The sequence below is a fragment of the Lissotriton vulgaris genome, chromosome 7 (genome assembly GCF_964263255.1).
Source record: "Lissotriton vulgaris chromosome 7, aLisVul1.2, whole genome shotgun sequence".
Lineage (NCBI taxonomy): Eukaryota > Metazoa > Chordata > Amphibia > Caudata > Salamandridae > Lissotriton > Lissotriton vulgaris.
In genome coordinates this window covers 5870925-6015103 of record NC_141695.1, presented here as the reverse complement: position 1 = coordinate 6015103, position 144179 = coordinate 5870925, and the positions used below count along the sequence as shown (strand labels likewise).

Below are 144179 nucleotides of genomic sequence, written 5' to 3'. Positions count from 1 at the left end.
CCACCGCAGAAACCTCTACCTCTGCCACTTCTCTGTGGTTTTATCACGTAATCACTGTAATCACTGCTGGTACTGGTCCTATGTACGTTTTGGCTCTCCCTGAATGTGTCTTTCTTCATGTCTTCTACTTCCTTCTGATTGTACTCATCCGTGATATAGGGGTAAACCTTTTCTCGTGAAAACGTCTTCAGATCTTTTTGAAGTTTGTCTAACTTAGATCCCAATAGGTAATCCTTATATTCCCCAATTTCACAATTGGTGAAAATCAATGTGCAACAACTGTGTGGCTATGTGATGGATATTGAAAAACTTGTGGAGGGCTAATAATGGGATCTTCACACAACTTTGCTTGTCCTGCCCTGCAAACATCTTGGGAATCCTTTCCTTGACAATTGCTACATACTATGGAGCACTTTCATTGTTTAGTTTATTCAATGCAAACATACCTTAGATTAGGTTAAGTAGTTAATATCACTTGGGTGCTAAGTGAGATGTTGGAATCCTATTGGGATCTGTAGTAGCAGTTCTTGAAACAGTGATGAAATGTGGTCAAGCAAGAAGAAATATGATAGCACAATAAATTAATAAAAACGGCATCATTTTCCCATCATGTTGTTTGTATCACTATGCTGCACAGCATGGGAGAAACATATTTCTTTTTACTGCTGCTGTATAGCATTGTCACAAACATTAGCAAATCCATTAGGTTACAAAGACAAAACCTATTGGCTTTGCCAATGCTTGTTTTTTACACTCCTACCTTTCAATTTTTTTATTCCTGTGGACAGAACTTCACAAAACACGGGATGCCAAAACTTAGTTGACAAATAAGTAAATTGCCAAGTCTTATATAAATAAATCTACAAACAGAGCCAAAAAATAAAGGCAAATCAAAAAATGCTTTTTCAAATAAAATACCATCAGAACCATGACTATAGAGTGGAGATCTCCAGTGTGTAACATACATGAATGTACATGTGTCTGTGTATGTGTTGTGTGTGTGCCTCTCTGTGTTCCAGAATATTTGCAAAGGGACAGGAGGTATAGTTACAGTCTTTCCCAGTAGACCGATGCAGAAGAACATGGTATTTGTATAACATAAAATATTGCAGAATAACACATGATTTATACAACACCTAGTATGTTACATCAGATAGGGCAGCTTTGGCCATTATTGAGATGACAGATATACTAAGGGGCAGATTTACAATAACTGGAGCATCCCTGCATATCAGCAGGGATACGCCAGTTATTGTGCGTCACAGCTCTGTCACCATGGATGAACCGCATTTACAATGCGGTGCACCATGGGGCAAAAATGGACAGATGTGTGTAGCATCTGCTGCCGTAAAGGCGGTGCATTGCTGGAGTTGTGTCGCAAGCACAATGCAGCTCCATCAAGACTCGGGGGTGCCCTTTCCTTAAAATGCTGAGTCAATCCTTACGCCTGCTTCAAGCAGGCACAGGGTCTTGGTGCAGCATGGACTTAAAAGTGACCGAGTGAAATTTTGAAGATTTCACTCAGCCACTTTTAGGAGGCGTACTCACGCCGGAACGCCACCCATCCCTGCGCCGGAACGCCTACTTGTAGCGCAGGGCTTTACATGATGCATCTCCCTGATGCGTCACATTGTAAATACCCCGCAGCATGGCGCTGGCTTTGCGCCGCCGCTGCGTTACAAAAGTAACGCAACGGCGGCGTAAAAGAGGCGCAAGGGGCTTGTAAATCTGCTCCTGAGTTCTTGTCCCTCTTCAGCTGGTGTGACTCACCTGCGTGCATATGATGTTCGTGTCTGATTTTCTGCTCCTTCCAAGCTAAGACCACAAGCAGAGATTCTGAGATTATACTTGATGAAATATATGCTGATGCCGCTAGAAGGTTCCGGTGTGATTGCCATCAGGGCATTTATGGTGATGCTGATGAAGGATTTTTGCAACACTCGAGATTTTGTCTTTTTTGTAAATTCCTCAGTACAGTAGTATGTACAAGTAAGCATCAAAGGCATGAAGAGCCTTTTTGATTATGGAAATGATAAAAAAATTAGCAGAGAGACATTAATAAATATAATCCATCTCTACCAACGTGAGGAGAAATATCAGAACTATTCATGTCCAATATGCTACTTGTTAGAATCAGTGACAGTTGAAGTTCCCCTGAACTACCCTTCCCAGCATGCCCCACTGCCGTCGACCCTTTAAGACGCACACATGAAAACAGAGAGGGCCTGACTCACAAAGGGCCTTCATACCCATGGTGAAGACCCTGCACTCGTGGGGGAGTCTCCGCACTCATGGTGAAGACCCTGCCCTCGTGGAGGAGTCACGGCACTCATGGTGAAGACCCTGCACTCATGGGGGAGTCTCTGCACTCGTGGGGGGAGTCTCTGCACTCGTGGGGGGAGTCTCCGCACTCGTGGGGGAGTCTCCTCACTCAAGGTGTAATCTCCGCAATGAGGATTCTCATTACAGAGATTTTGCCCGGAGAAGAGCAACACACCCTCATCTGCGGGCCTCCACCACGAGTGGTGAGGCCCTTTGTGAATCAGGCCCACAGTGTCTAAAAATACATGTAAACAACACAGGTAGCCGTACAAGTTAGATTGCCAAGTCTAATATAAATAGATCTACACACTCAGCCAAAAAATATAGTCAAATCAAAATACCATCAGAACCATGACTATAGGGTGGAGATCTCCAGTCTGTAACATACATGAATGTACATGTGTCTGTGTATGTGTTGAGTGTGTGTGTGTGCGCCTCTCTGTGTTCCAGAATATTTGCAAAGGGACAGAAGGAGTAGGAGTTACAGTCTTTCCCAGTAGACCAATGCAGAAGAACATGGTATTTGTATAACATAAAATATTGCAGATTAACACATGATTTGTACAACATGTAGTATTTTATATCGGATAGGGCGCCTTTGGCTGTTATTGAGATGATGGATACACTGAGTTCTTGTCCCTCTTCAGCTGGTGTGCCCCGCCTGCGTGCATATGATGTTCTTGTCTGATTTTCTGCTCCTTCCAAGCTAAGGCCACAAGCTGAGATTCTGAGATTATACTTGATGAAATATATGCTGATGCTGCTAGAAGGTTCCGGTGTGATTGCCATCAGGGCATTTATGGTGATGCTGATGAAGGATTTTTGCAACACTCGAGATTTTGTCTTTTTTTTAAATTCCTCAGTACAGTAGTATGTACAAGTAAGCATCATAGGTATAAAGAGCCTTTTTTGATTATGGAAATGATAAAAAAATATGCAGAGAGACATGAATAAATATAAACCATCTCTACCAACGTGAGGAGAAATATCAGAACTATTCATGTCCAATATGCTACTTGTTAGAATCAGTGACAGTTGAAGTTCCCCTGAACTACCCTTCCCAGCATGCCCCACTGCCGCCCACCCTTTCAGACTCACACATGAAAACAGAAATGGCCTGACTCACAAATGGCCTCCATACCCATGGTGAATACCCTGCCCTTGTGGGGGAGTCTCCGCGCTCAAGGCGGGATCCCTGCAATGAGGATTCTCATTACAGAGATTTTGCCCGGAGAACAAAGACAAACCCACGACTGCGGGCCTCCACCACGACTGCGGAGGCCCTTTGTGAATCAGGTCCACAGTGTCTAAAAATACATGTAAACAACACAGGTAGCCATAGAAGTTGGATCCTAAATGTTGTTCTGTGGGTTAATGCACCTGCTCACTTAGCATGAACGCATGTGACCAGATGGACTCAGGGGCCTAAAATCCGCCCCTCAGTCTTATCCTTCTTTTGCATCGTATACTTGTTCTCCGTCCAGATGGAGGCTACTGCCAAACAAGAATTTAAAAAGTGTCTGGAATGTCCATAGGGTATTTATAAAAGAGATGATTAGAGTATCTTATGCACATGCCAATTATAAAAACCAAAAGAGCTGATCAGTGACAAAGAGGAGTAAGATATAAATTAAACAAAGTAGAGCCACAGGCTAAACCCTGAGGGACCCTCAAAAATACTAGATTAAGAAAATTATTAAAGTGGACAAGATGTATCACAAGAGCCCACTAAGTAAGAAGAGATTTAAAGATAAGGCTGCAAACAACAACAACAGATCAAATCAATCAAAACATCACTCATAAAGCATAGTTAATCACCCGTGAGGGTCTCCAGGCGCTGAGAGCTCTTATGCTTGGGAGGGTTCAGTTGAACAGCCAGGTCTTAAGTCCTGGCCTGAATTCCACCAGAGTGGATGAGGCCCGGAGGTGAAGGTGGAGATTGTTCCAGGACATCACAGCGAGGTGGGAGAAAGAAAGTCCTCTGCTGTTGCTTCTGCGGATACGGGTGGTGTGAGCGAGGGAGGGGCAGGCGGATTGCAGGTGCCTGGAGGGTTGGTGGAAGCTGATCCTTGGTTGTGTAGGATTTGTACATGTGGATCAGAATCTTGCATCTCTTCTGAAGTGGGAGCCAGTGGGGCTTCTGGAGGTGGGAGATGATGTACGTTAACTTTTGGAGGTCGAGGGCCAGTCTGGCCGCTGAGTGCTGTTTGGTCTGCAGCCTCTTCACGAGGTGCAAGGTGATTCCCATGTACAGTGCGTTGCCATATTCCAGCCGGCTAGTGACCAGGGTTTGAGTGAGTGTCCTAGTATGGAAAGGCCACCAGGCGTCGTTTCACAAAGAGGTGTTGTGCCTGAAGATCAGCACTTCCGTTTATCTGTGTGAGCTGCAGCTGATGTTCTTAGGTTCAGAGGTGAAAGGTGGTAGGAAAAATCTCTGGGTTTTTCCGGTGATGACAGAGGCGATCCATTTGAGGAGCTTTACTTGGATTCCAATTTGGTGAAGCCTCTTAATAAGGGTGTGGTGGGATATGGTGTGGAACGTTGCTTAGACGTCGAGGAGGATTAGGGCTGCCGTTTCACCCCAGTCGTGGAGGATTCAGGTCTTGTTGTTGACAGTTGAACATTGAGGCAAGGATGGAATTCAGGACAATCTTCTAAAAAATATTTTTTTGCGCCATGTCCCGAGTGGAATCATGCCCTTGAATCCTAAATAAAGGAAGGAGGATGGGGTACCAAGGAGAACTAGATGTAATACTTTAAACCAAGTCAATTGCCACATCTGTAGAATGAAAAACAATTGATTCAGAAAATAAAAAGGCATCTTTCAGCATCTCCAGAAGGGAACTGTTAGAACCGGCTGTCTCTAGTTGGCAGAGGTATGCACTTCTGACAAATAGGGACACACCTTTTCTAGTCAGGGCAAGGGGATCACACCCTTTGATAACCCCTGCTTACCCCCTTGGTAGCTTGGCAGAGCAGACAGGCTTATCTCAGAGGCTGTGTGTTAAGCATTTATGACCACATACAGTAATAAAGTGAAAACACTACAAATGGACACGACACAGTAGTATTATAAAAATAAGTATTTTTATATAAGGCTTAGCACAAGACCAAATAACGACAAAAATATACCACAATATTAATAAATACTCTTGGAAGGAAAAATAATAGTTCAAATGTAGTTTCTTCTTTAGCACAAAGTCTTTCGTATCAAAAGCAACTCTTCTTTTTTAAAACACAGTTATTGGCAACAATGTAACCCAAACGGGATTCACACGACGTTGAGGCAAAGTTAATCCAAAGGTTCGGCGTCGACCGCGAGGACCGCTACGTCGAGCCCGGAGTCACACGGACCCCCAACAACACAGTACCTTAGGAAAATGAAGCACACGATGATCAGCGGCGTCGAGCAATACAGCGTTGCGTCGTCGGTGTCGATCAGGCCTCAGTAGTCGTCAATTTCGATGATGCTGTTGCAAGAGTGAGCAGCGCTCACGGCGTCGAGAGGGCACGAAGTCGATGCGATCAGCAGCGGTTCAGACACGAGGTCCCTTGGAGCTGGAGCCGAACTCACTACTCACTGGCGTTGCTGCTGGCGTCGATCGGGCCCGGCGGCCGGCGTCGAGGAAGCGGGACACTGGAGCCGTTACTCACGATGTAGAGCTGGATTCGGTGACGTCCGTCGGCGTCGAGATTGCTGGTTTCTTTCAGAGGTGCTGGATTCTCAAGTTCCAGCAAATAGCACTTTTAGCAGATGAAGTCCTTTAGCCCTGTGACTTCAACAGGAGGCTGGCACTTTCTTAGCAAAGTCTGAGAGTACACACACAGTTCCTCTCTCCTGGTTCCTTGGCAAAAATAAAGAAGCAATGCAGGATTCCCCCCCAGCAAACAGCACACTGGCAGAAGGGGTAGCAAGTCCTTGGATCAGCAGGTTTCTTGTCCTTGGTTTCAGGGTTCCTTGTCAGAAGTGATCTAAAGTCTTGGTTCAGGGGTCCTTCTCTTATACCCCTTTTTGGCTTTGATCCCTTTGTCCATGCAGGGGAATTTCCCAACATCCTGGGTCTGTTGTGGGTGTAGCCAGGCAGAGGCACCTGGCCTATTCACTGAGCAGGGCTGGGTCCTCAGACGCCCAGCAGGAGGTGGAGCCAGCATTGTCACTGGCAGGAGCAGAGCTATCGGCCTCCTGGTAGGAGGTGGGGCCAGGATCGTCCATGGCAGGCACAGAGCCATCAGTCACCTGGCAGGAGGTGGAGCCAGCATTGTATCAGGCAGGGCAGGCTATCAGCAACTACTCTCCCCCTACTCTCAACGCAAATGTCCCACTCATCCCACACTGACTCATTCAGACCTCTGGAGCCACCCAGCTCCTGTCACACACACACCAAACCAGCAGAAACCAGAAATAGTTAGACAAGAAAATAGCTACTTTCTAAAAGTGCTATTTTCAAACCCAGAGTCCAAAAACCATCCACACAAACGGATGCGTAATTAAACCCCGAGTTCAGGGATACCAAACGCGACATTGCACCATGCTCCCCGAGCCAGCTAGGATTATAGCATTAATAATCCTGGCGGCCCATTCTAACTAATGGAGAGCAGGTTACCTCGCAATAGTGAAAAATGACTATGTCTGTAATTCACTATTAGGACATGCCAACTTGGTCAGGCTTGTCCTACCTTATGCTTACAATGCACCCTGCCCGTGGGCCTACCATAGGGGTGACTTGCACAGTCAGCGTGACAGTACCAGACTGCACGTAGGTCTAGCAATGGCAGACCGTCAGACATACTTTTACCAGGCCGCTCTTGTGGGTGGCACAACATGTGCTGCAAGCCCACGAGCAGCATTTGTATTTACAAGCCCTGGCACTCCTGGTGCACTAGACTAGGGACTGACAGTAAACCAAATAAGCCAAACATGGAATTCAATCAATACAGTAATTTAACATAGGGAGCACTTGCACTGTGGCACTGATCAGCAGTGGCACAGTGCCCAAAGCAGTATACCAGCAAAAACATCGTAAACAGTGGAGGCAAACAGAAGAAAATGGAGGAGAGACTCAAGCCAATGATGTCAGGTCTAACACGTGTCCCCTCCAGCTGAAATGTGGGGAGAACTACCCTTGACCTAGGGAGTCCTCATCACTAAGGCGGAAAAATCTGGACAGACCATCAGCATTGGCGTGATCTGTACCAGGGCGGTGTTCCACCGTGAAGTCCATACCCTGTAGGGAGATGGACCACCTCAACAGTTTTGGATTCTCATCCCTCATCTGCATCAACCATATGAGGGGCCTGTGGTCCGTCTGAACTCGGAAGTGAGTCCCAAACAGGTAGGGTCTTAGCTTCTTCAGCGCCTAGACCACAGAAAATGCTTCTCGCTCTATTGCACTCCACCTCGTTTCCCTGGGAAGTAACCTCCGGCTGATGAAGGCTACAGGCAAGTCTCGGCCCTCTTCATTAACCTGAGCTAGAACAGCTCCCACGCCATGCTCTGAAGCGTCCGTCTGGACAATAAATTCTTTAGAAAAGTCGGGTGCCTGGAGTATAGGTGCTGTGCACATTGCAGTTTTCAGGTTGTCAAAGGCCGTTTGACAGGTGTCAGTCCAGATCACATTTCGTGGCTGCTTCCTGGAAGTCAGCGAAGTCAAGGGGTGCACAATGTTACCGTAATCCTTGACAAACCTCCTGTAGTAACCCGTGAGACCTAAGAAGGCTCTCACCTGAGTTTGGGTTTTGGGCGGTGCCCAAGCCAGGATGGTATCAATCATGGGTTGCAGGGGGGCCACCTTGCCGCTCCCTACTTGGTGCCCCAAGTACACCACAGAACCCTGCCCAATCTGGCACTTACTGGCTTTGATTGTGAGGCCTGCTCTGCGCAGGGCCAACAACACTTCCTGGAGGTGGCGCAAGTGTTCCTCCCAGCTGGCGCTGAACACTGCAATGTCGTCCAGGTAGGCGGCACTGAAATCCTCCAGTCCAGCCAAGACCTGGTTGACCAACCTCTGGAAGGTGGCAGGGGCATTCTTCATCCCAAAGGGCATCACCCGGAACTGGTAGAGCCCAACTGGTGTGGAGAATGCTGACCTCTCCTTTGCCCTATCAGTTAAGGCGATCTGCCAGTAACCCGACGTTAGATCAAACGTGCTAAGGTACCGGGCAGCCCCCAACCGATCTATGAGCTCATCAGCTCTGGGGATGGGGTGAGCGTCAGTCTTGGTGACTGAATTTAGTCCTCGGTAATCCACATAGAACCGAAGTTCTGGTGAAGCACCAGGCGCTGCAGCCTTCGGGACCAAGACCACTGGGCTGGCCCAAGGACTGCTAGAGGACTCAACCACCCCTAAGGCAAACATTTTGGAGACCTCCTCCTTAATGTATGCTCTGACCTTGTCAGTCACCCTGTAAGCCTTGTGCTTCACAGGAGGGCTGTCTCTGGTGTCAACATCATGGACACACCAATGAGTGACACCTGGAACCAAGGAAAACAGATCAGGGAATTGTCCCAACAGTTGGCGACAAACCTGCTTCTGTTCAAGGGTCAGTGTGTCAGAGAGGACAACACCATCCACTGACCCATCTTGCTCTTTAGCACACAGGAGGTCAGAAAGAGGCTCACTCTCCTCCTCCATTCCAGCATCTGTAGCTAGGAGCAGGCCCACTTCGGACCTTTCTAAGTGGGGCTTCAAACGGTTGACATGCAGGACCCTCAATGGGTTCCTGGGAGATTTCAAGTCCACCAAGTAGGTGACATTGCTCTTCTTCTCCACAACCTTAAACGGTCCAGTCCACCTGTCCTTGAGCGCACAAGGTGCCACAGGGGACATGACCCAAACTTACTGACCAGGCTGAAGCTCTACCAGAGTGGCATTCCGGTCGTACCAACGCTTCATCTCCTCCTGGCTGGCCTCCAGATTTGCCTGAGCAAGACCTCTGAAGCCTAGTCTGGTTCCTAAAGGCCAGCATGTAACTGTATACATCCTGGGGAGGTTTCCTGGGAGATTGCTCCCAGCCTTCTTTGACCAGACTCAAAGGTCCTCTTACCGGGTGACCATACAAAAGCTCAAAGGGACTGAACCCTAGAGACTTCTGTGGCACCTCAGGGTAAGCAAACAACAGGCATGGCAAGAGGACGTCCCATTTCCGCCTCATTGGTTCTTCAAGACCCCTATCATGCCTTTAAGGGTCCGGATGAATCTCTCAACCAGCCCATTACCTTGAGGGTGGTAAGGAGTGGTGAACTTGTAGGTTACCCCACACTCCTTCCACAGAGACTTCATGTAATTGGAAATGAAGTTGGTGTCCCGGTCTGACACCACCTCTCTGGGGAACCCCATTCGGGAGAAAACACCCATCAGTGCCCGTCCCACCACGGGGGCCGTCACTGTTTGGAGAGGGATGGCTTCCGGGTACCGTGTGGCATGGTCCACCAAGACCAGGATAAACCTGTTGCCCAGGGCTGTCTTGGGGTCCAGGGGCCCAACAATGTCAATCCCCACCCGGTCAAAGGGGGTACTGACCACTGGAAAAGGTTGGAGGGGAGCCTTCTGCTTCCTTCTGCTTTTCCCACTTGCCTGGCAAGTGTGACAAGTCTTACAATGGATGTCTACATCCCTTTGCATCTGAGGCCAATAAAAATGGGTGACAAGCCTGTCATAGGTCTTGTCCTGCCCCAGATGTCCAGCTAACGGAACGTCATGAGCCAAACCCAGTAGGAAGGCTCTAAAGCGCTGGGGTACCACCAGCACACGGGCTGACCCAGGCTCAGCAGCCTTAGGCTCGCTATACAGGAGGTCGTTCTCCCAGTAAACAAAATGCGACCCTGACTGATCACCTGAGGTTTGGGCTGAGGCCTGCTGCCTCATACCCACAAGAGAAGGGCACACTTTTTGTTTGGCACAAAATTCTTCCCTGGAGGGACCACCATTCTGCTGCCAATGGGTCAGCTCGGGCAGGTCTCCCAGTTCAGCAATTTGTTCCCCTGTGGGCTCCAGGGTATCCCCCTCAGGGTCTACCTTCTCCTGGACCACGGGAACTATGGGGGCCGGTTTCCCGCGCCTCCTGCCTCTTCTCTTTACAGCTGGGTCCTGGGCCATACTTTCAGGCTACGGGACCCCATCAACACCCTTACTCGCTGTCATGGATCGAGTGGTTGCACATGCCCACTCTGGCACACCCAACATTTTCAAATGTGTCTCCCTCTCCACCTTAGCCCAAGGGGAGTCTTCTAAATCATTGCCCAGGAGACAATCAACAGGCATGGCGGGCCTCACAGCAACTTGAAGAGTACCTGAAACTCCCCCCCATTCAAAGGAAACTTGAGCTACCTCACACTCTTTCTGGGAGTTGTCAGCAGCTATCACGGGGTAGAATGCTTGGGGAACCACCTGCTCTCTGGACACCAAGTGACACTTGACAGCTGTCACACTCGATCCGGTGTCTCTGAGAGCTTCCACTCTATGGCCATTAATGGTCACCCACTGCCTATATTTCTTAATGTTACTAGGCAGAGGGGGTGGAGGGACCATTTCCATGTCTCCTAGCGAGACCAGGGACATTTCTGCGGGACCCCTCCCACCAGGGACAACCATCTCCTCCCCTCCCAGGGCTACACTCGCCAACTGACGGGGGGGTGCACGCGGCAGTGCATTCGAATTCTTCATGGGACACTGGGGGTCATAATACCGGTGTCCCACCTGCCCACAAACGTAGCAGGTCAGGGGGCCCCTATGAACAGGCTTACCCGTCGGGCCCCTGGCTTCTTTTCAGGGGGAGGCTGGGAACCCTTCCCTTGGTTACCTTGGGGATTACTTTGGGGCCCTTTCTGGGACTCCTTCTGTTTACCCTTGTCCCCCCCACTCTTCTGCTGGGGACCCTGCCCACCTTTGGCTGAGTCTCCCACTGGACCCTTGTGGACCCTGGTACTGACCCAGCGGTCCGCCTCCTCAGCAAGTTTTATAGGGTTAGATATCTTGCTATCAATAAGGTGCTGGCACAGCTCTGGAAAACAGTTATTAGACAAATGCCCCCAAAGAAACAAATCATAAAGAGCTTCATAACTTTCCACTTTGCTGCCCTTTACCCAACCATCCATGGCTCTGCAAAAATAAGACACATATTCAACCCACGTCGTACCAGGCAACTTCTTACATTCTCTAAAAGCTTGTCTGTACTTGGCGGGGGTTAGGCCATACCGCAACATTAAAGCATCTTTCCTATGAGCATACGACATCCTATCCTCAACAGGCATGTCTAACAGGGTATCTCTTCCCTCATTCACAAAGCGACCCCACAACCCCGCTCCCCAATCCTTCTCAGGGACCCGGTGGGCCAACAATGCTAACTCATATGCTTTAAACCATTGACCAATATCTTCATTCCTATGATAATCTTTGATGACATCTTTGGGAAAATAAAACCTACTTTCTGCAGGCCCAGATGGGATGCTGCCACCAGAGGGATTCAATTCTAACTTCTTAGCTTGGATCTCCAACTCCCTCAACTTGGCATCACGCTCCAAAGCTAACTTTTCTCTTTCAAAATCCAACCTTTTGGTCTCCAAATCAGCTTCTCTCCTACCTTTTGCATTTTCTAACTCCAACTGCCCATTTATTTTAAGCCTTGCCATTTCCATGTTGTATGCACGCTCTTTCGCCCTTTCTTCTCTTTCTTCAGGGTAAAGACCTTTGGAGGAAACACTGCTACCGGGAGAGGACACGGTTCCTAGCACCTCCTCAGTCCCTTCCACTGGCGGTACCACCACCGGGTCAGTGGGATCTCTGGACTCTAACCAGGCCTCCAATGCTTTGAGATAGTTTTCCTTAATCTTGAGGCCTTTGGTAGGAACTTTAAACTGTTTGCAAAAGGATTTCAGCTGAGTTAACGTGTAATCCTCGATTTTACTTCTATCGAACTCCTCCACAACAACAACAGGGGCAGTGACTCCGGTGTCACTCATGGTCAAAACTGGCAGTGTTAAAAAAATCAAGCTTCAGAAAAGCGGAGAACAAAATTAGAATCCTTCCAAATTAGATTGTGGCTGCGCTATGGTCTGCTTTCACTATGTAGTGCACACTAATCACTGCACATGGGTCATAAATGCAAGGTTCAAATCCTCACCGCTGCGTCCAATGTTAGAACCGGCTGTCTCTAGTTGGCAGAGGTATGCACTTCTGACAAATAGGGACATGCCTTTTCTAGTCAGGGCAAGGGGATCACACCCTTTGATAACCCCTGCTCACCCCCTCTGTAGCTTGGCAGAGCAGACAGGCTTATCTCAGAGGCTGTGTGTTAAGCATTTATGACCACATACAGTAATAAAGTGAATACACTACAAATGGACACGACACAGTAGTATTATAAAAATAAGTATTTTTATATAAGGCTTAGCACAAGACCAAATAACGACAAAAATATACCACAATCTTAATAAATACTCTTGGAAGGAAAAATAATAGTTCAAATGTAGTTTCTCCTTTAGCACAAAGTCTTTCGTATCAAAAGCAACTCTTCTTCTTTAAAACACAGTTCTTGGCAACAATGTAACCCACACGGGAGTCACATGACGTTGAGGCAAAGTTAATCCAAAGGTTCGGCGTCGACCGCGAGGAGCGCTACGTCGAGCCCGTAGTCACACGGACCCCCAACAACACAGTACCTTAGGTAAATGAAGCACACGATGATCAGCGGCGTCAAACAATACGGCGTCGCGTCGTCGGTGTCGATCAGGCCTCAGTAGTCATCGATGTCGATGATGCTGTTGCAAGAGTGAGCAGCGCTCACGGCGTCGAGAGGGCACGAAGTCGATGCGATCAGCAGCGGTGCAGACACGAGGTCCCTTGGAGCTGGAACCGAACTCACTACTCACTGGCGTTGCTGCTGGCGTCGATCGGGCCCGGCAGCCGGCGTCGAGGAAGCGGGACACTGGAGCCGTTACTCACGATGTAGAGCTGGATTCGGTGACGTCCGTCGGCGTCGAGATTGCTGGTTTCTTTCAGAGGTGCTGGATTCTCAAGTTCCAGCAAATAGCACTTTTAGCAGATGAAGTCCTTTAGCCCTGTGACTTCAACAGGAGGCTGGCACTTTCTTAGCAAAGTCTGAGAGTACACACACAGTTCCTCTCTCCTGGTTCCTTGGCAAAAATAAAGAAGCAATGCAGGATTCCCCCCCAGCAAACAGCACACTGGCAGAAGGGGTAGCAAGTCCTTGGATCAGCAGGTTTCTTGTCCTTGGTTTCAGGGTTCCTTGTCAGAAGTGATCTAAAGTCTTGGTTCAGGGGTCCTTCTCTTATACCCCTTTTTGGCTTTGATCCCTTTGTCCATGCAGGGGAATTTCCCAACATCCTGGGTCTGTTGTGGGTGTAGCCAGGCAGAGGCACCTGGCCTATTCACTGAGCAGGGCTGGGTCCTCAGACGCCCAGCAGAAAGTGGAGCCAGCATTGTCAATGGCAGGAGCAGAGCTATCGGCCTCCTGGTAGGAGGTGGGGCCAGGATCGTCCATGGCAGGCACAGAGCCATCAGTCGCCAGGCAGGAGGTGGAGCCAGCATTGTATCAGGCAGGGCAGGCTATCAGCAACTACTCTCCCCCTACTCTCAACGCAAATGTCCCACTCATCCCACACTGACTCATTCAGACCTCTGGAGCCACCCAGCTCCTGTCACACACACACCAAACCAGCAGAAACCAGAAATAGTTAGACAAGAAAATAGCTACTTTCTAAAAGTGCTATTTTCAAACCCAGAGTCCAAAAACCATCCACACAAACGGATGCGTAATTAAACCCCGAGTTCAGGGATACCAAACTCGACATTGCACCATGCTCCCCGAGCCAGCTAGGATTATAGCATTAATAATCCTGGCGGCCCATTCTAACTAATGGAGAGCAGGCTACCTCGCAATAGTGAAAAACGACTATGGCTGTAATTCACTATTAGGACATGCCAACTTGGTCAGGCTTGTCCTACCTTATGCTTACAATGCACCCTGCCCATGGGCCTACCATAGGGGTGACTAACATGAAGTTAAGGGAAGGTGTAGGGACTGGCAAGTAGGTGTACTTGCACAGTCAGCGTGACAGTACTAGACTGCACGTAGGTCTAGCAATGGCAGACCGTCAGACATACTTTTACCAAGCCGCTCTTGTGGGTGGCACAACATGTGCTGCAAGCCCACGAGCAGCATTTGTATTTACAAGCCCTCCTGGTGCACTAGACTAGGGACTGACAGTAAACCAAATAAGCCAAACATGGAATTCAATCAATACAGTAATTTAACATAGGGAGCACTTGCACTGTGGCACTGATCAGCAGTGGCACAGTGCCCAAAGCATTATTCCAGCAAAAACATTGTAAACAGTAGAGGCAAACAGAAAAAATGGAGGAGAGACTCAAGCCAATGATGTCAGGTCTAACAGGAACCAAAAATATGATCAGTGTGAAAAGACTGATGTATGAGATTATTGTTTTCAAGAAAGAAATCACGGAAGGACTTACAGAGACTTAAGAATGGAGAGAGGAAATTAACTGAGGTATCAAGGGGAATGAAGCTGTTTAACAGTTCTGAAAAATGCCTTAAGTAGCATTATTAGCAGCTCCAACTCTTTGAACATAAAAAGATGTTCTTTTAAAGCTGATGAGCCACTTTATGATATTTGGTGGCTTTTCTCTGCTGTTCCATAACCTCCTGGATGCAGTTTGTGCTCCAGGAATATTCTACAGCTTAGCAAACACACAGTTTGCTATATTCAACCGCTTTACCATGATGGTTAGCTGCAGACAGTCCCTCACTACAACAAGCTTAAAACTGGAGCTAATCTCGGAGGACTGAAAGCTGTAGGGGCTTAATTATGGGAAACTAACACAGCCAGGTGCCGTAAGTTATTTTGCTGCAGATCGCTAGTTAGTTTCCAGGCACGGGGATGCAACATATTTACAGCAACATGTTGCATCACTCTGCCTTTCCCTGCGCTGGCGCACAGACTTCTGCCATGCGCTGGCACACTTGCACCATAGTGCAAGGGTGCCTGTGTCATGGGGAGATTTTTGTTTGTGTAGGAAGTGGCATCTTCTCGATGCAGAGGTAACAGGGTGGCCCATAACACATGTCTACTGGCGATGAGGGGGGCTAGTAGACAGAGGCATCTCTGACACTAAGAGGCATATTTACAAGCCCCTATCGATACAACAACATCACTTTCAGTGACGTTGTGATGGCGATAAGGGCCTTGCTTTATTTACAAGCAGCGTTAAGCCACTTAACGTGGCTTAATGTTGCCATGTAAATAAGTGAAAAACAACACTGGGTGTGGGCTTCCCACAGTAAGGCCAAGCCTCTTGATAACTAAACAACTAAACAAGTGTCAATACTGCTGTTTCTAATTAACAAACCTTGGGTTCTACACAAAAATGGTCAAACTTAATGTGTGTTCTAGACTTCAGAATCAGTCTGAACGAATCACTTTATTTTTCATATATTTTCTGCAATTTTATGTTGGTTAAGATTCACCAAATTTCACAATTCATATAGAAGAAACAATACAAAAACACAATTTCATAAATAGACAATTTCATAAAAAACACACTTCCTCATTTACTTTCATACCTCGTTGATCAACATAAACATTCCAATCTCCAGTTCTCACACATACCTAACACACATTTCCTTATTTACAATTGAATGTAACAAAACACAGATTATTCACACCAAAGATATTTATTTGATTGATTTGAGAATTCTTATCACATGGGTGATTATTTTTTGAAGAATCTTATTGTGTAGAAGGGCGGTCTACGCGTTTCGAACCCCTAATTGGTGGGGGTTTCTCATTAGGACCTCAAAGCTGTGGGGAAGAAATGAGATCTCTGTCACTGTGGGAGGGATGGGACACTTCTGAACTAGCTACCCCTTGTTTTTGCTTCCTCTTACCTTGAGACTGGAGTGTGCCCTACTTTATGCAAAACCCGACGTGGACAACTGTAAGAAATAGAATAAACGAGCACAGTCACTCATACCATTCTCAACGTTGGATCTAAGCAAAGTTTAGCCTTTTAATAGCACGTGAGTGAAAACCAGTCCTACTTACATGACTTCTGAGTGCTCTTGTATTATGTAGGAAATCTGTGGAGACAATAAACTACATGAAGGTGTCCTGTCTAGAAAAAGATGACGTCTTATCTGATATGCTAAATTGTGATTACTTGGTAGTTGCTCGTGTTCCTACGAAGATACGAGGTGCCGAAAGTCAATTCTGGGACCAGTCAACGAACGAATACGTATGTCAGAAAATGTCCATTTACATATCCGAGGTTGTGTGCAGTTTCAGGCAGACCGCGCTTGAAGAATTCCTCTTACCTCCGTATTGGAAGCGCTCTCTGTAGCGCAGTTTCTCTTCTTTACCGGCGAGTTGAATGACTGCAGTACGCTGTTGTTTGTCTCCGGAGGATATCCCGGCTTAGCTTGAATTCTGGGAGTGGGACTGCTGGGAATTGCAGTTCACTTCTTGATTCCGAGCGTCACGGGGGTCTGTCACGTGAATCACTGAAATTGTGAATAAAATACTTTCTGTGATGGCAATTGGGTGTACGGGCATAAACAACAATCTGCATGCAGTGAACCACTTGGATGCGTCATCAATATATGATGAATTATGAAACAATGCCGGATCTGGGACCACATGTTTACCTCTAACTATTAATCTTGATTGTGTGTGATGAGGAAGAGGCAGAGTTCAGTCAGCAGGCTGATTGCAGTGTCACTGGGAACAATGCCAACATTGGCAGGTCTTATTGAAGACCAAGGTGAGTGTGGCTGAGTCATTCATAGGACAGTGGAAGATGGTGTTCCGAGGCATGATGGTAAGCACAGATCCAAGCAGAAACTGTCAATTTGGCCCAAAAGAATGCTACCGCTGACCTATTTGCAGGAATGTGGATTCATCCACATCTTCCTCCTCTGATGTGTCATGTGCCTCCCGTGTGTGCGATGGTGTATAGTGTGAGTCTGTGACACATCATAGGGGTGAGATGGATGTGAAAGTAGCTGCTGCATTCATCTGTTCCTGATGATGAGGCATCACTGTAGGGATAATGAGCTGCACGGCTTGTAAGACTCCAGCAACGTCTCTATGGTATGCAGCCATGGCTGCCATGTGTGAGGCCTGCCTCCGCTCTATGTTCTCCATGATCATTCTCATTTCCTGCAAATGCTTGCTGAAATCCCTGGAGCCACTTTGACTGGACAGTTGTTCTTGTCTCTGAGTCAGTAGTCCAGCGATGTCAGCCATGGAATGCTGGAAAGCATGGAGCCAACTGTGGGTGCCTGTGATGGACTCTAGGTGGCCCCTAATGGGACTGAGACACCCACGGACCCCACCTAGTTTGCTGCCAGGCTGTCAAACTCCACCCGCACCTGACCAGCCATCCCCTGCTGGACCTCTACCGCACAACGTTGAAATGTTAGAAGTGGGTCCTCAAGGTCCTGGGAGACAGCTGAGGTGGAAGGTGCTTGCTGCTGTATGTTTTGGGTAAGGGTGGCGCTTCCACAATGCTGCTGGATGTCCCCGCTTCCGGAGATGGGCTGCCAATGGAGTTGAGCAGCTCTTTAAGGGTGTCCTGGTCGATGGTTGAGATGTCTTGATCTTCATCATAGAAGAGGGGACAGGCTTCGCCACAGGAGGTTATGTTTCTCCCACTGCAATGTCAAGGGGAGATGCTGTTGTATGTGTGTCTCAAGTATGGTAATGCACAATGCAGTACACATGGATAAATCAAAAGCGTTAGGAACATTAGAGTTTATATATATTTGCAAGTTAGTCATCATGTTTTTCCTTGCATACATTTCTTACTAACCTCCTATTGTCTTCCCCCCTTGTCAGTAGAGGCCAGGGCAGCATGTTTTTATATGGGTGTTGCAGTGTGGACACACAACATGACACCAATTTCCCTTAAGTTTCCCACCACTTAAAGTGTGTATGTGTGCCTTGGTTACATGGCAGTGATTTACAATGGCTTGTAAGTGATGGTAAGCCAATATCACCACCCCAACATCACAGCAAGTTACCTTGCCATGGGGAAGGATGCTTAGAAATATGCACAGCTGATGTACACATGGATGATACATGCAATTCTGCTCAGGCAGATTGGATGTAGTTGTTTATCCAAGGATGTTTGCACACATGACTGCCTATGCATTTGTTCACTGCTTCTGTTGACTTTCCCCAAGGACTGGTTTCCATGCATGTCAATGTCTAATGGCCATCTAACACCAGGACTGTGATTTCCGTCCAATACTGTTTACTACATTACACTTCTAGATAGTTTGGTGTGGATGACTACATTTTGATGTATCATGTGAAGGTGACATATAGCAAGTTGACATGCATATGTACAACATTGTGAATATTGCTCTGTGTCATATTTCACTTGACATGCACCTTGAGAGGGACGGTATGGGTCAGTGAGCATGGCACACACACAAAGCATGTTTTATTTGCAATGGAACACATTCCTGATGTGTATAGTCTTTACACTGTACTTTGGATACATTTCCCTTCTGCTCATAGTTGTACATCTCATTGGCCATCCAGTTTGTTGATTCTGGACAATATGGTCTATGTACCTTAGAGCCACAAGTGTACATATTTGCAATGCATGGGGGTTGCATGAGGTTAAGCTACAGAGACTCAAAACATGATTTGTCCCTTTAAGAACATAGGTCTGAATCTCATGAAGAGGCAAAGGGGCACATTACCTGGAAAGTTAGCAGAGTGTGGCATTGGACTCCTAGGCACAACACCATGCTCAGCCAAACTGTCAACACAGGCTTGCATGTTATTGATCAATCAATCAATCAATCAATCAAAGCATTTATATAGCGCACTACTCACCCGGAGGGTCTCAAGGCGCTGGGGGAGGGGGGGTCCGCTACTGCTCGAACAGCCAGGTCTTGAGCTGCTTCCTGAAGGCAAGGTGGTCCTGGGTCAGGCGGAGGTGGGTCGGGAGGGAGTTCCAGGTCTTGGCGGCCAGGTAGGAGAAGGACCTTCCTCCTGTGGTGGCTCTTCGGATGCGGGGGACGTGGGCGAGGGCGTGGCCAGTCGATCGAAGCTGGCGTGTGGGAGCATAGAAGTTGAGGCGGCTGTTGAGGTATCCTGGGCCTTGGTTGTGTAGGGCTTTGTGTGCGTGGGTGAGGAGACGGAAGGTGGTTCTCTTGTTGACCGGGAGCCAGTGCAGATCTCTCAGGTGTCCGGAGATGTGGCTGCGACGGGGGATGTCCAGGATGAGTCGTGCTGAGGCGTTCTGAATCCGCTGGACTCTCTTCTGGAGTTTGGCGGTGGTTCCAGCATAGAGGGAGTTGCCGTAGTCCAGACGGCAGGTGACGAGGGCCTGGGTGACCATCTTCCTGGTCTTGGTGGGGATCCACCGGAAGATCTTATGTAGCATGCGCAGGATGTTGAAGCACGACGAGGAGACGGCGTTGACTTGTCTGGTCATGGAGAGGGAGGAGTCCAGGATGAAGCCCAGGTTGCGTGCTTGGTCTGTCGGTTTGGGTGCGCTGCACAGGGCGGGGGGCCACCAGGAGTCGTCCCAGGCGGAGGGTGAAGATCCCAGGATGAGGACTTCCTTCTTGTCCAAGTTCAGTTTCAGGCGACTGTTCTTCATCCACTTGGCTACGTCTGTCATCCATTCGTATAGGTTGGCTCTGGCGGTGGCGGGGTCGTTGGTGAGGGAGAGGATCAGCTGGGTGTCGTCGGCGTAGGAGATGATGTTGAGGTTGTGTTGGCGTGCGATGGCTGCGAGGGGGCTCATGTAGACGTTGAAGAGGGTTGGGCTGAGCGAGGAGCCTTGAGGAACGCCGCAGATGACTTCGGTGGCTTCTGATCTGAACGGGGGGGGCGGACTCTCTGTGTCCTTCCGGCGAGGAACGAGATGATCCATTCCAGTGCCTTCTCCTGGATTCCGACGTTGCTGAGGCGCCGCACTAGGGTACGGTGGCAGACGGTGTTGAAGGCCGCGGAGAGGTCTAGGAGGATTAGGGTCGCTGTTTCTCCGTTGTCCAGCAGGGCTCTGATGTCATCGGTGGCTGCGATCAGGGCGGTCTCGGTGCTGTGGTTGGCCCGGAAGCCAGACTGCGAGAGGTCGAGGGATCCGTTCGTCTCGAGGAAGGCGGCCAGCTGCTTGTTGACGGTCTTCTCGATGACTTTTGCAGGAAACGGGAGCAGCGAAATGGGGCGGTAGTTCTTGAGGTCGGTGGGGTCGGCTGATGGCTTCTTAAGTAGAGCGGTGAGTTCGGCGTGCTTCGAGCTCTCCGGGAAGTTAGCGGTGTCGAAGGAGGTGTTGATGATGTCCCGCAGGTGGGGTGCGATGACAGCGTCGGCCTTGTTGAAGAAGTGGTGAGGGCAGGGGTCGGCCGGAGATCCGGAGTGGATGGAGTTCATCGTGCGGGTGGTGTCTTCGGTGCTGATCGGGGTCCAGGCGCGGAGGGTGGTGGTGGGGGGCGGTGGTTCAGTCGTGGTGTGCGTTGGTTGAGTGCTGAAGCTGTTGTGTATGTCCGTGATCTTGTTGTGGAAGTAGAGGCGAGGGAGTTGCAGAGGTCTTGCGAAGGGGTGATGTTGTTGTTTCCGGCGTTGGGGTTGGAGAGCTCTTTAACGATGTTGAAGAGTTCCTTGCTGTTGTGTGCGTTGTTGTCCAGTCGTTCCTTGAATGCAACAAAGAGACGCAGCCCTATGAAATTGCCATCTCTGTGGCCTAACTTCACAGGCCCACACTGATGGTGGCACACAGGCAGTATTGTGCAGGGGTGTATGAGTAGAGTTGACGATTGTACATGTGCATGAAGGAGGACCTTGCACATGCACAATCTTCTACAAAGCACAGGCACCCCTGCGCAATACGGCAGGTGTGCCGGCATCAGTGTGGGTCTGTGAAGTTAGGCCTCAGAGATGGGAATTTCACAGGGCTGCATCTCATGAAGACGCCTGGAGAGTTTGCAGAGTTTGGCATTGGCCTCCTAGTCACAACACATTGCTCAGCCAAATTGTCAACACAGGGCTGCATATCAGTGACAAAAATGAGATGCAGCCCTGTGTTGACAATTTGGTTGAGCGTGGTGTTGTGGCGTGGAGGCCAATGCCACACTCTGTAAACTCTCCAGGCAATTTGCCCCTTTGCATGTGCATGTGGCCTTATTTCTTACACTAAAGCATATGATGTTGTTTCTATATTTTTAAAGGCAGATTTCCAGTTCAGTGACACCACCATTATGTGTCTTTATATGTATTCAACAACTATGGTGACAGGCCTCTATCCCCCCAGGGACCAATGTGTGTGGAAATCGATCTGCAGACAGTCTTGGTGCACACTGAGGGATATTTAGTTGGACATGACTGACATTAGTGCCCACACCAGCCTCCCCAAGTACCTGGTTGTTACTTACCCTGTCGCTGATATAGCTGGCCATGTGCAGCACTACCCTGTCCCTGGACTCCAACCACCGACTCTTCACAGATGGCCACGGACACCGGTTCCTTCAAGGTATCCAGCTCCTCAAGTGGCGCTGAACTTCCACCTCCAGTCTGCAGTGCTCCCTGGCGATTATTGGCCAGTTTCTGCTTGGTCTTGTGCTTAACATCATGCCACCGCTTCTTGCAGTCAGTCACTTTCCTCTTGGCGTTTGCTACAGCATTTACCTTGGCTACAATGTACTGCCTTATTGCATTTTCGGTCCACAATGACACCATGGAGCTGACAAACACCTGGTGTTGTTTGTCGGTCACCTCTGCAATCAGGTTCTCATTTTCCTGCTGGCTGAATCTGGTTTTCCTCTTCCTCTTTCCCTGGGTCTCTGGCTGGTCCTCCTGTTTGTTCGAGAGGTTCAGGGGTTTGTTCTCTCCTGCATTACTGGGTCCAGCTTCCTCCAAGATTCTTCTCCTTTTTGATTTTTGGGGTTTTGTGAACTTCGCAGGTGTTTTATAGTTAATTTTCCAGTAAAACGTGAAAAAAGTGGCATCACGCTGATTAGCATGCGTTTTCTGATTGCTGACTGGCCGGCCGGCATTATTTTCACATTGGCGTTAAGGTTTTTATTGCCATGACGCAGGTGTTAACGTGGACTATTACCGCTGCATTGAGAAACTATTGCCATGTAGCGACGTATTGTACATATGTCAGTACCATGGCAATGAGAAAATTGTAGCTAACTAACGTTTGGATTAGTAAGCAGCAGTTCTTGTACAGATCCCTCTAAGTGTGCGTGGATGTCGCTGTACCTCATCTCTGAGTGTCTAAACGTGTGTTCTGTGAGAGAAAGTGTGTAATGCCTGCTTGCACGCTCTATTTCTGTGCAGATGTGGTTTGTTTTGGGTAAGTGCTATGCTTTCGTTTGTCTGCGGTTGTCTGAGCAGTGTGTATGCTGAGTGCAGAGGTATTGGGTTCAGGGTCAGCAGGTCCCTTGTTCACCCGAAAAAGTCCAAAAAGAAGCAGTACATTCCTGGGAACTTGGCCATGCAATCATGGCAAGGTCGTGAGTAAACAAAAAACATAAACACTGCACTGTGCAAACAGCCAAATCCACATAGCAAGCACGACTCCAAAACACATATATTTTGATTAACAGTATCATTACTTACAGCCTATTTAGCCTATCTTACCCGCACTTACAGTGTTACAAAACTAAGCAAGGACCATAAGTACAAAGTGTGTGTTTAAACATCGCTTGCAGGTTTTCAAAACAGACGCATCAAAAGCAATATCATTTACAATGCTAATAGCTCAAACTCTCGCAAATGCGAGACCTATTGCATTACAAATGCATGTTAAACCCCAACATCGATCCTAGGATGCTTGTTTCCAGTCCAGGGATGACTTGGCTTGGCAGTTCTGGCTGGACTGTTTTAATGAGGCACAGGGTCAAGACTGATTTGCATAAAGCCAGGTCTAAACTGGGTGACATGGTGAGCAAACGAATGATGTATTTAACCCAGATCTCTTGACTGCCGGTGAATGTTTTGGCTTGTTCTGCAATCCGTCCATCAACTGTGTGCCTTTTGCTTTCTCGCCCTAAGTGCGCTGGGTATGCCCAGATGTAGGTCCGGGGCTCACTGTGCCACTTGATTCAATCTATCCTGGCTGATGAGAGGTAAACCCCAAAACTGGTCCTAGGATACTTCTTTCTGGTCCAGGGAGGACCTGGCTTGCAGTGCGGGCTGAACTGTTCCCATGAGGCACAGAGGCAAGACTGATTTGCATATGGCCAGGTCTAAACTGGGATGGCATGGTGAGCAAAAAAATGATGGATTTATCCCAGATCTCTTGACTGGGGGTGAATATTTCGATTTATTCTGCATTCCGTCCATCAACTGTGTGTCTTTTGCTTTCTCGCCCTAAGTGTGCTGAGAATCTCCAGACGTGGGTCCCAGGCTCACTGTGTCACTAGATTCAAGCCATCCTGGCTGATGAGGGATAAAACCCCAAAACCAGACCTAGGATGCATGTTTCTGGACCAGGAAGGACCTGGTTTGGCAGTTCAGGTTGGACGGTTCCCATGAGGCACAGGGTCAAGACTGACTTGCATATGGCCAGGTCAAAGCTGTGGTGGGATGATGAGCAAAAGAATGATAGATTTAACCCAGATCTATTGACTGGGGCTAATGTTTAGATTTGTTCTGCATTCCGTCCATCAACTGTGTGTCTTTTGTTTCTCTTTTCCCAGCACCTTCCCATGCTCAAATATCTCTTTTTTCTTTCTTCCTCTCTCTCTCTCTGCCTTTATTTGTCTCTCCCTCCCACCTCCCTCCTCCTGAAGATGGGTGTTGGTGATGCTGGCCTGTTATCTTGACTCTCAGCAGCTCTCCATCTCACACAAACTGCAGAAGGAACAAAGTTGTATCTGATCATTAGCATCTCCCTCCTTCCTCCAATGTGTGCAGCATGTAGAGCAGCATCAGCACGTTCTAGGCCATTTCCTGTGTCTGTCTTAGATAAAAACAGATTTCTTGACACTCTTCTCTTCACAGAGTCCTGTGGATTCGTTGAGGATCAAATGGCGTCAACCAGTGCTCGGAGGAGGGATCAACCTGCACCCACAGGTAATTCTGATCCGGTCTGTCAAGGTCGTCCTTCGAGAAGGTATTGTGATACAGTCTGATGGGGTCAGCTTTCAGCTAGAGGTGGTTATCATACCGTCTGGCAGGGAATACGTCCTAGAGTGGTTATCATTACACAGTATGACACAGTCATGCTGCACCTAGAGGGTCACACTTCCTACAGCGGTAATCCTTACAAAGTATGAGACAGTAACGCTGCACCTAGAGGGTCACACTTCCTACAGCGGTAATCCTTGCACAGTATGACACAGCCACACTGCACCTAGAGAGTCACACTTCCTACAGCGGTAATCCTTACAAAGTATGAGACAGTAACGCTGCACCTAGAGGGTCACACTTTCAAAAGCGGTAATCCTTACACTGTATGACACAGTAACGCTGCACATAGAGGGCCACACTTCCTACAGCGGTAATCCATATACAGTATAACATAGCCACCTTGCACCTAGACGGTCAGACTTCCTACAGCACTTATCAATGCACAGTATAGTAACGCTGCACATAGAGGGTCACACTTGCCACAGCACTTATCATTGCACAGTATGACACAGTAACGCTGCACATAGAGGGCCACACTTCCTTACTGTCTGGCAGGGCCGCAATTCTTATGGTAGCAATCCATACACAGAATGAGAGAGCCAGGCAGCACCGGGGGGAAGTATTGGAACCAGGTGTGGCTGGTGCAGGTAAGATCAATGGAGGGGCCGGGGGGGTAGTCACTGACAACGGAATAAGGAAAATCAAATTAAATAATAAATTAAATCACTTACCTTGTGCTTGCCACATCGCCGCACCAACGCAGGCACCGTTGCAGGGATGATTGTTTTTGTGCAGGAAGGGACATCTTCCTGCACAAAAGCAATCATGAGAGGCTTTTCCCACTTTGTATGTGTGCTGCAGAATGCAGCAACAATAGAAAAGGGAAAAACAAGCGACTCCCTTACAGCTCCCAGGGAAAGCCTCGGCTTTTGACGCATTCCCAGGTTCATGAAATCTCATAAATCCGTGAGTGTGTCAAATACCAAGGGTGTTACTTGGGAACACCCACAGAAACACCCTTGAAATGCCTCCCTCTCGAAGGGCGATGCCTCAGTCCATAGCTGCAAGGCCATGTAATGCCACACAGGGTGGGTTTATGTGGTCTTGTAGATATGGCCCTGCAGTCTGCGCCGCCGGAAGCCACTAAACGTGATGTCCCGGCAGCACAGGGGCCTTGTAAAGAAGCCTAGAGTCTCTGCCCATGCCCTGGGAAGCCAAACACTGTATATAGCACATATTGTGAGCCCCTGATCAGTCTGAAAACATACCAAGAGCCCCTGGCAGAACATGGTTTATTGTATGGTTAATAAAACCATCAAAAAAATATAACAAGCATCGGCAAAGACAATAGGTCGGGATTGCATTTAGAGCCCCTCATTAAACATTCAAGAAAAGCCTACAATTATGGGGAAAAAACTAAAAGCCTAATGCTGTATACAATAATCCGAGAGAGAATTTAGGGGCTCATTATGATGGCAGGCAGACATCAGTCCGCCCGCCACCATAACGGTGATGGTACTGACCGCCAGACATACGGCGGTCCCACTGGTCCAATTAGGATGCGCCCGCTATACTAGTGAGCGCATCCTGCCCTTTTACCATTGTGGACGGTACTGCTGTCTGCAGCACCATCCGCAATTGTAAAAGGGCATGGACAGGATTTCCCTGCACCACATGGCAGGCACCATGCACCACGCGATGCCTGCCACCTGGTGCAGGGAACTGCAGGGGGTTACCATGTATACCCCCCAAGTGCACCCCCCCAGGGGGCCGCAACAGATGGCGGGGTGATTTCACGTCACGATGGCATAACGGTCGCCACCGCTGGCTCAGCAGTGCTGATCGTCACCATCGTAATAAGCCCCTTAATGTGTGACAATTCAGTGCACTATGGTATGTAAATTAGTCCCTCATGCATGGTGCCAGAACCCTATTCCGAGGGCCACAGGGAAAGCTGGAGTTACTAACCTGCGTCACGGAGGGTGAGGCCTTTTACTCCTGATGTCCAGGACCCGGAGTGCAATGGGCTCTGAGTAACTGAGGTAAGTACCACTTCAGCACTTGACTCTCAGCCAGGGTCGGCTCTAAGGTGGTGCGACTAGTGAAACTGCACCGGGTTCTGACTTCAGGGGGAGCCGTGTTTGCAGGTATATTATAGTTTTAAAAGCAACTGCTGCAGCGTTTCTTGCATCCAACAATTTCCAGACAACAATAAAAATGTCAAGATAACTCCAGTGATTAATGTTCTTCATGGAGTGAGATTGGAGGTTTGTCTAATGGAAATTTTGACTCATCATAATGTAGCCCAGAGGGTTAATGTGCCTGCTGCAAAGAACGCGTATCATGCAGATCACATCCACTCTATTACACGTGGGATAAAGTACCCATTGCTGTGCATCATAAGGATATTGCAAGTCACCGAGGGGTTTAATGACCATATAGAGTTATGAGGCTGCATGCCAAGTCCCTTTATAAGGTTCTTGAACTCTGCTGGGGCTTACACTATCCTTACCATGTACGACAGGGGGTACTTTATTCCATATAATGCATGGTCACATGTTCACCTTCCCTGCAAACCACTTAAATCCTTGGTGCTTAGCTCTTTCATATGAGAGCGAGGGCATTTTTGCAAACATAAAGAATAAAAAAAGAATCTCTAGTGCAAAATTAAACACATCAAAAAAGCTGTTAGATATTTGTTGCAAAAAGATATTATAATCAGTTTAATAAATGTTATTTAAAAAAAGGAGCAGTAGGTGTCTCTGACCCAATATTGTAGTAAATAATATTGTTGACAAAAATATTGTGTAAAAAATATTGTTTATCACCATATTGTGCTCCTACACATGTACTAGAAAATACATTTTACATTCTTTTATTTTTTAGATGATTGTTTATGTGCAGGAAGGGGGAACCTCAAACAAATTGCCTGTGATTATTTATGTGCACATAAATAATCACAGGCAATTTGATGTTTCTATGTGTGCTGCACAAGGCAGTGCTCATCAAAACAGCAAAAACAAGGAGAAATACCGCATTTCTCCATATTTTGCCGGTTTAAGACCAGGCTTCCCCAGGTCTTAGTTTTGGAGCCGCCTCCTATTTACGCCTCCCTTGTAAATAGGGGGCAGCATCAAAATCAATGGGTATTGCGGTGAAACGCCCACCACATCACCCATTGCTCGCCCCTTTCATGCTTTTAATACATGCCTTATTTCCGTTCAGTGGCCTAATGCTGCATTGCAAATAACGTGAAGCCCCTATCGCCACCAGAACGTCATAAAAGTGACGTTGTGGTGCCTCCTAGTTTCCATAGATAAATGTGCTTTTCTAATAACTTTGGCACCGTTTGCCAAAACTTAATGACATTTTCAAAACAAGTTTGCCATTCACTTCAACTGTTTCAAAAGTTTTGGGGGTGACCAGTGAAGCTGGGGGAGGGGGGGTTCTAAACTTCTCAAAACACATTATCCCATGCAGTTTTCCATATGAATTTTAGACATGACTACAGTCAGAACAGTTACACGGAATAACACCAAATTTGGAGGAAAGCTAGATCTTAGTCCAGAAAGATCTCTTATTGTAATTTTGTGTAAATCCATTCATTAGTTTTGGAGCTATTAAAGAAAAAATAAATATAGATATTTGGGCAGAGCCTAGCACAGATCTTATGGTGTGATTGCAGCCATCTTGGGACTACCCTGACCGGGTTGCAGAGCTTGATGGCGGGGAAGATGGCGGCTTTCAGTTGAAGCTCTGGGAGGGAGAAAACGTTGCGGCCCTTTTTCATATCTCCCCATGTACATACTCTAAAGCGAGATGCTGGATTCCTCTAACAGATTCACACGGCAGCTGTGTTGCAGAGTGTTGTAAAAAAGGGCATGGCCTCTGAACACCTCTCTGCAATGCAGCTCCCTGGCACTTACTGGAGGTACCTTGGGGGCTAGTTGGCCCCCAGGGGACCTCTGGATTGAAGATGAATTAATTTCCCAACTTGAAACACACCACAGGGCGTGTTTGTACACATATCACCTCAGGCCCTGCCCCCTACCTTCACCACTCGATTGAAGAGGAATTAATTTCCCAACTTAAAACACGCAACAGGGCGTATTTGCACACATATCACCCTAGGCTCCGCCCCCTTTCTTCACCACTGTGCAAACGTGGACAGTGGCGCGTTTTAACTTGGGGGATTAAGTCCCCTTGAATCCTGAGGTCCCCTGTCGGCCAACTAGCCCACTAGGTACCTCCAGTAAGCACCACCGAGCTGCGTTGCAGAGAGGTGTAAAAAGGGGCGTGGCATCAGAATACATCTCTGCAACGTAGCTCCTTGGCGCATAATGTTAATTTCCATAGGAACCTTTACACACGGCTATGGGACCTTTAGACACGGCTACAGCCCGAACGGCTGAACGGAATTACACCAAACTTGGCAAAATGGTAGGGACAGGTATGCAGTAGTGCCTTTTTTATATTTGGTGAAAATCCCTCCAGTAGTTGTTGAGAAAATTGAATTTGAGCCAATTATATATCTATATGCGCTCACCATACGCGTAAATGCGCGTACCCTTACGTGCGCGAGCGAGTTTCTGATTGGCTGGCAGTCGACTGTCAACATTCCAAACTGTCCAAACCAGGAAGTGTTGGCCACCATCTTGTTTTTCAGGAGAACTGAGGCACAAGAGAGCCCAAAACAAGAGTGGAAAACATGAAAAGGGGGCAGGGTAGAGACCCCCCAACCCTCTAGCCCTTCTCAGGGGGTCCCAGAAGGACCCCCAAGTTAAAAAAAAAAATAATTCAAAAAAATTGAGGGGTACGCACATCGTACGCGTATCATGCGAGTACCCCGTGATTTTAAAAAAAATATTTTCTTTTTTTTGCACTTGGGGGTCCTTCTGGGACCCCCTGAGAAGGGCCAGGGGGTCAGGGGGTCTCTACCCTGCCCCCTTTTTGCGTTTTCCACTCTTGTTTAGTGCTCTCTTGTGCCTCACTTCTCCTGAGAAACAAGATGGCTGTTCAGGTGGTCCCGGAACGATAATAACATATATAAACGTTATCCGCTAATAGAATTAGCATTTACAAAACCTTTGAAATTTAATGAAAAAATATATTGGTTTCATGCCTGATATAGTTAGGAATTAGCATTTAAAAAACCCTGCAAATTCACTGAAAAAACCATAGGTTTCAGGCCTTATATAGTTAGGAATTAGCATTTAAAAAACCTTGCAAATTCACTTAAAAAACCATAGGTTTCAGGCCTTATATAGTATTATAGATAGGAATTAGCATTTTAAAAAACCTTGCAAATTCACTTAAAAAAACATAAGTTTCAGGCCTTATATAGTTAGGAATTAGCATTTAAAAAACCATTGAAATGGCTCCTATATAGTTAGTTGTACTAAGTATATTTCGCACACCCGCAATCCACTGCTGATGATGTCACATATTACATCATTCATGACATGGTCAATCAATCAATCAATCATAGACATTTATAGAGCGCTCTACTTACCCAGAGGGTCTCAAGGCGCTTGGGGGGAGAGGGGGTGCCGCTACTGCTCGAACAGTCAGGTCTTGAGCTTCTTCCTGAAGGCGAGGTGGTCTTGGGTCAGGCGCAGGTCGGTCGGGAGGGAGTTCCAGGTCTTGGCGGCCAGGTGGGAGAAGGACCTCCTGGTCAGTGACATCACTGATGACATCACTGATGACATCTCAAATGACATCACTGATGACATCACTGATGACATTCATTTGACATCACTGATCACATCACTGATGATATCATTCATGTGATAATATGATGCACCTCCTCACACTCTAATATAACCTTTGATACACCCAGTGTTAAATACAGACTAACATTCTTGAAACCATTGACACACCAATACCAATTACTACATACGCACTCACTGATTCCTAGGTCTACACACACATTCACTCATTCACCCATAGAATCACTCATACATACAGTCACTCATCAATACAACACTATCATATGCACTCATACACCTATACAGACACTCACACACTGCCACTCATCCATGGAGTTACTCACACACCTAGTCATGCAAAGAATCAATCACACTTCTATTTTCTCAACTATACAGTTATACACACAGAACACCTTACTTATTCAAACGTATACTATCACATACTTACTCTCTTATACAATCACTGATACAAGTACACAATGATTCATATAGCCACTCGCACATTCACTGGCTCTCATGTATAGTCATTCATATATGCCAACTCTCCCATGTACTGTGTTTTACATATGTACTTACTTGGACATGTAGCACTGAGATATCCATTCACTCACCAACACACCCATGCACACAGTCAACCGCCCATATAGCTGTTTCCACATGCACTCTTGAACTCATACACCTAGTGAATCAACTGCTCACACCTCTATGCACAGAGTCACACACCTCCCAGCCACCCACACACACACTCAGTCTCCCATTCAAATACTTGGGCAACCAATCAATAACCCATATAGCCACTCATATAGCTACTGATCAACACATGCAGCAGCTTACACAACAACAGACATACTGATGCACACATTCAGACAGTTTAGTCACTAACCAATGCATTTAGTAAGACACATTTAATCACTCGCTCATACAGTCAGTCACGCACCTACTAAATCCTTCATCCAGACACTTATACATCCACTCATTCTTCAATATGTAAAACATATTTAAACTTTACAGATACACAGAGTCACTGGATGATGTCGTCAGTGATGTCAAATGAGATGCCATCAGTGATGTCATTTCAGATGTCATCAGTGATGTCATCAGTGATGTCACTGACCATGTCATGAATGATGTAATATGTGACATCATCAGCAGTGGATTGCGGGTGCGTGAAATATAGTTAGTACAACTAACTATATAGGAGCAATTTCAATGGTTTTTTAAATGTTAATTCCTAACTATATAAGGCCTGAAACCTATGTTTTTTTTTAAGTGAATATATATATATATGCAAAACACGCTAAAATCGCAACAAAATCTCCTCTTCTTTGAGAAAGATCAGAGGACACAGCGGGGCTTCAGTGAGCTTCATTATTGAAGTAATATGGCACAACGCGTTTCAGCGACTGCCTTCTTCATATGCCTCCTCCATAAATACCAGTCTCTCTCAGCAAGTCGTTAAATAGGTGCCTCCTACTCCTGTGGTGGAGTGCGCACCTGGTTCACTTTCCCTTAAAGCTGCCGCATTGATTTCAATGGACCGGCACTACCGATCCCACAATGCAGCTTTCAGATCGCAGATAGCAGGGCTGTCAATTGTTTTTCATCGTGAATCCAGTGAGAGAAGCCCCGCTGTGTCCTCTGATCTTTCTCAAAGAAGAGGAGATTATGTTGTAATTTTAGCGTGTTTTGCATATGGCACGTGCAGGGGACCCTTCCGACAAGCGGTCATGACTACATTTGCAAAGTGAATATGTTACCCGAGGTATCGGACTGTTCATGACCCGCAACCTATCACTGGCAGCAAGGAGGTAGCTGGCAGCAGCCAGTCTACGATCGTATGGAAGGACAAAGTCACTGCACTGGCGTCCTCGACCCCTTGCCAAAGATGAGATGGTGAGCTGGAAGCAGGGGACAGGAGAACTTTTTAATTTTGTATACTTATGCCTAAGATCTCACACTGGATTCACAATGAAAAACAATCAGGAGGGGACAGGAGGCATCCAAATAAGGCAGTCGATGAAATGCGTTGTGCCATATTCCTTCAAGAAAGAAGCTCACTGAAGCCCCGCTGTGTCCTCTGATCTTTCTCAAAGAAGAGGAGATTTTGTTGTGATGTATATATATATTTATATATAAAATAAAAAATGAAACAACTCCAAATTCTTTAACCTCAGTAACCTTTATCAATTATTATTTAAAAATATTAATTAAAGTATTATAATTTCAAATAAACAAATAAATACTAATATAAATTGTTGGATAGCAGAGGAGTAACATGTGCTATTCCCACTCTTGTCAGTACAACAGTAGGGAAAGCGTTGGATACAGATGGGTAAAAATGTACTATTCCCACTACAGTCAGTACAACAGTAGGGAAAGTGTTGGAATGCGGAGCAGTAAAAATTACTATTCCCACTCCAATAAATGCAACAGTAGGGAAAGTGTTGGATAGCGGAGGGGTAAAATGTATTATTCACACTTCAGTTAGTTCAACATTCAAAACAAACAAAAAATCTTCAACAAAATAAAATTATTTTATAAACAAAATGCTAAAAAATTCAACAAACATATATTTATTATTAAAAAAATAAAACTTGTTTCAATGTTAAATACATATAAAAAACCTACAAATATTATTATAAATGAAATACCAACATAATTTTCATAAAAATACTATTTTTATTTCGAAATCAATTATGAAAAAAAACATTATTTATTACATAATTTTAGTTTAGTAACTTCCCACCATATAACACCAGAAAACTCACAACCTGCAACTAAAAAAATATTTACACTATTGATATATATATATATCCACCAACAAACTCATTTTCATTAATTAAATATTATTATTAAGTATTTACAGTTTAAGTACTCCCACAGTATAACCCCACAAAACACACAACACACTCATACCATTTATTAATAATTAATAATGATTTTAGAAACTAATAATTGCTTAAAATTAATTTCCTTCCCACCTATACTTATGCAACTCACATCTCAAATCTGAAAAGAAAATCTAGAAAAATATAATTTAATTGCACAATTAACATAATTATTTATCAATTAAACACATATTATTATTAAAAAACTAATTATAATTCATTAAAATTAACTTTCCTCCATTACCCGTATAATCTCCACAACCCACACCCAAAATTAAACTATAGTAGTGCATCACAACCACAAGATTCTGTGGGCCCCACGCAGACTACTGCTCCCGGCCTACGCTGCCCTTCAGTAGGTCACAGAATTGGAACTGAACACCGATTATGCAAAGATAGAGTACATATAATTGCATGCACGGAGAGGCGTAAGAGGATGACGCCTTGCATTTGGGCGGAAAAAAGTATCATCGTTACAGATGTGATTAAACACTACCGACAACTGCCCTTGTGTCCCTAACTCTGTGCATCGCGAGCCAATGACACATGGCTGTGGGCCATTGCTGACCACTGCCTCCGGCCTACACTGTGGTCCAGTAGGTCACAGAGTCTTGATTGAGCAATGTCGGAGTTCATATCAGTGTACCGGCATCATCGCAGACTGCTTCCCCTCTCAGCCCCGGTGCCACTAAGTCTGTTCCCAGGCATTCATGGACACTCTGTGGTCATACATTGGTGGCATCTGAGTCTATGGACTAGGGGGTAGTTTTCATCCTTGTGTAGCTTATACCGAATTGCTGGTGGCAACAAGGATGTCTCTTTCCATTTCTCCATTTTCTGCTTCCGAATAACATCAGATCTCTGCATCATGCCCTGGAGGACACCTTCCACTGTCCCCTGCAACCCTCCACCACATTCACCGTCGACATCGATGAGGACCCACCCAGTCCACGTGGCCCTACCTCAGTGCACCGTAAGTCGCCATCCCGTGGCCTGTGCTGGCCGCACTGCATCTAGGGCCACTAACTCTGTGCTGGTCAGGTCAGGGACCCCTTCTTCTGAGATATTGGATGGCCTCTGATGCGATGGCCTTGGTGTCATCAACGCCATGTGTCTGTGGCCCTGCGCTGTCCGCTGCCTCCGGACTCAACTGCGGCCCACCACGGTTGTACTGGCAGACTGATAGAGTTGCTCGCACCTGTTGTGGAGGCCATCTTCTGCCTGATCCCATGCTCAGCCCTCCAGGTGCCACTAACTCAGTGCACCACGAATCATAGTCCATTACTGTTTTGGTTATGTGCTGCGGAGAGCTCACACAGCTTTGTCCCCTCAGGCAGTGTGGGCGACATGGGACTACGATGATGAAGATGATGCAGGTGTGACACCCCCCCCCCCTCTGCAGCTGCGTCAGGAATGTCCAGAAGGGACAAAATCCTAGACATTTTCTTCACATGAGCGCGCTCAGCTCTAGTGCCCCGTCATCAGTGCACTGAAACTCATGGACACTTCTATTTGTATGTTGGGTGACCTCCTTACTTGTGCTGGCTCCCTCCATGTTGCTCAGCAGTTGACTCTGTTATGCAGGTGTTTTCACTTTCTGTTGCACTGGTGTCCACTGTTCAGGTTGTTGCCGGCACCAAGTACTCCGTGCTGGCTGGATTACTCTCACCCCACACACATCCAGCACTGGCGTCACTGTACATGTGGCCCTGCCAATAAAGGGGCCGGGCGCACATGGCCGTAGCCAGTTCAACATAATATATGTGTGTCCCTGTGTATTTGTTGTATGCATGAAGGCCCTGGGCCCTACAACATTACAATGTGGTGTGTACAGTGGGGGCAGACATGTGACCACAGGCAGCGGGTTGGAACTTGGACATGTAGCTTTGTCGTCACCCACTCAATTCGTAAGGGGAGTGGCCTGGGCCATCATATGCAGAGCCAAAGTGGGTGTGTGACAGCTATTTGCATGCCCCTGGGCATGGTTCTGTACTGTGAATGTGCTTCGGCATGAGTCTCTATGGCAGTGTGGGTCTCCTTTGTGGGGTGTAGGTAGTCCCTGAAGGATAATAGACGACCACATATGTGTTCTAGTTCTCCTTCGATGGGTCTGAACTCCACCCATACCTGTTCGGCCACCTCCTTTTGGCGTTCTGACACCTGGCATTGGGCTGCCCATGTGTTAAGTGTTGTGTGCCAGCCGTGATTGTGGGTGCTTCCTGCAGTGTGGCCTGTTGCAGGCTTTGTGTTTTCCTCTGAGTAGCTTGGCTGCCCTGGTCTTGGTGGTGATTTGCATGGGATGTCCATTTGCTGTTGTAGGGCATCGGTGTCGAAGGTGTGGTGGTCCTCTCCGGCATCACAGATGTGTTACCTTCTGTGGTCTGCTGGAGGTATTGTGTGTTCCTCTGCATTGTGAAGAGGCAATGCATGTTGACATTGTGTTGACATGTATGATGGTGCATTGTTCTTGTTTACATGCAGACCGTATGACAATGTACATTGTGACTGTTTGAGAGGTGCAGGATTTGGATGTGGGATGGTGTACATTTGGACTACATGACGGATGTGAGGTTGTACGCGTACATTTCATTTCACAGTTTCCAGCTCTGTCAGATGTAGTAGGCATTTTTCTGCGCTTGTGTGTAGCCAGTTGTGTCTCCTGTTCTGTAGTGTCGAGTTTGTGCATTGTACCACATTGTCGTCAATGTGGGTGTGCTGTTATTGCTGTGTGTGTGCTGCAGTGTGCAACGGGGATCAGGGACATGATCCAGGGTAATTGTGGGTGCGCAGTGGGGTTGTCTGTCTTTCTCCCCCACCACTCGTGTGCTGGTCTGTTGCTGTACAGGCCACCCAGCCACTCCAGCACTTTTTATGATGACCTTCATATGGCCATGTCCCCATTGATCATGAAATTTAAGCATTGTTTACTCCTAGGGGATTTTAACATCCATATGGATGACGCCGAGGCAGCGGATTCCTTGAAACTTCGAGAAGTAACTAGCACATCTGGCCTATTACCGTATATTTTTTCTGCGACTCATAATAAAGGTCACATTTTGGACCAAATATACTCTTCTATTCCCATTATCTCTCTCCCTCCGTTACCCTTGGCCTGGTTGGATCACTACTTATTGAACTTGGACTTATCGGGCATTTCCAAAGCAGCCAGTGGTGGCGCAGACTTACAGTCTACGGCCTTTCGCCCTTATCACCGGGTCACGGCTGATATGTTGGAGCAATCTCTTGCTACGCATCCTTGCCAGCTCACGGGTGAGCTGGTGAATGACCTAGCCCTTTTTCAGTCATGGCTTACGCAGCGCCTTGATGAGTTAGCACCCATCCCCACTCAGTCTAAATCTGTCCACCGTACATCAGCTCCCTGGTTCACCACTGTGCTCCGTGAGACCAGAAGGAGTTGCAAGAAAGCCAAAAGAACATGGCCCAAATGCTACGATGCTTCATCTAAAGTGACTTACAAAGATCTCATTAAAGGCTATCATAGGGCTATCGTTGCAGAGAAGAAACTGTACTTCTCTAGAAGAATTGACGCTGCGGGTAACATTAGCAAAGACATTTTTAAAATTGTCAAGGAGTTTACTTCCCCTTCCTCCTTAATCCCAAAATCCTCCCCCTCAGAATCCTGGGTCAAGCAATTGGCTAGTTTCTTTACCAACAAGATTCTAAGCATCCAGGCCTCTTTTTTGCCTACTGTTTCTACAAGTGATCCTGGCTCAAATCCTTCTGTAATGTGTTCCCTCTCTGAAAATCATATGCTCTTAACTTTTCCCCCTCTATCTCCCCAAATGTCACTGGATCTGCTATTAAAATTAAAATTGGTCTCACCGTCTGATCCTTGCCCTGCTTAAATCCAGGCCAAAATGGCACATGTTATCAACCCTATTGTTAACCCTCTCCTCAATGCCTCTCGCGAAACTGGCACCGTCCCTAGTGTATGGAAAAAGGCGCACATCGTTCCACTGCTAAAAAAAACTAATTTGGACCTCTTAGAGCACTCTAACTATAGACCGATCTCGCTGCTGCCTGCTTTGGCTAAAATTGTGGAAAAGCACGTTCACTCCAATCTGTCCAACTTCCTTGAAACCCGAGATATCCTGCACCATACTCAGTCCGGTTTCGGCTCAAATTTGAGCACTGAGACTACGTTATTGGAAGTCACCGATTCTATTAAGGAGGTGTTGGATAGTGGAGGGAAGGCGATGTTGGTGCTATTGGATTTGTCGGCGGCCTTTGATACCGTCCCTCACAGTCGTCTTATCTCAAGACTCCAGGAGATCGGACTGAGAGGGACGGTATTCAATTGGTTCGTGTCCTTTCTGTCTGGCCGCCAACAAGCGATCTGGGCCCCTCCCTTTTCGGCTACTATTCCCCCGTTGGATGTGGGAGTTCCACAGGGTTCGGTATTGAGCCCCACTCTTTTTAATATTTATCTGTCTCCCTTGGCTGACCTGGTGGAATCTCATGGAGCCCGAATTGTGTCCTACGCCGAAGATAAGCAGCTTCTCTTCACCTGCGACTAGAACACTGAGTTCGCCGGTAATTCCATCAGGAGCTGCCTTGAGGCCATCTTTACTTGGTTTCAACAGAACCAGCTAAGATGCAACTCGGATAAGTCTGAGATTATTTTCTTTGGCTGCCCCCCTGACGCCCATTGGAAATCCGGGTGGCCTGCTGATATGCATCCTCCATCATCAGCCACCTCGTTGGCGAAGAATCTGGGTGTAAAAATTGATAACGGCTTAACCCTCAAACCCCAGATTCTTAATTTAGTTAGCCAGTGTTTTGCCCTGTTACGAACCCTTAAGAAATTCCTTCCCTTTCTCTCCCATAGCCACAGGAGAATTACGGTTCAGGCATTGATCGGCTCTAGGCTTGATTACGCCAATGTACTCTATTTGGGCCTTCTGGATTACCTTCTTGCACGCCTCCAATTGGTTCAGAACTCGGCGGCCAGGGCCATTTTTGGCCTCAGCCGTAGGGCCCATACCTCAGCTCTCCTGAACTTGCTACATTGGCTGCCGGTGCGGAAACGTATCCATTTTAAGACTCTCACCATGGCCTTTAAATCCTTGCATGGTATTGGTGCAGTCTACTTAAGGAAAAGAGTCCAGTTCTATTTTCCGTCTAGATCTCTTCGCTCGCAAGGATTGGCTATTGTCCCAGCCACCAAACACGTGCGCATTGGTGGTCGTTCATACAGATTGCTGGCCCCTCAACTCTGGAACAAACTTCCCCTTTCCCTTAGGAAAATAGATAATCTGTTGTCCTTTAGGAAAGGACTGAAGACTTGGCTTTTTGGCCTATAGTCTGTCTGCGTTTCTCTGGCCACTCCTCTACAGATCTGTATAGCGTCGGGACACTCTGCCCGAGTAGCTGAGCGCTTTATAAGACACCCAATAACATAACATAACATAACATTGTGCCCATCTTCCCCCGTCCCCCTATTCCCTGGCTGTTACTCACCCTGTTGATGTTGTGTCAGGTCCTCTCAAGTGTGTCTAAACTCCCTTTTCCTTGCACCGTCTCCACTCTGATGGCTGTAGCCTCAGTTTCCTCCGGCTTCTCCTGTAGCACAGGACTTCCACCTCCTGTCACTGTTGCCGCATTCCTGTTGGTGGCGGGTTGGTGCCTGGTTTAGGTTTTCACATCATGCTAGCGCCTCTTGGCCTCCTCGACACTCCGACTGCATTCCATGTGGTCTACTTGTGGGTCAGTTGATGGCAGTGTTCTGTCACATCCGTGATGCTGATCTTGTTTGCTGCGGACTACACCCTATCTTCCTCTCCCACTTCTCCTTGGCCATGCCCGTTGTTTCTTGCTGGTGGTCTGTGGGGGTTGTGGGGTTCGCGTTGGCGCATCAGGGTGCATCCATGTTGCTACATGCTTCCGATTGTTTCTGGTGTGTTGTTTCTGTAGTTATTATAGTACATTTTCCTGCCAGACACGTGGGATTTGCAGGCCTGTAGCTGGTTTTGGTTCATTTTGTACCGCAATTGGGCTCATCGCAAGATTTTTTGTGTTTGCATTTCACATTTTTGCGGCGTGGCGTTTATTTATTTATTTATTTATTTATTTATAAGTTTATATAGCGCTAGAATCACTCCTACAGGAGTATCTCTGCGCTTTTGACCAGGGATCAGCAGCATGTTAACAGTGAGGGGATGAGTTAGACTTCATTTTTAAAAAGAGCTGTTTTTAAAAGTTTGCGGAAAGTCAGATGTTCTTTACATTGCCTTAATGCCAAAGGTAACTTGTTCCACAACTTAGGGCCAGTAACAGACAAGGCTCTGCCTCCATGTCTTACTTTTTTTATGTGGGGGACCACCAGAAGGAGATTACTACTAGATCTAAGAGACCGTACTGGAGCATAAGGAATAAATTTCCGTTCCAGATAGATAGGTCCCTCTGAGTTTAGGCATTTGTAGATCAAACAACATATTTTAAATTTGACCCTCTGTCGTATTGGAAGCCAGTGTAGGCGGTTCAGAAGAGGTTTAGAAGCAGTTCTCGGAGGGGCATTCAGAACTAGGCGAGCCGCCGTGTTCTGGATCACCTGCAGCTTATCCAACACACCCTCATTGGCTGATAAAAGTAAACCGTTACAGTAGTCAATCCGACTGAGGATCAACGCTTGAACAAGCGTTTTCCTTACTGCGTCGGGTAAAAGCGGGAAGACCTTACGGAGAAGTCCAATGGTGTGGAAGCAGATCCCTGATATGTAATTGGTGTGCTGTTTAAATGACAGGTCATGATCGAGTCTGACTCCCAGATTCTTCACAACCTGTTTAGGTTCAGGGACTGCTCCAAGCTCCGACGGCCACCATTCGGGTGTCCAGAGTATTTTCGCGTCTCCAAATAACATGATCTCAGTCTTGGTGACATTGCATTGGAGGTAGTTTGTAGCCATCCATTTTGCCACCTCTTTCATGCCTGTCAAAAAGGAGTTTCTGACCTCAGTGGTGAGAGTTTTGAAGGGGAACAGGAGCTGTGTGTCATCAGCGTAAGATATGGGAATAAAGCCATATCTACGCAAAACTCCTGCCAGGGGTGCCACATAGATATTAAAGAGAGTAGGGCTCAAGCATGAGCCCTGTGGCACCCCTTTAGATATCTCTGTTTCCACTGAGCGGTATGCACCCATGGTGACTCTCTGGGTGCGGCCGGTCAGAAAACTCTTTAGCCAGTCAAGAGCCTTGTTCTGGATGCCAGCGTTCGACAACCGTTGCGTCAGGATGGTATGAGACACGGTGTCGAACGCTGCTGATAGATCTAATAGCACCAGGATGACTGAAAGGCCCTTGTCCTGGTAGGCATGGAGATCATCAGTAACAGACAAGAGAGTGGATTCTGTACTGTACTTGGGGCGGAAACCCGATTGGGATTCATCCAGGGCTTTTACCAGTTCCACATGTGCTGATAGGTGGTGGTTAACATGTTTCTCTATAATTTTTCCCACAAAAGGTAACAGGGAAATGGGCCTAAGATTCGTCAGGTCAGACCACAATAGGGCAGTATTCTTCCTTATGGGTCTGACAAGCGCCCTTTTCCAATTTTTGGGGACAGCACCTGAGATGAGTGAAATATTTACCAGTTCACAGATCGTTGGACATGGAAGTTCATTAAGTGTGGGCATTAGTTTGGCAGGTATAGTATCCTCAGGACTACCGCTTTTAATTTGTTTTAAAAGATCCGATGTTCCTTTCAAGGATATCGGGGGAAAGACATCCAGGGAATGTGTAGCAGGTGTGCATTCTACAGGATCAAGGGGAGATTCTGTAGTGGTCAATGAGGCTTGGTTGGTTTTAACACGGACATTTGATGCGTTATCTGGAGACTATCTCATGGTACTGCCGTATTGAGAATGCTTAGTTAACACAGCGTAATTTTCCCGCAATAGACTGTGATGTTGGATGTTGCGTTAAGTTACTTTTGTGATGGTTATCAAACATTCTTGAGAATATCCCCCTTGTTTGAATACATGGATTACTATGGATTACTCATGAAATAAATTGGATCACTTCTGGAAAATAATGTTTGAACTTCATTGGATTGTTTGATGTTCGAATACATTTGACCTATTGTGCATCATGGGTTGGGGAACCTGACGAGTCCCCTGTTGTTCAAAGGTATGCTTTCAGGTGCATGGACGGAGCGCATTCCAGGAGTGCACGCCCCTATCACCGCCTTGAGTACAGAAAATTTGAAAGATTTGACATGTTGGTGTGCAAACTACCATTTTTGATTTGGCATAAACATCCGCAAACCACCATGTGGTCTTGTTTTTCTCTCGGGGGCTCGTCAAAGTAAAGTAACCCTGGGTGGGTAACTCCGCTCCGCAAGCGGAGTTTGCAGACATTTGCCTACTCCGCACTCCGTTGCAAATGCAGAGGTAGGCAAAACTCTGACTCCTTGGCGGAGCGGAGTTAGCCAGCCCCACCACCCTCCCAAATTATTAAAAAGAAGGCACTTACCTGCGTGGCTCCTGCCTCCCCTGCCTGGCTGCTCTCCTTCCTGCTCCTCGCCTCCTTCTTCAATGAAAAAAACCCTGCATAGTACATCTTGCACGTGTGCATGCACGACCTAGAATTTGGATCCCGTAGTGCAATTTTCAGTCACTAGAATGCCTCCCGGTGAGATTTCTCAACGTGGGCAGTTATAGCAACCATTTGTGTAGAGAAAGCTGCAGTTGGAGTAGAAAACATACTCAAGCGGCAGAAAGAAGCAGCACCCTCTTGCGCCCCGTGTGGTGCCTTTTGTACAGATTTTACATAGCGGAGCAAGCTCCCAGTGCTAACAATCAGCACAAGCAGCAGCATGGCATGCCAAACTCCGCCCGCTAGTGAAACTCTGGGGAATCTCGCTGAGTTTTTATGGAACTCTGTGAAATTCCGCACACCCTTATCTACAACACACAAAGAGTAGGTGACCAGTAATAGTGCACACTGAGTGTCACTCATCATTCTTAGACCTCACTGAGATTCACTGGGTACGCATAGAATTGTTGTCGCAGCAAATAGTACACTGAGAGTCACTGGCCATAAATGATACACTGGTATTTTCTCTATTTAGGAGGCTGGCTCTGTATATACTATACCAAATTAGGGTATAGTGTGCACAGGGTCAAGTGGAACCCCAAAGGTAGGCAGAGAAAGAAGTAGATAATACCTTACTCTCTATTTGGGGTAGTGTGGGCAGTAAGGCTTCATCAGAGGGTAGTGTTAAGCATTTATTGTACACACCTAGGTAAGAAATGATTACACACACTCAGAGTCTGAACTCAGATCAATTTTGTTTGTATTAAAATATTTGTTTTGTGATATTTATTGCTGGAACCAAATCATAAGCAGAATCGTACTCTCAAAAGCCAGGCATCACAATTATGCATTTGACATTGAGTTGAACTTGATACAGGTTTGTGAATTATGACAAAACAGTTGTAATTCTGTTTCGGTTACTTTTATTACTCAACGAGGTAGCCCTAGATATCACACTGGCACATTTTGTGGAAGAAAAAAAAAATAGGGTAATGCATTTTTGTTTACAAATACAGTGTTGCAGGGTCACTCACAAAACACTCTTAGTCCTGTGAGAACAGAACTAAGGTTGCGGGTCCATGAATAGTTTTTGGTCAGATGGGCACTAGGTTTCTACCACCAGCGGCACATAGGTGGCCGGGTGCGGAGTGCAGGAACCGCTTGTAAGCCTACGGGTGAAGGAATCTTGTAGGTTCAGGACTGCAGACAAGCAGGCCTCTTGCCTGATTGAACAAAAGCTCCTGGGGTTGAGGGCAACACTGAAGGGCTGTTTGGCCAGCACAAGTACTGCACTCCAGGGGCACAGAGGCGCCAGGGTGCAGGATACTGTTTTCAGGGATCAAGGTTTCTGAGTGGGGACCTTCAGTCTTGGTCGAAGCTGCAGACTTGGTCAGGGATTCCTGATAGGAGGTCATCTATCTTTAGGAGTTGAAGCCTTGTGACTGCAGGGAGTCGCAGATGGAGTCGGTCGAACTATCACAGTCAGACTTCTTAGACTGCTTTGGTCAGAGAGGTGGTCAGGGGTGCCGCCTTCACTCGTGGTTAGGGAGAAATTCCAAGTAATAGTTACAAGCTCAGGTTAGAAGCTTGTGGCTGTTCAGAGGTCACCAAATCCCAAGTTAGGATCGCTGGGGAGACCTCCTTAGGTTATCTATAGCTCGGGCTCAGGGCGCCGGGTGCAGAGTGGTGTGGACTCGTAAAGTCAGCCGGAGTCAGAGTCGGTTGCTTTTTAGCAAGTCTGGTGCTCACTGGAGACAGGGTCTCAAATGCAGGGCAGGTCCTCCGGGATCTTGCAGGCTGCTGGCTGCAGGACACACCAGGGTTTTGCTGGAGGAGACTGAGGTTGGGAAAGGCCAGCAGGGCTGTCGCCAGGTCAGTTGGAGTCCTCTTTTTCTCTCAGTGCGGCTGTTCGGTCCTTCTTTTTTGCCCTTCTTGTCGGCTCTGGACTGAGGAGGCAAGGTGCACAGGCGCACCTTAATACTAAATTTAGGGGCATTTCAGATAGGTACAGGTCGGAACCAATGCGTCCCTTCCTTGGGGTGGATACACACCCCTAGTATGCCACCTTCTGGTGGGAGCGGGGCATAAGCCTCACTCTGTTTGGTTGAGTCTCCCCATCTGGAAGATGGGGCGGACTGAGAGTTGTGCTTCACATTGCCTCTGCCATCTTAGGTGTAGGGTTGTTCAAGGTGGGCACATCTCTCTTCCTGTCTTTGTTTCCCTGCTGATTCTCCCACCAAATGGGGGGGGGGGGTAGCACCGGTGGGGACCAGTTGCTCGGTGTAACAAATGGTTTAATCAGCTTGCAAAGGCCACAAGCCTTTGAAGCTTCCCTTTCGTGGACCATGTCCATCCTGTGAGCGGAGGCTTGACACCTCTCCCAAGGATGCGCTTTATTTCAGGACCCCAGAAGTGGCAGCCTCTCGACCCAGGGGTCCAAAGACATGTCTGGTGGTGGCAGCTGGCCAGAGTTAGGTCATTTTTCAGGAGGCATCTCTAAGATGCCCTCTGAGTGCATTTCTCATTAAATTCCACACTAGGCATCAGTGTGGGTTTAATGCGCTGAGAAGTTTGATATCAAACTTCCAGTTTTCAGTAAAGCCATTATGGTGCTGTACAGTTCGTAATGACAAAGTCGTATACCATATAGTCTTTATGGCGATACTGCACTTACCATGTCTTGATAATTGATTTAGACACAGTAGTGGTACAGGGCTCATGCACCTGCACCCTCACCACTGTTATAGTGCACCCAGCTAGAATGGTAGCTTATCTATGCCAGGGCAGTGGATTGTGTCATGAGGAGTCTTCACTTTGCTCTGTAACAAAACACGCAGCCTGCAATGGCCGTGTGTGTGTGTAAAGGTATAGGGCTTCTATAGGTGGCAAAATAAGTGCTGCAGCCCTTAGAGGCCCACCCTGGTCATAGTGCCCTGGGTACCTGTGGTACATTTTACAAGGGGCTTACATGTGGCTAAAGAGTGCCAATTGGGTTTTTTAGCAGTACAGTTTAGGGAAATAACAAATGCCCTGGGCACATGGTTGGCAGGTACCCTGGACACACTCAGTCAAAGTGCATAAACATCAGTCAAAAAGTGGGGGGCAGCCATGCAAAAAGGGGCACTTTCCTACACTCTACTGTCCTGGAATCCACTGAAAGCCACTGGCCAGTGTTGTCTAGGTTAGAACATCACAGTACGAGGGCATTTGAATGTATTTCTTTTATTGATTTTGAATAGCACGGCCATTGTCCAGGAGTCCGGGAGACTGCATTGCCTACCTGCCACGACCTGTTGCCATTTCCTGCTGAGACTGCTGCCTGTCTACAGGGTCAGAGGGAGCTTTACCGCTGGGGTTCGCGCTATTGAGAGCGCCGCTGCCTTGACTTACTGGTCCCCCCCCCCCGTTGCCGCTTTGTACATCGGACGCGGCCGCCGAGTGGGGGGACTACAGGCCCCACAATCCCTGGCTGGGATAGCTCTGCCCACCTACGCCCTTTCACCCGCCCGGAGGCACACAAAACACCGAGGCTTCCACATAGGAGTGGGAGACTGCATTGCCTACCTGCCACGACCTGTTGCCATTTCCTGCTGAGACTGCTGCCTGTCTACAGGGTCAGAGGGAGCTTTACCGCTGGGGTTCGCGCTATTGAGAGCGCCGCTGCCTTGACTTACTGGTCCCCCCTGCCGCCGCTTTGTACATCGGACGCGGCCGCCGAGCGGGGGGACTACAGGCCCCACAATCCCTGGCTGGGATAGCTCCGCCCAACTATGCCCTTTCACCCGCCCGGAGGCACACAAAACACCGAGGCTTCCTCCGCGACGCGCGCGGGCGGCGCCGGGCTAAGCCCGGGCAAAGGGCGGGCCCTCTGAGGCCCTCAGAGGCACGATAAGGCCAGGCAAGGCCATTTCCCTGATATCTCCATCTTCGAGCAGCTAAAGCACTGTACTACACGTGGAAAATATCGTGGATTATTGCTGTACATCTTTACTGAACATTCTTCGGCCAGTATTACCAGCCATTCTTACCCTCCATTCTTTCGCCGGTTACCAGACGGGGGTCAGTAGGAAGACGGTTCTGATCCATTACTGAATCGCCCAGGAACCCGGATTAGTAGGAGGGGTTATAGTTAAAGATGAGGATTTGATCTACCTTATATGAACTTAAGTAGGACTTTGCTGAAAAGTAACCCTGTTATGCAGGCGACCTAACTGAGGTGAATACGATCTTAGTGCTGGTCGCTTTGAAGAGGTTATTTCATACTGAGTTGGATCCTAGCTGCCATCTGTATTTGGTCTTTGAACTGATTGGAGCAGGAATCTCCCTATTGTTGTATGATAGTGTTTCCCCCCCGTTGTGTTAGTATTAGTATTGTTAGTATTGTGTATTGCTCCTATAGTCAATTATTTGAGTGCCGTTTTTGACTTCTGTTGTAAACATGCCTAGAAAATTGGCACCTGTAGCCACAGAGCCACTTAACACCTTAGATTCTTTCTTAGTACAAGTGGTCAAAAAAATAAATAATGAAAGAAGGCAATCCCTAGGTCTGAGCCAATCACCAATTTTGCCCCCAACGAGCCCTTCCCCTAATGCACCAATGTCTAATACACCATCACAAGACCCCACAACATATATACCCGACCTTAATTCTCAAGACATCGGCAATGATGATGAAAATTCAGATCTGCTAGTTGACTTGTCAACAAATGCAGTGTCTGACCCTGATCAACAGCAAAATATTGTAGTGGAAGTTCCCTCATCCCCGTTGCCCGTAATACGGCCTGTGAGAACCTGTAGAAAATCTCAGTCTAAACGTGGGGGGAAACAGCCAGGAAGAAAAAAGCTCACTACACCGCCTAGACGCAAAGGGAAAAATGTGGAGTGCGATGATGACGATGAGTTAAGACATATCATTGACGACGACCTATTCAATAGGATCTCAGATATGATAGACATGAAAATCAGGACCATCATTAAGCCATTGATTGGGAAGATAGACAAATTAACTGCCGAGGTGAAAAAGATGGGTGGGTCGCAAAGTAAGTTGGCTGACGAATTGGGGAATCTAGTTACTCATGTCATTAAACCAGTAGCTATAGCTGAGGAGGAGACTGGTGCGGACATAGGCCCTACGGAAGGCCAACTACAATCTATCCCGCCAGGGCAGCTACCACCACCTGCGCCTAGCCAGGAAGCAGTAAGAGAGTCCCCCACTTTACCACCTGTTGTGCCAGCACCACTACATCTAGGGGATGATTCATCACAATTCATCATGGAAGCTTCACCAGTAGTTCTGGTATTGGCCAACGTCCCTACTTTATCACATGGCCAAATAGAATCTACTCAAGGACTAAAAGATAAAGCTTTACATTCGCTCACTAATAATATGCAAATGGCATATCAGGGGACTGACCAGCTAGCAGGGGAAATTGTAATGACAAGGAGGGTATCATGGATTGGGAACAAGCCAAAGAAGTTTAAGGGGGACTGCGTAGTATTAAACTTTGCTAACACAGAGGTACTCCCAAATGTCCTGGCCAACATCTTCCACCTCAACGAAGAAGTGGTTCCATAATCCCCCTTACTCTGAAATTCTTTTATAGTGAGAATCAGATCGCGACCTCCTCTAAGATCCCTAGACCTAGAAGGAATACAAGAGTCACTAACTGGGGAGGGGATACTCGAACCAGATATAACAACGACCGTTTCCATCCTATGATAAGTCTTGGGACAGGGCAATGTAACTATCCAACTGGGCTAACTGCCAGAACACCTAGGTTAAATTGGCCCATTATAAACAGGTGGGGACCAAGCACCCCGGGATATAATCACAGAGGTCAGGGAAATGGGTTTATAGCCCAGACGGGAAATGAACAGCTCTCGATGCGCCCAAATACCCCACGACCCATGTGGAACACGACAGCAAGCGGATGGGGTCAGGCGGCCACCCCTTTTGACTGGGTATTTGGAACGGGAAATAGGTTTGGAGTCTTATCCAATATAAATGACTGCGATTGACATATGGAGGAGGAGGATACTAATTTGGTAAAAGATGCCTTAGATCAGCAACTAGATCAGAGCACTCAACTTATTAATGGCTTAGATCCCAGTGAGTTCATCTCCCAGATAGGGCAAGAAGACCAAGTCACATCAAAACATGAACATCTCCCCACTTTAAATTTAATCTTGCTTGAGCACTGTGCGAATCAGAGCCTTGCCAGTGATAACCTGCAGAGCCTTTCGAAAGTGGGATCCAATGAAGGGACCCAACTGCCACGAGCAGCTGAAGGGGCATTGGCGCGGTACTCAGAGCCTAAGACACCCACAGATTCTTGCAAGATGATAAGCTGGAACATAGCAGGGCTAAATGCCAAACGACAGGATAAGGCATGGTCAAGCTTTGTTTTAGGCCACCATATTATTGCCCTCCAGGAAACCTGGGACACATCCGCCAATCTTTGGTGGGATGGGTTTACCAGTTTTACTAAAGCAGCTGTCCCCAGTCGTATGTGGAGAGCTAAGGGAGGCCTTGTAATTCTGTTTTCCATAGATCTGAAGGGAACTTAGAGGCAGATTAGCACTGATTCCCATAACATCTTAATGGTAGAAAGAGTGACTAATAATACTAGCAGGACAATATATATAAACTTTTATAGTTCTGGGAACAGCGACCATAGAGGATGTAACATTGCTAACCTAGATAGTATTTTAAAATTAGCCAGCCAGAATACCAAGTATGATTTAGAGTATATTTTATTAGGCGATTTTAACATTCACCCATGTAACCTAGTCTGTAGGAGAAGTAGTGATGATGGGGACGAAGGACCAGAGGGACCCCACTTCGAACATACCACAGAGGGAGAGGAGTTAGAAGATTTTCTTGCCAACTTTGATTTGCACGAACCAGATGGTGGCCCTAGATTGCCAACTTTTACTGGTGTCCTCCAAGGTACAATAATAGATTATATCTTTGTAACCCAAGGTATTTTAAACCGGGTTATTGCCTATCGTACGGTACAAACACATTTTAGCGCTCATAACCCGGTAGTACTTGAAGTGGCTTGGGGAGCCCACATGGGGTTACCCCCAATGTTAGCAAGACCCGCTCACCCCCTGAGGACTTCTGATCAAGGCAGGCGTGTGAAATGGGCAAAGGTGGTCCCGGGAGAATTCTATGCAGAAAATTTCCTAAAGATTAAGGACCTGGTTGAGATTTGTAAAAATCCTCGTGCCCAGGGCAAAGAAATTGTAGAGGCATTTGAGGCAATATGTGGGCAGGTGTCACAGGATCTCTTAGTTAAGCCAAAAAAAGGAACCCCAGGAAATAAGTGCTGGTTTGACTCAGCATGTTCTAAAGCCCATAGATTACTGCTGGCAGCCCTTAAAAATACCCCCAGGGAAAAAGATGAGATCACCAGACTAAGGAAAACTTACAAGCTAGCCGTAAAAAAACGAAAGGAAACCATTAAACATGAAGCATGGGATAACCTTCTCTCAGTAGCAGTCCTGAAGGATAGTGGGAAATTTTGGGAGATTATTAAACAGCCCTTTTTCTCAGATGATAATAATGAATCCATGGACTGTGTTATCCCTGACGAAAAATGGTTGTCTCATTTTAAAAATGTATACGGGGATACTGACGAAGTAATTAAAAGTGTCCCGTCAGTAACCTTAGCCGCCCGCCCCATCTTTTTCAACCATCAAGAAGTGGAAAAAGCTATCTTGGCTACCACAAAGCACAAGGCACCCGGTCCCGATGGAGTCCCCGCTGACTTTTTCATGTATTCACCAAAATTGTGGGCAGAGGTTTTGGCAAACGTGTTCAATGCAGTCAATGGCAATCCAGCACCTGCCTCATGGGATACCTCTATCATCGTCCCTATTTTTAAAAAAGGCCAGCGGAATGACCCCGGCTGTTATAGGCCTATATCCCTCCTGGATTCATCTGTAAAAATCTTAGGTAGAGTCCTTTTATCTAGGTTAAGGGAAAATGTTGAGAGCTGTGGTGGGTTGTCTGAGATCCAATATGGTTTTAGGGAAAGAAAAGGGACCATTGAACAGTGCGCCAACTTACACTTGCTCATCTCCAAATATACTGTGGCCAAGGAGGGGTCCGCGTTCCTAGCTTTCATGGATCTCTCCTCGGTTTTTGATCTGGTCAATAGGACAAAGTTGTGGGCCATTTTGTTGGAGATGGGTATTGACGAGGCATTGGTTACTTTTATGGCCACTCTGCACCAAGAGCTCTTTGCAGCCGTACGTGTAACGAATGAGGGTAGGTGTACCCCCTCTTTAAATCATTAAAGGGGGTATGGCAACGCTGCATATTAGCCCCCTTACTCTTCACCATCTATATCAACGGCTTGGGCACGCACCTAGGGGAGCAGGAAGCCGACGTCCCGCATGTAGGAGCCGTTAAAATCCCGGCGCTCCTGTACGCGGATGACGCCGTACTGATCACTCGCACGGGTGTCGGCCTCCAGCGCCTCTTGAATGCCTTTGGTTCGTTTATGGAGCGATTGGATCTCAAGGTAAACGTAACCAAGTCACATACAATGGTGGTGGGCCGTGAGTGTTGTAAGAAGAGAAGCAAAACATTCACATGTAGGGGGGACACGGTTTCAAGGGTATCTACATTTCCCTATTTAGGCGTTCTGTTTGATCAGAAAGGGACCTGGGGCCCGCAGGTAAGAGCCAAGAGGTTGGCTGTCATTAGATCTTCATCAGCACTCTTGGGTTTTGCTGGTAGGCTAGGGGCTAGGCCTATGGAAGCTCTGTTAAAAAACTATAAGAGTAAACCTGTGGCCATTGCACTATATGGTTCTGCATTGTGGGGTTATGTAAACTTGGAACCAATCCAGAGAGCAGAGAATAGATTCATTAGAACCCTGCTTTCTGTACCACAGTCGACCCCAACCTACTCCATTCACAAAGAAGTGGGCCTAAACTTTTTGTCTGACATGCTGAGCATGGCCCCTCTGATCTTTTGGTTAAAAACGTGGATGAATGAAGAACTCCCATTAAACCATAAGATCATGTCTGATGTTCTGTCCCTGGACAAATCTAATAAGATTCCCTGGCTGGCCTATCTGGCTAGGGCATTCTCAGACCTGGGACGTCCGGAGCTTTTTTCCTCCCCCGAGAACATCAAGGTACATGATATTGATTTTGTAAAAAAGTCCTTCATGGGAAGGAGGGAAGCGTGCCGTGAAGAATGTGAACTGGCAAAACCATCAGTGAGGGAACATTGCCTTCTTGTTAACTCATTTTCACTAGCACCTTATCTTGGTTTTGTGACAATTCCCTTCCATAGGTTTCTCTTAACTAAGTTCAGATTTAATTTGTTACATTTTTATTTAGGTTCTTTTAAAAGTTGGCAGAAGCCGGAATTAGCCCTGCCCTGTAGCTGCAACCAGTTCTCTGTACAAGATACAATGCATTTTGTCATGTTTTGCGGGCTGTATCTAAAGCCAAGAAAAAAATACTTGTTGCCTATTCTTAAAGAGGCAGGCTTCACTCAAGTGAGACCTGCCCTGCTCTTTTTACAATTACTGCCCAATCCCTACATCACTTTTTGTATAGCTAACTTTCTGGTAGCCACTTCGAGGGTGAAAGCTGCCTGCCTAGATTCGCCTTAAAGCAAATGTTTTATTATTTATACTCATTTTTTAATGTAATACTTTTAATTGTCTGTAAATACTTTTTAAATTGTCTGTCTGTATTTACCGTTTTTAAGAAAAAACCTTGTATGAAATGTTTTTATCTTTTTCTCCTCTTTGTATGGCTTTTAAATAAGACGAATAAAGATATTCTGACTGACTGACTGACTGACAGTGTTGTCTAACTGCTAGTCTGTGTCTCATCTTGGAACACACTGAGAGCCAACAAACTAAATATGGCCCTCACTGACTAGTCTTGGTGCACACTGGGAGTCACTGGCCATGAATGATGCTCACTGATATTGACTGACTAGTCATGGATACTCTGGTACTGACCTGCTAGCGTTGTCACACGCTGTTAGTCAGTGTCCCTTCTTGGCATACTCAAATCAAAGACCATAGTACTCGTTGAGACTCTGAAGCTGGATATGCTGGGTACACGCAGAGGATCAGGGCCTGGGTTTGGCTCAGAGAGTCACCGGCCAGACTGCAAATGCTCTGAGAGGCACTGGTCAGTTTTCCACAATGAAAGTTGATAACTAGACCTGTTGCACTCAAAGATTTGCTGTCTAGGTCAGCATACACTTATAGATAGTAATAAACTTTGGGATACACCAGCAATCTGTGGTGGTCTTGGCAGACGCTGAAAGTCATTGGTCAATGTTGGCACAGACTGGAGGCACAGATGGGGGACACTAGTTACCGTAGCACAAACTAAGATTCGCTGAACAGTTGTTGCAAATGCTCAGAATCAGTGCCTTGTCCTGGTAGACACTGACCATCATTGACTGGGCATGGCACACACACTTACTGGACCAATCAGACATTAGGAGTCACTGGTTACTCCTGACACCCACTCAAAGACACTAACTCGGGCTGGAGGTTGTACATCAAGTATTAAAGTGCAAATATCCCTAGTAATAAATACTCATGTATTATTTTATTTGCAGTTGACTCAGAGCTCCGTTGCTTGAAGAGACAAGCTATAACCCTGGGAGTGATGACAGCCGTGAGCACCCTCGTAACCATCGTTCTTTACCGTCTGGGTAAGCAGCAGTGAGCGGATCTTCACACACCTGACCAGTCTATAGCCCAGCTCTGCATTAAGATATAGCTACAAAACAGATATTTTTGTCAGGAGCAGGCAGCAAGTACTGGATGAAGGGACGTGGAATATGATATTCTGTTCCCATTCACACACCAGGAATGTGCACTTTGCACACCAACCGGTTTGCGAATGGTAATTCAATTTGGAATGCAACATATGCACAAAATGGTTGCATTGCTAAATGTACAATCACAAGAGGTAGAACAATTACCTGTCTTATGAATATTAATTATGAAGGTCGCAATTTGCAACCCCATCATTAGCTGCGAATACAGGGACGAAAGACTGCAAGGAGCAGCAGACCTCCATTCTTGTATTTGCATTTATTCTGTCATTAGCTGTGACTACAGGGGCGAAGGCCTGCTAGGAGCAGCAGACCTCCATTCTTGTATTTACATGTATTCTTTCATTAGCTTAGAATACAGTGGCAAAGGCCTGCTAGGAGCAGCAGACCTCCATTCTTGTAATTACATTTATTCTATCATTAGCTGTGAATGCTCAGGTAAAGGCCTGCTAGGAGCAGCAGACCTCCATTCTTGTATTTGCATTTATTCTATCATTGGCTGTGAATACAGGGGCGAAGGCCTGCTAGGGGCAGCAGACCTCCATTCTTGTAATTACATTTATTCTATCATTAGCTGTGAATACAGGGGTGAAGGCCTGCTAGGAGCAGCAGACCTCCATTCTTGTATTTGCATATATTCTATCTTTAGCTGTGAATACAGGGGCGTGGGCCTGCTACGAGCAGCAGACCTCCATTCTTGTATTTGCATTTATTCTATCATTGGCTGTGAATACAGGGGCGAAGGCCTGCTAGGAGCAGCAGACCTCCATTCTTGTATTTGCATATATTCTATCTTTAGCTGTGAATACAGGGGCGTGGGCCTGCTACGAGCAGCAGACCTCCATTCTTGTATTTGCATTTATTCTATCATTGGCTGTGAATACAGGGGCGAAGGCCTGCTAGGAGCAGCAGACCTCCATTCTTGTATTTGCATTTATTCTATCATTGGCTGTGAATACAGGGGCGTGGGCCTGCTAGGAGCAGCAGACCTCCATTCTTGCATTTACATTTATTCTATCATTGGCTGTGAATACAGGGGCGAAGGCCTGCTAGGAGCAGCAGACCTCCATTCTTGTTTTTATATTTATTCTGTCATCAGCTGTGAATACAGGGGTGAAGGCCTGCTAGGAGCAGCAGACCTCCATTCTTGTTTTTATATTTATTCTGTCATCAGCTGTGAATACAGGGGTGAAGGCCTGCTAGGAGCAGCAGACCTCCATTCTTGTTATTATATTTATTCTGTCATCAGCTGTGAATACAGGGTCGAAGGCCTGCTAGGAGCAGCAGACCTCCATTCTTGTTTGTGCATGTATTCAATCATTAGGTGTGAATGCAGGGGCGAAGGCCTGCTAGGAGCAGCAGACCTCCATTCTTGCATTTACATTTATTCTATCATTGGCTGTGAATGCAGGGGCGAAGGCCTGCTAGGAGCAGCAGACCTCCATTCTTGTTTGTGCATGTATTCAATCATTAGGTGTGAATGCAGGGGCGAAGGCCTGCTAGGAGCAGCAGACCTCCATTCTTGTTTTTATATTTATTCTATCATTAGCTGTGAATACAGGGGCGAAGGCCTGCTAGGAGCAGCAGACCTCCATTCTTGTTTTTATATTTATTCCATCATTGGCTGTGAATACAGGGGCGAAGGCCTGCTAGGAGCAGCAGACCTCCATTCTTGCATTTACATTTATTCTATCATTGGCTGTGAATGCAGGGGCGAAGGCCTGCTAGGAGCAGCAGACCTCCATTCTTGTTTTTATATTTATTCTATCTTTAGCTGTGAATACAGGGGCGTGGGCCTGCTACGAGCAGCAGACCTCCATTCTTGTATTTGCATTTATTCTATCATTAGCTGTGAATACAGGGGCGAAGGCCTGCTAGGAGCAGCAGACCTCCATTCTTGTATTTGCATTTATTCTATCATTGGCTGTGAATACAGGGGCGTGGGCCTGCTAGGAGCAGCAGGCCTCCATTCTTGTTTTTATATTTATTCTGTCATCAGCTGTGAATACAGGGGTGAAGGCCTGCTAGGAGCAGCAGACCTCCATTCTTGTTTTTATATTTATTCTGTCATCAGCTGTGAATACAGGGGTGAAGGCCTGCTAGGAGCAGCAGACCTCCATTCTTGTTTTTATATTTATTCTGTCATCAGCTGTGAATACAGGGGCGAAGGCCTGCTAGGAGCAGCAGACCTCCATTCTTGCATTTACATTTATTCTATCATTGGCTGTGAATGCAGGGGCGAAGGCCTGCTAGGAGCAGCAGACCTCCATTCTTGTTTGTGCATGTATTCAATCATTAGGTGTGAATGCAGGGGCGAAGGCCTGCTAGGAGCAGCAGACCTCCATTCTTGTATTTGCATTTATTCTATCATTGGCTGTGAATACAGGGGCGAAGGCCTGCTAGGAGCAGCAGACCTCCATTCTTGTTTTTATATTTATTCCATCATTAACTGTGAATACAGGGGCTAAGGCCTGCTAGGAGCAGCAGACCTCCGTTCTTGCATTTACATTTATTCTGTCATTAGCTGTGAATACAGGGGTGAAGGCCTGCTAGGAGCTGCAGACCTCCATTCATGTATTTATATTTATTCCATCATTAGCTGTGAATACAGGGACTAAGTCCTGCTAGGAGCCCCAGACCTCCACTCTTGTATTTACATTTATTCTATCATTAGCTGTGAATGCTCAGGTGAAGGCCTGGAAGGAGCGGCAGACCTCCATTCTTGTATTTACATTTATTCTATCATTAACCGTGAATGCTCAGGTGAAGGCCTGGAAGGAGCGGCAGACCTCCATTCTTGTATTTACATTTATTCTATCATTAACCGTGAATGCTCAGGTGAAGGCCTGGAAGGAGCGGCAGACCTCCATTCTTGTATTTACATTTATTCTATCATTAACTGTGAATGCTCAGGTGAAGGCCTGGAAGGTGCAGCAGACCTCCATTCTTGTATTTACATTTATTCTATCATTAACCGTGAATGCTCAGGTGAAGGCCTGCTAGGAGCGGCAGACCTCCATTCTTGTATTTACATTTGTTCTATCATTAGCTGTGAATACAGGGGCGAAGGCCTGCTAGGAACAGCAGACCTCCATTCTTGTTTTTATATTTATTCCATCATTAACTGTGAATACAGGGGCTAAGGCCTGCTAGGAGCAGCAGACCTCCGTTCTTGCATTTACATTTATTCTGTCATTAGCTGTGAATACAGGGGCCAAGGCCTGCTAGGAGCAGCAGACCTCCACTCTTGTATTTACATTTATTCTATCATTAGCTGTGAATGCTCAGGTGAGGGCCTGCTAGGAGCGGCAGACCTCCATTCTTGTATTTACATTTATTCTATCATTAGCCGTGAATGCTCAGGTGAAGGCCTGGAAGGAGCGGCAGACCTCCATTCTTGTATTTACATTTATTCTATCATTAGCTGTGAATGCTCAGGTGAGGGCCTGCTAGGAGCGGCAGACCTCCATTCTTGTTTTTATATTTATTCTATCCTTAACTGTGAATACAGGGGCGAAGGCCTGCTAGGAGCAGCAGACCTCCATTCTTGTTTTTATATTTATTCCATCATTAACTGTGAATACAGGGGCTAAGGCCTGCTAGGAGCAGCAGACCTCCATTCTTGCATTTACATTTATTCTGTCATTAGCTGTGAATACAGGGGTGAGGGCCTGCTAGGAGCAGCAGACCTCCATTCTTGTATTTACATTTATTCCATCATTAACTGTGAATACAGGGGCTAAGGCCTGCTAGGAGCAGCAGACCTCCGTTCTTGCATTTACATTTATTCTGTCATTAGCTGTGAATACAGGGGTGAGGGCCTGCTAGGAGCAGCAGACCTCCATTCTTGTATTTACATTTATTCCATCATTAACTGTGAATACAGGGGCTAAGGCCTGCTAGGAGCAGCAGACCTCCGTTCTTGCATTTACATTTATTCTGTCATTAGCTGTGAATACAGGGGTGAGGGCCTGCTGGGAGCAGCAGACCTCCATTCTTGTATTTACATTTATTCTATCATTAGCTGTGAATACAGGGGTGAGGGCCTGCTAGGAGCAGCAGAACTCCATTCTTGCATTTTCATTGTGAAAATGTTGACATTCGAGGGACTGGTCCTGCTTTAAAAAAATTGTGTTGCAGAAGATATCGGTGAGAACAATCAGTGGTCCCCGTGACCTTTGCCTGTTACCCCTGTGATCGACTGACCTGACTTTCAAAGGGCAGGTGGTACCCTAGGAACCCTTTATCCGTAGCAAAGTAGTTACCACCTCCATTAAGGTCTTGGTAATTGGTCAATGGTTTGTGACGGCAGTCGCGGTGAGAAACTATTGTGCGTACAATACCAAATTGCACTTAGGAAGGAACACCCTTTTTACAACCCTTCCTAATTGTGATTTGATATCTGTGACAAAACCTACAATTTACAAACAAATTTAGGACACAGTAAATGAACATTTTGGGAGGCAAACCCTGTGATTTTGTGAATTGTAGGGTTTTTGATTGTAAAATGGCTTTGGCTTTTGGCCGCGATAAGTGTGGCAGGGTATGCTCAGACGTGAGTCCCTTGCTCACTTTGCCACTGGACTCAAGCAAGCCGGGCTGAAGACGGCTGGAATGCCAGAAACCGGTCCTCGGAAGCCTGTTTCCGGTCCAGGGAAGACATGGCATGGCAGTCTGGGCTGGACTGTTCCCATGAGGCACAGGGTCAGACTGATTTGCATATGGCCATATCTGAACTGGGATGGCAAAGTGGGCTAAAGAACGGTGATGGATAAAACCCAGGTCTGTTGACTGGGTGTGAGTGTTTGATTGATTCAGATGCTCCGTCCATCACCACCCCCTTTTGTACCCCGTAGGGCTACATAGTCAGCATAAGACCAAGGGGAGGTCCTGGCTCATGGAAGCAGGCAAAATGACTAATCTGGGCATGCAAGATCTGCTTGCTCAACAAAGTGGGAGGAGAGTTGCTTCTCCATACAGCAGCAAAAATATCCTGACAGTTCCATACGAGGAGCAGGTGCATTCCACTAGCTAGGCCCTTCTGAGCATGTGCAAGGCTCTGAAGAGGGAAACAGCCCATGGCGAGCACATGGCTACCTAAAATGGCTGCCTAAGTACAAAATGGCTTTCAGCTCATGCTAACAAATCCCTGCAATCTTTAATAGATAGTCCTTTTAGCATGAGCTAAAGACATTCCTATGATCCAGTAGGAACACTGAAAATATTTGCACATTAATTTTCATAATTTTATCAATATTCTAATTCATTGCTAGGTGGGCATTTTCCATTGTAAACATTTCATTAAGCGGGTATATGAGGTATAAGCAGGAATACAAAGGGAACAAAGCATAGGGTCATAATTTTTCACAACCCCAAGGAAAAGCAAATCCTAGAATCATCTAGTAAACATTTTCAGGGCTACTTGTCCATTTTCCTTTTATGAGGGCTAGACCATCAATTATATTTTGTACCAGGGGGACCACACAGGGCCATAAGAATTAGGACGAAGAGCTTCAAAGGGCTGCTCCTCCTCAAAAACGAGATATCCAAAGGGGTACATTATTGACAAAAAAAGAAGAATTCCTTGTGGAAATTGTAGCCGTTGTACAACCAACCAGAGGGGGGGTCTTCTACCTTTGTCCATTTGAGCCTCACAGGCAGGCACTTGTTGTTTCCACGGTGGAGTTGCACAACTCGCAACTCAAGAATCACAGCCCAGTTTCAAGGAAAAGTCTCTTCTTTCAGGATAGGGCAGTCACCCACCAGGGCAAATGCTCTTAGCGATCCTGTCCAGTGTCTCAGGCAGTGCACCAGTTTTCTTCACTTCAATCTAACAGGCACCAGAGACACAGCACCTGCGCCCTAATCTCAAGTCCTTCCCTAACTCCTGTATTGCTCTGCTGGTGCACTGCTCATTCGTTGGGGCCACACATTGCATCCAGTGTGCCCAGGTATCTCTTGACCAACAAACAAAGGAGCAAAACTTGCATTCACTTCGGGACCAGGATTCAGAGGCCTGATGCTAGGATCTCTGAAGCAACCCTTGTTTCAAAAGGGGTCACCTCAAGCAAAGCTTCCTCGCCATTCTGGTCGGTCTGTGACTCTCAGCTGGGCATCAAAAACTTGATCCACGATTTCTCCTTTCTGGTATCTGACCCCGTCTTTCGCCCAAGGCAGTGGCAGGGGGTACACACTTGTTCACAGGGCTTACGCCTTCACTGAGGTCCTAGTAGCCAGCACAGCCTGTGCTGGTTACCTTCACCTTGGCTTCAAGCTGGACTGGTGCTGACGCTGACTCTCCAGGCTGGATCTGATGTCCGGGCCCCTCTGGCAATGGTTGAAAGGCAGCAAATATCTATTGGTGGACAGAACAAAAGGTCTTTAGACAAGTCACAGAAACAGTCTATCAACAGAGAGGATAGTCTCAGAATACTTCCTAGTCTTGGGTTGACCCATATATTAGCAAGGCATCCAAGAACCACTTCATTTATGTATGTGAGAGTAAAAAAACAACAGCCTGGACCTATTGGCAAGTATAAAAGGAACTCTTTGGTGAACTGACAAGAGTAATACATCACCCAATCCCAAGCAGCCAAGGAAGTCTGTATTAATTTACTAAACTGTGAGGAAAAGAGAAAAATAACACAGACATACCCGAATTCCTTACATTGGTGTATTCCTGTGTACCAATCTGAAAACCCTCCAAAAGCAAGGGAAATGTTCTACACTTTTACTTATAGATTTTTAAACTACTTGTACAGGACTGCAGACACTTCTAAAATGATTCTTCTTAATAAAAGCACCTTCATTGTATGCTTAGGACCATGCTCTCATGTTACAGGAGCAGCAGAAAAAATCGAAAACTGCGAATTTAACAGGAGTTCTTACCTATAAAACAATATTTCCTTAAAAAATGTGTGCTAAGGATCACATGGGCATCTCTCCTGCATTCTAATTTTCATGCTCCAAACTATGCAACATCAGCTCTAATAAGGACTGTCAGTTTATTTACACAGACTAGCTAATAAAAAACTAGCAATGCCCTTGCAAAACTATGTAGCATGAAAATAACATACAATAATGGTGTTATCACCTTAAGATTTTTAGAACAAAAACTACCCACTTCTAGTTCCCCTTGAAGATCAAATAAGGGAACAACAATCTAGACTACTGATCTTGTCATAATTTCATCAAACAGGATGGGCAGTAACATAACATATATAATTATTCATTTTATTAATGCTAACAAGGTTTAAAACAGTATTACTGAATAGCCAAGGAAATGTCTCGTTGCTATTTCAAAGACAGAATAGGCAGGCTAAAGAAAATATTGAGAAAAAGAGAGAGTAACATTCATTGTACCTTCCCTTAATTTGTAGAGGAGACAGCCTCCTTCCCCCATTTTGACAGTAGGAAACCTGATACAGGTTTCACTTCTGTCTACACTATCAACCCCTATTTGTAGCCACTGGGCATAAACAAAGTTATAGGAGGTACATAGCACTTTTGAGCGAGCTAAAAAAACATGAATACCCAAACCTCAATCCTTTTAGCAAATGTACAAGTGAAACATGAGGGCACATGAAGTCAAACTAAATTTCATTGCCTCAGCTTTAGCACAGTAATCCTCAGACTAAAAGCATTAGTGCTGTATAAATATGGCAAAACTTTATGTTAATCAACGTGCACATATACCATTGTAACGTTTTCTATCACGAGTGCATAAAGTGCTTGCTTTTGCCAAAAAAAGTAAAACTTCTTCTCTCCCCTGTAGTCTTTCAAAAAGTTTGAGAGGTCAAAATGTCAAAGCAGACCTTGCTCTGGGAGCCCTAACAGGCTTCTAAATATGGCACTGACTTTTAACTCTTCCCAGCTGTCCTATTCTGTGTGCAAAGGCTTCCATGCGACTTTCCCAAATCAAAGTCACCCTAAAGACAGAAAGCTGGAATGCAGTCCTATTCCCCTGTTTGTCAGTTTAGAGTTAAGAGAATAACTTCTGCTGGTTTTTGATACATATTTTCAATTATAAGCAGTGTGCAGTAGACCTTTCCAGCAATATAAAGATCAGATATTTGTTTCATACCTAAATGTATGCATTTACTGAAGCCTAAGGCAGTTTAAAAGCTGCTTTGAATGGAAAAAATGATGTTTAAATAGTCAATTTTAACCAATTTCGACTTTGATATTTGGGGCACTTAAAAATGAATATCCTATAATTATTTTGCATAATAAGAATCCTGAGAGTGTTCTCTAGCTAGTCCAGGAGTGGCAAATAAGAAATATATCATATATACCCTTATAAAAATGAGTTTATTATGCCTGCGCAGAGTGATATTTCACATGCAAATTTCGTCATTATGCGGTACAACACAACTTAAATTGAATTCTGATGCTAGGAGGTCACAGTATGAGTTTAAGCTTTATAAATATTAAAAAAACAAATTTAAAAGCTCTTATTTTTTAATAATTTTTTTGCCATAATAATCATTTTTTTAAATAAAACCAATCATTTTGATAATTCCACATAGGAAAAGCAAGCTTCATTCCTTGCCTGTCATATTCAGACGCATTCATTCATAAGCCTAAGCACAGAAGCCTAACTTGAAACATGAAACATTTTGCGCCTTTTTTTCAGAAGGACAATCATTGTTTAACATCAGAACCACGGATATGCTTATGTAAAAAGGCTTTAAGAAAGGAAATCCTTACTTTAAATGTTTTCCTGTTATCCAAAATAATGAACCTGATTTTTGTAACTTTTTAAAACAGCAGTCTGAAATGCAGGGTTTTACACCATATTTGCACTGACAAAATCCTAGCTGAGTCAACATTCCTGTCTCTCCGTGGCCTACAATCAAAACGACAGCTGCTGCTCAGCGGCAGTAAAAACACAGCTGTTGGAAAGCTTTTTTTAGTGTTGAAATGTAAGCACGTGACAGTCTATTTAAAACTGAAGCATTTCAAGTTCTATAAAGTGTTTTTAGCTCAGCAACATCCAATTTACTCAGATAATGTGTTTGCCTGTTAATATCTGATACAATGTATCTAATGAAAATGTTGTAATATTTTATAATTGTTTATTTATTGCAAAACACAATTTCTGTTTTGAGGCCTATTTTATTCCTATTCAATGTCATTCTAATTTTATCTTTTAAGCATTGGCAGTTTGTACATGTGCATAGTTGCTTACTCTATCAATTTAATAGTAACATGTAGTTATTTAGCATATCATATGGTTCATTTCCGTTTTTAATTATTTGTATTTAATATTAATTTAATGACATTTTGTATAACAGACTGATGACAGCAGAAAAAAAAACACAAACACACACATTGCGCTCATTCCAGACATATACAGAAGGGGTCATACACTCAGAACACATAATACAGCGCGCTTAAGGCTAGCCATTATTTCACAAAGAGCGCAATCGCTATTTACTCACAGAAGTACCACTAATGTGAAACTACAAAACACATAGGCATTTAAACAAACATTTAACCCACAGATCAACACTTAGGACAGACACAAAGGACAGCCCACAGACTGTACTTAAACCAAACCATTTGTAGATACTAGTTTTAAGTCATATTGACAAGAAGTGCTTCACAATAGTATTCCAAAAGACTGCAAAAAACAGCCCAACAGACTGTTTTATTTTCAAGAAGCCAAAATGCACTCAATTCACTAGCTTTGGCTGCCAGAACACCAAAAATTCGCTCTGCATATCTCCATTTATAAAAGTGCACAGAAAAGGATCCCTGTTTGTATTATTTTCATATTTTAATTACCTGGGGATACAGAATCACCAAGGAAGAAATATGTTTTTAAACATAAACCTATTTAGGTATTCCCTCTAGGGGAGCCGGCTAATTTAATTCACATCTCACTATGGTACCTCCAAAAAGCAACACATTCTTCGATTTGTGCTTGAAACAGGCATGCCAAAAATAGTGCAGAATATGCAATATTATAACCAAAGTAGCACTTAAGGTACTCTTGTACTGTGTGCTGTTCAAATCAATTCAAAACAGAGAAAAGTCTCCTCTTTACCTGCCTACACAAATTGCAATTCATATATTCATCCCATATAAATCCAAGTTGGCCAACACTAATTACAAAGCCACAGTAAGCGTTACTAAACTACCTTACCAATCCCAGGCATCAAACCAACAGCAAGTGTTGCATCAAAACAACCCTCAACAATCACTTGGTGTCAAAATTCTAACTGCCAAGTTCTGAATGACCTAACGGTTGTTTTTAGAATACTCACTCCAAAAAGGTTCTCAGTCAGGAGTGGTGAACATCATGTGGAGAATCAAAATCAGGAAGATCAGAAATATACTGGGCTGCAGAGACAGAGAATCTCCGTGCACAGAGTACCTCCTTAGTAGAGTCTTGTCATGTCCTCCTCAGTAGATTCCTGTCTCCTGTCAAGATCACTCCCTTAGATAGCCACTTCTCTGATGAGGACCACGTTGGAGCGCCATTTGAAGAAAATAGAAACCTTCTCAGAGGTCTCACTGATACTTGGTCCTTTCAAACCAGAAGAAATTGGCACAGAAGCTGTAATATAAAAGTAACATCTTTATTAACCTCAAATGAGGGAGACTACGTCACACAGAACCCTTAACAACTGTATGAGGCAGTCTAAGAAGTACAGAAAACAGAGGCCTTATATATGCTTAGGGTTACATAGTCAGCATAAGACCCAGGGGAGGTCCTGGCACATGTAGGCATGCAAAATGCTTAAGATGGGCATATAAGAGCTGCTTGCTCAACAAAGTGGGAGGAGAGTTACTTCTCCATACAGCAGCAAGAATAGCCTGACAGTTATACTAGAGAAGCAGGTGTATTCTACTAGCTAGTCCCTTCTGGACATGTGCAAAGCTCTGAAGAGGGAAACAGCACACAGCGAGCACATAGCTACCTAAAATGGCTGCCAAAATACAAAATGGCTTTCAGCTCATGCTAACAAATCCCTGCATTCTTTAACACTTCTGTCTTGCAGTAGAGCGAGAAATATTCTACAATCCCAAAGCGCGGAGCTCTGCTGATCTCCAGTCTTATGCAAAGAGCTGTGTCAGTGTACATCATGCTGTTCAAAATGATGACCAGTCATTCCAGACTTCTGTAGCCTCTCTTCTGAAAACCACTCGATGCCTCCATCCAGCTGAAAAGAATCATATTCTATTTCAAAAAGGTATGTGATTGTAGAGTATGTGTAATATGCGTGCATAACAAGGGAGGTATGAGTGACTTATGAAGGTGTAAGACCGAATCAGTTGAGCTGTGGGTTCATGGTAAGTTGAGTACACACACAACACTAGAACCAACCTGTAATGCAAACATATCATAATAAGATATTCACTGAAAAAAGCAAAGGTTAAATTGGAGTAATACTTAGGTCTTCTAATGATAGCAAAAACTAATTTTTGAAAAACAAAAAAACACTGAAAATCACCAGATACGCTTACCTGATATATCTATAATTTGCATCGCTGTGATGCACTGCGTATGATCACACGTATCACATCAGTGTTGACCTCTCAAATCTGTGGCGGGGCAAGTTATACGTATGCCCTGCGTAGACTCGGTCAGTGTCATCAAGATGTCATCCTCAGTCAGTTTGATCTGGGGAATGGTTTGCAGGAGCCACAGAGTTTCCTAAGTGAGGACAGTTGGAAGATCCCACCTTTGACTCAGCCATTAATTGAGATGTGAAAGGAAGGTCTGTATCATGTATTAAACCTTAATTTCTCATTTCCTGTGATGTGTTTGGGGTTGAGCCCCAGATTTGTAGTCTAATTAAATGGGGTTGTGATGTGTATCACCAACATCAGGGTTTCTGACTTGAGCTCGTTCAAAAAGAAAAGATTGTTTTCATCCAGCAGTGATTTATGTGCATATTGTATGGTCGGCAGTAGCTGCTCTGTACTCAATGTTTTATTTCAGATAGCAAATTCATAAGCCATCTGGTAATAACTTTGCAATTGATTCATGAATCTTCTAAAAATGTGTAAGGCGCTTCCCATGTGCGTACCACGGACCAGATTCATCAATATTTCCCAAACACAGCAAGACAACCTGGTGCGCTGCGTGAAAGGGAGAAATGTGGCATATATGCCAATATCTGACACACTCCTGCTCTCTGCCTGCACTCGTACTCAGTAGTAGTGTTGACCAGCTGTTGAAGTGCCAGCCTGTTGCGCTGCGTGAAAGGGAGAAGGCAGAAATTCTGTATTTATGCCAAAATCTGATGCATTCCTGCTCTCTGCCTGCACTGCTCACAATCTGCTACTTAGCGACAATGCAGACTCTCTTGAGCTATTGTGCAAGGGTTCATGCATTGTAGGCAGGATCATTTTGGGAAGAAAGGGACACCTTCGGTATTTACCCTAAAGATTTTGTAATCCCGATTTTTCAGATAAAACTTTCATGAACGGCTCTTGAGAAAGCCATATTTTCTTTCCATGGCCATTCAAAATGCGTTTTTCAAATCTAACTATATTCATTTGCCATTGAAGATTTACTTTCATGGGAAATGCTTTATTGTCTTGATGATAACCCTCGAATTCTATAGAGGTCAAAACCCTGTCAACACCATTGAGGTGTCCTATCTCAAATCAGGGGCAGGCACGCATGACCAAGCCCTTCATTGAGAGGAGTTTGTTCATGTCCATATACCTTCCTGCCTCATAATCAAGGCCAGGGATTATCCCTCAAACAAAAGGAACAAATGATTGACAGAATGCTGAACAATGCAAACATTCACCTCCAGTCACAAAGATCTGGGTTCAATCCGTCGTTCTTTTGCTCACCGCGCCACCCCAGTTTGGACCCAGTAATATGCAAATAACTTTTGACCATGCTCTTCATGGGAACAGTCCAGCCTGAACTGCCATGCCAGGTCCTCCCTGGACTCAAAACAAGCATGCTGGGACTGGTTTTGGGTAATCTCCCCCATCAGCCAGGCTAGCCTGAATCTAGTAGTGCAGTGAGCACAGGACCCATGTTTGGGCATATTCTGCCCTCTTAGGGTGATACAAACAAAAGGAACAAATGATGGACGGAATGCTGAACAATGCAAACATTCACTCAAGTCAAAAAGATCTGTATTTTTAATCCTTTTTTTTTTTAAATTTCTTTATTAGGACAGCAGTTCACCCAGGCTGGCACGATGTGATAATGCTTAGTATCAAAACATTTCAACAGTAACGGTGAGTAATACAGTATGTAATCATCAGTTACATTTTTCCTTTTTCAGAGTATCTCCCCAACCCACAACTGCACCCTCCCCCCTCCCCCGCCCGCACTGAAAGATCCATCTTATCAGGGCCGCGTAGGCAACGGTTCGGCAGCAATAAGCGTGTTAACCTAGTAATGGGTACTTCCAAGTTCTCCTGTTACATGCAAATAAACAGTATTAGTCTTCACGTGGTTTCATACAAGGTCTGCTCCTTGGGCAGGGCTGGAAGCTATTAACATATCGTGCAGATGTGCAGGCCCCTCAAAAAGTAGTTCATTACAATGTATGTCCTTAGCCACCCACCGTTGTTACTGGTAGACATATCCCTAGTCATCGTGCTCCTCAAGACCTTGCTCAAATTCCGTCAACAACTGGTACCAGTCTAGTGAAATGGGGTGTTTAGGGAGTCCCCTACGCTCTTCTCTATGTAGTTCCTGTCCCTCTGCTTTACCCCATCGTATCACTTCCCTGCCCCAGTGTTCCACGCCTGGTGGCCTGGCTGACTTCCAGTTAATGGCTATTGCCCTTTTCGCCAGCAACAGAGCTAAATCTGTATTTTTAATCCTTCCTTCTTTTGTTCACCATGCCACCCCGTTTGGACCCGGTCATTTGCAAATCAGTCTTTACCCTGCTCCTCATGGGAACAGTCCAGCCTGAACTGCCAAGTCAGATCCTTCCTGGACCAGGAACAAGCATCCTGGAACTTGTTTCGGGGCATCACCCCTCATCAGCCAGGCTAGCTTGAATCCAGTGGTGCAGTGAGCAAGGGACCCACATCTGGCCATTTCCTTCCCACTTAGGATAACACATACAAAAGAAACAGATGATGGATGGAATGCTCTTGAGATGAGGATGTCTCCGTTGTAGCTCAGATCACTGTCCATGACTTTGTGCTCTCCACCTGCTGCCAAGGGCCGTCTTGGTCTTCCTCCTGCACCACATCCTCAAGTAGTTGCTGCTTGGGTGCAGTTGGGCTTAGATCATTGTAACTCGTATTTGTGTTTGCCGGGTATTTGAATAACACAACTGCAGAGAACGCACATCATTGCTATTGGAGCTCCTAGAAGCCTCCCAGTACAGCAGCAGACCGCTTCTAAGGTCTTCTGCCTGAAGCGTGGAGTTTTCCACAGATTGCAATGCTCCTGCTTGAAGGAATGTTTAAGAGTTATGGATACATGTATGAACAATATAGGGAAGACGTGGGGAGAATAAAGGTCCAGCATACACACCCCCACTCAGGCTGTGCACCATGAATGGTATGCAGTTCCTGAGAGAAAATGGAAAAACATGTCAGATATACTGAGTAGACTGGTGTAGAGGTGAGGTAAAAATAACTAACGAAAACCCAACAATATTTTAATAACTGGGTTCCCTTGTTATGGTTAAAACATAGGCTGGCTAGAAATGGATACAATGATCCTATAAAGCACAAGGTGATGTTTTAAAAGAAGGTCAACATGTTTCTTGCCTCATTACTGTCAAAAGGGTCCTGACAATTCATTAGGACCAGTGTCCTAATCTACTCTTGTGTTGGTCAGTGACAAGTGTCTGAGTTATGCCGCACCCTTCAAAATATCAGACTAGGATCCAGTACACGTTCAGGATAAAAACTGACCTAAAGAGGAAGATAAAGCAAAGAAAAAGAACAGAACAAACAATAGCATGCTGTGCATTGCAGAAAAAATTCATGCATCATCCCTAGATTGCAGGTGTGGAACGCCCTGATTTAAGCATGATTTATACAAAGATACCGCACACCGACAAAACAGACACTTAACACTCAGCCGAAGCCCAGAGGTATAGCACGGGGACAGAAGTGGAGGCAAAAGCCACTGTCCCAAGAAAGAAGGTATTCCAAGTATGGGAAGATTGCACCCCAACAATAAATGGCAGAGCAGAAGGCTCACTGGTGGTACCCTGTGGCAATAATATGGAAAGAATCAAATGATTGTGACCATCAGAAACAGGAAATGCTAGCAGGGGCCAATCCAGTGGAGCCAGTTCTGGGAGGGCGAGAGTGGTGGGGCTGCATACTCACGGGATGCTTCAAGCGCATCTATCGGTTGACTTACCCCTCATTCAGCCAACTCAGAAATTGACCCAAGAGGTGAGAGAGCGGGCATTAAAAAGCTCTGTGCAGATTGGCCAATGCAGAACCAGTGCGGGAGCAGACTCGTGGGTAGGTAACTCCAACGTTGATGGAACAACATCCAGCAGGCGCCATCTTGGAAGTGGTTCGTAATTAAGTACAATGATGGGAGAGTCTCTTCTGAATGTATTGACAGTGTGGGGAGGTGAGGGGGGTGGGTCTGGGATGGCATGAGAACCAAGGGGGTCCTAAACTTAATATGCCTACAGGAAGTGGGCCTTTTATCATATTGGCGGGGTGTACTGTAATGAGCACAATGTTAATAGTGGCCAGTTAAGCTAGTGAGTGCCTGGGGCGTTCAGGGGTGGATGCCATATGGATGGTGGCATTGGCTGGCAGATAACGCTGCGAACACTTTACAAAAGTGTGACACCAACCAAGGTCATGATGATGACAGTGGGGAGAGAGGCAGGCATGTGTATGAGTGAGCAGCCCAAAGTTGATTAAGTAGGGATTAATGCCCCTAGTAGTGAGAGGGCTAAAGAAGACAAATGTCCCTGTACTGCACAACTTGGGAGCTCAGGCTGGCAGTAGGCCATGGAGGTACACACACAACAACCAGTCCTAGAGTGATACCCCGCTGGCTAGCCTCTATGGATGGGTAGGTGAGGGTAGAGGCACACTGGAAACCCCCGATGTGGTGAGGTTAGGGAAGGGTTCAAATGGCTACCTCACCCAAGGGATATCATCGTTAAGGGGAAACAGGCTTTACAAGGTTTTTACCACATTGTACCTTTACCACGCATTTCTAACCACACATGTTTTTAGAACCCATATGCTTTTACAATGTATGCCTTTACAATGCATTTAAGGTAAGTTCAGGGGTCTGTGGGTTCTCCCCCTACAAATACATTATTTATATATATATATGAATACATATATAAACAATATGTGGCAAAGGCATATATTGTGAAAGCATATGTGATCTAAAAAAATGTGGGGTAAAAGATATGTGGTTAAGGCATGCAGAGTGTTCACCAGATTTGTTCCATCATACAACCATCATTAAGCCCAGTGTGTTGGTTGTGGTCAAATGGAAAATCTAATTTTGTTCCTTGTCAAAGACTGTTTCTTTGTTCATCCGTGGGTGGTCCTCCAGTAAATCATTTGGAGAGTGCTATTGATCCAGGTAGTGAGTACTTTTTGCAAAGTATCCCTCTGCGAGTTTTTTTTGTTATAATTTGTGTGTAATTTTTGGGTCCAGACTAGTGTTTGGTTCTGACGGATCTCTTTAGTGGGTTTAGTCAGGGTGCAAACACCAAATAATCCCCACGGATAGTGGCCTATTACTAGCAGGAGGCTCCATGTTGTTCGGTCAGTGTTGTGTTAACCCTGGGTCTCCTATGTACAATAGTCTCTTTGATGTTGTTCATGCGCTTGAAAGCAAAACATGGTGGGGCAAACAAGAGGGACCCGGTTTCAAGTATTGACCAGTGTCTCTTGATGATTTTCTACATTTTGTTGGAGTTAGGAATAAATGATAATACACAAGTCAGAGCATTGTCTTGAGTGTGTATGCATGGTTCCAAAAGTGCGTCTCTGCTGTTGGTCTTTGCCCATTTACGAGCCACTTTGACAACATTAGAGGGTTAAAAGTGTGCTTCCACATTAGTTGTCAGGGCCCAGGCTTGTTGATCATAGTCATTAATGGAACTGCATTTGTGGCGCAGTCTAAAAAATTGCGCAAAAGGTAGGTTATCTCTCAAGTGTTTTGGATGATAGCTTTCATATTGGAGTAGGCTGTTACAGTCAATGGGTTTCTTATATATGGTGGTGTTCATCCTTCGATCTTGGAGGGAGACCAACAGATCTAGGAAGGGAAGTTTGTCTCCTGAGATGTTACTGGTGAACTTTAGGAACGGATTCAAGGTATTAAGCCATTGACAGCAAGTATTACAGGTTTCCATGTTGTCTTGTCGAAGAATGAGTATGTTGTCGATGTATCGATGACGGTACTCAGACAAAATATCGATATTTAAATATCGATATACAATAATATCGATGTTTAAATATCGAAGAGACATAATATAGTAGGTAGGTTATATCGATAGAATTAATATCGATATTAGTAATATCGATATTTTAAATATCGATGTTAGTAATATCGATGTTAATAATTTCGATGTTACTAATATTGATTTTTATATTATTTTTATGTATATTATTATGTATTTAATATGTTTTTAATTTATTTTTATGTAATTTATTTAAATTGTGTATTTTAGTACTGTAGCGAGTTGTGGGTTTATAGGAGAATAGGGTGGGAAGTAATTTAATTATACTAAATTAATTATTATTATTAGGAATTATAAATTAATGTTAATTAATTGGTAATTAATTTTAATTAATTGGAAATAAATTTTAATTAATTGATTAATTGATAATTATGTTCTGTAGGGGGTTGTGGGTTTATTGGGGAATAGGGTGGGAAGTAATTTAATTATACTAAATTAATTATTAATTATTAGGGATTATAAATTAATTTTAAATAATTGGTAATTAATTTTAATTAATTGGTAATTAATTTTTATTATTTGGTAATTAATTTTTATTAATTGATTACTTGATAAATATGTTCTGTAGCGGGTTGTGGGTTTATAGGAGAATAGGGTGGTAAGTAATTTCAATGTAATTAAGTAATAATGTTTTTAATTAATAGTTTTGTTAATTATATTATTGCTAATTAATTATTAATTGGTAATTAAATATTATTAATTGGTATTTATTATTAATCGTTTTAGTTAATTATTTATTGATAATCATGTTTTTAATAATTATGTATTGGTATTTGCAAATGGTTTATATTTATTTAATAGTTAAGTTTTTTATTATTTAAAAAAAATGTTTTCTTTATAAGTATGTTCTTTTTACCCCTACGCTATCCAACACTTTCCCTACTGTTGCACTCTCTGGAGTTGGAATAGTAATTTTTACCCCCGCGCTATCCAACACTTTCCCTAGTGTTGCACACTCTGAAGTTGGAATAGTAATTGTTACCCCTACGCTATCCAACACTTTCCCTAATGTTGCACTCTCTGGAGTTGGAATAGTAATTGTTACCCCTACGCTATCCAACACTTTGCCTACTGTTGCACTCTCTGGAGTTGGAATAGTAATTTTTACCCCTACGCTATCCAACACTTTCCTTACTGTTGCACTCTCTGGAGTTGGAATAGTAATTTTTACCCCTACGCTATCCAACACTTTCCCTACTGTTGCACTCTCTGGAGTTGGAATAGTAATTCTTACCCCTACGCTATCCAACACTTTCCCTACTGTTGCCCTCTCTGGAGTTGGAATAGTAATTTTTCCCCTTACGCTATCCAACACTTTCCCTACTGTTGCACTCTTTGGAGTTGGAATAGTAATTTTTACCCCTACGCTATCCAACACTTTCCCTACTGTTGCCCTCTCTGGAGTTGGAATAGTAATTTTTACCCCTACGCTATCCAACACTTTCCTTACTGTTGCACTCTTTGGAGTTGGAATAGTAATTTTTACCCCTACTCTATCCAACAGTTTCCCTACTGATGCACTCTCTGCAGTGGGAATAGTAATTTTTATCCCTACGCTATCCAACATTTACTAACTTTTTTAAATTTGTTTTACATTTTTATTAATTGTTATTTATATTATTATTTTATGTATATAAATGTATTTGTAATGTATTATATTTCATTTATTTATAAGTTATTAAAATAATTTTTTAGTTATTATTAATGAAGTATATACTATGTATTATATCTTTATTATTATTTGTTTTTATTACATTATTTATTAATGTTAAATATTATAATATTATATAATATTTTTAACTATGTTTATTACATTTATAAGTATTATTTTGTTTATATTACATTTTTAATTAAAAACAACTGATATTTTTTCAAAAACGATATTTTGGACATCGATTTTTTGTTCTCAATATTTTTGTACTTACCTTGTTAGAGATAGGATGTCGATTTTATTGTAATCGATATTTTTGTTGTGATATTTTTGTAGGTAGATATTTTTGTAATCGATATTTTGTCATAGATTCATTGATAACATATGATGATGCAGGCAGAGAAAGTGTTGTCATTGCATAGGATAATTTAATTTCTGAAACAGCCCATGTACAAACATGCCTGACTAGGTGCGAATGTACTGCCCATTGATGTCCCCTGTGTCTGATGGTACGACTGGTCTTGGAATTGAAAGAAGTTTTCTTTGAGTGCAAGGGTGGCACACTCAAGTATGAAATTAACTGGAATCAGGAAAGTCCAGTTCTCAGACAAAAGAGTGTCCTCTATAACTTCCGAGGTGGCATCCTGTGAGGAATTTGTATAGAGAGATTCAACATCTAGGGACACCAGCAGATCAATGTGATCTGTATCATTGATCTCTCTATGAAAGGATGGCGTCCTTGTGAGAAGAGACTTTAAGAAATATTTATAGGGCCACAAGTAGTGACTCTATTCTAGATACAATGTGATTTATTGGTGGTGGGATAGTTTCTTTGTGTATCTTGGGGAGGGCGTAAATGTAAGGGATCGTGGAGTTGGTATTGACCAAGGACTCAGCCTTGTTCTTACTTATCCACCCTGGTGCCGCGGCAGAAGTGACGAAAGATATTATCTGTTTGCTGAGTCTCTTAGTGGGGTCCTGCGCAATAAGGGTGCAGAATTTATTGCTAGCCAGTTGTCGTGGGCATTCAAGATTATAGTCAACAATTGCCATAATCACAATGGTCTCACCCTTATCAGCGGGTTTTATTGTGATCTTGGTGTTGTTAGCAAGGGGCCGCATGGCGGCTATTTCCAATTTGGACATTTTATGAAAGGTAGACCCCAGGGAGCATTTGTTCACGTCCTTGAGAAACACCTGTTAGAAAGTAAGTACCGTGTAGTGGATCACCCCTGCCAACAGACTAAAAGTTGATGGATTGTGTGATCCAGTATCAGGGTTCTCTGTACAGGGCTTTAAGGTGTATTCTCCTAGACAATTGGTGAAATTCGTAAGTAGTACGGAACTTTTCATCTTTTGAGATGGAGACAAAGCCCAGCCCTTCCTGTGGGATGTGCTTGATAGTGTTTTGTGGAGAGGGTGACTATGAGTTTTCTTTGTTGCTGGTGTGAATCCTTGTCTGCCGTTGGGGTTCCATAGGTGGTTCCTGTCACTGTACTCACGTTTGTCGTGTAGCTCTTCTTCCTCCTCCTCTGCCCCAACCTCTGCCTAAAAAGGTCGGTAGTAGGGTTGTGGAAAGGTCTGAGGAGGGTCTTGGGGATACATGTGGTACTGGTGGGACCACATCGCTGGGGGGCCCTTATATTGGGCCATGCCAAACCCAAAGAGGTTTGAGCTGAAGTTGATACTAAATAAAATATTCCTGCTAAGTGAGGTGTTTATTTCTTCAGAAGTGTCCCCCCTGTAGGGGAGTACTCCCATAGATAAGGATAGGCTCTCTCCTGGTCAAACGTTTTTATGTCTTTTTGAAACTTATTTTGCTACATCAGGTATTCTTTATTAAGGGAGTAACTGGAAAAATAAAATATCCCCCAATTTAGACCCATAAATAGCAATGCATATATGAGTAAAGTGAATTACCCCATCCCTTCCTATGAAGTGCCATGGAAATTGTACCTGTGGGGAAAATTTGCAGAAAATGGTGCAAAATTATAAATATTTCAGAAAGCTTTTAGCAGTGCTGGCTTATGTTTCTCATTTATCCTTTCTATGTTTTTGCTCACCTTGCTTCTTCCTTTCCTTCTTTCTTTTATCTTCCCTTTGATTTTATGCATATTTTATTGCATCTTTCCATCTTCCTTTCACTCTGTCTACTCTTCTCTCAATCCACCTGACCTTTTACTAGCTTTATTTCCTTCTTCATATCCCTTTATGCTTGTAATGCTCATGTCGTTCCTTCACACCTTTTTACTTTTTATATTCTATCCATTCGTTATTTATTTTTTTTCTTCTTTCCTTCAGTCGCCAATCCTTTCATTTCACATTTCTGCTTTATTTCAATACATTTTTCTGCTGTTTTTCTTCGTCTCTTTTAATTTTTATTTATTTTGTTGTTCATGTCTTTTCTATATCTTCCATCTTTCTTTCTTTTCCTCCTTCCTTTGTCTTCTTTTACACCTTTTTCCTTCTTTTTCATGTTCTTTTGTACCCTATTTCCCTCATTCTTCTTTTCTTTTCCTTCATTATTTGGACTTTAATTCCTTCCCTTTATGCTGCCTCACTCCTTTTGCATCTAACTCACCTTTTCTGTGACATTTTAATATTCTTTCTTTCTCTCTGTCACCGTTTTAGACCACTTTTAGATTTTATTTTGTCCTCCACCTCGCAGTTGTGTTATTGTAGTTTATTCTTGTGGAACATGTGATGACCTGCAAGACTGAGATAAAAGTTAAGAAAGAATATTAAAAAAAAGAATCTGCTCCTCTATTACCCATGCTTAATCTGGTATGGTGGGAGGGTAACTACACCCTTGTTCTTTATTCTCATTTATCTCATTATTGATCTTGGCTATTTTAGCCTTGAGTCGAGAGCAAGTTTCCTGCCTTTAGGGCATTTTCAGCTATGTTGATCTTGATAGTAAAGACATCAGCAAGGCCTTTGGCTGTGTTAATGATCAAAAAGAGTCAGTCCCTGGTGCACCTCCATGCTTCCAGGGACCAGTCACGTTTGGAAACAGGGTCTTCTGAGAAGATCCGAGGAGTGTTCGTGACTATCAGACCATTGGGGGATAAATTAGCCCGGAAGTACTCGGTCATGAGTATACAATGAATGTCACCTTAACAAGTTGTCTCTTAAGGGCCGTTGGTGAGGTCCCATACTCATGCTGACTGCCTGAAGGGGTTGTGCCATCGACCCCCAGAAGGGTGAAGCCTTGAGAATTTCAGAGACCATGTCGTCATCACAGGACAAGCCCTGTTGTCCATGTGGGGTGTGTGGCCACTTGTTGTGGCCATGTGGTGGATAAGCGGGCTAAGTAGGCAGCTGAGAGGAAGCCAAGAAAAGGAAGGCAGCTAAGGAAAGAGAGGTGAGGGATAGCGAGCAAACGTCTTGCTAGCCATTGAAGCTCCGTCATGCTGCTTCTCAAGAACGTCCCACGGCTGGGCTTCGGTACAATAATGTGAACAAAATAGGGAGGGAGTAGGGGCAAATAAAGGTCCAGCAAACACCCCCCCACTCAGGCTATATAAAGTGAATGGTATGCAGTTCTTGACAGAAGAAGAAAACAAAAGGTCTGAAACTACCTGTGGTGACAGATCCGGGGAACTATTTGCGGAGGAGCATCCCGTGGGGTATCAAGCTTCATCATCAGGCAGCTCCTTTTTGGGCCTGCGCTGCAATGCCCAGCGAGTCCTACAGGGTGGTTCTTTTGCTTTTTGCCAATGCGAGGAGAGAGGAGTAGTATGGGTGTGATAATGTGAGTAGAATGGAGTAGAGGTGAGGTAAAAAGAAGGCAGCTCTTGCAGCATGCATTGAAATCGGTGACAACAACACCACATAATGTTGTTATATTGTTAAGGAATTCTCCAACCCGACTGCCAGCAAAAAGAACATCATACCCTCTTGAAGCTGGGCGACAACCTCGCCAACTTCTTCTACAACAAAATGGCAACCATATACAGATACATTGAACACCAATTCTCACATAAGGACTTCATCAATAGATACACAACCCCCGTAACCAACAAGAACCACACACTGACCACCTGGAACATCCTCTCCACCCAGGACACCATCTCCACCATAAAAGTAATCCACTTAAGAGCTCTCACAGACTCATACCCACACCACATCTTCTACCTTAGAAACCAAAGGATCAGGCAGGAAATTACCACCCCACTAAACACCTCTAACATCACTGCAACATTTCCCAATGCTTATAAACATGCCGAAATAACACTCCGCCAACCCCAGTGAACCCAAAAACTACTGGCAAATCTCTGTGCTCCCATTCCCAGCAAAGGTACTGGAAAAGAACATCAAGAATCAACTCATGACACACCTGGAGCAGAACTAGCTATGTAACGCTTCCCAATACAGTTTCCGCAGCAATCACAGCAGAATAACTGGCCTAATCGCTGCCACCCACAACATCCGAACCCTCTTTGACTGAGGAGAAACAGCAGCTTTTATCCTGCTCATCCTCTCAGCAATCTCAGCAATCAAGTGCAAATTGCGAGGCGTAATTTACAAGGGTCGTACATGTGGCTCCTAGGGCTCTAATAAGGGAGTCGAATTCATCCTCCGTTTCAATTTTAATGTGGCACAGATATTTTTTTAATTGGTATCAGATATAGGATGCCACTGTTGTGACTTCTTAGCTTGTCTATCACCCTCACCCTGATTATCAGTCACTGTTGGGTTGAACGGGACCAGCCAGTGATCTGTCCAAACCAGCGGGAGGGCTTTTTCCATGACGAGTGAGGTGATATTAGAAAAGATTACATTAAGCGCATGAACATCTTTATGAGTGTCGAGTACCTGCTATCCAGAAACTGCTATTCCACTGGAACAGATGCCTTTTCCACCTACCCTACACCTAGATACCAACGTCTCTAGGACATTTGCATCCAAGTGGGGGAAAGGGGAGTGAGAGAGAAACATGCCTTGTCTTGCTTCCACTGCCTTTGACTGTACTGCTCAGAATTCTTCTCTGCTTCTTCTGTTCTTGTCTGTACAGCTATTACGTTTTTCTCTGGTCTTGTCCTACAATTGAAGAACACTAAACAAACTAAACTAAAATTCTACAAGTGTCTCAAATCTCTTTTATTCGTTTAAACAATTACCTTATCTAGCAGCGTGGCTAACTGTTCTCTCAGTTGTTTGTTACTGTATTGTCTTCTCAATGGTATTCTATGAAACACAAGGAATATTATTATTTCTGTTCTAAACTCAGTTTCTCATACCTCATCTACTAAGAGGAACTATAATTACCTGAAATGCCTTCTGTAAATCCTTCTCAACATGTAGCAATATATGTTGCAAGTAGACAACTTGGCTGAACTTGAACTGGTTGACTTCACTAAAGGTGGTAAGAATTCTTATATATATATATATAATTACTTCTACTTGAAGATAAGCTTCAAGCCAGCACTCACAGTCTTCGTGTACGATTGAAAAGAATACCTTTCTTTTTTGTCAAATGAATCTTTCCATAAACTGGAAATGATATTACTTCATATCGTTTCTTCTTTGAAGAAAGACTTAATTCAGTCTCTGAAGAAATTCAGTGCTTGTTCCTCTTAATAATGCGATAACATGCCTAAAATGTATCACTTTGAATTTGTCTCTTATCTCCTCATTCCGGTACTTAAGTCTCTGAACCAATATCTGGCTAGTATTCCATTACGAAATTCAACACTTACCGCAGCCGCGGTATTTCTCGAATATGCAGTGCTCAGAAAGGAACTCACGGACCCAATACGAGCCTTCAGAAATGCTCGTGGAACAAAAGGGAGAGGAACGGTCAAAGACGCGACCGTTATCAGCAAAATCTTCAGTTGAAGTGCGCAGTACTTCAAAATTGAGCCCCCGAACTCATCTGAAGATTATCGCGCGCCAAAAGAACTAGACCGGCAACATACTGGGAAGAATTGCGGCCATATTGGAATTCCGCAAAGACGGTCTGCAACCTTTTCTTAAGCAGAGCAAACCAGCGCGGAAATTGATGTCTTTTCGGGCCATATCTATGTACCAGCGCTATCTTGACCATTGCAGATTGAACCTGAGGGCTAATCAGAGACCCAGTTGGACCAGTCCTGACAATGAGTTGAACCTTCAACTGTTTGTGTTAAATTGAAATTCAACACAGACTCAAATAATTGAGTGGCCACCTTACAATATGAATCATCAAAATGTAAATTGCAGTCACCCATAGAAATATAATTAGAGTATAGCACTATAGAAGGAGCAATAACATTCGATAATACCTCAGAAAAAGTAGGATGGAATTTGGGTGCCCGGTAAACAAGGTCACCTGATACATACATACAATTTGTCAGTGATCTTCGTTGAGAAGACCAGTCTGTTGGTAAGTTTCATGCCTTCCAGTTTTTTTACAGAGCATTGCACCTCTGAACGATGAATTATTGCAATCTCCCCCATACCATGCTCCCTTCCATGTGTAGACTAGTGTATCCCTCAGCAATGGCTGAGCTGTTATTGAGCCAGGTTTCCTTAGGAAATACTACGTCCCAAATGTTGTCATTTAAGAGGTTCCATATTTACAACTTATATTTTGGTAATAATCTTACATTTATTAAATATACATTTATCTTACTTCCCACTCTCTGTTTTCATGATCATCCACTAACCTTACTTCTGCTGTGAAATCTAGCTTGTTGTTTACAGCTGCACCATGTTGTTGTTATTAAATATTTTAATTGGTGCGGTGGCATTGCTGCAAAGTTTGGTGCCATTTGCCAGATTTACCACGATTAGTTCCCCCTTACTGTACCTCAGTCTAGTCTTCTCCTCTCGATCAATTCAAACATGCCTCAAGAGGGTATCACGGTGCTGAGGCTCTTGCTGCGGAGGCTCAGTCAAACAGCTTGGTCGTGAGTCTTTTCTCAAATTCCAGCAGCGAGGGTGAGAACTAGCAGCAAGATAGGAGAAGGAACAACACCTGCTGTGGCTTTGGCCTATGCAATGGGTATGTGCGAGGTGAAGGGAGGCAAAGCGCAGGTGTCTAGAGGGTTGGCAGAGGTTGTGGCGGTGGTTGAGGCATGCTGGTCCTTGATTGTTCAGGGCTCTGTATGTGTGGATCACTATCTTGAAGTGACATCTCTTGTGAACGGGGAGCCAGTGGAGCTTCCTGAGGTGGGGGTGATGTGGATCTGCTTGATAAGGTCACGGATGAGTCTGGCCGCAGAGTTCTGTATGGTCTGTAGTCTTTTCAGTAGGTGCAAGGTGATTCCTGTGTAGGGTGCGCTCCTGCTGTCCAGCAGGCTGGCGATTAGGGCTTTGGTGACAGTCTGTATGTTGTTGACTGGAGCCATTTGAAGATCTTGAGGAGCATATGAAGAGTGGGGAAGCAGGCGGAGGAGACTCAGTTGATCTCGGTTTTCATGGTGAGCTTGTGTCCAGGATGACGCTGAGGTTTGCAGTCCTGGTCTGTTGACATGGGTGAGTGTCCTAGTTCAGAAGGCCACTAGCAAATGTTCCATGGGGAGGTGTTGTTCCTGAAGACCAACACTTTTGTTTTTTCTGTGTTGAGTTTCAGGCAGTTGTTTTTTATCCAATTGGCGATACTCGTCACACACCTGTGGAAGTTGACGCTAGCGGCCATGTAGGTGTTGAATTGAGTGGGGCTGAGGGATAATCCTTGAGGGATGCCACAAATGATGCTTCTGTTTTCTGACGTTTAGGTAGAGAGGTGGATAATTTGGGTTCTTCAGGTGAGGAAGGAGGCAATCCATCTATGGGCGTGTCCTTGTATTCCAATGTGTTGGAGTTTCTTGATAAGGGTATGGGGTGATACAGTGTTGAATGCTGCTTGGATGTTGAAGAGGATCAATGCTGCTATTTCTCCACAGCCAGGCGGGCTCTGATGTCGTCAGTGGCAGAGATGAGGCTGGTTTTGGTAGTGTATTTGGTGCAGAATCCAGACTTGGAAATGTTCAGTAGGTTGTTTTTCTCCAGGTGTTCAGTGAGTTGGTGGTTAATGGCTCATTTGAGGACTTTGGCAGGTAAGGGGAGCAGAAAGATGGGGCAGAAGTTCTTGAGTGTGCTGGAGTTGGACAATGGTTTCTTGAGAAGGGTTTTGACTTCAGCACGTTTCCATTCATCAGGGAAGGTGGCTGTAGTAAGTCCTTTCAAATGGACAGATATCCAAGCAGAGATGGATGCTTTGAGGATGGTGGTGAGTTAGTTGCTGATAGACTTGCTTACAAGGTTGAGGATGTGGTAGTGGTATTTTAAGTGGTGAGCTGGTCCCGGGTAATTAGCAGGTGGTCGGGGTTAGCCACAGTGTGTGCAATGAGGCTGAGGAGGTTGGTGGCGGCAGGTTGGGGCTCAAACTTTTTTTTAGATGTCGGAGATCTTGTCATGGAAGAAGTTCATTAGTGTGTCACAGAGTTCCTGGCAGTGGGTGATAATGTTGTCGGAGGCTGCGGATTGGAATACTCCCTGATGACATTGAACAGTTCTTTACTTTGGTTGGCACTGCCCTCGATGTGGTTGGAAAGGGCGCTCGTCTTTGTTCTTTTCAGTAAGTATGGGCGAAATTTGCAAATTCGCGTTCCGCAAATTCACGCAAAATCTAATTCGCAATCCGCAAAATCCGCGAATTCGTGCGAATTTGCGGACTTTTGTTTTTTTGCCCGTTCGCTGGTTTTTTTGCGTGTTCGTGGGGTTTTTTGCATGTTCGCGGGGCTTTTTGCGTGTTTGCGGGCCGCTTGCATGGCGAAGTTACCCATGCGGTCATGTATGGGCACAGCACCCTCTGGTTCACCACTGCCACCCTCTGGTTCATCACTGCCACCCTCTGGTTCACCACTGCCACCCTCTGGTTCACACCTGCCACCCTCTGGTCCGCCCCTGCCACCTGCTGGTTCACCACTGCCACCCTCTGGTTCAGCACTGCCACTCTCTGGTTCACCCCTGCCACCCTCTGGTTCAGCACTGTCACCCTCTGGTTCACCACTGCCACCCTCTGGTTCACGATTGCCACCCTCTTGTTCATCATAGCACCTCTGGTTCACCACTGCCACCCTCTGGTTAACCACTGTCACCCTCTGGGTCAGCACTGCCACCCTCTGGTTCACCACTGCCACACTCTGGTTCACCCCTGCCACCCTCTGGTTCACCACTGCCACCCTCTGGTTCATCACAGCACCCTCTGGTTCACCCCTGCAACCCTCTGGTTCAGCACTGTCACCCTCTGGTTCACCACTGCCGCCCTCTGGATCATGACTGCCACCCTGTGGTTCTTCACAGCACCCCTGGTTCACCACTGCCACCCTCTGGTTAACCACTGTCACCCTCTGGTTCAGCACTGCCACCCTCTGGTTCAGCACTGCCACTCTCTGGTTCACCACTGCCACCCTCTGGTTTACCCAGGCCACCCTCTGGTTCACCACTGCCATCCTCTGGTTCACCCCTGCCACCCTCTGGTTCAGCACTGCCACCCTCTGGTTCAGCACTGTCACCCTCTGGTTCACCCCTGCCACCCTTTGGTTCATCACTGTCACCCTCTGTTTCATCACTGCCACCCTCTGGTTCACCACTGCCACCCTCTGGTTCACCACTGCCGCCCTCTGGATCACGACTGCCACCCTGTGGTTCTTAACAGCACCTCTGGTTCACCACTGCCACCCTCTGGTTAACCACTGTCACCCTCTGGTTCAGCACTGCCACCCTCTGGTTCACCACTGCCACCCTCTGGTTCACCACTGCCACCCTCTGGTTTACCCATGCCACCCTCTGGTTCACCACTGCCATCCTCTGGTTCACCCCTGCCACCCTCTGGTTCAGCACTGCCACCCTCTGGTTCAGCACTGTCACCCTCTGGTTCACCCCTGCCACCCTTTGGTTCATCACGGTCACCCTCTGTTTCATCACTGCCACCCTCTGGTTCACCACTGCCACCCTCTACCGAGACCTTTTGTGACGCAGCGGCAGCACAAAAGATGCACCATGGTGTTGGGTATTAACAACGTGACGATTCTGAGAGATGCGTCACGTTGTAAAGCCCTGCGCCATCAGGAGGCTTTCTGGCGCAGGGGAGGGCGTTCCCGCACAGGAACGCCTCCTAAAAGTGGGTGAGTGAAATCTGCAAGATTTGACTCAGTCACTTTTAGGCCAATGCTGCATCAAAACCCTGCGCCTGCTTGAAGCAGGCACAAGGCTTGATGCAGCATTGGGGAGATAGGGCCCCTCAGAGCATTGCTGGAGCTCCGTCGCAAGCGCAACGCAGCTCCAGCAATGCGCTGCTTTTATGGCACAGATGCGTGACGCATCTGTGTCGTTTTTGCCACATGGTGCGCCGTATTGTAAATGCGGCGCACCATGGTGGCGGAGCTGCGGCGCACAATAACTGGCGCATCCCTTGGGATGCACCATTTACTGTAAATCTGCCCCTATACATTTAGCCAACGAGGGAGCACTTACTGATTAGACAGTAGAAAGTATTCCAGATGAGTAGAGGTATTGCACAAAAAGGTGGCATCTTTGTGTACAAACACGCAGGGACTCGTTTTTTGTGCCCTTCTGCCCTCTGTTAGACTCGTTTTCCTTTGTTTTTGTGCCCTTCTGCCCTCTGTTAGACTCGTTTTTCCCTTGTTTTTCTGCCCTTCTGACCCCTCTTAGACTCATTTTTTGGGTCCTTCTGCCCTCTGTTAGACTCGTTTTTCCCTTGTTTTTCTGTCCTTTGGTCCTCTGTTAGACTGTTTTTTGTGCTCTTCTGCCCTCTGTTAGACTCGTTTTTCCCTTGTTTTTCTGCCCTTCTGCCCTTTGCTAGACTGCTTTTTGTGCCTTTCTGCCCTCTGCATCACCACATCATCACTCAGCGCTACCCCAGCATCACTCAGCACCACCACATTATCACTCAGCACCACCACATTATCACTCAGCACCACTACAGCACCACTCAGCACCACCACAGCATCACTCAGCACCACCACAGCATCACTCAGCACCACCACAGCATCACTCAGCACCACCACAGCACCACTCAGCATCACCACAGCACCACTCAGTGCCACCACAGCATCACTCTGCACCACCACAGCATCATTCAGCACTGCCACATTATCACTCAGCACCACCACAGCACCACTCAGCACCACCACAGCATCACTCAGCACCACCAAAGCATCACTCAGCACCACCACAGCACCACTCAGCACCACCACAGTATCACTCAGCACCACTACAGCACCACTCAGGACCACCAAAGCAACAACCAAAGCCACCACAGCATCACTCAGCGCCACCATAGCATCACTCAGCACCACCACATTTTCACTCAGCACCACCACAGCATAACTCAGCACCACCACAGCACCAATCAGCACCACCTCAACAACAATCAGTGCCACCAGAGCATCACTCAGCACCACCATAGCATTACTCAGCACCACCACATTATCACTCAGCACTACCACAGCACCACTCAGAACCACCACAGCATCACTCAGCACCACCACAGCACCACTCAGCACCACCACAGTACCACTCAGCACCACCCCAGCATCACTCAGCACCATCCAGTATCACTCAGCACCACCACAGCACCACTCAGCATCACCACAGCACCACTCAGCACCACCACAGCACCACACAGCGCCACCCCAGCATCAATCAGCACAACCATTCAACAACAACTGGTTCAAATATGTTCTCTCAATGTTTCAAACTTTATTACAAATGTCACAAAAAGATGTTAATATTTCACTTCTGTTCTTGGATTTTCGTCACAATTAAATACACTGAACATAATCTTCACAAAAGTTATTTACAAAAGTTTAAGCTATTGCCATTATAAAATAAAATCTCTTTTATTTAAGTATTAATTATTTTAAAAAAATGAAAAGCCGTTGTAATTTGTAATATCAATACAGCTAAGTCACGTAAATACAAAACATGTTGCATTACAAATGCTATAGGTGTCACACTTGCGAAAGTTATAACTATTGGCATTGTAAATGACAAAGCTATTAATTTAGCTATTTTCAAAACCAACACATAAATAAAAATAAATTGTCACTTACAAGACCAATAGCTCAAACTTTCCTAATGCGAGACCTATTGCATTGCAAATGGTTGTTTTTATATCTGTCTGTGCTTCCTGTTGAGGTTTAATTTTCGTGACAGGCGCCTCATTGCCTACTTGTAACTATTCTCTGACCCTGCTTCAAGGGTCAGAGCAGGGTCAGGGAATAGTTGCAAGTAGGCAACGAGGCGCCAGGAAGCACTTACAGGCTTACAGCAGCAGGTGCCCAAGTTGAAGTTAATTTCTTTGTAACCCTTTTGTAAAAGGTTACAAAAAGTTAGCTTCAACTTTTGCACCTGCTGCTGTAACCCTGTAAGTGCTTGGCTGAAAATTCGTCCCCGCTGATTCGCGGATTTTACCGCAACTTTGCGAGATTCGCGGATCGCAAAATCGCGGAAAATCCGTAAATTCCGCAAGCCGAACGAATTTTCAGCCCATGCTTACTTTTCAGTAGGTGGTGGTATTGGTTGAGCAATGTTTTGTAGTGTGTTCTGTCTGTCGTGTCCTCACTGATACGCCACCTTCTTTCAAGTTGCTTGCAGTTGCGTTTTGCAGATCTTCATTTTATGGTGGACCAGCTGACCGGTTTGGAGGGTCTCTTAGATTATGTGAGCTTGATGGGGTGAATTTGTCGGCGCAATTGGTGTTCCAGGTGGAAAAGTTCTTGACAGTCTGGTATAGGTTGGTTGAGGTGTCCAGGTGAGAGGAGTTGAGAGTGTTGGTCCATCACTTCTGCAATACTTTGTCCCAGTTGCAGTGAGAGGTGCTGGACGGTTTGGTGGGGGTGAAGGATGGCCCTGTGATGGTGAAGTGAACAATGGTGTGGTCTTTCCTGAGGATTTCGGTGATGTGGCTGCACTTGACTCTGCCACTGGCCGTGGAAATGGTGTTGAGTGTGTGTGTCCTGTGATGTGCGTGGGGTTAATGACTAGTTAAGTGAGTTTGAGGGTGTTCATGCTCTCAAGGAGGTTGGCTGTGTTGGTGTTGTCAGGGTCGTCAAGGTGGAAATTGAGGTCTCTAAGGAACATGCTGTGCATGTACTCAATTGTGAGCAGGGCGATGAAAATGGGATGGCGTATCAGAAGCTGATGTTAGGTCCTGGAGATCTGTAGGCGAGCGTGCCTCTGATGGTGGTTTTTGTTGTTTGTGTGGAGTTGGAAGTCAAGATGCTTCATGATTTGGGTGGTGTCATCTGTGGTGGTTGTACAGTGGATAGTTTCCTTGTGGATGATGTTGACTCCACCTCCGTGCTTGTTGATGCTGCCTCAGTGTGCTAACTTGTAGCCGTCACACAGTGCTTAGGCAATGTAGGGAGTCGATGCTGGGTTGGGCCAGGTCTCGGTTGAGGAAGATGACATCTAGGGTGAGGGAAGAGATGGTATTCCAGAACTTGGTGGTGTACTTGCAGAGATATCTTGCATTGAGCAGGAGGCAGAAGAGATGTTCTGGGGTAGTGGTGGTCGGTGTTGTAGTGGTTGCCGTATGAGTGGGTGCTCTGGTGTTGCAAGTGAAGAAGCAATGTCAGCAGGCAGAAGGTCCTACAATTGAGCTAAGTGAGGTGCCGCTAAAGTTGTTGTGGGTTCCAGAGCTCGTGGTGGTGTAACTTTGGGTGGTAGGAGAGCCAGGGTTCCTATCGCTACTTGCGGTCCAGGCCAGATGGGTGCAGAGGGCTTTGCTTTAGAACACCTTTGGTATGCTGTCTGCACAAATGTTAAGTGGTAGCACTGTAGTTTCCAATAAGAAGGTTGTGGGAGGAAGGAGGAGTGCAGGGGGCAAGAAGAGGGAGGGAAAGTAGTTGCAAAAATGGCACGAAACTGAGCGGCGGTGGGGGGAGCGGCAAAAGAATATTAAAACAGCAGAAATAACAATGACAAAAGGCATCGGATAATACAAAAATTAACAGGTTTAACAAAGATTACAATAGGGGTTAATGAAATACCTGTGTTACTGGCTACACAAATGGAATTATTGAGTGCAGGCTGGATACAATGTTAATGGCTAAATGGATACAATATAGCAGCTAAAGACTGGGGGCCAGATGTAGGAGACCAAATACCGGTCGGTAATTGCCGGTTCCGGCCGTTCCCGACCGGTATTTGGGTTTTGTAATGTACGGGCCCTTTGATTTACAGAATCAGTAAATTTGCCGATTCGGTAAATTTACAGAATCGGTAAAATACAGAATCGGTAAATTTACTGATTCTGTAAATCTACATGTAGGTGGCACTGCAAACAGTGCCACAGGCCCCTAAGAATTTGTTATTTACCATGTAATACTATTGCATGGTAAATAACGAATTCCTGTGTACATGCACATCTGTGCTTGTACACCTGTGCATGTCTGTGTGCCACATGGCACACAAGCCAGAAACAGGGGTGCAACAGGGTGTCAAAGTGACACCCTGTCCCCCTTGGCAATTCGGTATTTTTACCGATTCGGTGATTACCGAATCGGTATTTGCCATTGATTCCTATGGGCTTCAAGGCCTATAGGAATCAATTGCAAATACGGATTCGGTAATTACCGAATCAGTATATACCGATTCCTACCGATTTGGTATTGGTTACCGAATAATTACCTACACCAGATTTACTGATTCATGAATACCGAATCGGTAAAATTCTGTATTTAGGAATCGGTAAATCTGATTTACCTACATCTAGCCCTATGTCACCAATCGAATAGTGGTTATGATAAAACAAAGAAATTGTAAAGAAAACAGGAAGCTGGAGGAAAAGCGACACACAGAAGAAGGGGAGCTGGCACGAGGACCTGCTCAGTGCAGTTGCTCAGGTGGAGGCGAAGTGAAACACGGCAGAAGGGGAGTTTGCACGAGGACCTGCTTGGTGCGGTCGCACAGCTGGAGGTGAACCAACACGCAGCAGAAGGGGAGCTGGCACGAGGACCTGCTCACTGTGGTTGCGCAGCTGGAGGCGAAGTGACAGGCAGCAGAAGGGGAGCAGGCATGAGGACCTGCACAGTGGGGTCACGCAGCTGGAGGCGAAGCAGCACGCAGCAGAAGGGGAGCTGGCACGAGGACCTGCTTAATGCAGTCGCGCAGCTGGAGGCGAAGCGACAACCAGCAGAAGGGGAGCAGGCACGAGGACCTGCTCAGTGCGGTCGTGAATCTGGAGGCGAAGCGACAACCAGCAGAAGGGGAGCTGGCACGAGGACCTGCTGAGTGTGGTCGTGCATCTGGAGGTGAAGCGACACGCAGCAGAAGGGGAGCTTGCACAAGGACTTGCACAGTGCAGTTGCGCAGGTGGCGGCGAAGTGAAACGCGGCAGAAGGGGAGCTGGCACGAGGACCTGCTCAGTGCATTCGCTGAGCTGGAGGCAAAGCGACACGCTGCAGAAGGGGAGCTTGCACAAGTTGTGGCCTCCATTAAGTAGGTCCTAGAAGGAGTGAGGGGCGCTCGGAGGCAGGAAGCAGGAGAAAAAGGAGCAGGGGTAAATGACGGGAAATAGAGCCGCAATGGTGGGAGAGGCAGAAGAGTAATCAAAATCAGAAATAACAGAATACAAAATAAACAGGAGCAACGGCATTAGGGATCTGATAATACACCGATTAATACGTTTAACAAAGATCACAGAACGGGTTAATGGCTATACAAATTGAATTATAGAGTGCAGGCTGGATACAATGTTGAATATAATGTTAATGGCTAATAGGGTACATTGTAGCAGCTAAAGGCTGTGCAGGCAGTCGATTACGGGTAGCGGTAACCCAGTGTAAATGGTACGAAACCACACCGCTGATCGCGATGCAGCGGGGGAGTTGGTACGAGGACCTAAATAGGCAGGGTAGCTGGCGCTGGTTGTATTCTGGTTGCAAGAGGGCTTGACATGGGCACGCCAGTGCGTCCATGCCAAGGAGTTCATTTTATGGGTAAAGAAGATCCAGCAACCTCACCCCAACTTAAACAACTGGAGCGTGTATTGCTCAACTATATCCCTAGGGCATGGCCTATGTGTACTGATACACTTAAGGTTGGTACATTAAACTCTTTTGCTAAAAACAGCGGCTTTGCAAACAACCGTTAGAAATTTAGAGTTTGTTAATGTATTTCTTTTGTTTTCTGGAAGTGGGTATATATTTTTATTTATTCAATTTATATTTATTTATCAGTATTTAGTAATGTAAATATTTTATAATTAAATAACAACAATGTACTATTCTATATATTTTAACATTCATTTATATATCATTATATTTTTAGCTATTTTAAATAATGTAATTTAACATTATTTCCTATATGATGTTTGTTTCCCTTCCTCCATTATTCTCTAAGGGAGGGTGTTGCAATACCAGTGGTTGGCCATTGGTAGTGCTAGACATACTACACAAGTGTAAGTTACTGCAAAAGTGTAAGTTATTATAAAAGTAGTTTTAACTTACTCAAAAGTGTAGGTTAAATTTGTGAATCAGGACTGCTTTGCAAGAGAGAAATTCTGCCCAGATTAAGAGAGGTGTGGTAGCAGAAGAAACAGCTTACGGCAAAGATGCACGGCAAGCAGGCATCTCTCCTCTCAATGTTTTAATAGTGTTAATATCACCAGAATATCAATTTATATATAAGCAAAAACTGGAAAGTAATTCTATCTGCTTCGCTGTCGCTGTGTGAGGTGTTGGCATCGCCTCTTGCCCCCTCTTTGGCGATTAAGTTTCTTTTAGAATCGTAGCCACATTGCTGGCCTAGAATAATGTCCCAGCCTCTTTCACTTTTCCTGTCTATTTCCCTCTCTCTTTCTCTCTCTCGCTTTCTTAATTCCTCCATCGCTTTCATGTTCCTTCCCCCTTCTCTCAATCTCTATCTTAGGCTCTCTTTCTCTATATCTTTCAATCTCTCTTGCTTTTTTTCACTCATTCTGTCTTTAGCTCTTCTCCTCTCTCCTTTTCTCTCTCTCTGTAGTTTCTTCTTCTCTCTTCTTTTCCCCCCACCTTGTGTCTATGGACAATATAGCCAGGATTTAAAAAAAAAAAAACATTATGGCTGATTTAAAAAAGTAGTTATGAGTAATGAGATTTATAATGGAATAATCCTACAAGAATAATATTTTACATACTTTCTGTTTCTTTCACTCTTTTTCACTCTTACTCACACTCTCTTCCACTTCCTGCTCACTCTCTCCATTTCTTGATTTATTTCCGCCTGTACCCCTCTTTCTCTTGTTCCCTCTTTCTATTTCACCCGTTTATTTCTCTCCACCTGCATTTCACTCATTCCCTCTTCGCTCTCTCTTTTCCCTTTATCTTGCTCTGTGTCTTTTCATGCTTTCCTAGGGCCATATTATCAAGAACGGCGATAAGATTATCCCCGCTTTAAAGGCAAGAAACTGCTGCTAAAGCAGCCATAAGAGCCTTGATAATACGCCCTTGTGAATTCCCATATAAGCCCAGGTTCTGGTGTGAACATGGGCTTCTATGGGAACTCACAAGGGCATATTATCAAACCCCTGATCACTGCTTTAGCAGAAGTTCCCTGCTGCTAAAGCAGCGACAATTTCTCTAAACTCATTGTCTCTTTCTCCGTCTCTGTCTCTCTCTCTCTCTCTCTCTATTCAGCTTCCCCCTCTGTCTCTCTCTCTCTCTCTCTCTCTCTCTCTCTCTCTCTCTCTCTCTATTCAGCTTCCTCCTCTGTCTCTTTCTCTCTCTCTCTCTCTCTCTCTATTCAGCTTCCCCCTCTGGCTCTCTTGCTCTCTCTTTTCTTTTACTCTCTTACCTTTTCCCTTTATCTTTGTCTGCCTGCAGCTCTCTTTCTTCTGAGTCCTCCAGTTTCATCTCTCTTTTTCTCACCTTCTCTTTCTTTCTTTCTGTAAATCACTCCCTCTCCTTTCCCCTTGCAGCACCGACTCAGTGTGACCAACATAACAAACAAGGAGAAGCCGGTGGACAGAACTACACCTGTGCAAGAGACAAGCCTGGAACTGAAGATTCCTCTTCCTGGATGGGGGTATTGCCCTACCTGAGAGAGACACTATGTCTCGACGCAGGTAGGTGGACTTTATATCAAAGTTTTAAGGTTATTTGTTGGTTTTAAAAATATAGTACTAGAAATTAAAGTTTAAGCACCTTAACAGGAGTATTATTAGGTTAAAGTATCTTTTCTTGCCAGGACTCCTGCCTTTTATAGATCAAAAACCCATTAAAATGCAAGAAATGTCTGAACACAAGATCTCAGAGGAATGTGAGGACGGTGGAAAAGAAAAAAATGGAAGAAAGAAATGGAAATAATCCAACCCAACAGAAAACAGATAACATGGCATAACAGAAACAGTGAACATCTAATGGTGGAAAAACGTAAACCCGTGCCCCGGAGATGTACAACATAGGTCCAAGAGAGTTGGACCCATGCCATAGGATAACTCAATTACAGACACTCAAACCATTATACCATAGGATAACTGCACGAGAAACCTTTACATGCACTCAAACCATTATACCATAGAACAACTACACGAGAAACCTTTACATGCACTCAAACCATTATACCATAGAATACCTATATGAAATGCATTTACATTAGCGGTGGGCAACATATTGTGTTCCGCTCTCAGAATTGGCAGTTTTAAACACAGATGTCTGTCCAAATTCCACCAATAGCCGCATGGCAGACTTTTCATCCTTCAAGGCTCCAGATATGAGGGCTGGCGAGCATAAACGAGATTTAGAATCCCCTAGCGACATTTTCTACCATGAGCGATGGCCAGTGTTTGTGAGCGGTTCGGCCCGAGGGCTATCATTTGAGTAGATAAGATCTGCTGCTGCTCGAGTGCATTTTCTACTGAGTGTTACAAAATCACCTTGAAGGACCGAGCGCTCTTGCTCAACGCATTGTCTCATTCATGCTGATTTTCAGTGCTGCTCACGCTACTGGCAGCCAATTTTAGTGTGTGCTGCATATTTTTCGTCCATTATCAGAATTCTGCGGAATGTTGTGGCGTTTTTTCTGTACCCCCACGAAATTTAGCAGAGGGAAACTCTGTGAGTTCACCCACCCCTAATTTACAAGCACAGAAACAAAGACCTAGTGGGGATCCAACTGGGATTCAAGACATTGAATTTACATATTTGCAATAAACATTTTTACATCACACACACTTACGCATTTACGATTGGAGGAACAGGGAATCGATTCAGCCAGAATCACAAAGTATTAAAAAGTATACAAATTGTAGTAGTACAATGTATGTGTGCTAAACTGGGAAAGGATCATATATTTCCAGGTTTCAATGTCAGAAAGCTAGCCACAATACCACATTGCTTCTCCTTGAACACTTTTGAATCACCGTACCTTACACTGGGATCCTTTCATTACTACTGAAACCAGGGCACCTGTCAACCTATGACTAAGGCGCCCTTGAAGATGTCAGCAGACATCTGTGAAAAGTGGGATAAAACATACAATGACAGGTAAACCTATCATTTCTGGGTACAGGTTGTATTGCATTCAAGGTTTAAAGTAACCAATGCTCTAACTCTGCAACCTTTTAGAACACACAGGATTAAAGATTCATATTTGTGATAAACCACACCTCATACCCAGCCTAGTAATCTAGAGTTGAGTTGATTTAACTTTGGCATTTGTATATTTTTTAACATTTCTTTAAACTTCAATAAAGATTCTTTTACTTCGCTAGAACTTTCTGTGACTGTATCATTACATTTTTGTTCACAGTTCTGGCATAGTTGATGACATTGAGAACTAGAAGTTTGAAGAATTTCTAACATTCTTGTCTGATATCACAGCCAAGGACAATTTCAACATAAATTCTCTTGAAGGCCATTAATAATAGAGCTCTAAACACTCCTGAACTTGATGCCAGACCAAATGGAATCTGCTTAACGAAATGGGGGAGACAACTGTGCCTTGTCCACCAAAGGCAGCACTTCCCGTTTGTACAGTGAGAGGTTCCAATCCACCCAGATAGTGCAATTCAAGCCCCTCAGACCCACACACATCCTGTTGGAGTCATCGGTTTGAACTATACTAAGGAAGAAACTACTTCAATGCTTCTATCGGTTCAATCACAACTATTTTGCCTCATTGGGAAATGTTAACCTTCAGTTATTTGATATAAAAGGTCCGTTCTAGACCTCAAGTGTTTCCTCAAAACTCTCTGGAGAAATCTTTCAGGATTCCTAATTAAATTGTGAAATGCAGGGATAAACGTCATCCAAACTTCCTAACTCTGAACCCAGTCGGACTAGAATGCTCTGCCTTTGGGTTGCAGTAAATACCAGAACCTACATGAAATTGGCAGACCTGTACCTCTTACCTGAGTGTTCCCTGTTTTTATCTATGTCCTGTATATTAATCAGTAGGATTAGAGCTTTAGAAAGTATCAAGGCACTCTTTTCAAATCTCATCAATGCATTGATTCCTTTCTCATTGTCATTCCTACTTAATTGGTTCAGTCTTACTTATTTAAATTGTACTTATGTATCCTGCCCCCCCTTTTTGAGAAAAAGAGAATTGCTGATATCCTTCCAACTTTTATTTAATCTTCAACAAAAATATTATTTTCACATAAGTTACTGTAATAAACTAGATTTATAGTACAACCATCTTTTCCACATCACAATTTTAATACATGACGCTTCTACTATTCTATTTTTAGAAGAGTAATAGTCTTCCTCAGGCCTCACGTTCACTCACACAATATCAGGTAAATCCCGGTGGAGGAGGATCAGATCTTGAAAATATCCACCTCCTTCTTCTAGATACCTTTCAAAAACTGTTATCAACTTTATACACAATGTTCTGGCTCATCAATTAACACCTTACAAATTATATATAGAAATCTCCGTTGTAGTGAAATGCATCCAACAAAACATTGCACCTTCTTGTAACTTAGTTTACAATGGCGAAGACAATCCGAATCTAAACACTCTCGAAATGTTACCCAAGATTGACCATAAATCTTTCCTTGAACTGCTTACACGGGTGAAATCAGGTTCACCCAACGACATATGTCCACCACACATTTTCAAGGAAATAGGCACAGCATTCCCACAAGCTATTCTCCCGATTCTCAATGAATCCCTTTCACAAGGCAAGGTCCCCACAGATTTTAAAAATGCCCTTCTTATCCCATTGACAAAGAAACCTGGAAAAGATCCTGCTGATATGTCTAACTACAGACCCATTTCCCTCCTGCCCTTCCTCTCCAAGATCCTGGAGGCTCATGTTTCCAGCTGTATCTCTAATTTTATGGAGACTTCGAACTACCTGGAACCTAACCAAGCAGGTTTCCGTCCGGGCCACTCAACTGAGGCGGTGATTTTAGCGGTGCAGGACACACTCAGGGCCAATGCAGATGCAGACGTCCAGCAGGCTCTGATACTGCTCGACTTGTCGGCCGCGTTCGACACGGTTGATTATAACATCTTACTCAACCGTGTCGAGCAGGCCGGCCTTAGGGGCTCTGCTCTGAGGTGGATCGCATCTTTTATTGATGGCCGAACCCAAGCAGTACAACTGGGAACATTCACGGCAACAAGACATCACTCCATTTGTGGGGTCCCGCAGGGCTCATCACTCTCCCCCCTGCTATTTAACCTGTATCTCCGTCCCCTTTTATTTTCTCTTAAAAAATTCAAAGTCACAGCGTACAATTACGCTGATGACTCACAACTGGTATTCACTCTCAATACACCTGATGCAGTGACTGAATTTCAGAAGACCATGAGGCATATCCAAGGCTGGATGAACGATAACCACCTTAAGCTGAACCCTGGCAAGACGGAACTACTTTTGCCCGGGAAAAGCGCACCCAGCTGGGGCCCCCATTTCTGGCCCACCGATATGGGAACTCCTCCTGTCAGCTCCGCCTCAGTAAAAAGCTTGGGGGTCATTTTAAGATCAGATCTGTCGCTGCGATCTCAGGTAGGCCCAGTGGTGTCAGAAGTTTTTTTCAGCTCCGTAAAATAAAAAAAAATGCTCAGTTTCTCACACATTCTGCCCTCATTCAAGTCACTATAGCCCTGGTGCTGTCCCGTCTAGATTTTTCAAACAGCATTTATTTAGGCTTACCATTGGGACTCTTGAGAAGAATTGGTCCAGAACCAAGCAGCCAGACTCATAACTAAACAACCCAAGAGGCACTCAATTAAATCAGGCATGAAGGAGCTACACTGGTTACCTGTGGCCCAGAGAATAGCTTTTAAAACCTGCTGTATAACCTTCAGAGCCTTAAACAACTGTGGACCAATTTTTATTAAAAACCTAGTGACAAAATATGTGCCCACACGACACCTCCAATCTGCCCAAAAAACACTAGTGGTGGTGTCTCGATTCAAAAGGAAACAACAAGGGGGCAGCTGCTTTCATCACCTCGCTGCCACCCTTTGGAATTCGTTACCTCTACCACTCAGACATAGTAAAGATCTGCTCACGTTTAGACATGCCTTGAAGACCTGGCTGTTTGAGCAAGCCTATTTATAGTAGTTTTCACAGCAACATGTATCATCTCTTCCTCCCGACAGCGCCATGAAGCCCACGGGCGTACGAGCGCTTTAAAAATTGCATATAACATAACATAACATCCATCAGCTATTTCACAATCTGTTTCTATGTATGTGACGTGTCTTTCTTAGTTGAATTAATCTTGCTATCCAATATAAATTACATACAGAGTGCCCTGCTACTATTTATGTCAATGCCTTTCTTCACAGTCAATGTTAATGTTAGGGTGATTTATAAAGCACACTGTTACCAAATGGTGTCCTGGTGCACAACTTTTGTTGGCGAGGGAAAAGGATATGGAGGGTCATACTAAAGATTTTTCATTTTTTAGCCTTAACTGTAGATCCCTCCCGAAGCATAAGGAGGATATTTGGGACCTACTGCATAACTCACAACCCGACGCGATTTTCCTCACGGAAACCTGGCTACATGAGGGCTTAGGGCCCGACATCGCGGGGGCCTTACCCCCTAACTATACAATAGTGAGAAGGGACCGTTAAGGAAAAATTGGGGGTGGCATTGCGATAATTAAAAAAAAAGACTTTTCGTGCAAATGGTAAATCTCCCTTGTGAAGGTTGTGAAGCCGTTTTTTTTAGGCTCCTTTTAACTCCTCAATGTACATTCTCTGGTCTATTGATGTACCGTCCGCCTGGACCTGCTGGACATTGGACAGCTAGATTTCCTGAAATGATTGCTCCTTTTGTGCTTGATGCTGCAAATTTCTCTATTATGGGGGGCTTTAATTTACATTTTAACGATCCTTTATGTAATATTAGCTCTACTTTGGTCATAGATTTTGAAGCTCTGAATATGTCACTCTGCACTTCTGGTCCCACTCATAAGGCCAGACATCTGTTGGACTCCATTTTCTCCACTCTGTCTAATATTTCTTGTCAAAAGGCTCTCCCCTTATTGTGGTCCGACCACTTCTTGGTCAGCTTTAAAGTGATGATTGATTCACGTCTGAGTATTTCTTCTCCTTCCGTACTGGATTCTAGGTATAGAAACTGGAAGAAATTAGACATAAATTCTCTCAATCTCCACCTTGCGAGTAATATTCCAGATATTTCTTCTACAAGAATCTCAGATGTAGATACTATCCTCGCTTGGATTTCGTCATCTGTGGATGCCTGTCTCCCAATATCCTGCACAAAATTGCACAAGCATCGTCCTCCTGCTCCTTGGTTTACAGAAAAGTTGAAAGTTGAAAAAACCAAGTGTAAGGCCTCGGAAAGACATTGGTGGAAAGACCACCCTCCAGAATCTAAGCGGATCTACAAAACCGCTAAGAGAGAATATACTGTTCTGTGTAAAGCCGCTCGTGCGGAACACGTGAGCAAAACTATTGGACTTTGTCAAAATAAATCCAAAGTACTGTTCAAAATAGTCAAGGAGCTTTCGGATGCTTCTTCTCTTCCGACGCCCCCGGTATTAAATGAAACACAGTGTGGAAATGTGGCAAAGTTCTTTACTGAGAAAGTTGAGAAAATCTATGCTGACTTACGTACAATCACAGGTAACACTGAACTGCCATTAACTAATATCCTGTCTTCGTCTGACAGTTTCTCGCCACATAAGTCTTCTGATTCTGTGTCTAGTATCAGTATCACTACTTGGCAGCCAATAGACTCTTTCTCCTTTACATCCATTTTAAATAATCTCAAATCTGGCTCCCTTAATGACCCCCTCCCTGTCCCTGTTTTTCAAAAATTGGCACCCACCTCTTTGGAACTTAATATGGATCTATTGAATGCATCATTGAGAGAGGGCACTCTACCACCGGAATGGAAACGTGCGATGGTTCACCCATTATTGAGAAAACCAATCCCGACTCATCGGAACCGTCAAATTTCCGCCCAATCTCCCTGCTATCCGTTTTTTCCAAAATTTTAGAAATACATGTGAATCAACAACTTTTGCAGTATGTGGAAATTAACAACATTCTACATATGTCTCAATCTGGCATTAGGGCTGGGTACTCCACAGAGTCAACACTCCTCGGAGTTACTGAAAAACTTCGGCATCATGTACGTAAAGGGGAAGCGATGGCACTCATTTTGTTGGATTTGAGTGCCGCGTTTGATACAGTATCCCATGCAGTTCTCCTAAAGTCACTCCAGTCCATTGGTATAAGTGGCCTAGCCTTGGAATGGATAAAAAACTTCCTCATTGGAAGAAATTTTCAAGTTTTTTCATAATCGGCCAGATCAAACACCTTTACGTCTTTGTATGGGGTACCACAGGGCTCAATCCTTAGTCCATTGTTTTTTAATCTTTATGTCAGTCCTCTAGCTAGGATTGCGGAAGAAGCTGGGCTATCTATCTTCTCTTATGCAGACGATACTCAGCTTCTCTTTTCACTCTCCTCCAACGAAGCCTCCTCTGTGTCATCTTTACAGGTAGGACTACAAACAATATCTATCTGGATGCACATTAACTGGCTTAAGTTGAATACTGGAAAGATGGAGGTCTTGATCCTGGAGAAAAATAAAGATCTCCGGGGTCCACTTCATTGGCCGCCAGAAATGGGCACACTACCTCAACCAGTGCAAGCAGCAGGCAACGTAGGCGTGATGCTTGACGAACAGCAAGTAATTAAAACTGCATCGACTTGCTTTACCATCTTAAAATGGCTCCGCAAAATACTTTGGATGTTACCTGGTCCCACCAAAAAAACTATAATTCAAGCCCTGATTATGTCTAGGCTGGACTATGGTAACGTCCTATACCTGGGAGCCAACAAAGAGACAGTTCGCAATTTACAAGTGGTCCAGAACTTGGCGGCCAGAGTGCTTTCCCATGTGCCTAAACATCATCTATTTCAGGTGCTCTCCGGGACCTTCATTGGCTTAGAATTGAGAGCCGGACTAAGTTTAAGGCCCTGTGCTATATGCATAAAATTAAAATAGGAACAGCACCTATGTATCTATGTTTGTTAGCCCAGTCCTATTGTCTGACTTGTGTACTTCGCTCCTTATCGCAAGCCAAATTTCAAGTCCCACGGTTCAAACTCTCACGCATGGGTGGACGGTCCTTTTTCTTATTTAGCGCCCAAACCATGGAATTCGCTACCTTTATTGCTCCGGCATGAAATCAGCCACAAGATTTTTCATAAAGGCCTAAAAACCTGGTTATTGGATCAATAGGCGTGATTCCTTCTGCTGTGCATGGTTTTATGGTGCCGGGAAATCTCCGGGTAGCTGTGCTCCTTATAAATTGAATAAATAATAACAATAATAAATAACCAATGATGGCAAGTTTTAGTTAGGCTTCCTTTACCAGAAATCAGATGTACTGAAAATCCATGTTTTAAGCTCTTGTTTAAATTTGAGAAGGAAGGTAGCAGATCGAATGGATATGTAAATGTAAAATGTAAATTGATACTTGTATAGCGCACTACTCACCCGCAAGGGTCTCAAGGCGCTTGTACGAATACCGCTGTGGAACCCATCCTGGCTTTCCCTGTGAGGAGTCCACTCCTGGGCACCCCCAAGGTGGAGGCCAGGCATCCTTAGCGTTGTGGGGGCCTTTGTGGAGATTAAGCAAGCTATTGCCCAGAGTTGCAGAGTGGGACTCAGTGATTGGAATAGGCACCGAGGCGAGAATTATCAGGTCCGTGGAATTTTGAGCCCAAGACCCGCCGAGGCGGGGACTTGAACGTAACATCTACATTTCTGTTCAAGATATTGGGGGCTTTGTTTATGCAAGGCTGTGTAGTCAAAGCACAACGCCTTAAACTGGATCCTCTCGTTTACTGGTAACCAGTGCAACTGCGTGATTTCCCTCCTAGCCGAAACGTGTTTAGGAGTACGGGATAATACTCTGGCAGCTGTATTTTGCAGTACCTGTAGTTTCCTAAGCTGTTGGGCCCTAAGATTGAGGTATAGACCATTACAATAGTCCAGTCTTGCCTAAATGAAAGCTGAATCCATCAGCCTTTGGGTATTTTCGGGGATAAATGCTGAAATCCTCCTAATTTTTCTAATGACAAAATAGACGAATGAGGTCAGAGCATTAATCTGGCTCCCAAAAGATAGTTTGTTGTCCAGAGGCTTTTAGCTTTGTCACCTGGCTTGGGTAGTTTGCTTAAGTTAGATGGCCATCAGCTGGGTTACCAAAAGCAGGGATCTTTCCCAAGCAGCATAACCTCTGTTTTGTTGCTGTTTAGCTTTAAACAATTAAATCTCATCCAGTTGTTTACTGCTGACATGCAGTCATTGAATTGCCTACTCAAAGATTCAGATTGATCTGTGACTGCTATGACAATTTGTGTGTCGTCAGTCTAAGAGGTTAATAAAAAACTGAAAGATCTTACAACTGGAGCCGGAGCTGCTCTCTATATATTAAAAAGATTTGAGCTCAATGAGGAGCTCTGCAGTACTTCGCACGGGATTGGAATGGAGTGTACTTATATGGCTCTATGGCCACAAAATGGATCCTATCATCCAGAAAGGATTCTAGCAGAGAAAGTGCCATTCCCTCGACTCCCGGTACTGCTAACCGCTCTGCCAAAATGGTATGATGGACGGTATTGAAGGCCGCCGATAGGTCTAATAATATGAGGGCAGCCTTCCCACCATTGTCCAATGCTTCTCTGATTTCCTAAACTGATTTGAATAAAGCTAACTTGGTGTCCAGCTCTAAAACCATGTGGCGACTCATCTAGCCACGTATGTGCGTCAATGTATTTCCCAAGCTGTGTGTTCATGGCTGTTCATGGTGTGTTCATGGCTCTCTCCATGATCTGGGAAGGGTAATCGTGATATGGGACTACAGCTATTTACATCCTCTGGATCCAGATTGGGATTTTTGATGATAGGCCGAATTGAGGCTGTTTTCCACATCCTCGAGAAAACGCCTTTCTCAAAGTTTATAATGATTATTCTTTCCAAATTATCTGCCACTACTTCTTGGGCCATTTCTACCACAGCCACCGGGCAGGGGTGGATAGGTGATCCAAATTTGGTTTTTACCATTAAATCCATTATTTGTGCTTTATCGAGATCAATAAACTTTCTGAAACTAGGCTCCCCGGCTAATGTAGCCACTACTGGCTCAATATCCGGAGTCAATCAATCAATCAATCAATCAAGGCATTTATAGAGCGCGCTACTTACCCAGAGGGTCTCAAGGCGCTTGGGGGAGGGGGTGGGGTGCCGCTACTGCTCAAACAGCCAGGTCTTGAGCTTCTTCCTGAAGGAGAGGTGGTCTTGGGTCAGGCGGAGGTCGGTAGGGAGGGTGTTCCAGGTCTTGGTGGCCAGGTAGGAGAAGGACCTTCCTCCTGTTGTTGCTCTTCGGATGCGGGGGACGGCGGCGAGGGCGTGGTTGGTCGATCGGAGGTGGCGTTTGGGAGCGTAGAAGTTGAGGCGGTTGTTGAGGTAGCTCGGGCCTTGGTCGTGTAGGGCTTTGTGTGCGTGGGTGAGGAGAAGGAAGGTGATTCTCTTGTTGACGGGGAGCCAGTGCAGGTCTCTCAGGTGTCCGGAGATGTGGCTGCGTCGGGGGATGTCGAGGATGAGTCTGGCTGAGGCGTTCTGGATCCGCTGGAGTCTCTTCTGGAGCTTGGCGGTGGTTCTGGCGTAGAGGGCGTTGCCGTAGTCTAGCCGTCTTCCTGGTCTCGGTGGGGATCCACCAGAAGATCTTCCGTAGCATGCGTAGGATGTAGAAACAGGACGCGGAGATGGCGTTGACTTGTCTGGTCATGGAGAGGGAGGAGTCCAGGATGAAGCCCAGGTTGCGTGCGTGGTCTGTCGGTTTGGGTGCGGTGCCCAGGGCGGGGGGCCACCAGGAGTCGTCCCAGGCGGAGGGCGAGGAGCCAAGGATGAGGACTTCCATCTTGTCTGAGCTCAGTTTCAGGCGGCTGGTCGTCATCCACTCGGCTACGTCTTGCATCCCTTCGTGGAGGTTGGTTCTGGCGGCAGCGGGGTCGTTGGTCAGGGAGAGGATTAGCTGGGTGTCGTCGGCGTAGGAGATGATGTTGAGGTTGTGCTGGTGTGCGATGGCCGCAAGGGGGCTCATGTAGACGTTGAAGAGGGTGGGGCTGAGCGAGGAGCCCTGAGGAACGCCGCAGATGACTTCCGTGGCTGCAGATCTGAACGGTGGTAGGCGGACTCTCCGTGTCCTTCCAGCGAGGAAGGAGAGGATCCACTCCAGTGCCTTCTCCTGGATTCCGATGTTGCTGAGGCGCTGCACTAGGGTGCGGTGGCAGACAGTGTTGAACGCCGCGGAGAGGTCTAGGAGGATGAGGGCCGCTGTTTCACAGTTGTCGAGCAGGGCTCGGATGTCATCGGTGGCAGCAATGAGGGCGGTCTCGGTGCTGTGGTTGGCTCGGAAGCCAGACTGTGAGGGGTCGAGGGATCCATTTGTCTCAAGGAAGGCGGCCAGTTGCTTGTTGACGGTCTTCTCGATGACTTTGGCTGGGAACGGGAGGAGCGAGATGGGGCGGTAATTCTTGAGTTCGGTGGGGTCCGCTGTTGGTTTCTTTAGTAGAGCGCTGAGTTCGGCGTGCTTCCAGCTCTCAGGGAAGGTGGCGGTGTCGAAGGAGGCGTTGATGATGTCCCGCAGGTGGGGTGGGATGATAGCGTTGGCCTTGTTGAAGACGTGGTGGGGGCAGGGGTCGGTCGAAGATCCGGAGTGGATAGATTTCATTGTGCAGATGGTGTCTTCTGTGTTGATCTGGGTCCAGGCGCTGAGGGTGGTGGTGGGGAGCGTTGGTGCGGTCGTGGGGAGCGTTGTTTGTGGGCTGAAGCTGTTGTGTATGTCAACGATCTTGTTGTGGAAGTAGGAGGCGAGGGAGTTGCAGAGGTCTTGCGACGGGGTGATGTCGTTGTTTCCGGCGTTGGGGTTGGAGAGCTCTTTCACGATGTTGAAGAGTTCCTTGCAGTTGTGTGCGTTGTTGTCCAGCCGGTCCTTGAATGCTGTTTTCTTGGTGGCGCGGATCAGTTGATGGTGCTTCCGGGTGGCGAGCTTGAGGGTGGTCATGTTGTCCGGTGTTGGCTCCCTTCTCCAGGCTTTCTCGAGGGCTCGGCAGTTCTTCTTGGAGCTCTTGAGTTCGTCGGTGAACCATGGGGCCTTCTTGCTGCCGGGTCTGCTAGGCGGGGTCAGTGGGGCGAGGTCCTCTGCGCAGTTGCTGATCCACTTCGTGAGGTTGTCGGCGGCCTGGCTGGGGTTCGCTGAGCTGGCGGGGGGGTGCTGGCTCAGGGAAGCGGCAAGCTGGTCTGCTGTGATCTTGTTCCAGTTTCTTCGAGCAACCTGTTGCTGGTGGTGGTGGATCGTGGATCTTCTGAAGGTGAAGTGGACGCAGCTGTGGTCCGTCCAGTGGAGTCCGGTGGCGTGGCTGAAGATGATGTCCTTGCTGGATGAGAAGACAGCGTCGAGTGTGTGTCCGGCGAGGTGGGTGGGGGTGGTCACTAGCTGCTTGAGTCCGAGATTGGCGAGGTTGTCAAGCAGGGTGATGGTGTTGCGGTCGTTGTTGTTCTCCAGGTGGAAGTTGATATCCCCCAAGAGGATGTAGTCAGCGGAGGGGAGGGCGTGCGGGCAGATGAAGTCGGCGATGTCTTCGCTGAATTGTGTGCGTGGTCCCGGGGGTCGGTAGATGAGGGTGCCTCTGAGGGTGGTTTTGGGGTCCCTGTTGATCTGGAAGTGCAGGTGTTCGGCGGTTTTCAGGGTGTCGTCGGTGTTGGTCGTGATGCGGATGGTGTCCCTGTAGATGATGGCGATGCCTCCTCCAGTCTGGTTGCCGCGGTCTCTTCGGGTGATCTTGTAGCCCTCTGGGATGGCGATGGCGATGTCGGGCGCTGAGGAGTCATTCATCCAGGTTTCCGTGAGGGAGGCGACGTCTGGAGCCTTGGTGTCGAGGAGGTTCCAGAGTTCGATGGTGTGTCTGTGGACGGAGCGGGTGTTGAGTAGGATGCACTTGAGGTGGTTGCTGCTGGTGTTCGGCTTGGCGGGTGCTGGTGCGGGGCAGGTCCGGTTGCAGGAGAACTTGCAGGCGTGACAGCTGAAGGGTCCGTGGGTTCGTCTCGGGGTGGCTCAGTAGCATCCCGGGATTCGGCCGGTGTTGAGTGCGTTGAGGGTGGCGGTGTCGTACGTCTGGCGGGCGGGCTGGGGTGTGCGGGGGCCAGGGGTCCTGGCACTGGGCGCGGTCCAGGCACGGACGGGCGTAGAGGGGCTTACCTTTGGCGCGCCTTCGGCGCACAAACGGCGCTCCTGCTGCGCGTTACCGCTGCGCGTGCGCACGGTCGCCATTTATGGCGAAGTGCAGGGAGGGACGGGCAGCTGGGAGGCGGGAGCGTGGAGGAAGGGGACGTGGCTACACTCCCCGGCGGCGGGAGTCGGCAGCGGGGAGCGGGTGCAGGAGTTGTCAGCACAATGGGGGGAAATCAGGGCAGCACGGGGACAAAAACACAGAAATAAGAGGGCACAGTAAAAATAACTAAAACACTAGGAATACAGTAGGAACAGTGCAGGCAGGGGTACAAACGCGGAGGAGACAGCAGGCGGGGGGCGTGGCCTGAGGGCGGGCCTGAGGGCGGGAAGGCTCTTCGAGGCTGACAGAATCGGCAGGCGGGGGCACACGCAGCAGCTGGTGGCCGTGCGGCGTGGGGGTGTCCTACAAGTAGGTCACACTCACCTGTGCCGCACGGTCGCCATTTATGGGCAAGTGCAGGGAGGGAGGGGCAGCTGGGAGGCGGGAGCGGGGAGGAAGGGGGAGTGGCTACACTCCCCGGCGGCGGGAGTCGGCAGCGGGGAGCGGGTGCAGGGGTTGTCAGCACAATGGGGGGGAAATCAGGGGCAGCACGGGGAAAAAACACAGAAATAAGAGGGCACAGTAAAAATAACCAAAACACTAGGAATACAGTAGGAACAGTGCAGGCAGGGGTACAAACGCGGAGGAGACAGCAGGCGGGAGGGGTGGCCTGAGGGCGGGCCTGAGGGCGGGAAGGCTCTTCGAGGCTGACAGAATCGGCAGGCGGGGGCACACGCAGCAGCTGGTGGCCGTGCGGCGCGGGGGTGTCCTACAAGGAGTAAATAGTTTCTCCCTGTATCTGCAGCTGTCGACTTCATTTAAAATACTCTCTACCTTATGCACAAAATGTGTGGCAATCTTATCACAAAGAGCTTGAGTTGGCACAATCTCTGAAATGTGTGGAAAGGTAAGCGACAGAACAGTTCTGAACAATTCCTTAGAGTAACTATTCGCCCTTTCTATCTTTTTTTAGAAGTACAAGGTTTTTTCCCTCCTTATCAGTTCTTTATAATTACTAAGAGTCTGTTTATACTTATGCCTCTCTATAGGATCATTGTTAGATTTTGGGGGTCTCTAGTTGGCACAGGTAGGTACATGTGACGAATAGGGATCATTGCCTCTAGTCAGAATAAGGGAATTACACTCCTAAAATAACCCCTGCTTACGCCATTGGTAGCTTGGCATGAGCAGAAAGGCTTTACTTCAGAGGAATTGTAAGTTAAGCAGTTGTGACCACATACAGTAACCCAGTGACAACACTACAGATGGACACCACACAAGGTTTTATATCTAAAATAAGTATACTTTATATAGAGTTACTACAAGACCATAAATGACAAAAATACACAACACTATTACTTTAAGATAGAAGGTTAAGCTTAGTTCAGTTTAGTTCGTAGATGCAACACTTTGCGCCAATGTACCTTAGGGTGCGCTGCACTTCCATGACAAGCAATGTCCCAGCAATGGGAAATGCGGCAAAGTTCAAATACAAAGAAATAAGGACGTGAAGATCTTACATATGCAGCATGCTTCTCGGGGATGCGAGAAGTTCTCGGTTCGATTCGTGGACTTCAGCGGCAACACCCTGATGATGCGATGACAGCAGCTCCAGCAGCGACACTCTTCTCCCACGAAGCATGAAGCTACCGCTCGATGCGACAACTACAGCGGCAACATCCAAGATGCGACGGCAGCAGATTCGACGGCGGTGCGCTTCTCGGGGATGCAACGTGCTCTTGGTCAATGCGGTTGTGCGACAGTTCCAGCGGCGACACCCTTCTTCGGAGTTGCGATGGCAGGCACAGCGACGGCGACATGCTCCGACCTCGTTGCGACATTCTTCTCCTGATGTGGTGAAGTGCGACAACTACATCAGTGACAACCTCCTTCGGAGTTGCGACAGCAGCAGCAGCGGTTCGTGGACTTCAGCGGCAACACCCTGATGATGCGATGACAGCAGCTCCAGCAGCGACACTCTACTCCCACGAAGCATGAAGCTACCGCTCGATGCGACAACTACAGCGGCAACATCCAAGATGCGACGGCAGCAGATTCGACGGCGGTGCGCTTCTCGGGGATGCAACGTGCTCTTGGTCAATGCGGTTGTGCGACAGTTCCAGCGGCGACACCCTTCTTCGGAGTTGCGATGGCAGGCACAGCGACGGCGACATGCTCCGACCTCGTTGCGACATTCTTCTCCTGATGTGGTGAAGTGCGACAACTACATCAGTGACAACCTCCTTCGGAGTTGCGACAGCAGCAGCAGCGGCAGCGACACACTTTCTCTTCATTGCAGCACGCTTCTCTCCGATGCAGTGTAGTGCGACAGTTCCAGCGGTGACACCCTCCTTTCTCCGGAGTTGCGAAGGCAGGCACAGCGACGGTGACACGCTTTTTCTCATTGAGTCGCGCTTCCAGCTCCATGCAACACGCAGTTCCTCAGAAGAACCAAAACAGCAGCGGGCCCTTCCAAAAGAACTCTGGGGAGCTGGGGGGTGAAGTCTGTTGTCCCTGAGACTGCAGCAGGAGGCGAGCTCTTTTCCAAGCCCTTGGAGATCCTTCCCAAGTTGAAAGCAAAGTACACAACGTTCCTTTCTCCTTCCTTTGGCAGTCAGGCAACCACTGCAGGTCAATCCCCCAAACAGCACTTCAGCTTGGGAATAGTCTCTCCTCAGTTTCTTCAGGTTCCTCTCCTCAGTAAAGGTTTCTTCTTGTAGTCCAAAAGTGATCTAATTTCATGGGATCAGGGTCCCAATATTTATACGAGTTCGCTCCTAGTGTAATTGACCTGCTGTTGAGAAGTTGGTTCAAATCAGGCAGCATGACTGAGCAAAGAGGGGCTTGTTGGCGTGCCTTTGGGGCGCCGACCGCGCAGTCGCGCTGATGGTGTCAATTTGAAATCTCCCATGTGGGAGGGGGCGTGTTACCAGTCAGGACCCTAAAGTCCAAATCAGGTTAGGCAGGAACAGTCCCGTATGCGCTCCTAAATTGGCGAAATTAATTAGAATTAAAGTTTAAGTTGTGAGAGTCATCCTTTTTGCCCCGCTCACTCCCCATTTTTGGACTGATACTGGTGGTAATGGACTATGACGGTTTCCTGGGCCCAGTGAAACCAGTCCCAGGGCCAGTGCTCTCATTAAAAATGTATATGATAATAAGGTGTAATTACAATTGGCAGTGACAACTTACCTGTACCTAGTATACGGTCGGGCAGGTAGGTTTAGAGGTCCAATTGATTCCATGTACTTACGCATGCACAGCTGTGCTGCCTGCTGTAAATTTAAAAGTCAGCCCTGCTTTGCAAGCTAATTTTAAATTAAAATTACATGCATATTTGACTGAATTGAAAGGTACTTCCAAAGTACGAATCTGCTGTATTTTTACATATAAGGTACCCCTAAGGTCTACCCTTGGTGCCCCCAGGGTAAGGTGCCTTGTAAAAATAGGCAGGGGCATTTTAATAGTTTTTCTATGCCCTGGTGAGGGAAATACTATCATTAATTGATGGTTTGGGTCCACCAACAGGAGGTCAGCCAGTCCCGGTTCCAGATCGATGTCGTACGGACTCAGGTCCATTCGATTTCGTGATCAGCCCTCATCGTTTCCTCATTGTAGCCTTTTTAGCTCCAGCCAAAGTGGGAATACTGTGATAGAGTGCAGCTAATGATGGCAGCGAGCTAGAATAATATTTCAAGGACTAAAAAGATTGGTTATGATAAATCCAGCAAATTGCCTCCGTTGAATTTGTCATAGCAAATACAGGAAATACGTTATTGAGCTTTCTTTTCTGTGAGCCATAATCCAGCCTTCTAGCAACATCTCCTGATTGGCCAGTCGTGCAGGCTGAGCCAAACTGATTTGATGAGGTCATAAGTGGCCGGCATACAGACAGAGGTTATTTGGTGGGGGAGAGCTACAGCTGCAGAAAACAGGTCAGGAAGGGGGCGGCATAACCAACCTCATCTTCAAAGAGAGCAGGACAGTAAGAATGCAAGCAAGACCTCCCACTCGTCTTGTATCCCCCAACCGGATGGAACCCCCAGGAATGGAATTTGCAGAAGGTCTGGGAGGGGGAGTCACAACAGTAGGTTATCTTAGCCAGGTTTTGACTCCATTCTCCATGTTGATTTTTAAAGAGCAGTGCTTTGCGGGACAAGAATGTGCCGGAGGAAGCTGTCATGCTTTTGGGTGGTTCCCCACACCTATTGGACAGGTGTGCCCCCATTTCTCTCCCCAGAACATTGGATAAATATGAGAGCAGTATAGCAACTCAAATCTGCTGCCTGAAACTACAAGAAGAAGGACTGCCTGGCTACAACCGTGGCGTGCACCAAGAGGACTTCAGTCTGACCGTGTCTGCTGCTCACTAAGGAACTACAGCCCTAAGGACTTTGCCTTGATTTAACCAGAGGAGTCACCTGCATTAACTCATCAAGAAGAACCCAGCTGCCCGCCTTCAGATGAACTTTCATGGATTTGGTCAGGTGCATTGTGAGAACTGTAGTCTCAACTTCTAAGGAGCAATTCAGAGACTCTGGAACCTTGGATCCTGTTTGTGGATTCTTTGAACCCTCTAGAGGAACTTCAGGAAGAAGTTCCGGGACTTTGGAGCAACTTTGGGAGAAGTTCCATAAGGTGACTGACTCGGCGTTGAGAGTCAAGCGGACTATGTCTAACAGTGTCCCGGCCTGAATTTCAGGTTTGGCCCACTGAAAGCTCCGTAGCTCAAGACTTCCAGGAGATGACCGGGAGCTCCCGCTGAACAAACCCTGCGAACACACTGCAAACCTAGGCTGATGAACTGCCTTGCTTGCAGTCGAGAGAAAAAGCTCAAAAATTTCTAAGTGCAAAGGTAAAATTTTGACCGTGACCTCCCGCTTAGTGTATCTGCCTACAGCTCCATCGTGGTCGGCCTCAATCTTTAACTTTGTCCTGGTCAAGCATGACCAGATGTCCCATTTGTCACAATTAGTTTTTAAGCAAAAGATAGTGGTTACTCTTTAAAAATGCTTATCTTCAGTTCCCTACACTGGATCGTGTTTATTTTGGTGTCATTTGAAAGATAAAAACATTTCCTATTCCTATACATTGCTGTTGGATTTTTATTGTGCGTTGTGTTTTGATTATCTAATGTATTGGTGTTTCTTCCATGCTTTATACACCTCTCGCCTAAGTTAAGGCTGGGCACTCGTTACCAGCTACCAAGGGTTGAGCAAGGGAATAATGTATTGAGGCCTTGCCTGGGCCTTTATTGTGTTGGGGACCTTTTTGGTAGTGGTAGGGGCATAATTACACCTACTAATAATCCACCTTCTAAAAACAGTCCTTTACTTTTATTTTACAAATTATTTTTTCAACCAATATAAATTAAACTTATGAGGGCAGATTTATCCTTATTTCACACAGCGCAGCCAGACACCTTGCGGCGCTGCGCGAAAAATGGAAAGGGAAGGAATGCGTCATATTTAACATGTTACAGCGCATTTTTTTCCTTCCCATGCGATGGCACAGTTTGGATGCTGGGGTGTGTTTGGTAACAGTGCTGTATGGGTGTCGGTGTGTATTTGGTCACAGTGCAGTGTGGATGCTGGTGTGTATTTGGTCACAGTGCAGTGTGGATGCTGGGGTGTGTTTGGTCACAGTGCAGTGTGGATGCTGGGGTGTGTTTGGTGACAGTGCTGTATGGGTGTCGGTGTGTATTTGGTCACAGTGCAGTGTGGATGCTGGTGTGTATTTGGTCACAGTGCAGTGTGGATGCTGGGGTGTGTTTGGTGACAGTGCTGTATGGGTGTCGGTGTGTATTTGGTCACAGTGCAGTGTGGATGCTGGTGTGTATTTGGTCACAGTGCAGTGTGGATGCTGGGGTGTGTTTGGTGACAGTGCAGTGTGGATGCTGGAGTGTATTTGGTAAACGCGCAGTGTGGATGATGGAGTGTATTTGATTGTAAACTTTAAACAGGAGTGATTACCCGTCAACCTTGTTGGGATTGGGTTACAGAACTATATAAACAAAACAGTATCCCAACTGGTATGATTTAAGGACAGTTAATGGGGACATGAATACAACATTATCCAGGAAGGAGCAAGGAGACTCAATATGATTTTCACGTGTGCTCAAGGCATCATTTTACTCAACATGTTTAAAGGGGATAGGCAAGTACAATTACAGTTAATATCAGCACTGCAATTTTCAATTTAAGAATAAACAACCCAAAGTTGTACAAGGTGCACGAGTGAAAAAAGTGAATAACACTGCGGCGACACAAGTGACAGAGTGATCAGCGTGGGCGGGGCAAGGTGCTGGTGCATAAATATTTACAGTGAATTAAAAAACATAGAGTGGCTTGTAAATGACCCTAAGGGATTATTTTTCATTTGTCATTCTTGGTGAGAGCCACTGTGTGAGGGGCGCCTAGGATCTTGCTGATAAGTCAACGACGTTTCGATCCGTAGAAATTAGGATCATCATCAGGACTGGGAGGGTTGGTCGCAGTACGTGTGTAGCGGCTGGAGGCCCGAATTGGGGGAATCAATCTAGTGGGTCTGTTTCACTAGGTTGGCAGAGTAGCGTATCGAATAGATGGCATAGATCACTGTCCGGGCGTTGCTATAGCTATAGCAACGCCCGGACAGTGATCTATTCGTGTCCATTGCCCTCGAGAAAAGATTGATTCCCCTCGCCCGCCCGATCACGCTTGGATCGGTACACTTCTCCCCCGGACTCTCCAGGACTGGTAGTCCTCCCAATCACCTTCTCCGATACTACGCTCAATAGGATCTATGCCCCAAGGAGGACCCACACAGAACCGATCGGCTCCTTAGCGACAACTACACGGGTTTACCGACCAGGCACCCGCTACTCTGCCAACCTAGTGAAACAGACCCACTAGATTAACTCCCCCAATTCGGGCCTCCAGCCGCTACATACGCACTGCGACCAACACTCCCAGTCCTGATGATGATCCTAATTTCTACGGATCGAAACGCCGTCGACTTATCAGCAAGATCCTAGGCGCCCCTCACACAGTGGCTCTCACCAAGAATGACAAATGAAAAATAATGTAGTATCAAGAAAGGACTAGCTTGGTTGTGTTTAGGGAAACTCAGTGTGTACGTATGTCGGCAAACCAATTGGTTTGATTGTGAAGCCCTCACCCACCAACCTAGTTCGTGGCATGCTTCACCATCGGCCCACCACAGTGACACCGAATGTGTCCGGGTGTGCTTCGATCCAGATTACTGAGGAGCTGGTATACTTGCTGAGTGTGCTGTGTTGGGGGTGTGAAGGTGATTTAAAAGCTATGCAGTGGGTCCCAGTTCCCGAGGGTATATGGATAACTTTAATGTCTGGGCCCCTGCTAGCAGATAAAAAGGCAAACGGACGCTGTGGAGTGAATTATGGGCTCCCACGTCCTATGTGGTCTACATGTTTCAGCCAGGCCTTTTATTTACATCTGGCTTTCCTCAGGACCAATGAGTATGTGTGGGTGTAAAAATAAATTATATTAAGTGATAGGTGTTGTTTATAAAAGTGTCGCACTCGCTAAGGTGCTATACGTGTATAGAGGGGGATTCCCTCTGCTTTACTGTACATATAACATAAAGACACAAACAGACGTACAAGGTAGAGTCAATGAGAAAGGTATTCTTATAACACAACATGATACCGGCTGCTAAGGTGTGTGAACGACCTAGACCGGCAGGCAGAACGTGGCCATGTGGGTTACATGGCAAGTGTGAATATATAGCGTTTAAAACGGGGTGGGGTTGGTGGGCTAAACAGCGAGGTAAGCATAGGGTGAGATACAGGTAAGTATTATACATTTTCCTCACACTTGCTGTTTGCTGTTAAAGCTTCCTGGGTCACCTGGCAGGGGGAGAAGACCCTAGGTATTATGAGAGGCATTGGTTAGAGCCGACCCTGTAGGGAGAAAGATTCTGCTGCTTACCTAGATAGTAGCAGTGAATCAGCCTAATTACTCACGGAATTGCCGATCTGCGTGCTCCTTGGACCTATCGTCCTGCTGCGGTGTCCCGAGTGAAAGTGTGTTTTCCTCGGTCGGTTATATATAGCCCCTTTGATTCGCAGCACCTGTAGCAGGGTAGGAAAGAGTGGGCGCGGTCGCGCAGAAAGCGCCCAGTCATCTGCTGTACTGCGCATGTGTGCGCGATCAGTGCAGGTTCAGCGCATGCGTGGAGGCATTGTAGATCGTGGAAGTCAGCGCATGGGTACTGCGTGCTAGTAGGGTGCTGTGAAGGCGCATGCGTGGTGGCAGCGCTGGGTCAATGATGGCTTAGCGTTGTTGCCTTATTACGATTAAAAAAAGGAAAGTAAGGAAGGAAATTGAAATAACTACAGACTGGGGACAGACCACAAGTCAGAACGGGTCTGGGGATTCAAACGAATGAGTCAGAGTGTTCTATCTACATCTAGCTGATTAGATGGTCAGCGAATTCCATGGGATGGAATCGTTAAGCCAACTTAAGTGTGTTGAAAGGCGGTATATCCAACGTTGTTCTTTGGTGAGGAGGGCTTTCTCGTTGCAATTTTCAAATTGTTCAATCACAGTCCATGTAAAATCATTTGGGGTGTGATTGTGGGTGAGAAAGTGTTCAGTCAGTTTGCTTATGTTTTTGCCGCAGCGCATGGTGCTTCTGTGCTCAGTCATTCTTGTTCTCACTTTCCTGGTGGTCATACCGATGTATCTGAGGCCACATCGGGATGTGATGAGGTACACAAGGTTGGATGAATTACAATTTGTGAACTGGCGCTGTATCCAGGTTTTTCCGTTTTCTAGGGCCAGTGTCTTGGAGGGGGAGGTCAGGTGACAGACACTACAGTTGTTACACGGTTGGTGGCCAGTCATTTTTGGTAGGACCCAGGCGTTCAGGATTGTGTTGCCTGTGGCTCGGGGGTCTGTTTTAGGTCTCGTGGACACCAATTGGTCTTTTAGATTCTTCTCTCTTTTATAAGCAAAGCGTGGGGTCTCCCACTCTCTTGCCCCTGAATTGATGATTTTCCAATTTTTCCAGATTATGTTGGACACTTGGTTTGAGGCAGTGTTGTAGGTGGTAACACATGTTAGGATAGGTGTTTCAGGTGGTTTAATGATGGTGTCGAGGAGTGCCTCTCTGTTCTGATTGCGCGCCCTTTTGCAGGTTTTGGAAATGATTCTGGTGGGGTAGCCGCGCTCCTCGAGTTCATGGACTAATGCTTTGGACTGTGATTTGTAATCCTGGATCTTACTACAATTACGTCGTATGCGTAAGAATTGGCCAAAGAGTAAGTTTTCCCTAAGTGGCCTCGGGTGGAAACTGTCAAATCTCAGCAATGAATTCCGCGAAGTTGGCTTGTAATGTGTGGTAGTTGTCAAGCCATTCTGTTCTGCTCTGATGTTGAGGTCCAGGAAGGCGAGTTCAGTGGGGCTGCTGGTGCCGGTAAACCGGAGGAAGGTGTCACGGTTATTGATCCATGTTAGGAAGTGTTTCAATGTGTTTTCATTTCCCTCCCAGATGATAAAAATGTCGTCAATGTAGCGACGCCAAGTTATGATGTTAGCTGAGTAGGGGTTGGTAGGGTCCTCGATGTGGGTTCGTTCAAAATGATGAACATAGAGCCCTGCCACGCTCGGGGCAAAAACACTCCCCATAGAGGTTCCATTTGTCTGGAGGAATAATTTGCCTTCATACTCGAAATAGTTGTCTTTCAAAGCAAGGGCAGCACAGTCAAGAATGAAGTGCCGGGGAGTACGATGTTGCCAAGTGCTCTCCATCAGGACATCATGTAGTACTTGTAAGGTAGCGTTCTGTGGTAGGGTTGTGTACAAGCTCTCTATGTCCAATCCGACAAGGAGTTGTGTTTCTGGGTTGAAGCTGATGTCTTTGATGATGTTTAAGAGATGTTTTGTGTCCTGGATGTAGGACGGTGTCTTCTGGACTAACGGGTTGAGGTAGAAATCGCAGAAGCGTGATAGTGGTTCTAGCAGGGATTGGATGCCCGACACAATAGGTCTGCCTGGAGGCGGGGTAACCCCTTTGTGCACCTTGGGCACTGTGTAAAAATAGGGTACTCTTGCATTTTGTGTGCAGAGGTAATCAGCCTCCTGTTTGGAAATGTACTCTGCGTCACTGGCATCTTTAATGAGATGATTTATTCTCATTTGTAGCTCCTCGGTGGGGTCTTTTTTTAAACATTTGTAATTCCGAGTATCACTCAGAAGTTGGCGACATTCCTTGTCATAGTCACTTTTATTCATGACCACAATGCCACCCCCTTTGTCCGCAGGTTTTATGATGCGGGTGGAATCATTTTGTAAGCGTTTGATGATTTCCCGGTCCTGGTGGGAGAGGTTGTTGAATGTATTTCTGGGTTGTAATTTCTCTATTTCTGAATAGACTGCAAGTTCGAATGTGGTAATTTCTACTGGTATGCTTGCCGGTGGAGGGGTGAAATTGGACTTCAATCTCAGGCCTGTTTCATTGATGTTTTCTGTATTGTCACCAGTTTTCTCCTGCTTTTCAAAAAAGGCTTTCAGTTTGAGTTTCCTGAAAAACTCGGCTAGCTCCACATGGAGTTTGAAGGTGTCCAATCTGGTGGTGGGGACAAAGGAAAGTCCTTTGTTGAGGACTGCAGTCTCTTCATTGGTTAGAGGCACATCTGAGATGTTAAATACCAAGGGGTTGTCAGTCTGTGATGTTATTATTTTCTGGGCCCTGGTTGTTCCCGGGATTTGTTCCGTGTGTTGGAACTCACTGGGTCTTCTTCTGTTTCCCAATGTACTTGTTGGGGGGATTCCTTCTCTTGCCACGTGTTCTGCGGCCTTGGCCTAAAAAAGGATATCTCTGGTTTTGGTTGTTTGGGTAGTACGGCATCTGTCCTGGGGCGTATAGCGGTGGGTATCCAAAGTATGGCGGTGGTATTGGTCCAAAAGGTGGTGGGCCAAAGTTCTGATGTTGTGGGGGCCCTTGCCAGGGTTGTTGCCAATGTTGGCCTCTACGTCCCCTCCCTCTCGTTTTAGTGGAACCTGCACTGGAACCGCTCGAGACGGAGCTGCTGTCTTCCGAGTTGTCTGTGCCTTTTGTAGGTGCGGTGTAATCGTCATCAGCATATGGGTAGGTTTTTGAATAACTGAATTTCTTAAGGTCTTTTTCAAACTTCTTAATCTTTGTTTGGGTAAGGTATTCTTTATATTCAGCCATTTCACGGTTTTGGTCATCTCATTTTTTCTTGTAACCCGTAAGTGTAGTTCTGAAGTGGGTTTCTGTCGCCTGGGTTTCTATAATCACGGCATCGGAAAGGCGTTTAGCAGTTTTTATAATTAGTACGAGCCAATCCCTGGTGCAGTGCCACGCTATCTGTGCCCAATCCTTTCTAAAGGTAACGTCATCAAGGAAGATTCTGGGTGCGTTGGTAACCAGAAGTCCTTTTGGTGCTGTGTTGGTACGAAGGTATTGTGCGAGGATAACGCCATGTAACATCGTTCGAACCCTGTTCCGTTTTTTCTCAGTGAGAGTGTCCCAATCTGTAGTCTGTGCTATGGTCGTGGCTGTGTTGAAATCTGCCAGGAGGGAGGGGTCAGCGAGGATTTCGCTGACGTCGTCCTCAGCGAAGGTTAGGCCTATATTTTGTGCCATGTTGAGTAGGTATGTTAATATCTCTCGCAGCTGCGCACTGCCAAGTATCAGCAAATCAAAATGGAGAGAGAGGACTAGATAAGCTAGTCCGGATTCCCTGGTTTATATGTAGTATCAAGAAAGGACTAGCTTGGTTGTGTTTAGGGAGACTCAGTGTGTACGTATGTCGGCAAACCAATTGGTTTGATTGTGAAGCCCTCACCCACCAACCTAGTTGGTGGCATGCTTCATCATCGGGCCCACCACAGTGACAACGAATGTGTCCCGGGTGTGCTTCGACTCCAGATTACTGAGGAGCTGGTATACTTGGTGAGTGTGCTGTGTTGGGGGTGTGAAGGTGATTTAAAAGCTATGCAGTGGGTCCCAGTTCCCGAGGGTATATGGATAACTTTAATGTCTGGGCCCCTGCTAGCAGATAAAAAGGCAAACGGACGCAGTGGAGTGAATTATGGGCTCCCACGTCCTATGTGGTCTACATGTTTCAGCCAGGCCTTTTATTTATATCTGGCTTTCCTCAGGACCAATGAGTATGTGTGGGTGAAAAAATAAATTATATTAAGTGATAGGTGTTGTTTATAAAAGTGTCGCACTCGCTAAGGTGCTATACGTGTATAGAGGGGGATTCCCTCTGCTTTACTGTACATATAACATAAAGACACAAACAGACGTACAAGGTAGAGTCAATGAGAAAGGTATTCTTATAACACAACATGATACCGGCTGCTAAGGTGTGTGAACGACCTAGACCGGCAGGCAGAATGTGGCCATTTGGGTTACATGGCAAGTGTGAATATATAGCGTTTAAAACGGGGTGGGGGTGGTGGGCTAAACAGCGAGGTAAGCATAGGGTGAGATACAGGTAAGTATTATACATTTAGTCCTTTCTTGATACTACATATAAACCAGGGGATCCGGACTAGCTTATCTAGTCCTCTCGCTCCATTTTGATTTGCTGATACTTGGCAGTGCGCAGCTGCGAGAGATATTAACATACCTACTCAACATGGCACAAAATATAGGCCTAACCTTCACTGAGGACGACGTCAGCGAAATCCTCGCTGACCCCTCCCTCCTGGCAGATTTCAACACAGCCACAACCATAGCACAGACTACAGATTGGGACACTCTCACTGAGAAAAAATGGAACAGGATTCGAACGATCTTACATGGCGTTATCCTCGCACAATACCTTCGTACCAACACAGCACCGAAAGGACTTCTGGTTACCAACGCACCCAGAATCTTCCTTGATGACGTTACCTTTAGAAAGGATTGGGCACAGATAGCTTGGCACTGCACCAGGGATTGGCTCGTACTAATTATAAAAACTGCTAAACGCCTTTCCGATGCCGTGATTATAGAAATCCAGGCGACAGAAACCCACTTCAGAACTACACTTACGGGTTACAAGAAAAAATTGGATGACCAAAACCGTGAAATGGCTGAATATAAAGAATACCTTACCCAAACAAAGATTAAGAAGTTTGAAAAAGACCTTAAGAAATTCAGTTATTCAAAAACCTACCCATATGCTGATGACGATTACACCGCACCTACAAAAGGCACAGACAACTCGGAAGACAGCAGCTCCGTCTCGAGCAGTTCCAGTGCAGGTTCCACTAAAACGAGAGGGAGGGGACGTAGAGGCCAACATTGGCAACAACCCTGGCAAGGGCCCCCACAACATCAAAACTTTGACCCACCACCTTTTGGACCAATACCTCCGCCATACTTTGGATACCCACCGCTGTACGCCCCAGGACAGATGCCGTACTACCCAAACAACCAAAACCAGAGATATCCTTTTTTAGGCCAAGGCCGCAGAACACGCGGCAAGAGAAGGAATCCCCCCCAACAAGTACATTGGGAAACAGAGGAAGACCCAGTGAGTTCCAACACACAGAACAAATCCCGGGAACAACCAGGGCCCAGCAAATAATAACATCACAGACTGACAACCCCTTTGGTATTTAACATCTCAGATGTGCTTCTAACCAAAGAAGAGACTGCAGTCCTCAACAAAGGACTTTCCTTCGTCCCCACCACCAGATTGGACACCTTCAAACTCCATGTGGAGCTAGCCGAGTTTTTCAGGAAACTCAAACTGAAAGCCTTTTTTGAAAAGCAGGAGAAAACTGGTGACAATACAGAAAACATCAATGAAACAGGCCTGAGATTGAAGTCCAATTTCACCCCTCCACCGGCAAGCATACCAGTAGAAATTACCACATTCGAACTTGCAGTCTATTCAGAAATAGAGAAATTACAACCCAGAAATACATTCAACAGCCTCTCCCACCAGGACCGGGAAATCATCAAACGCTTACAAAATGATTCCACCCGCATCATAAAACCTGCGGACAAAGGGGGTGGCATTGTGGTCATGAATAAAAGTGACTATGACAAGGAATGTCGCAGACTTCTGAGTGATACTCGGAATTACAAATGTTTAAAAAAAGACCCCACCGAGGAGCTACAAATGAGAATAAATCGTCTCATTAAAGATGCCAGTGACGCAGAGTACATTTCCAAACAGGAGGCTGATTACCTCTGCACACAAAATGCAAGAGTACCCTTTTTTTACACAGTGCCCAAGGTGCACAAAGGGGTTACCCCGCCTCCAGGCAGACCTATTGTGTCGGGCATCCAATCCCTGCTAGAACCACTATCACGTTTCTGTGATTTCTACCTCAACCCGTTAGTCCAGAAGATACCGTCCTACATCCAGGACACAAAACATCTCTTAAACATCATCAAAGACATCAGCTTCAACCCAGAAACACAACTCCTTGTCGGATTGGACATAGAGAGCTTGTACACAAGCCTACCACAGAACGCTACCTTAAAAGTATTACATGATGTCCTGATGGAGAGCACTTGGCAACATCGTACTCCCAGGCACTTCATTCTTGACTGTGCTGCCCTTGCTTTGAAAGACAACTATTTCGAGTATGAAGGCAAATTCTTCCTCCAGACAAATGGAACCTCTATGGGGAGTGTTTTGCCCCGAGCGTGGCAGGGCTCTACGTTCATCATTTTGAACGAACCTACATCGAGGCCCCTACCAACCCCTACTCAGCTAACATCATAAGTTGGCGTCGCTACATTGACGACATTTTTATCATCTGGGAGGGAAATGAAAACACATTGAAACACTTCCTAACATAGATCAATAACCGTGACACCTTCCTCCTGAGGTTCCGTGACGATTTGAACCCGTGTTTTCAACATTGTCGTAAATACATAATTTTGGTATCAATGAACCGCAAATGATCCATTTAGCATATCCTGGTGTTTTCGCTATGCTACGAGCAAGAGCACTCCTGTTATGAACACATTTCTGATCTACCCATGGCATCCATCTTAGATTACGGCAGCCATTTTGTATTTCTTGCCCTCACATAGTCAATGGACACGCAGTGACCTCTTTCACTTAAGGACACGTAAGCTTTAGCCGGCGATTCACCTTGCTAGTGACACGTGCACCTTAGGACAGAAAACGCCATGGCTACATGACTCGACAGAAACTGCCTCCTCTGCTTGAGGCCAGTCCTGCTATACTGGTTCTCGTGTTCGTTGGCCTGATCATGATTAGGCGGCCGAAGCTGGTAGCCTTGCCCATTTACGACCCACAAACATCTCTTATCCTGCTTTTCTATCTTCTGCACCTGGCTCTGCTCCTTTCCTTCTGGGCCTTTATTAGGGGGAGGTAACGAAATTTACGATGAGGCGGTCCGGCTCTTGAATGAAAAGTTGACATGGGATTATGATGGAACAGTGGGAATCCCTCGTTCGTAATGTTTTGACATCAGATTTTGTTGACGATTCCTGTGTAACGCCAAATATTTATTGTTTAGGACACAAGGGTTTAGAAATGTACTAGCATGTAAAGAATTTGCCCCAAGCTGAAAATTTAGTATTTAAGGAGCAACCCACTTTGTACAAATCGAACAGGCTCCTAGATACTGCCCGTGTGTAGTTTCTGTGACTTCTGTGTCCCTGCAGTAATAAACCTTTGGTCTTTGACGCCACCATCGAGAAGCCCATGTTTCTGTTTATTTGTGCACCGAGACAGGTAGAACTCCGGGGTCTTCGGGTGTTATCCCTGACACCTCTGGACGGAACCAAAAAGTCCAGAACTCCAATTGGCGCCCAACGTAGGGCGACGTCATTCGGTACCGGTCTAAAAGCCTGAAGAGTTCGAGAAGCTTCGTGTGAAGATTCCCGAGGGAGGCGCCCCACTTCATCGATCCCGGCATATCGCAAAAGTGGCCCGACGTTCTCTTCCACGAGGGTTCCCGTTCGGACGGCTGCAGTGGTCCGTTGCCTTGACTGTCGCCCTGTCTTGGACCCGAGGTGCAGACCTTAGTACGGCGAGACGTGACGGGTTTCTCCTTGGTGACGTCTTCAGTGCCTCAGTTAAGTATTAAGTGGTTGCTAGTTGGTTACTTCGTAAGGGTTGCTCCTGTTTGGGTAATCCTTTTAGTTCTTGGTTTGGTTTGGTTTCGTAAGATTATCACTGGTTGTTCTGGTTACGATAATCATTTGGTTTAGTTTGGGTATCGATACATTTGTTCGCTTTGGTAGGCCTAAGTTCTTGGTTCGAGTGCGCACCTTTTTGGTTTGTGTCTTGTCTGTTCTGTGTTCCGGATTATAAAATGGTAAGTCGGAAAAATTGTATGTTGTCGTGTTTTGGTTGCAACAGTGATTCCCGATTGGAGGACTCATGTCTGGTTCCTCCAATTGGGACTCCTCTTTATGATCTGTATTGTAAGTTTGGAGTGGGTCCTATATCTTATAATGAGGTGTGGATCCGATATACAGAGAAAGACGGTGTCCTTAGTTGGCCACTGCATGGTAGTTTTGAACCCGAAGTTCTTGATAATTTGGAAATGAAATTGTTTAAGAAGAAAGCCCGGCCGGCAATGTTTGATTCTTTCCGTTATTGGCGAAAAGAATCTAAACAGAGAGAAATTAAGAAGTTAAAGAAAGAACAGAAAGAGCAAGAGTTGACTTTAGAACAGTCTGCTAAGCAGCTGCAACTCAACGAGTCTGAGAAAGCGATGGAGGTGGCCAATAGAGAGCGTAATCTAGCGATAGACAAGTGCTATCCTGCCTTGCCATCGAGTACAGCTAAGGTAATAGAGGACCCCAAAAAGGATCCCCTGTTGTCTTACTTGTTGAGGTCACCCCCACCGTATGCACAGGATGCTACGGCTCCACCTGTACCGAATGTTCAATTACCGGTTGCTGGACAGCCTGGTATACCTGCTCCTGTTCCCCTGAATCAAGCTCCTGTACTTCCTGTGGTCAATGTTAATGTTCCTCCAGCACCCCCTCTTCCAGGGTTGCCGGCTTCTTTGCCTATGCCTGTACCACTTACACCTGTTGTTTCACAAGCTACTTTGCCTGCTACTCCTACTGTTCCTGTTTTATCTGTTCCGACTGCTACTCTACTTATGGCTTCTGCTAGCATTATGACTCCGCTTTCTGTTCGTCGGAGAATCAATGATTCTGTCTCTAATATTCTATCTCCCTTCTATAAAACTTTAATTAAGACTCCTGCCTCTGACTCTGTTCAGAGACGCAGTCAACTTCCTAGTACTGAAGAACGGGGAATATTAGATTCCACAGCTCTTAGATGGGTTTCGAAGAGTGGAAGATATAGTACTAGAGATGTATTAGATACATTTATGCAATGGAATGAACCGACACAGCGATATGTGTTTGATGAAATGTGCTCCCTTTTCCGTGAGGAATTGGAAGAAGATGACTCTGAATCAAATCTAGACGAATTAATTCATGTCCAGAAAGAATTTGCTGCAGGTATGATAGTTGGTCAGAATATAAAGGAAGCGATGGAACTGATTTTAAGTTATAGGAAAGATCCATCCCTTCGTTCACCAAGTGAGTTAGAGAAAAGTAGTACGAAACAAGGTCGCCAATTTCCTATGAGGGAGGTTCCTCCAATTTGGCGCGAAGCTGTGCAAGCAGATGCAGTACGTGGTATTGCTGCCGCTCCGGCCCAATTCCAGAGAGTGTGGATACACATTCCGTGGAAGCGAGCCGAAGTGTTAGCAGTGAAACAGGCCTTGCCAGATCCGCGTAAGAATCCAGCCAGATATTACAAAGAGTTAGCGCAGACAGTTGAAGCTTGTGTGATGAATTTAGCGGACATTGACATGTTATTTGGTAATGTAGTTCCGCAACCAATTTGGGCTAAAATTCGTAAAGAAAATCATCCAGTTGCCCTAGGTGGTGATTGGGCAGCTATAATAGCGGCGGATGGTCAACAAATAGGTGGTTCTAAACCCAAACCTCTAATTGCTGATTTGCCCGGCAGAATAATTGATTTAATGAAGACTCTGATGCCAGCATTGCGCGTTAACTGGGACAAGTTGTCCGCATGCAGGCAGAAGAAGGACGAAAGTGTCTCCGACTTTTTCACAAGGTTTGAAGAGACTTTTGTGGATCACAGTGGTCAGGATATGAGCACGGAAGGAGGACAGAGACTATTTGTTGATAAATTTGTACACAATCTGTTACCAGAGCTTAGTAATAAATTAAAAGATTCTGAAAGTTCGTGGGCTGTCTCTACGACTGCGCAAATACTTGCAACTGCCCAGTATTATGAAAATAGAGATAAAGAGGAGAAGGAAAAGTCTGATAAGAAAACGAAAGATTTAAAAACTAAAGTTCTTTTGCAGCAAGCATATCCGCCTCGCACGAATCAAACTAATACACAGCAAGGGTCATATCAGAGGACAGATTATGGTTCCCAGAGACCGCAATATCAGTGGAATCAGTGTGCTTACTGCAAGAAAGAAGGTCATTATAAGAATGAGTGTCCAGTATTAGCACAAAATAATGCTGCAGCAGCTCAGAGAGGTCGTGGTGGTTCTATGCAAAATTCTAGAGGTCGAGAACGAGGTGCTATGCCTCCACAAACGAATGATCGCCCTTCTAATTATTTTGATCAGCGAAATGGATAATCTGCCCAACAAAATAGATCTCAACAGTATCATGTTGAAGACTACTGTGAAGTTAGTGAGGAATTTCAGCAAAATGAGTACTAGGACAGCCATGGACAAAGAGAGGGAGTAGTATCAGTTCCAGTAGATCAGAGTGGGCCTTATGTCGCAGTAGCAACATCAGGTGTAGTCGAACCGTTTCTGTTGGATACTGGTGCAGCAAAAAGTTCTATCATTCATGCAAAACTCCCTGGCGCACCTTTGTCTGGCTTAACAAATGTTTCTGTAGGTTTTTCAGGCGCCCCTGTTTACAACCCCGTATCTGGTCCTTTGTCTATTTCTGTTGGACCCCGTCAATTGAAAGCTCCCTTGATTTTGACGACTGGTTGTAATGAAAATCTACTTGGTTTAGACTTGTTGAAACGCCTGTACGCGACTCTGTACTGTTCTCCTTCAGGAGTACAGCTTACATTGGGCAAGAGAATCATATCTCCGATGTACTTGTCAATGGATGCGCTCCCACCAGAGCTGCGTTCACTCCCTGATACTCTTTGGGCGACTGGTCCTAACGATGTAGGTCTATTAGAAATTCCACCATATGTAGTCACTTTGAAAGCGAATGTCAAATTTCCACGAATCCCACAATACAAGATTTCTAGTGAAGGTGAACATGCACTTTTATTGATTGTGCAAGATTTGATCAAGAAAGACGTAGTGGAAGAAACTAGAGGAAATGTCTGTAATAGTCCTGTATTGCCAATTCTGAAACGCACTGATCCTTCAAAGCCTCCAGTCTATAGATTCGTAATCGATCTTGGAGAGGTTAACAAAATTGTGATTCCGCAGTTTCCTGTGGTTCCAGACATTACTGCATTGTTAACGTTGATTCCTGCTACAGCCACATGGTTTTCAGTTATCGACTTGAAGAATGCCTTTTTCAGCATTCCGATAGCCGAGGAAAGCAGAGATATTTTCGGCTTCTCTTTAGGAGGTCGAAGCTTCAGGTTTAAACGTGCTCCACAAGGCTATTGTGAGAGTCCGTCCATTTACAGTCAGGCATTAAAAAGTCAGTTAGATTCCTTTGTACTTCCTCCTGGTTCTGCTTTAGTGCAATATGTCGATGATCTTCTAGTGGCTGCCGATGACAAGGAAACTTGCAAAACAGCTACAATTTCCTTATTGCATCATTTGTCTAGTTTGAATCACAAGGTGTCACCTTCGAAAATGCAATACTGTTGTCAAGAAGTGACCTACCTAGGTCATCTCTTGTCAAAGGAGGGAAGAAAGTTGACCCCAGAAAGAATAAAAGCAATTACGCAGATGAATGTTCCTAGCACACAGAGAGAAGTACTTGCCTTTTTAGGTATTACCTCATACTGTAGGCAATGGATCCCAAATTTTTCTCTTTTGGCAAAACCTTTGGTGGCCTTGACTGGGAAAGGTGTTCCGAGTCCGGTGCCATGGTCTGCCGAATGTCAGGAGAGTTTCTCTGAGTTACGAAATGCACTGTGTTCAGCTCCTGTGTTGGGTACACCCGACTACAGTAAGCCATTTACGCTCTATGTTCACGAGAGAGAAGGTTGCGCGTTGAGTGTTCTGACGCAAAGATTTGGTGAGAAACAACGCCCTTGTGCGTATTTTTCATCAACATTAGATCCGGTAGCCAGAGCGTTGCCTAGTTGCTTGAGAGCTACAGCAGCAGCTGCAGCGTCCATTCGACAATCTGCTGGTTTGGTCATGAACAACATGCTAGTGGTAATGGTTCCTCATGCTGTGGATACACTCATGAACCGAACCAAGACACAGCATCTTACCAGTGCTAGATTATCAGGCTATGAGCTGACACTGCTAGCGAGTCATATTCAGATTAAAAGATGCAATGTATTGAATCCAGCAACATTGTTGCCGACTAATCAGGAGTCGAGTGATTCGGAACCACATGACTGTTGTTTCAGAACCGAGGAAGAGACAAAAGGACGAATTGATCTTAAAGACACTCCGTTACCAGATCCAGATGGCACGTTGTATGTTGATGGGTCTTGCTTTAAATTGGAGAATGGTGACGTGACTGCTGCTTACGCAGTAACGACTTTGAGTACGATTGTGGAGACTGCAAGAGTGAGTCAAAATTCTGCCCAAGCTGCAGAATTGATCGCACTAACGAGAGCGTGTGTTTTAGCTAAGGGAAAGAGAGTGAATGTGTTCACAGATAGTCAGTACGCGTTCGGCGTGGCCCATAGTTTTGGCCGTTTGTGGAAAGAGAGAGGTTTCATTACATCCCATGGGACTAAGATTCAACATGGTCAGCTAGTTAGTGACTTGTTGGAATCTCTAACCTTGCCGACTGAAGTTGCGATTGTGAAGTGTAGTGCTCATAAAGCAATCACGGATGATGTTGGTCGTGGGAATGCTTTTGCTGATGAGACCGCTAAACAGACAGCTAGGAATATGATGAGTAGAATGTATGTTGCAACGTCTGCAAGATGGATTTCTGGAATGTGTGAGGATACAGTGGAAAGTGTGAAAGAAATTCAGAAAGAGGCGACTGAGGAGGAAAAGCTTGCATGGAAAGAGAATACGGGTAAATTGGACTCGAGTGGGTGTTGGATTGATTTGTCAGAGCAGCAGCGTTGGATGTTGCCTGATGCATATGTGCTTGCAGTAGTAACGATGGCGCATGGAGCAGCGCACATCAGTTCTAAAGGGATTTGTAAGATGTTGGCTCCAGTCTGGAAGAATGATGGGATTAGTAAGTGTGCAGAGAGAGTGGTGAGAAATTGCATGATATGCCTGATGCATAATCCTGGCAAGGGAATCCCTACACCAGCTGGTCACTTCGCTCCTCCTTCTTGCCCCTTTGAAGTAATTCAGTTAGACTTCATTCACATGGATCGTTGCAATAATCTAAAGTACGTCTGTCGGAGGGATGGTCGGAAGCAGAAGCGGGGAGGCCGGATAGGGTTAATATTGAGGATTTATTTGAAATTAAATAAGGCAAAACAAGGAGTGGAATTATGGTCAAAACAACAAAGTCCTTTGAGCATCCAGAAATCGCAGCGTCAGGATTCCTTCCTAAGTTTGTGGAGGCTTGGTGTTTGTCGGAAACCTATTACGGGTTTCAGGGCATCACCCGGAGGGTCTTTCGTCGGAAACCTTTTACGGGTTTCAGGGCATCACCCGGTTCCGGAGGGTCTTTCGTCGGAAACCTATTACGGGTTTCAGGGCGTCACCCGGTTACGGAGTTACCTCAAAAAGAAAGGAGAGTGGCTTTAGAGATGCTGTACTTCCTATGAAATGTCCGTCACCATAACCAAGGTAGTGAAGAAGGAACGGGGTTGTGAGAGTTTACCAAATGCTTAAACAAAGGGGTTTAAGACTAGGGGGGGGGGTTTCTGGTGAGTTTGCAATCCTGCTACGGTGGTGCTTTACAGGCGTTATCAGGGAAGTCAGGTTGGGAAGTGCAAGGAAGAACGCCAGGGAGTTTCGCTCTACCCCGTACCCGCCTCCCGTTGCTTACAGCCCCCACCCCTTCCCTAAGCCCATGTCCCGTCACGTACCACTAGGAGCCACAACTCTCCTGAGTCGTGGCGGCAAGTACGTCCTCCGGGATCCACCACTCGTCTGTCCAGGTTTCGTCCTCGGTACCGGGATCGGCGTCTTCTTCGATGGCGGCGTTCTCGGCACACTCCTTCCAGGTCTGGTCGGCGTCTTCTTCCGGTTTCTTCGGCGTCGACAGCGCCAAGGGTTTTCCGTCCTGTATTTCTAGTGGGACGGGCGGAAGGTTGGAGGAACCTGATTGGTTCATCGAGACGGGAACTCCTCCCGTCCAAGTTTGTTGTTCTTCCGGGTCATCCCGGGAAGGCTGTGGGAGGAGGGTAGAATGGCGAGTTAGTGAAACGGTTTCCAGATGGTTTTCGTCCTCATACTGGTAAGGTGTCCACATGGAGGGAGTGTCCCGTGTATTACTCGTAAGGACCGGGTCCTCCTCCTCACAACGTCCTAGTGGTAGTCTGTGCTTTTTCCAGATGGATCGAAGCATATCCACTGAAGGACAACACTGCCTTGTCCACTGCCAAAATCCTTCTCAAAGAATACTTCCCCAGGTTAGGAATGCCACGGATTGTATGGTCAGATAATGGAAGTGAATTTGTAGGGAAAGTTATGCAGAGTGTGTGTGTCGGTTTAGGGATAAAACAGATGTTCCACAGTGCGAATCATCCCCAGTCTGCTGGTTTAGTTGAGGGTTACAATGGCACCCTCAAACTGAAACTTGCTAAAATACAGGCCTCTACGGGTTTGTCCTGGCCAGATGCACTACCTTTGGCCCTGTTATCCACAAGAGCGACTGTGCATTCTAGAGTAGGGCTTAGTCCATATGAAATTGTATTTGGTTGTCCTGCAAATGTTTGGGGGGGACCTAGACCGAAGGAGTTTAAGCAGCTGGAATACCCAATGTTAATCGATTACTTTTTCGACTTGACTGCTAAATTGAGTCTTATTCACCAACAGGTTTTCGATGCATTGCCAAAGCCACCGGAGAGTCCAGGTCATCAGCTGAAACCAGGTGACCAAGTGGTCATAAGAAACTTTGGACGGACGAGAAATCTCCAACCCAAATTCGTCGGACCATTCCAAGTCCTGTTGGCGACGAGGACTGCTATACGTGTGGCTGGCCGAAAGAACTGGATCCATGCAACGCACGCCAAGCGTGTGCCCCAGCCACTTCCTTATGACAACTGGGTGAAGAAAGGAATCGGTGCCTCTGAAACTGAACAAGTCCCCAGGTTTATCCCTTTCAGCGATGCAGAACTGATCACTGATTCATCGAACTCTGACTCTCCTTCTGAAACTGCTCCTTTGAATTCTGAACATTTGTCCTCTGCATCAAAAGAACATTTGCCACCTGCGAACCTGAACATTGCAACCCCTGCTGAAAATACACTGTTTCCGGATCAAACAGCTCCTGCAAAATTGAGATACAACTTACGGTCTCACAATAAGGACAAATAAAGCAGGAAACTGCCTATTTTACACATTTGAATTTTGATACATTGCCTCCAGCCAGGAAGTTTGCTAATACTTTGTATTGTTTTATTGTTTTAAAATTGCCTTGCCGTCTGGGTAGCCGTAGGGTCGTGGCTGTGTGCCTAGTTGAATCTGCGGGGGTCAGACACAAGGTCGATCTTTCTGTTAGTTCTGGGAACTCCCAGGGCTGATAGAGGCATTTTCATCTACGTACACATCATCAGTGGTCGCGAGCGGTCGTAGAAGATGGAGCTTCCTGAGCTGCACCGAGAGAATGTAATTTATGTTCGCAGAAATAGACTTTACCAAAATTCTTCATAGCAAATGCTTTCTGATGCAATGTGCAATTACGTTTTTGATTGTTTTAATAACGTTGGTGGGTGGAATCGTCTTTTGTATGCATTTAATTTTTACACCGGTAACAAATACAGTACCTCCCCTTGATCCTGTTTCTTCTACTGTTGCTTCTGATCATTCTTTTCACTCGTTTCCTGAACATGAACAAGCTCGACGCTCAGAATTTATTAATAACACATTTGTACAGCTCTTGCATCAACACCAACTGGTAGTTAACACAACAGACTGCTGGGTGTGTGGTTTGATACCCCACACTATGGATAAAGGCATCCCTTATCTAGTCTTGCCTTTTAGCTATAATGGATCATTTCAGGCCTTTCAGACCATTTTTGTCTATGCCCTTGAGACCTATCCCCCGCGTCCACCAAGTTCCACTAAATATAACTCTGCCAATAAAGCTTTAGTCAAGGGAATCATTGACATGATTAAAGACGTCAATAACACCCCATCTTACCCTAGAGATGAATTACGGGTATATTTGAGTTGGAATTCTACAGAGTATCGCATTAGTTTGGGAGAAAGCAAGCGTAAGAGCTCCGCTCCAGTCTGGGTCGTACCTCACCGAGGTCAAGTCTGTTTGCAAGGAAATGGGAGAAATCCGAGAGCTCAGCTAGGGAAGAGTGAGTGCGTTAAGACTTACGTGTTTCCGTCTAACTCTTCCCCTGCCTTTCTTACTGCTAGGGGTACCTACTTCATTTGTCAAGATAGAGCATATACATGGCTGCCTGCTGACTTTTCAGGTTCATGTTATATTGCTCGACTGTTGCCTACAACGTACACTGCTTCTTCAGACTATCACAAGACCAGAGTAGCAAGAGGTGTTTTCAGCAAGGAAGATACCGCTGGTCAGGAAGCTGGAGACTTCTTCAAAGGTTTCCTTCCGTTCTGGGGGCCTATGGCCAATAGTAGAAATCTACGTCAGCTAACACGGGTAGTTGAATCTACTATTACAGAAACTGCTGGTGCCCTTAGTAATTTAACAGCTGAGCTGCAGGCGGATCGTCTCATGACGTTGCAGAACCGTATGGTTCTAGACGTAATACTTGCAGATCGAGGTGGGGTATGCAGAATGATCCAATCGAGCTGCTGTGTTTTTATTCCCAATAATGCTCCGACTGTCTACGAAGCGATCTCTAAGCTACACAAGATTTCCGACTCTATTCACGTAGACAAGGGAAACTGGTCCTTAATGGAATGGCTTTGGACTCTTTTATCAGCGTGGGGATGGAAGGTTCTGATGGTCATTGGTATCATCCTAGTATTCCTGTTCTCGTGCTGCCTTATTATCCAATGTGGTCCCGCTTTGTGTAGTCTCTGTGCTGCAACGTGTTTCAGAAAACCACCTGCGTTTGGAGACAAGGTACGAGAAAGGATGATGATGCAACAACATGTCACTGACCTGATGAGCATAGAGATAGACTCCGACATAGACTGAGTAATTGCCTATGTAAGGGCAAAAGGAGGGTCTGAGGTTCCGTGACGATTTGAACCCGTGTTTTCAACATTGTCGTAAATACATAATTTTGGTATCAATGAACCGCAAATGATCCATTTAGCATATCCTGGTGTTTTCGCTATGCTACGAGCAAGAGCACTCCTGTTATGAACACATTTCTGATCTACCCATGGCATCCATCTTAGATTACGGCAGCCATTTTGTATTTCTTGCCCTCACATAGTCAATGGACACGCAGTGACCTCTTTCACTTAAGGACACGAAAGCTTTAGCCGGCGATTCACCTTGCTAGTGACACGTGCACCTTAGGACAGAAAACGCCATGGCTACATGACTCGACAGAAACTGCCTCCTCTGCCTGAGGCCAGTCCTGCTATACTGGTTCTCGTGTTCGTTGGCCTGATCATGATTAGGTGGCCGAAGCTGGTAGCCTTGCCCATTTACGACCCACAAACATCTCTTATCCTGCTTTTCTATCTTCTGCACCTGGCTCTGCTCCTTTCCTTCTGGGCCTTTATTAGGGGGAGGTAACGAAATTTACGATGAGGCGGTCCGGCTCTTGAATGAAAAGTTGACATGGGATTATGATGGAACAGTGGGAATCCCTCGTTCGTAATGTTTTGACATCAGATTTTGTTGACGATTCCTGTGTAACGCCAAATATTTATTGTTTAGGACACAAGGGTTTAGAAATGTACTAGCATGTAAAGAATTTGCCCCAAGCTGAAAATTTAGTATTTAAGGAGCAACCCACTTTGTACAAATCGAACAGGCTCCTAGATACTGCCCGTGTGTAGTTTCTGTGACTTCTGTGTCCCTGCAGTAATAAACCTTTGGTCTTTGACGCCACCATCGAGAAGCCCGTGTTTCTGTTTATTTGTGCACCGAGACAGGTAGAACTCCGGGGTCTTCGGGTGTTATCCCTGACACCTCTGGACGGAACCAAAAAGTCCAGAACTCCACTCCGGTTTACCTGCACCAGCAGCCCCACTGAACTCGCCTTCCTGGACCTCAACATCAGAGCAGAACAGAATGGCTTGACAACTACCACACATTACAAGCCAACTTCGCGGAATTCATTGCTGAGATTTGACAGTTTCCACCCGAGGCCACTTAGGGAAAACTTACCCTTTGGCCAATTCTTACGCATACGACGTAATTGTAGTAAGATCTAGGATTACAAATCACAGTCCAAAGCCTTAGTCCATAAACTCGAGGAGCGCGGCTACCCCACCAGAATCATTTCCAAAACCTGCAGAAGGGCGCGCAATCAGAACAGAGAGGCACTCCTGGACACCATCATTAAACCACCTGAAACACCTATCCTAACATGTGTTACCACCTACAACACTGCCTCAAACCATGTGTCCAACATAATCCGGAAACATTGGAAAATCATCAATTCAGGGGCAAGAGAGTGGGAGACCCCACGCTTTGCTTATAAAAGAGCGAAGAATCTAAAAGACCAATTGGTGTCCACGAGACCTAAAACAGACCCCCGAGCCACAGGCAACACAATCCTGAACGCCTGGGGCCTACCAAAAATGACTGGCCACCAACCGTGTAACAACTGTAGTGTCTGTCACCTGACCTCCCCCTCCAAGACACTGGCCCTAGAAAACGGAAAAACCTAGATACAGCGCCAGTTCACAAATTGTAATTCATCCAACCTTGTGTACCTCATCACATCCCGATGTGGCCTCAGATACATCGGTATGACCACCAGGAAAGTGAGAACAAGAATGACTGAGCACAGAAGCACCATGCGCTGCGGCAAAAACATAAGCAAACTGACTGAACACTTTCTCACCCACAATCACACCCCAAATGATTTTACATGGACTGTGATTGAACAATTTGAAAATTGCAACGAGAAAGCCCTCCTCACCAAAGAACAACGTTGGATATACCGCCTTTCAACACACTTAAGTTGGCTTAACGATTCCATCCCATGGAATTCGCTGACCATCTAATCAGCTAGATGTAGATAGAACACTCTGACTCATTCGTTTGAATCCCCAGACCCGTTCTGACTCGTGGTCTTTCCCCAGTCTGTAGTTATTTTAATTTCCTTCCTTACTTTCCTTTTTTTAATCGCAATAAGGCAACAACACTAAGCCATCATTGACCCAGCGCTGCCACCATGCATGCGCCTTCACAGCGCCCTACTAGCACGCAGTACGCATGCGCTGACTTCCACGATCTACAATGCCTCCACGCATGCGCTGAACCTGCACTGATCGCGCACACATGCGTAGTACAGCAGATGACTGGGCGCTTTCTGCGCGACCGCGCCCACTCTTTCCTACCCTGCTACAGGTGCTGCGAATCAAAGGGGCTATATATACCCGATCGAGGAAAACACACTTTCACTCGGGACACCGCAGCAGGACGATAGGTCCAAGGAGCACGCAGATCGGCAATTCCGTGAGTAATTAGGCTGATTCACCTATACTATCTAGGTAAGCAGCAGAATCTTTCTCCCTACAGGGTCGGCTCTAACCAATGCCTCTCATGATACCTAGGGTCTTCTCCCCCTGCCAGGTGACCCAGGAAGCTTTAACAGCAAACAGCAAGTATGAGGAAAATGTATAATACTTACCTGTATCTCACCCTATGCTTACCTCGCTGTTTAGCCCACCACCCCCACCCCGTTTTAAACGCTATATATTCACACTTACCATGTAACCCACATGGCCACGTTCTGCCTGCTGGTCTAGGTCGTTCAAACACCTTAGCAGCCGGTATCATGTTGTGTTATAAGAATACCTTTCTCATTGACTCTACCTTGTACGTCTGTTTGTGTCTTTATGTTATATGTACAGTAAAGCAGAGGGAATCCCCCTCTATACACGTATAGCACCTTAGCGAGTGCGACACTTTTATAAACAACACCTATCACTTAATATAATTTATTTTTACACCCACACATACTCATTGGTCCTGAGGAAAGCCAGATGTAAATAAAAGGCCTGGCTGAAACATGTAGACCACATAGGACGTGGGAGCCCATAATTCACTCCACTGCGTCCGTTTGCCTTTTTATCTGCTAGCAGGGGCCCAGACATTAAAGTTATCCATATACCCTCGGGAACTGGGACCCACTGCATAGCTTTTAAATCACCTTCACACCCCCAACACAGCACACTCAGCAAGTATACCAGCTCCTCAGTAATCTGGAGTCGAAGCACACCCGGGACACATTCGGTGTCACTGTGGTGGGCCGATGGTGAAGCATGCCACGAACTAGGTTGGTGGGTGAGGGCTTCACAATCAAACCAATTGGTTTGCCGACATACGTACACACTGAGTCTCCCTAAACACAACCAAGCTAGTCCTTTCTTGATACTACATATAAACGAGGGGATCCGGACTAGCTTATCTAGTCCTCTCTCTCCATTTTGATTTGCTGTCAAATTAAAAATAATCCCTTGGAATCATTTACAAGCCACTCTGTGTTTTTTAATTCACTGTATATATTTATGCACCAGCACCTTGCACCGCCCACGCTGATCACTCTGTCACTTGTGTCGCCGCAGTGTTATTCACTTTTTTCACTTGTGCACCTTGTACAACATTGGGTTGTTTATTCTTAAATTGAAAAATGCAGTGCTGATATTAACTGTAATTGTACTTGCCTATCCCCTTTAAACATGTTGAGTAAAATGATGCCTTGAGCACACGAGAAAATCATATTGAGTCTCCTTGCTCCTTCCTGGATAATGCTGTATTCATGTCCCCACTAACTGTCCTTAAACCATACCAGTTGGGATACTGTTTTGTTTATATTCAGTGTATTTGATAACAGTGCTGTATGGATGCTAGTGTGTATTTGGTACAGTGCAGTGTGGATGCTGGTGTGTATTTAGTAACAGTGCAGTGTGGATGCTGGAGTGTATTTGGTAACAGTGCAGTGTGGATGTTGGCGTGTATTTGGTAACAGTGCAGTGTGGATGTCGGCGTGTAATTGGTAACAGTGCAGTGTGGACGCTGGTGTGTGTTTGGTAATAGCGCAGTAAGGATGCTGGTGTGTATTTGGTAACAGTGCAGTGTGGATGCTGGTGTGTATTTGGTAACAGTGCAGCGTGGATGCTGGTGTATATTTGGTTACAGTGCAGTGTGGATGCTGGTGTGTATTTGGTAACAGCGCAGAATGGATGCTGGCGTGTATTTGGTAACAGCGCAGTGTGGATGCTGGTGTGTATTTGGTAACAGCGCAGAATGGATGCTGGCGTGTATTTGGTAACAGCGCAGTGTGGATGCTGGAGTGTATTTGGTAACAGCGCAGTGTGGATGCTGGTGTGTATTTGGTGTCAGTGCAGTGTGGATGCTGGTGTGTATTTGGTGACAGTGCAGTGTGGATGCTGGTGTGTATTTGGTGTCAGTGCAGTGTGGATGCTAGTGTGTATTTGGTGACAGTGCAGTGTGGATGCTGGTGTGTATTTGGTGTCAGCGCAATGTGGATGCTGGAGTGCATTTGGTGACAGCGCAGTATGGATGCTGGTGTGTATTTGGTAACAGCGCAGTGTGGTGCTGCTGTGTGTTTGGTGACAGCGCAGTGTGGATGCTGGAGTGTATCTGGTAACAGCGCAGTGTGGATGCTGGGGTGTATTTGGTAACAGTGCTGTGTGGATGTCGGCGTGTATTTGGTAACAGTGCACTGTGGATGCTGGTGTGTATTATGTAACAGTGCAGTGTGGATGCTGGAGTGTATTTGGTAACAGTGCAGTGTGGATGCTGGAGTGTAGTTGGTAACAGTGCTGTATGGATGTCGGCGTGTATTTGGTAACAATGCAGTGTGGATGCTGGTGTGTATTTGGTAAACGCTCAGTGTGGATGCTGGAGTGTATTTGATAACAGTGCTGTATGGATGTCGGCGTGTATTTGGTAACAGTGCAGTGTGGATGCTGGTGTGTATTTGGTAACAGTGCAGTGTGGATGCTGGAGTGTATTTGGTTACAGTGCAGTGTGGATGCTGGTGTGTATTTGGTAACAGCGCAGTATGGATGCTGGTGTGTATTTGGTAACAGCGCAGTGTCGATGCTGGAGTGTATTTGGTAACAGTGCAGTGTGGTGCTGCTGTGTGTTTGGTGACAGCGCAGTGTGGATGCTGGAGTGTATCTGGTAACAGCACAGTGTGGATGCTGGAGTGTATTTGGTAACAGTGCAGTGTGTATGCTGGAGTGTATTTGGTAACAGTACAGTATGGATGATGGAGTGTATTTGGTAACAGTGCTGCATGGATGTAGGCGTGTATTTGGTAAAAGTGCAGTGTGGATGCTGGTGTGTATTTGGTAACAGTGCAGTGCGGATGCTGGAATGTATTTGGTAACAGTGCAGTGTGGATGCTGGTGTGTATTTGGTAACAGCGCAGAATGGATGCTGGAGTGTATTTGGTTACAGTGCAGTGTGGATGCTGGCTTGTATTTGGTAACAGCGCAGTATGGATGCTGGAGTGTATTTGTTAACAGCGCAGTGTGGATGCTGGAGTGTATTTTGTAACAGCTCTGTATGGATGCTGGCGTGTGTTTGGTGACAGCGCAGTGTGGATGCTGGAGTGTATTTGGTAATAGTGCAGTGTGGATGCTGGAGTGTATTTGGTAACAGCGCAGTATGGATGCTGGTGTGTGTTTGGTAACAGTGCAGTATGGATGCTGGAGTGTATTTTGTGACAGTGCAGTATGGATGCTGGAGTGTGTTTGGTGACAGCGCAGTGTGGATGCTGGTGTGTATTTGGTAACAGTGCAGTGTGGATGCTGGCGTGTGAATGGTGACAGCGCAGAAAGGATGCTGGGGTGTGTTTGGTGACAGCGCAGTGTGGATGCTGGGGTGTGTTTGGTGACAGCGCAGTAAGGATGCTGGGGTGTGTTTGGTGACAGCACAGTGTGGATGCTGGCGTGTGTTTGGTAACAGCGCAGTAAGGATGCTGGGGTGTGTTTGGTGACAGCGCAGTAAGGATGCTGGAGTGTGTTTGGTGACAGCGCAGTAAGGATGCTGGGGTGTGTTTGGTGACAGCGCAGTAAGGATGCAGGGGTGTGTTTGGTGACAGCGCAGTGTGGATGCTGGAGTGTGTGTCGTGACAGCGCAGTGTGGATGCTGCTGTGTATTTGGTAACAGTGCAGTTTGGATGCTGGGGTGTGTTTGGTGGCAGCGCAGTAAGGATGCTGGGATGTGTTTGGTGACAGCGCAGTAAGGATGCTGGCATGTGTGTGGTGACAGCGCAGTGTGGATGCTGGGGTGTGTTTGGTGACAGCGCAGTAAGGATGCTGGGGTGTGTTTGGTGACAGCGCAGTGTGGATGCTGGGGTGTGTGTGGTGACAGCGCAGTGTGGATGCTGGGGTGTGTTTGGTGACAGCGCAGTAAGGATGCTGGGGTGTGTTTGGTGACAGCGCAGTAAGGATGCAGGGGTGTGTTTGGTGACAGCGCAGTGTGGATGCTGGAGTGTGTTTCGTGACAGCGCAGTGTGGATGCTGCTGTGTATTTGGTAACAGTGCAGTTTGGATGCTGGGGTGTGTTTGGTGGCAGCGCAGTAAGGATGCTGGGATGTGTTTGGTGACAGCGCAGTAAGGATGCTGGGGTGTGTTTGGTGACAGCGCAGTAAGGATGCTGGCATGTGTGTGGTGACAGCGCAGTGTGGATGCTGGGGTGTGTTTGGTGACAGCGCAGTAAGGATGCTGGGGTGTGTTTGGTGACAGCGCAGCAAGGATGCTGGAGTGTGTTTGGTGACAGCGCAGTGTGGATGCTGGGGTGTGTTTGGTGACAGCGCAGTAAGGATGCTGGGGTGTGTTTGGTGACAGAGCAGTGTGGATGCTGGAGTGTGTTTGGTGACAGCGCAGTAAGGATGCTGGCATGTGTGTGGTGACAGCGCAGTGTGGATGCTGGGGTGTGTTTGGTGACAGCGCAGTAAGGATGCTGGGGTGTGTTTGGTGACAGCGCAGTAAGGATGCTGGAGTGTGTTTGGTGACAGCGCAGTAAGGATGCTGGGGTGTGTTTGGTGACAGCGCAGGATGCTGGGGTGTGTTTGGTGACAGCGCAGTAAGGATGCTGGGGTGTGTTTGGTGGCAGCGCAGTAAGGATGCTGGGGTGTGTTTGGTGACAGCGCAGTGTGGATGATGGGGTGTATTTGGTGGCAGCGCAGTAAGGATGCTGGGGTGTGTTTGGTGACAGCGCAGTAAGGATGCTGGGGTGTGTTTGGTGGCAGCGCAGTAAGGATGCTGGGGTGTGTTTGGTGACAGCGCAGTGTGGATGCTGGGGTGTATTTGGTGGCAGCGCAGTAAGGATGCTGGGGTGTGTTTGGTGACAGCGCAGTAAGGATGCTGGGGTGTGTTTGGTGGCAGCGCAGTAAGGATGCTGGGGTGTGTTTGGTGACAGCGCAGTGTGGATGCTGGGGTGTATTTGGTGGCAGCGCAGTGTGGATGCTGGGGTGTGTTTGGTGACAGCGCAGTGTGGATGCTGGGGTGTGTTTGGTGACAGCGCAGTAAGGATGCTGGGGTGTGTTTGGTGACAGCGCAGTAAGGATGCAGGGGTGTGTTTGGTGACAGCGCAGTGTGGATGCTGGAGTGTGTTTCGTGACAGCGCAATGTGGATGCTGCTGTGTATTTGGTAACAGTGCAGTTTGGATGCTGGGGTGTGTTTGGTGGCAGCGCAGTAAGGATGCTGGGATGTGTTTGGTGACAGCGCAGTAAGGATGCTGGGGTGTGTTTGGTGGCAGCGCAGTAAAGATGCTGGGATGTGTTTGGTGACAGCGCAGTAAGGATGCTGGCATGTGTGTGGTGACAGCGCAGTGTGGATGCTGGGGTGTGTTTGGTGACAGCGCAGTAAGGATGCTGGGGTGTGTTTGGTGACAGCGCAGTGTGGATGCTGGGGTGTGTGTGGTGACAGCGCAGTGTGGATGCTGGGGTGTGTTTGGTGACAGCGCAGTAAGGATGCTGGGGTGTGTTTGGTGACAGCGCAGTAAGGATGCAGGGGTGTGTTTGGTGACAGCGCAGTGTGGATGCTGGAGTGTGTTTCGTGACAGCGCAGTGTGGATGCTGCTGTGTATTTGGTAACAGTGCAGTTTGGATGCTGGGGTGTGTTTGGTGGCAGCGCAGTAAGGATGCTGGGATGTGTTTGGTGACAGCGCAGTAAGGATGCTGGGGTGTGTTTGGTGACAGCGCAGTAAGGATGCTGGCATGTGTGTGGTGACAGCGCAGTGTGGATGCTGGGGTGTGTTTGGTGACAGCGCAGTAAGGATGCTGGGGTGTGTTTGGTGACAGCGCAGCAAGGATGCTGGAGTGTGTTTGGTGACAGCGCAGTGTGGATGCTGGGGTGTGTTTGGTGACAGCGCAGTAAGGATGCTGGGGTGTGTTTGGTGACAGAGCAGTGTGGATGCTGGAGTGTGTTTGGTGACAGCGCAGTGTGGATGCTGGGGTGTGTTTGGTGACAGCGCAGTAAGGATGCTGGGGTGTGTTTGGTGACAGCGCAGTAAGGATGCTGGGGTGTGTTTTGTGACAGCGCAGGATGCTGGGGTGTGTTTGGTGACAGCGCAGTAAGGATGCTGGGGTGTGTTTGGTGGCAGCGCAGTAAGGATGCTGGGGTGTGTTTGGTGACAGCGCAGTGTGGATGCTGGGGTGTATTTGGTGGCAGCGCAGTAAGGATGCTGGGGTGTGTTTGGTGACAGCGCAGTAAGGATGCTGGGGTGTGTTTGGTGGCAGCGCAGTAAGGAACCTGGGGTGTGTTTGGTGACAGCGCAGTGTGGATGCTGGGGTGTATTTGGTGGCAGCGCAGTAAGGATGCTGGGGTGTGTTTGGTGGAAATTACAAAAAACAATTTGATGGACAGAATGTAGATCAATGTCTTACATTCACCCCAGTACAAGGATCTGGGCCTAAATCCATCGTTTTTTGCACTCCACACCACCCTGGGTCAGATAATGGATTTATGCAAATCAGCTCTGACCCTGTGCCCCATGGGAACAGTCCAGTCCGAACTACAACAGCCATATCTTTCCCAGACCGGAATCAAGCATCCGAGGACCGGACCGGTTTCGAGGGTGTGTGTGGTGACAGCGCAGTGTGGATGCTGGGGTGTGTTTGGTGACAGCGCAGTAAGGATGCTGGCATGTGTGTGGTGACAGCGCAGTGTGGATGCTGGGGTGTGTTTGGTGGCAGCGCAGTAAGGATGCAGGGGTGTGTTTGGTGACAGCGCAGTGTGGATGCTGGGGTGTGTTTGGTGACAGCGCAGTGTGGATGCTGGTGTGTGTTTGGTTACAGCGCAGTAAGGATGCTGGGGTGTGTTTGGTGACAGCGCAGTAAGGATGCTGGTGAGTATTTGATAACAGCTCAGTGTGGATGCTGGAGTGTGTTTGGTGACAGCGCAGTGTGGATGCTGGGGTGTGTTTGGTGACAGCGCAGTGTGGATGCTGGTGTGTGTTTGGTTACAGCGCAGTATGGATGCTGGGGTGTGTTTGGTGACAGCGCAGTAAGGATGCTGGTGAGTATTTGATAACAGCTCAGTGTGGATGCTGGAGTGTGTTTGGTGACAGCGCAGTAAGGATGCTGGAGTGTATTTGGTAACAGCTCAGTGTTGATGCTGGAGTGTGTTTGGTGACAGCGCAGTAAGGATGCTGGAGTGTATTTGGTAACAGCTCAGTGTTGATGCTGGAGTGTGTTTGGTGACAGCGCAGTGTGGATGCTGGAGTGTGTTTGGTGACAGCGCAGTGTGGATGCTGGTGAGTATTTGATAACAGCTCAGTGTTGATGCTGGAGTGTGTTTGGTGACAGCGCAGTGTGGATGCTGGTGTGTAATTGGTAACAGCTCAGTGTTGATGCTGGAGTGTGTTTGGTGACAGCTCAGTGTTGATGCTGGAGTGTGTTTGGTGACAGCGCAGTAAGGATGCTGGAGTGTATTTGGTAACAGCTCAGTGTTGATGCTGGAGTGTGTTTGGTGACAGCGCAGTGTGGATGCTGGAGTGTGTTTGGTGACAGCGCAGTGTGGATGCTGGTGAGTATTTGATAACAGCTCAGTGTTGATGCTGGAGTGTGTTTGGTGACAGCGCAGTAAGGATGCTGGAGTGTATTTGGTAACAGCTCAGTGTTGATGCTGGAGTGTGTTTGGTGACAGCGCAGTGTGGATGCTGGAGTGTGTTTGGTGACAGCGCAGTGTGGATGCTGGTGAGTATTTGATAACAGCTCAGTAAGGATGCTGGGGTGTGTTTGGTGACAGCGCAGTGTGGATGCTGGGGTGTGTTTATTGTCAGCGCTGTTTGGCTTCTGGCCTGTGTTTATTCTTCTGAAGCACGCAGTGTGTCTGCTGATGGTTTTTCGTGAGGCCGGATCCCTGCTTTCCCCTCCTCATCCTGTGCTCCTCGGCACATGTTGTCCGCTCCCTCTGACTCGTCTCTCTTTCTCTCTCCTCAGATTGCTCTGGTCGCACGGACATCAAGGCGGAGGTCGCGCTCTTGGTCAATGGTGATTTCGTTATATATGGTTCTAAACGCCTCGTGGAGTCCACCTTGGGGGCGCTCGTGAGGGGCTTCCACCTGTCCCCGGGCTCCGTGCGGCTCCACCTGCTCCTGTTCATCCCTGATCCCTGGACACTGGACCACATGAAGAGCCCCCTCAGGCTCCGTCACCTCATGGACCCCCCATCCCCGTGGACCGTTCATGTGTTTCCCAATGTCACTACCCTGGGGGGAGCCCTCACCTTCATAAGACGGGGGGTGCTGTCCGAGGGCGGGGGGGCCCGGCCCCACCTGCCCCGGGTTCTGGTCCTCCTGATCCTCTACCCTGGTTGGTCGATAGACGCGGATGCTGCGGGTGCAGCCCGGGAGCTCCGGGGGGCCGGGGTGGAGGTCTTTGTTCTATATATGATGTTTGATGGAGTGCACAAGAGGGGTGTGCTGGGGGCCCTCGTCAGCCCCCCGACAGCGACCCACCTGTTCACGTTGGAGGATAGGTATGGAGACCTCCAGCGCCTCCTGCCGGAGCTGACAGAGTCCATCTGCCTCCGGGTCCAGCACAAGATGAAAAGCATCAAACGCAACCTGATGGGACCCAAGGGGGAGGAGGCTGAGGCAGGAGAACCTTAGACCACAGAGGCCCCCTGGGCCCCGCCTGCACTCCCCCCACACCGGGCACCACCCTCGGACTTCCGGCAGAGAGGAGAGGAGACAGATGGGGCAGATCACATAATGGAAGGCAGCTGTCCCTCCCGCCCTGAATTTAGGAACAATGTATGTGTGTTTTAAAAGGGGGTTTAGCGTTTATTTAACATTTCAGGGAGATTGGAGAACTTTAAAGCAATTAGGATTAGAATTTGGGACGGAAATCTACTTAAAACAAACCTATCTTCTGGAACAGAGAGTTGTCCCCCCCCCCCCTCATCCCATCTCTCATTGCGGCTGAAACATGAGATTTGACTAAAGATTCAGAACCTCATTTACAAACTTTTGACGCACGGCAGCTTCATCGCCGCACATCACGAGAAAAGGGCAAGAAGTGCCCCCCTGTACTTCCCCCCTGTGCCAGCGAACAAACAGCAGCCGTGCACGAGCGCAGACACCCTTGCATCATGATGGTGCATTCCTGTCCTTCTCCCCTGCGCCAGCGCACAAGCAGCAGCCGTGCTCCAGCGCAGACACCCTTGCCCTGTGATGGTGCATTCCTGTCCTCCCCCCTGTGCCAACGCACAAACAGCAGCCGTGCACCAGCGCAGACACCTTTGCATCATGATGGTGCATTCCTGTCCTTCTCCCTGCACCAGCGCACAAACAGCAGCCGTGCACCAGCGCAGACACCCTCGCACCGTGATGGTGCATTCCTGCCCTTCTCCCTGCACCAGCGCACAAACAGCAGCCGTGCACCAACGCAGACACCTTTGCATCATGATGGTGCATTCCTGTCCTTCTCCGCTGCGCCAGCGCACAAACAGCAGCCGTGCACCAACGCAGACACCTTTGCATCATGATGGTGCATTCCTGTCTTCTCCCCTGCGACGGTGCACAAACAGCAGCCGTGCACCAACCCAGACACACTCATGCCGTGATGGTGCATTCCTGTCCTTCTCCCCTGCACCAGCGCACAAACAGCAGCCGTGCACCAACGCAGACACCCTCATACCGTGAAGGTGCATTCCTGTCCTCCCCCCTGCGCCAGCACACAAACAGCAGCTGTGCACAAGCGCAGACGCCCTTGCATCATGATGGTGCATACCTGTCCTTCTCCCCTGTGCCAGCGCACAAACAGCAGCCGTGCACCAACGCAGACACCCTTGCATCATGATGGTGCATTCCTGTCTTCTCCCCTGCGACGGTGCACAAACAGCAGCCGTGCACCAACCCAGACACACTCATGCCGTGATGGTGCATTCCTGTCCTTCTCCCCTGCACCAGCGCACAAACAGCAGCCGTGCACCAGCGCAGACACCCTCGCACCGTGATGGTGCATTCCTGCCCTTCTCCCTGCACCAGCGCACAAACAGCAGCCGTGCACCAACGCAGACACCTTTGCATCATGATGGTGCATTCCTGTCCTTCTCCGCTGCGCCAGCGCACAAACAGCAGCCGTGCACCAACGCAGACACCTTTGCATCATGATGGTGCATTCCTGTCTTCTCCCCTGCGACGGTGCACAAACAGCAGCCGTGCATCAACGCAGACACCTTCATGCCGTGATGGTGCATTCCTGTCCTTCTCCCCTGCACCAGCGCACAAACAGCAGCCGTGCACCAACGCAGACACCCTCATACCGTGAAGGTGCATTCCTGTCCTCCCCCCTGCGCCAGCACACAAACAGCAGCCGTGCACAAGCGCAGACGCCCTTGCATCATGATGGTGCATTCCTGTCATCCTCCCTGCGCCAGCACACAAACAGCAGCTGTGCACAAGCGCATACGCCCTTGCATCATGATGTGCATTCCTGTCCTCCTCCCTGCGCCAGCGCACAAACCGCAGCCGCGCACCAGCGCAGACACCCTTGCCCCATGATGGTGCATTCCTGTCCTTCTCCCTGCACCAGCACACAAACAGCAGCCGTGCACCAGCGCAGACACCCTTGCCCCGGGAGGGTGCATTCCTGTCCTTCTCCCTGCACCAGCGCACAAACAGCAGCCGCGCACCAGCGCAGACACCCTTGCCCCGTGATGGTGCATTCCTGTCCTTCTCTATGCACCAGAGGACAAACAGCAGCCGTGCCTCAACGCAGACACCCTTGCCCCCTGATGGTGCATTTCTGTCCTTCTCCCTGCGCCACCGCACAAACAGCAGCCGCGCACCAGCGCAGACACCCTCATGCCGTGATGGTGCATTCCTGTCCTTCTCCCCTGCGCCAGTGCACAAACAGCAGCCGTGCACCAGCGCAGGCACCCTTGCATCATGATGGTGCATTCCTGTCCTTCTCCCTGCGCCAGCACACAAACAGCAGCTGTGCACCAGCACAGACACCCTCGCCCCGTGATGGTGCATTCCTGTCCTTCTCCCCTGCGCCAGTGCACAAACAGCAGCCATGCCTCAACGCAGACACCCTTGCCCCCTGATGGTGCATTTCTGTCCTTCTCCCTGCGCCAGCGCACAAACAGCAGCCGCGCACCAGGGCAGACACCCTCATGCTGTGATGGTGCATTCCTGTCCTTATCCCCTGCGCTAGCACACAAACAGCAGCCACGCACCAGCACAGACACCCTTGCATCATGATGGTCCATTCCTGTCCTTCTCCTTGCGCCAGCGCACAAACAGCTGCAGTGCACCAGCACAGACACCCTTGCCCCGTGATGGTTCATTCCTGTCTTTCTCCCTGCACCAGTGCACAAACAGCAGCCGTGCACCAACGCATACACCGTCATGCCTTGATGGTCCATTCCTGTCCTTCTCCCCTGCGCCAGTGCACAAACAGCAACCATGTGCCAACGCAGACACCCTCGCGCCGTGATGGTCCATTCCTGTTCTTCTCCCCTGCGTCGGTGCACAAACAGCAGCCGTGCACCAGCACAGACACCCTTGCCCCATGATGGTGCATTCCTGTCCTTCTCCCTGCGCCAGCGCACAAACAGCAGCCACGCACCAGCGCAGACACCCTTGCACCTTGAAGGTGAATTTCTGTCCTTCTCCCTGCACCAGCGCACAAACAGCAGCCGTGCGCCAATGCAGACACCCTTGCGTCATGTTGCAAGGGCTGCCTGCGTTGTGGGATGATTGTTTTTGTGCAGGAAGGGGCACCTTCCTGCACAAAAACAATCATTAATGACATTTTCCTCTTTCTGTGTGTGCTGCAGAATGCAGCCCTCATAGAAAGAGAAATAAACGAGGAGAAATAAAAGTATTTCTCCTCGTTGCACCACTCCTACACCTCGCGACTTTTAGGAATCTGACACATTCCCAGGTACACGATCCCTCGTAAATCTGGGAATACTTCCGATTCCACCTGTGTTGCGTGGAAACACCCACAGCAACACCCATGGAACACCCACAGCAACACCCACGGAACACCCACGGAACACCCATGGAACACCCACGGAACACCCACAGCATCACCCATGGAACACCCACAGCAACACCCACGGAACACCCACGGAACACCCATGGAACACCCACAGCATCACCCATGGAACACCCACGGAACACCCACAGCATCACCCATGGAACACCCACGGAACACCCACGGAACACCCATGGAACACCCATGGAACACCCACGGAACACCCACGGAACACCCACAGCATCACCCATGGAACACCCACGGAACACCCACAGCATCACCCATGGAACACCCACGGAACACCCACGGAACACCCACAGCATCACCCATGGAACACCCATGGAACACCCACAGCAACACCCACGGAACACCCACGGAACACCCACAGCATCACCCATGGAACACCCACGGAACACCCATGGAACACCCATGGAACACCCACGGAACACCCACGGAACACCCACAGCATCACCCATGGAACACCCACGGAACACCCACAGCATCACCCATGGAACACCCACGGAACACCCACGGAACACCCACAGCATCACCCATGGAACACCCACGGAACACCCATGGAACACCCATGGAACACCCACAGAACACCCACGGAACACCCACAGCATCACCCATGGAACACCCACGGAACACCCACAGCATCACCCATGGAAACCCAAGGAACACCCACGGAACACCCACAATATCACTCATGGAACACCCACGGAACACCCACAGCAACACCCACGGAACACCCACGGAACACCCACGGAACACCCACAGCATCACCCATGGAACACCCACGGAACACCCATGGAACACCCATGGAACACCCACGGAACACCCACAGCAACACCCATGGAACACCCACAGCAACACCCATGGAACACCCACGGAACACCCACAGCATCACCCATGGAACACCCACGGAACACCCATGGAACACCCATGGAACACCCACGGAACACCCACAGCATCACCCATGGAACACCCCTTTCACACAGCATTGTACATGAAAGAGGAACATATTTACAAGGCCTTGAAAAGCCATTTAAAGTGGCATTGCGGGGCCTTGTAAATATGCTGCTGCACATTACGGCACCGTAGCTTTAATAAAGTAATGCTCCAGCGGCGCAAAAGTGCCGCGAGGGCCTGGTAAAGGAGGCCCTCTGCATGGCAAAGTCTTCCTGTATTCGTTGCACCAAACATCAGCGACCTGATCCCGCAGCCGATAGATCGCATTTGACCCTTCCTGGTTTCTTGGTAAAACTTAATTTTAGGGAAGAGAAGGAAGTTACCGAGTTTCACTAACTTTTTTACCCAACTAGCCGGTGGTAAACCCAGAGATGGGTTTCTGCACACAGAAGAATATGTGAAACTTAGTCAGGACAACCTAGCTTGGCTCCCTGCCTCAGTCCGGCCCCCATCAGTGCCTGTCCAATCTGAGCCAAAATCATCTAAATTCTTTCTCCTCATTGTTTGCAGCAGATGCTGCCTCTCTCCTTGTACCAAACTCCCTGAGAATTTGAATATGATGAAATTACCCAATTCAGGATTTTAAGTGTGTTTGAAAAATGGGCTGATCTGAGGGCGCAATGCTTTTACCGTGCTGTTATGGATTCTTTCCTGGATTGGTGGCGTGTTCCACTTCCTATTTTACCTGAGATTGTTTTGCTGCCATTTTGTTAGTCCTTCTGTCATTTGATATTGTATTGTAATCCACATAATATTTCTGTTCTTGGTGCATTTCATTGTTTAAGTCTAAACACGCCTGAGGCGATGATCTTCTAGCTGAAGTGTATTTAATAAAGAATTAAGCAAAATATTGAAGTGTCAATGGTTAGTATAAATTTGGGATACCTGTGGTATTTAAATGTATTTAAAGTTATTACACCAAATGTGCTTGTTCTTTATGTGGTTTCCCCCACAGGTAAATAACTGGAAATGTCCTGCTTTTCTCTTGTGACTGTTCTTTCAGGCATTGTGGGCCTTGGCTGTGCCCTTACATAGGAACCCTTGGGGTA

General features: G+C 46.6%; 1 protein-coding gene across 1 annotated transcript; it reads left to right on the top strand.

Annotated features, from left to right (window-relative positions):
* Positions 1–47626: 47626 nt before the first annotated feature.
* LOC147700481 (uncharacterized) lies at positions 47627–138776 on the top strand. Its single transcript, XM_086928424.1, has 5 exons — positions 47627–48110; positions 52215–52310; positions 63446–63637; positions 89395–89541; positions 138106–138776. Exons 1-5 carry the CDS (start codon positions 47627–47629, stop codon positions 138774–138776), a joined length of 1590 nt encoding a protein of 529 aa, XP_086784550.1.
* The last annotated feature ends 5403 nt before the right edge of the window (positions 138777–144179 follow it).

Coding starts and splice junctions, on each gene's coding strand:
- LOC147700481 (XM_086928424.1), top strand. CDS start 47,627: ATGGAGGAGGAGGATACTAATTTGGTAAAAGATGCCTTAGATCAGCAA. Junction 48,111..52,214: donor TAAAGCAGCTGTCCCCAGTC/GTATGTGGAGAG, acceptor TTTTATTTGCAG/TTGACTCAGAGCTCCGTTGC. Junction 52,311..63,445: donor CATCGTTCTTTACCGTCTGG/GTAAGCAGCAGT, acceptor TCTGTCTTGCAG/TAGAGCGAGAAATATTCTAC.